Genomic DNA, 144,179 nt, shown 5'->3' on the forward strand with positions numbered 1-144,179 from the left:
AAATTTCTTTTAGACTAGATTTACCCAAAAATATTTTCTGATTTCTAGTACAGTTCATTTCCAGGGGACTGAGATGCTACACTCTTGAGCAACTCTCATGACTCTTATTTTAAATGCAAGTATCATATCCATGACCGACTTCTGATCTTCATGTAAATTTGATTTTTCTAAAATATGGTTTCATATTAGTGTTAATATCTGCTGATTTTTAACCTTTACATTAGATTTGGATGTCAGCATTGGTTCTCAATAACATTTCCAGGTAATATTTCTCTTACTTCAACATCTGCAATTATTGTCATACAAAGTTATTTTCTTGGCAGAGGCAAAAACAAATCTCTTTGACTTCTCAATTGGATAGTAATCAGTAATCATAAGAATCAAAAACACAACAGAAAACATATTATTTTTCTATTTTTTTTCCTCCAGGGTTATCACTGGGGCTCGGTGCCAACACTATGAATCCACTGCTCCTGAAGACTATTCCCCCCCTTTGTTCCTCTTGTTGTTTATCATTGTTGTTATTATTGTTGTTGTTGTTTCTGTCATTGTTGTTGGATAGAACAGAGAGAAATGGAGAGAGGAGGAAGGGAGAAAGACACCCGCAGACCTGCTTCACGACTTGTGAAGCAACCTCCCTATAGGTGGGGAGCCGGGGGCCTGAACCAGGATCCTTAATACTGGTCCTCGCGCTTTGCGCCATGTGAGCTTTAACCTGCTGCGCTATCACCTGGCCCCCATATCTTTTCCTATTTACCAGCTTCTTCAAAAATTAATGCGCCTTTGGAAATTATTCTAGAGATGCTTATAGAAAGATGTTCATTTGGAGGAAAACATGCCAGATGTATAAGTTGGCTGTGTGTTAGAGGACGGGTAATAGCTTTTCACCCTGTACTTTAACCATACTGCGGGAACAAGATTGTCCCAAACCAAAGAATACGTTACCCAGAGGACCAAATCTGTCACAAGAATTGATTGCGTGTACGATACAAAAGACAATTCAGCACAATTTTCTGAGAAACAGACCTTTTTTTTTTTTTAAATAAGATTCAGTGGAAAGTCCAGTCTTGAGTAAATAACACAAAAAAACCTCTTACTTTCCAAGTTCTACCCTCACAAAGTTTCCACTGATCTGCACTTTTTCTTTCTTTGGCCTTTCTTGCTTTCTGTGAAAGAACCTTGTGTTCCAGAAAATAATAATTTGTACAGCTTAAATCTATATGTGACAATAGTTCTGTGATATAAATCCTAAATGAAAAATTACTGGAGCATTACTTCATAATATGAATACTTGTATTCAAAATTTAAAATGAAATTTGATTATTGTTACTGTAGACTGGTTTACATCACCATAAAATAAATACATTTTATTTATTTTATTCTTTGCCATTAGTGTTATTTTACTGGAGCTTGGTGACTGCATAACAAATTCACTGCTCCTGGAAGCAATTTACCCTTCCTCCCCTTTCTTTTTTATTATATAAGTAAGAGAGAAACTGGGCGGGGGGAGGAGAAAAAAAAAGAGAAGAAGAGGAGGAAGAGGAGGAGGAGGAGGAAGAGAGATCTGCAGACCCGCTTCACCTCTTGTGAAGTTTCCCCCTACAGGTAGGAAGTGGGAATGGGAGTGGGGGGACAGTGGTCTCAAACCCAGGTCCTTATGTACTATAATGCATGCATTCAAGTAAGTGTGCCACTGCCTGTTCCCTTAATATATTGAAATTTTAACTGTCAGTATTTTGGGTCATGAAAATATTTGGAATAGGACCTGGCCCTCACCACAAAACAGAGATCATAGGGAATGCCCCAGTCTCTGAAGGGATGCTGAGGTATCCTGCCCTGCCACTCAAGGAAGACTGGTCTGAAATGAGTGCAGCCTATAATGTTCCCATCTGGGACCATGACCTGCGAGTTCAAACTAATAGGGACTTAAAGGTTACACAGGCTCTTGTGCTCAATAGAGTAAACATATGGGCCCTGGGTCAGTTAGATGGAGGTAAATAGTTAATTTTATCCACAGAATTTTTTCAAGAATGGGGGATACTCACTGCCCTAACTTTCTAGCCCTTTTCTCTACTCTGAGACCAGGCAATATCTTTATCCAACTTCAGGCTAGCTGTCACACTCAAGCAAAATTACCATAGTTGTGTGGCCCTAGGAACATGCCTAAAATGGATTGCTTAGTTTTCTTTTATCCTATGATACCTAATCTTATCTGTTCTATTCCTACTTTTTGGTTCCTTTTTGTCTCACTTTACGCCCTGCCACCTTCGTGACACCAGGTTGCAGATGTTACCATGATTCCATCCTGACTTCTCTAGTCAGACAACCTCACCCATGTGTCCTAGAACCTCGCCTCTCCAGAGCTCTAGTCCACTAAGGGAAAGAAAGAAACATGCTGGGAGTATGGATTATCCTGCCAACACCCATGTCCAGCAGAGAAGCAACTACAGGATCCAGAACTCTAACGTCAGCACCCACAAAACAACAGTGCTCCATACTCCTGGTGGAGGGGGGGGCAGTGATAGGACGAAGAAGATAAGAGGGCTCTGAACTCCAGCTCCATCTGCACCCAGAGAGAGAGAGGAGGAAAAGGAGAGGGACATTTGGATGTAGTAATGGTGTCAAGAGTGGTTTAGAGGGGAAGAAAGGAATGGAACTGGAAGAAAAAGGGGACAATGTACCAATGTGGACAGATAGTTGTAGAGATAACAGCTGGCCTATGTCTACAACCTTAGGGGAACTGCAGTGGCTTGTAGTGGGTAGACTGGGGATTTAGAACTATGGTCATGGGAACAGTGTCAAATTATACCCCTGTTGACATGTAATTTTATAAATCAATATTAAATCACTAATAAGTTAAAAAAAAGAAAAGAAAAGCTCCTTTGCAAAAAAAAAAAAAGAAAAGAAAAAGAAAAAAGAATGGAAAGAAGGAAAAAAAAGTAGTTGTTTGGAAATATGGTTTTGAAGACACTGTTAAGATAAAATGAGGACATTAAGGTAAACCCTAATCCATTGTGACTGGGATTAGAGGAAGACATTTGGACACAAACAGGCAAAAGGAAAGCTATGTACAGGAAAGTGAAATCATTCTATAGGCAAAATAGGGAAGCCTCAGAAGAAACCACCTGTTGACACCTTGCTATTGCATTTCTAATCTCCAGAATTGTGAAATAATAGATTTCTGTTGTTTACACCACTTTATATGTGATACTTTGTTACAGTGGTCCTAGCAAACCAATAAATACACTGCCTGCAATAATAAGATAATTTACTGATCTTTGTATTCATGTGTTCAGATATATGATGTTTCCTAAATCTTGGTATTTATTTAGCCAGAAGATACTGTTAAGATTAGAGTGAACCAACACCCATCCCTTAGTGATTTCTTAGACATACTGGAATCTTTTTAAACTCCTACATGCTATCCAAAGAAGGTAATACAGTTAGCAATTAAGATATTCTGAGTAAGAAGATTTTTAAAATACTTTGGTGATGGGAGGATAAACAGAAGAGCACATCATATTTTTCTGTTATTTTCTCTGGTGTGTAGACTACCTCATATTAATACCACTAATTAACATAATTGAAAAAGAACTGGGCTTTTAAGATTATGTGGGCAGAGTCCCACAAGAGAACATTTTTGTAATACAAGAGTCACTTTTGTAAAAGTGTGACTGATATTTATAAACTATATATTAAGATATTATGCTATGGTTATTCATAAATTACTTTTCTGTATGAAAACTTTTATGCTCTCTGAATCCAAATGATTGTGGAAAATACTATGACACTATGAATATATGAAGAGAAGTTTATGTATCAAATACTTATCCCAGGACAAATGATAGGCAAATAATGGATAACATATATACTTAGAATGGCAGTGTACATGGAAAACAGACAGAAGACAGATTTTGATTTGCAACCCAAATGAATTAATTTTATTTTTGCAGAAATTATAGAGGATTAAGAAATATGATCAATATCAGCAATAGACCATTTCACCAATGATGTAGCCTGGCAGGCTAAGACAACCAGTAGTAAGCTCATGTGCCATTTGGCAGCAAAACAAAGTCATATTGTTTCATCTCTTCATGACACTCAGAATAAAAGCTGTTTCAAACTAAATAAGAGAAACATTGCACAATGTATGTAGTACAAGTGTAGTCATTCTTGTAAATATGAGATTTCTGCACATTTGAAATCCAAGAAAAAGTTATGAAGACCTTTGAAGTCTTAATTCAGGAGATCAATATTTCTCATTGCCTGAGTGTGGACTGCATGTGGCCAGAGATGTTATTTTACTCAGTGTCACTGTAGCACCTATTCCTTTTAATTTGTTCTTCCACACTGAGTTGTTCACACTGGACCTCCATGCTGGGAAACAAAGGTTTAGCTGCACATTCACTACTCAGAGCATCAAAACTTATATTTCCATTAATGTGGGTCGTTTCTGTTGTTTCATCATGCCAATGTTTCATGTCCTTCCCAATTTTGCTGAAGTACAAACATGGCAGTTTTTTCACGTGAGGTACAGAATTTATTAAATCCTGGTCAAAATTGTTCTCATTCTTCTTGATAAAAGCAGTAAATTTCACAGTGTTAGAAAAGAAAAACTGTAGATTTTTGTTATTTGACGTGCTTCCTTTGATGTTTAAGAAACCTGTTTCAGGAGAGGACTTTGAACTCCCCCCCTTTACTAAAAAGACACTGCTGAGGCCTGATTGGGGAGCAGACTGCAAAAGGCTGCCAGCAGTACCTCTGTCAGTCTGTTTATCCAGAGCAACAGCTAGGACATTCCTAGAAGAAGTCTTTTCAGATTCAAATATATCAAGTAACTCTGAGATTCTAGATGCATTTTCTAAACTTTCAATTTGAAATTCACTTGCAGTACAGTTTGCTTCACTTGACACTGGTAACAGATTAGGGAATTCTAAAATAGATGTCTTCTGCCTGCAACTATTCAGACACGAGACTGCTACATAATTGTTATTATTATTCTTATTCAAATTCTCTTTAAGGTTTTCAGGCACCACCTCGTTCTCACTGTTAGTAACCTGTAAAACTTCTCTGCCATTGGGTTCATTAGGTTCTTCATTTTTCTCCTTCTCAGCGCTCTGCACAACCACATTACTGTTGTCATTAAGATCCATTTCACTTTTCCTCTTGCTCTTTCTGTCTTCAGCCTCATTCAGCTTATTCTGCACATTCTTATTTCCTTCTTTCTCATCTTGTTTTGCTTCATACATTTCTATTTCTTTGACTCCTGTAACATTTTCTTTCTGGAACATGTGGATAGATTGTAGAAATGGCTGCAGGAAAGAAAAGTTACCTTGTTCGTGTCCTTTGTTTTCCAGAGTTCTAATGTGTTCTCTTAGAGAATCAGTTTTCAGGTCAGCAGATGTAGTAGGTGTTGTCATTTTAGGTGGCCATGTAGGCTTACTCATTTTGAGCTCTTCATCAAGGGGGATGGTTTTTTTAGACAGCTCCTTGGAAGGGGGCCAGATGATTTTTAGTTTTCCCCTCTCCTGGAATTTTTTCAGGTCACTTCTTCGCCCTTCATTTTTACTGGTATCAAAGTGTTGATTGTCATCTCCAAGTATGAGTTTGCTTGCTGCAGGGCTTTTACACATGTTTGGTTCTTCATTTGGGATAAATTCCTCTGAACTGCTTTGATTTTTAGAGTTCCACCGATCTTTATGCTGTTTGTGTCCAAAACCTTCATCATAATTTCCTTTAGATTTAAATAGTTGTTTAAAGTGGGGTTTACAATATATTTGTCCATGGAGTGATGCATAATTCCCCAAACTGCCAAAAAGAAAAAACAAATTATTTTAACATTCCATATGTATAATGCCAAGTCATAGTGAGTTAAGGAACTTTTTCAGGAATGAGTTAGAAAGTTAGTTCAGTTAACTACTAACAACAGAAAGCTACTCACTAACTGGACAATTTTGTTAGATAGGATTACCACAAATGCCCTATATGATATATACAGTACAGTATTTAGAATTACATGACATATATCAGGTATTTGCTTAACAGACATTATAGTATAATACAAATCTAGTTAAAGATGTCACACAATTATAGGATTAAAATATGATAACTCAGTGACTTATGTGAGGTATCACAATAGTTATGAAATTCTGACTAGCATAACACACAAACTGAGCTTTCTTGACTGGGTTTTGAAAGATTAGGAAAGATTGTCTGTGCAGTAGTTTATCTGGCTTCTTTAGGAATACCAACAAATAGATTGCCTATAAAAGATTAAATCGAATTTACAGAGATCAACAAATAAGTGCCTGCTAATATTAAGATCAAATTTACTCAGAAGAAGCAGCCATTTATTCAACAACTCTGAGTCACGACCACTTAAATCAGGGGCAGGAGATAGTTCACCATGTATAAAGTCATTTACCACAAGCAAAGCCCTGGATTTGATCCCCAGTACCACAGTGAAATACCATAGACTATATTGGTAAACTTCATATATGTAAAGCAGTGCTATGGTGTCTCTTTGTCTATTTCTCTTACCCCTCTTGATCTCTCCTTTGTTTCCTCTAGTCGCTGGGTCTAGGCGCAGCTTCTGGAGGTACCCCCACCCCTTTATACTTTTTTTCCCAATAGGACAGAGAGAAATTGAGAGGGGAGGGTAGATAGAGAGAGGGAAAGAAAAACAGACACCTGCAGGCATGCTTCACCATTTGCGAAGCGACCCCTCTGCAGGTGGGGGAGCAGGGGGCTGAACTGGGATCCTTTAGCAAATCATTGCACTTGGTACTATGTGCTATGTGTGCTGAACCCGATGTGTTACCTCCCAGCTCCTGATCTCTACAGAGATATCATTCTCTCTAAAATGAAAAATAAAAATATGGATCTCTGTCTTACTCTCTAAAATAAAAAATAAATATGTTTTAGTCTTGTAGAGGCTACTCAGTGGTGGTACTTATGCATGCACTAGGCCTCCTAGCGTTAAAAACACCTCAGATAGCACCATCAAAATGGCAAAATACAAAATTCTCACCAATTCCCAAAAGAATAGAAAGTAAGGAAATCTGACAGCTGAAAGACCTGTATAACAGTTGCATCTGTATGAGTGATAAGAAGCAAGGCAGGTATCTAGTGCATTGAGAATATGAGACCATAAAACAGCCAGTCAGTATTCTCTTAAAAGTATCACATTTGACAATCAGTGAACAGGAAACTCTTGGGAGAGGCCCCCCCCTACCCCCAATAGCTAGGTCTCCTGACAAGAAAGACCAAGGAAGCTGAAAAAGCTAAAATATTAGAAACTGATCTGCTGAGTTTCCTCCACCTTTTAATTCATGACCCCACAGGAGAAAAAAAAATGAAAGTGAATAAAACCAAAATAAGAGGATAATGACAGTAATGAAAGAACATAAGAGGCTAACCTGGGAGGGGAATCAAAGCAGAAAATTTCAGAAATCAAGCTCTCACAGTTGCTTAAGGCAGGTAGAATTGTGAAGATAGAAAAGTCATCCTGAATTTTTGTCTCCTTCTAAGATTTCATAAAACTAATTTCACAGTGGCACAAAGTGCAAGGACAAGCTTAAAGATCCTGGTTCGAGCCCCTGCTCCCCACCTGCAGGGGAGTCCCTTCACAAGTGGTGAAGCAGGTCTGCAGGTGTCTATCTTTCCCCCCTCTGTCTTCCCCTCCTCTCTCCATTTCTCTCTGTTCTATCCAACAACAATGACATAAATAACAACAACAATAAAACAACATGGGCAACAAAAGGGAATAAATAAATATAAAAAATTAAAAGAAAAAACTAATTTAACACACACACACACAAAAAAAAAACATAGAAAATTACCTAGGTCAAATGTTATGCTGTTATTATGAAAGTCAAGACTAAGGAGCATTATACTAACTCTGGAGACAAAGTATGCTAGAAAAGCATGCTTTCAAAGTATCAAGATTCTAAACTACCATTTCAAAATGAAGCAAAAGAGTAAGAATATTATAAAGCCCTGAAAGAGCAATGCAAGTTGTATTGAGAAAAAAGATTATGTTTTCAAAAAATCAGAAAAACCTGAAATAAAAAAGTTACAATAAAATCTAAACTTTAAAAATCCATAATATGATATAAAGTTTTTAAAAGCACACAGAGAATAAAAAGATACAATTTTATTACTAGAAATTATATACATATGTGGATTAGAAAGACAAATACTAAAAATAAGTACAAAATATCTACGTAAGAATCGAAGGAGTCTTTAAAAAGAAAACAAAGTAATGAAACAGTTTAAATAGCAAAAAGCAACAACTTTTGCAAATTTTCCCATCAAAAATATGAAGCTCTTCAGATACAGAGCCATGCTGTGTCACCGCCACTACTGATCCAGAATAACAAATGCAAAGAGCTTTTCTAGTAAAATTACTGGAATTTAAAAATAATGAAAATCTTTTGTATATTCTTAAAGGGGTGGGGCTATTCTTAAAAGAGCGAGACAATCATAATGCCAGCCATTTCCAATACTGTTAACAGAAAGAAGGAAGGATAAATATGGGATGAGCTCACTCTCAGGCAGAAGCTGAAAAACAAGATCAGAAGAGAAAACACAAGTAGAACCTGAACTGGAGTTGGTGTATTGCACCAAAGTAAATGCACCAAAGTAAAAGACTCCAGGGTGGGTGGGGTGGGGCGGAGGGAGGTTACAGGTCCAGAAATGATAACAGAGGACCTAGTGGGGGTGGTATTCTTATCTGGAAAACTGGGAAATGTTATGCATGTACAAACTGTTGGATTTACTGTCAAATATAAAACATTAATTCTCCAATAAAGAAATAAAATAATAAAAATAATAAAAGAAAAAAAAGAAGAAGAAAGAAAGAAAGAAGGAAATGGAATAATGCATTTAAAATACTTACTGCAAGAAAATGCAAGGCAAGGATTTGACTTTCAGCAAAAATGCCGTTTTGGGTTGGGAAGATAGCTCACCCTGAAGGTACACATTTTACCAAACATGAGATCTGGGTTCAAACTCTGGCATCGCTTGAGATTACCACTGTACAGAGCATTCCATGGGAGGTAGAATGGTGCTAGGGATATCTCTTCCTTTTGGTCTCTCTATGTTAGCTCCCCCTCTATGTAAAACAAGGGGGCCTGGAGGTAGCGCAGCAGGTTAAGGCCACATGGTGTCAAGCGCAAGGACCAGAGGAAGGATCCCGGTTCCAGCCCCAGGCTCCCCACCTGCAGGACTACCTATATGGTTACTTTTAAACTAAGATTAAATGAGGGCAGGGAAGGAGATATTATGTTATATAATGACTACATTATCTGACACTGCAAATATAATGCAATAATTTAAAAAAGGGAAGCATGTATTTTAGGGAGAGTAAACACAACATTTAATGTTTGAAAATTAATTTAGGAGCCAGGAGGTGGTGTACCAGTAGAACACGCACTACCATGCATAAGAACCCCAGTTTGAGCCTCCATTCCCACCCACAGGGGAATGTTCATGAATGTTCTTTTTCTCTATCACCCTCAACTTCTCTCTATCTTATCAAATAAATAGAAAGTAAGGGAGGGAAATGGCTCCTGAGAGTTGTGGATTCATAGTGCTGGAACTGAGCCCCAGCAATAACCCTGGTGAAATATATATATATATATATATATTTTCATATATATATATATATGAAAAAGAAATTTAGGTGGTCGGGTGGTAGTGCAGCAGGTTAAGCACACATGGCGCGAAGTGCAAGGACAGACTTAAAGATCACAGTTGGAGTCCCAGGCTCCCCATCAGCAGGGGAATCGCTTCACAGGCGGTGAAACAGGTCTGCAGGTGTCTATCTTTTTCTCCTCCTCTCTGTCTTCCCTTCCTCTCTCCATTTCTCTCTGTCCTATCTAACAACGACAACATCAATAACAACAACAATAACTACAACAACAATGAATAACAACAAGGGTAACAAAAGGGAAAATAAACAAATATAAAAAATTTTAAAAAAGAACAAGAAATTCAGTGATGCTGAGAGAAGGAGGAGGAGGATGAGAAGAGGAAAGAAAGGAAAGAAAAAGTAGATATCCTTAGCCTACTACATTAAAGAATTGTGGAAGTAAATGGAAAAACCCTACAATGAATACAAATTATACCTGAGACTGACTAAAATAATGAAAAGTAGAAAAATTATTATTTTTAAGTAGATGGAAGGAACCCAGTCTTCATGAATGCTTTTTAAATTAATAGTGTGTTATATTTTATGTTCATGTTCTAGATAGAAAAGTAGGTTCAAGTTTGCATTATAGAAAAAAATTTAAATTTTTATTTATAAGAAGGAAACACTAACAAAAACTATAGGATAAGAGGAGTACAACTCCAAACAATTCCCACCACCAGAACTCCGTATCCCATACCCTCCCCTGATAGCTTTCCTATTCTTTATCAGGCATGCTGGTGGTGATGGTGCTGAGAGATATTGGAGGCTGTGAAATCAAGTGGTTAAAAAGGCTGTTTCATTAGCATATATGAGAGAAGATACTTGCTTAAGGCTACTTGGTCTATGGGTATGGAGAAAAGTATTGAGTAGACAGTTCAAGACATATAAATGAAACAATTTGCCAAACCTGGTGATTATTGGATGAAGGGGATGAGGGAGAAAAAGAAGTAAAAAATAACTTTTGTTTGTTATTGAACTAATGTTATTGTCATTTAGTAAGACAACAAGCAGACCATGGAGTCAAAGAAGGGATTTATTTATTCACTGTACTTTAAGAAATCAAATTGGAGATGTATGTTAGCCATAGAGATCTAAATATCAGATACACAGAATTGTGAATTGGGCTAAATATACAGATTCCAGAGTCACTGCCACATGGTTGATGACATTAGGAGAATGGATAGGACAAACCAGAAATAACATAAATAATAAGAAGACCATAGGCTCATAACAGAATTCAAAGGATCTCAAACTTCTTGGTAACTCTTCAGAGAATTCTGAGGAGCAGCTTAAAGTCAGAAAGAAAAACAATTACACATTGTTGTCATGCAAATCAAGGAAAAAATGTTATAGTGAGGTGTATCTGAGATTGATTTTCCTGAAATAAAGTCAAGAAAGATATAGTTTGAGAGATGCATATTGGATTTAGTAAGTTAATTACATTTTAGCATCTGAGACTACAGCCAGAATAATTACATTTTAGCATCTGAGACTACAGACACATCAAATGCCACATTCATTTAAATGCACTTACTTCAAGAACAAAGAGTGCATTTGCTACTGTGTTGATAGATTATTTATCTGAATCGACACTGACATCATTTTAAATTATGTTCTTTTATCAGATAGTATAACCCAAGACAGGTAAACTCTATCCCACTTGATTCACATATGATGAGATATTAAAATACAGGTAGGCCTATTAGTTTATAGCCATGTCCATTTGTTACCTTTGGCTGCTTGTGTGTTTTATTGGGAAATAATGGAGTAAAAGAAATGATGCATGCTACAATGTTGAAAATATCTACTAAAACTTTTTCTGATTCCTGACCTAGAGTCTAAACCTTAGATGAAGATAATAACTTAAAACATTTCATTTTGTACAGAAACACTTTTTTCCCTTATCTAAGTCATCTTTTTTTTGGTGAAAAGGATTATTTTGCATAAGGAACACAAAAACTCACAAGGAAAAAGGCCAGATCCATTTTGAGCTAAACACAGAAACACATAACCAAAGTCCCTTTTGTGACTATGTACAGAAACAGCAAAATATGTCATGTTCCTAAAGACATGATGCTATTTGTGTATACTGGTATTTTGAAATAGGTGTCTCATAGGTTATGAATTATTTTACCTTAACTTACTCCTGCAGTGGTGGCATCTGAAGCAGGACTTATGAAAACTCTGCTTGTCTGCTACGAGGCACTCCATTGGATAAACTGTCTTTTGACAAAGTATACATACTTCCTTGTCTTGGAGTAGAATTTTCTAAAAAAAAAAAAATTCCAAATGCTATTATGATCTTCAACAACATCATAAAAGCACAACTATACAAAGCAACAACTCACTAATCAGCCATGCAGTTAAATGTGAAAACAGACTACAGCTTTAATGTGTCTCCTGTGGATGTGAGTCATCCTATTATAAGGTTTGAGGTGCTGGTATAATCAGCCTCCACTATTAGGCTTCTACTATACATTATACATGTTGACTTCTGTTATGCAAGGAAATATATAAATTTAACATACATGTATATATATTCTTTAACTTTGATACACTTAAAATAATACATGTGGCACTAAACTCATTAATGAGATTTTTCTGTGAGAATATATCATTCTAAATAGTGAAAATATACATGTTTGCATATAACATGGTTCAGAGTTTTTCTTTTTTAAGATTTTCCCAAAATGTATAGCTTTTTTGTTAAGCTGTGGGCATTGCATTTATTTAAATACCTTATGGTTGACTCTGATTTTTTTTTTTTTAGTACAATGAAATCTCTTGATATATTCAACTGTTCAGGACCATTTTCCCTCAACTAAAAGGTTTCATATTTTGGAATCTTTGGGATTATTATATATACCTTTTATAGTTTTACTTCCCCTTAATGATCTGTAGTCACTTGCTGTTGGTCTCATAAGAATATAAAAGTCCCTATGCAGAACAGTGGATCTGTTCACTAACTAGGATTGAAAAAAGGCTTCAACACTATAACACAGAACCTTGTGGTATTGTTTTTATACCCCCAAAGAATCCTGAGAGAATAACTAGTGTTTCAGGTTACTTATATGTAAAAATAAATATACATAGGGTTGCTTACACAAATAAATATTTATAGTTAAGTGCTTTGATGCCCTGTTTGGAGTACTGAGAATGCCTTAGCATATTATATTCTGATAGAGGAAGCAATCCTACAATTAACACCAGTTTATTTGAATATTCTATGTATTTTAGCATTCTTAACAGAAACTGAGCATCTGAAATTAGACAGCTTTGCTTAATTATGCCAGAAGCAAACATATTAAGAACTCATATTAGCCTGATAAACTAGACACATATGTTGTAAGTATGATAGAAGCATAATTATTAGTTTCAGTATTTTTTATTCTGAGCTGTTTCTTTCAAAATGTCTGAAAGAATGAACTACTCTAATGATTCACATTAATTACAACCCATCCTTTTATTGTAAAATCTCATTAGTTATAAAAAGTAGGGAAATATAAAGAACTGCTCTTTGATGATAAAAGTTATGTACTATGCCCATGTTTTAAATTTTCTTTTCAAATATGATAAAAATCCTAAAATTCATTGTTCATATCATCTGTGAATAAAATAACAGAGTTATCATTTGGGATTTATTTTTAAAAGCTGAAAGAAATCAGTTATAAAACAGTGATATTTGATAAAATAAGCTCTGTCCAACATAATATGAATAATTTAATATAAAGGTCTAATTTTATACCTATACTTTTGTCACAAGCACCACTCAATAAAAATCCTTAGAGCATGTGTGAAGAGTGCAGTTTCTTGGGTTCTTACCAGCCCATAGAATTTAAAAGCTAGCATCACTTAAAGACTAGCAGTTGAAGGTGTATCAATAGTAGTTCAAGGGATATTATTTAATATCTAAAATGAGTGGATGAAAAAATAACTTTTTGTAAAAAGTGGCAATAATGTGCAATGGCTTATAATTATTAATAAATATATAAAATTAGCACTATCACAATACTTATTAATATATTAATTCTATTGTATACTGTTTTATACAGTCTACTAACTTGACAAAAGTTTTAGTAGGTGATTAATAAAGACATTTTTGTGAAGAGAAAGTAGCTAAAGCAAGAACAGCAAAAGAGAAGGAAATCAGTGTCTAGTATAGCTGTTAGTTAGAGGTTACACTATTTGGTTATTTCCGTACACTTACTACAAATCATCTCAACTCCAGAACACATGCCTTTAAATGGGTTAATATTCTTCACACTTTGCAAGCTCATTTACCACTTATAAAAGCAGAATCCTCATGGAAGGTAGTTCTCATCTCAGTTGCAGAAGCATCAGAGGTTGCATACCCCTGTTTCTTAAAAACTTGTTCACTCTCCTGCCATGTATCTTGAAAATTCCTCCTGAGTCCTTTAGGTGAATCTGAAATATCTAAGATGTGGCCAGCGATGACATCTTCATAGGTTGGTGGAGCATGCTTAAAGTCAAAGCCAGATTTTCCAGTTTCTGAATTATGTGATGAAGAAACTGTCATCTTTGAACCAACAACTTGACTCTCATATGCATCTATACCTGAGAAGTGCTCACTTATAGCCCTGGTTTTAGAGTGTATCTTTGGCTGCTTAGCAGAGACCTTTTCTGGCAGCTCTCTGGGATGATTGCAAGTGAAGCCTGAAAAATTAGTGTTTTTTAAAGATGTTAATCCAAATTCTTCCTTACAAAATGTACGGCTTTCTTGTTTTATATTATGGTTTGCTTCTCCATTTGCATAAGCTCTACTGTTTGACTTTGCTTCAAAAACTGGTCCATTCTCAAATTCTCTAAACCACTTGTTTATTTCATCTTCATGATTGTTTATAAAATTTTCAGTCATTTGAACAGTTCGGTTGGAAGATTCATATCTCTCTGTATGCTCTGACTGGTGAGGCCCTTCCTTGCGGATGATTTCTACTGTATCAAAACTTTCAGCATTTGGGACCCTGTACATAGTAGGATTTACTCTGTCTTTGTGAACATAAGTTGCCCTTTTCTCTATTTTCCTAATTTCCTCTTGAGTTTCCATGGATTCTCTGAGGGAATTGCTATCAGTAGGATTTACATTGATAGGTATCGTGATTGTGGGTGGGGAGTTCCTACTACGAGTTTCAATCATGATTTGACGACGTAGTGTGGCAGGAGAGGTTATGATCTCAGACCTCTTCTCTACAATTGGAACCGGACTTACTGATGAACATGGGATTGTCCCTTTGGATAACTTCGCAGTGGTGTCTTTGAGTTTGACAAGTTGTTCAGAGCGACTCCGAGGTGGAGAGGGGGAGGTATTGACACTGTGAATTCCAGTTATTTGTGATACAGACCCTTGTGGTGATGGTTCAACAAAACTGTCCTTTTTAGGGGACTGAGAAAGTCCATCCTTAGTAGAGGTTTCTGTTCGCCGCCGGGCAGTAGACTCAATAGTTATAAAAGTAGGTGATGGTGAGCGTGTTTTTAAAGAGGGAGAAGAAATCTTTCTATCATCTAGTTTAATTTCCTGATGGGCTTTCATTTGATTGTGAGTCATTTCTTCATGATGAGTTGTTACTTGGTGCTCTGATTTTTCTACAGTTTTATTTTCTTTCTGATCAATGTTTTTATTACAGTTGGCATTAGCATTAGACACTTCAGATAATGTTTCATTAAGACTGATAGTTTTATTACTCTGTTTTCCTGCTTTGGAGGATAATATGGCTGTTTGAATTATGTTTTCACAGGATACAAGCATATCTTCTGCTTGAGTTTTAATATGTGTTATTTCTTCTTTGATTTTTTCTATGTTATTCTCCAGAGCAATGTGAAGTCCATATTTTCTCTTTGCTTCACTTAGTAGCCATGCTGGAATAATATTTAACAGTGTCTGAAATGTTTTAAGGCCATTTTTATTTGGCTCTGCTTCAAACTGTTTTACCCTAGACAAAATCTGTTGTAGTTCTTCACGTTTTCTCAAGAATTCCAATACATTTACAACACATTTTCTATCATCCTGCTGGGATTCTTCCACAGAGGAAAATAAAGATTTGTTTTGTGTAATCTCTTGCTTTGAATCTTTAATATTAGAAAAGACTTGTTTCTTCTGTATTTCCTTGACTCCAAGACATTTTTCTTCCTGTAGACTGTTGTATGACTGGGGTAATTTTTTATGATCAGCTTGACTTTCAGACATTTGTATTTGTGTTTGCTGAAAATTCTGAGTCTGTGAATGAAGTTGTCCTTCAGTGACCTTTTGCTTGACTACTTTCTGTGCTGATTTGTTCAAATGTTCTTGTTTTCCTTTCACTATCAGTCTCTCTTCTTTTGGACCAATAATTGGTGCCCCCTGAATCATTTCTTCACTTTCTAGAGATTTCTCCTTTACATATTCTTTAAATTCTCTTTGTTTCTCACGAACTATGTCTAACTTACTTTCATGGCTCTTCCCTATTGATTCTGGAGGTAATGTTACTGTCACTCTTTTCTCTTTCTTAGGTACTTGATGATATTTTTCAGTCTCAGCTTGCTTATTACAATATTCAGTGTTTGTTTCAGTTTTCTTGTTTTCCTGATAGTGCTCTTTGATGATACTTTGAGTGTCAGTTTCAAATTGCTTTTTGTGACTTTCATGACTCTGGTTTGTTTCACTTAATCTATAATCCAGAGTTGGAAGTTTGACTGTTTTTACTTCAAAACTTGGGGCAATTAATTTCTTTTGGGGCAATTGCAACTGTTCGAGATACTTTTGTTGTTGTGTACTATATTCTTGGTGATTTTGTTTGATTTCACAAGTTGATTTAGATTCTGTAATGTCCCTTGTGCTCTGTAAAACTTCCTTTTTCATGGTATCTGTGTTTTCAGACTCTTCCAGAACATCTTGGAGTCTCTTGCTAGTGATTGTTACTGTTGGTTTTGTGGAGACTTGGTTACTCATGCCCACTTCTACTACTTGAGAATCTTGTTGACAGTTTGGGTTAGGTGGAGCAACCTCTGAAGTCATTGCAGGTAGAGAAGCCTCCTCCTTTCTATTTTGTAGCAGCATTTCCATCTCTAATTCAGCTATGTTTTGATTTTGAATTTCTGTTTTGACTTTGTTATAATAAGAACTTTCATGTTTTTGTTTTTCAGTCTCTTCCCTCTGTTTCCTATATTTTTCTTCAGCAATCATTAAAGGAGTTTTAAATTTTCTCATATAAGGTTTTGGACTTTGCTGTCCTGAATCCATTGGACATGAGTGAGATTTTATTAAAGGTGCTACCTGTTTCCCCTTGGGTGGTGAAACTTGTGGAACAGTCTGTGAAAGAGCTCTTGTTGAATGTCCAGATAATTGTTTACTTTCATCAAGACTTTTTCTAGATATGTTCTGCTTTGTTTCTGTCTGTTTGCTTGTAGTTGACATTATTAATTGGTTTTGATCCTTTACAACAGTAACTTTACCTTTCATATCTGGCAGATAATTTTCTGATTCAACTTTAGAAAATCCACACTTCTTATTACGCTCTATTGGTCTGAAAAACTTGGGTTTGGGTAATGTGGGAGGTGGTACACGTATACCTGATTTTCCTGTTAGGATTTTAGTCTGAGAATGTTCCTGAGAGCTTGATGCTTCTTTTTGGTTATATAGTATGCATGTTTCACTATGCTGCTCTGGAGTAGAGGAAGAAAGAAGATGTGATGATTCCAAAGATGGAGTTGAGGAAGGTGGAACTTGTGGAAAAACATATTCCCCTTCAGTGTGTTCATCTTCCGGTGGTGGAGGAGGAAGAGGAAATTCAATTTCAGATGATGCGTTGGAAGGTGGAGGAGGAGGTGGAGATGGAGGAGGAAGAGAGTTATCACTTTCTTTTTCATTACCTTCAGAGTTAAAGTTGACTGAGTTAAAGGACGTCTCCATTGCCTTTTTTAAGTCTGCTGTAGTATTTGTCTTCATTAGAAAATCCTGACTCATAAGTTGAACATCAGTCTTCTGCTTTTTGTCAGCTGTCTTAAATTTATCATAGCCTTTTGGGGAGACTTTCACTTCTGTTATGTTTGATGTGTCTTGATCTACAGGCAAAGGCTGCCAGGCTGGTTGAGGTTTCACATTCTTTTTCTTTACATCTTTATTAGAATACTGCATTTCTTGCCTTTGCAAGGTCTGCTTCTTAATATCCTGTGTAAATTCACAAGCTTCTCCAACTGTCCTGTTGAGTGAACCATGGGTAAGATTGGATATGGGGCTTTGTGTATCTGTTGGCATTTTCATGTTTTTTATATTCTTATGACTCTTTACAGGGATAGCCTCAGTCTTAGTGTGGTCACTCCTCAGCTGGGAGGTTTGAGTCTGTTGCGTTCTCACTGCTTTATTAATAGAGTGGGCACCATCTTTTACCGAGTTCCAGTTAAAGATACCATCATTCTGTTTTCTAGCTATCTCTGATTCCTTTGTTTTAAGAACTTTCTCCTCTGACAGAGTTGAAGTCAACTGCCTGTTCGTATGTTCATCTCTGAGATGCTGCTCTCTTGTGGCATCAGTCCAGACACCCATTATGTTCTCTGATTCAAACACATTTTTTACAGCTTCTTGCTGTGAATCTGATAGCATTTTAAGACTTTTCTCGAGAGCATCATTGTTTTGTTCACGGTCTATGACAATTTTGACTGTGCCTTTGGGGGCTTTTGGAAGATTAACCTCAGCTCTTTCTTTTTTTAAACCTACATGGCAAGATCTGTCTATAGTTTCATTGAGAGGGTTTGCTTCTTTTTGCTGTCTGGCTGCTGGCTCAAATGGTCCTGGTCTAGGCTGAAGAACACTACTTTTGTGCTTCTGGATAGCCACCCGATGAATCTCTGACTTCTGTTCTGAAGATCCTGATCGCATACGGTCCTTACATAAACCTTTCTCATCCACCTCCTTGAAAACTCTTTGTGCTTCTTTCATATTCCTTAAGGATGTTTCCAGGTCATCTAGGATAAGCTCCTTTTTCAGGATTTCTGTTCTTGTGTTTGCAGTCTTTTCAAGACATTCAATGGCTTGCTCAATACCATGAGGGACAGTATGTGTTTGTCCAGATTCTTTCCACTGGTAACTTGATTTGCTAAGTGACTGGAGTGTATTCAGTGAGTCACCTTTTATAATTTCTTCAGTTTTGGCCATTGTTTTCTGATTTATGGACTGGCTAGAGGAATTTAAGGTTGATTTCAAATCATCTTTTATAAGTTCTTTGGGTGTCTTACAAGAGGAACTCTGAGGCTCCGACATAAAAGCCTTAACTGTATTATGTACATCTCCCGGGATAATGTCAGTTTCATTAACAGTACGTTCAACCTGAGATTGCCTTTTCCTTAGTAGCAGTTTTGTGCCCTCTACATCACCACCAATTATTTCTTCCTTTCTTTCCGATTCCCTAGCTGTTAGTGTTTCATTTGACCCTGTCTGGAGTTGTTTGAGATAATCCAAAGCTCCAGTTTCTATGCATGTTGTGAAAAACTGAACATTTCCCCTCTCAGAGGTATCGATTTTAGCCCTTTCAGATATTTCTTCATTTGATGTAGAAGACAGCAAATTATGAATGGTCTGTCTTACATCACCCCCAATTACTTCTTGACGCTCAGTTGTTTCACCAGCATTTTCATGAAGAAGACAATAAATAGTCATTTTAATATCTCCTCTTTCATCTTCTTGAACTAAAATGCCTTTCTTTACCGACCTTTCCCCAGAGAACAAGTTTTTTACTGCTTGTTGTATATTACCACTAACTATTTCTTCTTTATCAACATGAAATTCTGTCGATCTATTTAATAATTGAGCTTTGGTCAAGTTAACATTTCCTTTCTCTTCTTCACTGACCAATATTTCTCTTTTAGTATTGTCTTTTGTAGAAAGTAGGTTCACTATTATATTCTTGAGGTCAACTCTGACAGTTTCTTCTTTTTGTATTTCAGGAGATGCTTGATTGAAGAGTTTGTATTTTGCCATTCGAATATCTCCAACTTCATCAGCTTCAATGATAATTCCAGGAGCCTCAATAATTTTTTGAGAATAGAGTTCTTTTAAGGTCTCTTTAATACTTTTGCCAATAATTTCCACCTTTTCTACCTGAGTTTCATTAAATTCATGAAGGGGTGTTGTTTCAAAGAGCCAGGTAGTTGTTTTGACATCAGAAGGTGGGATTTCCTCTTTGGTGATTTCTGTAGTGCTTTCTTCTGTTTCCTTAATTGAGTCCAAAGTTTGGTTCTCAAAAAGCCACACAGCCTGTTTCACATCACCTTTCTGTATATTTTCCTGGGTGACGATCTTGTTGTTTTCATATTCTGATCTTTCTCCTCTCAGTTCATCCATAGTATGGGTTTCAAATAGCCAAGTAGATGTTTTAACATTTCCCTTTTGTATTTCATTAATATTCACTGTTCTAATAAAAGTATTCTTATCAGAATTTTCAGACTCAAAAATTTGTTTATTTCTCTTTACATCCCCACCTTGAATGCAGTTTACACTGGGCACAATATTATGGGGTTCCTCTGAAATTTGATCCAGTGGCTGGGTTTCAAATCTGTATCTGACACAACTAACATCTCCCTTCTGAATATCTTCCTGAGTGACGGATTTAATAATGTATACTGTTTCTAATTTGTTAATAGAGTCTAATGGCTTTGTTTCAAAAAGCCACCTTGTCCCCCGTACATCTCCATGAATTACCTCCTCCTTTTTAACAGTTGTCACTTCATGATAATACCCTTCACGGTCTTGAATTGCATAAAGTGGCTGGGTTTCAAAGAGCATTCGGTAGCTTTTTACATCACCCTTCATTACATCTTCAGTAGTTGCTTTTTTGGTGCTGATATAGTCAGATTCTTCCTTAATCTCATCTAAAGAGAAAGTCTCAAAAACAAAACACCGTTTTCTTACATCCCCACCTTGTAAGTCTGTCACTGTCTTAACTAACCCATCACATTCTTGACTTTCTTTTATCATATCAATTGGTCTGTTTTCAAAAAGCCACCTACAATTTAAAACACTGCCTTTCTGAATATCTTCAGTCTTTAAGGTTTTCATCTTTTTCAAAACCTCTTCTGAACTAGAATTTATGGAATCTAAAGACTGATGTTCAAATTTATATAACATACTGGAAACATCTCCAGCTTGAATATCTCTTTCTATGACTTTAATTTCCTTTCCTTCTTCTCCTTGTATGGTGTCCAAATTTTCTGTCTCAAAAAGAGAACGTGCTGCATGAACATCCCCACCCTGTATCTCTTTCTGTTTTATAGTTTGCAGTTTGATTGTTGCTCCAGAGTCATCTTTTATAGTATCAAGTGGTTGGGTTTCAAAGAGCCACGTACAGGCCTTGACATCTCCCTTAGGAACTTCTTCATTGTCAGTCACCAGTGAAACTTTCTCATAAAGAGATTCCATGGGCTGGGTTTCAAAAAGCCATCTACAGGTCTTGACATCCCCTTTAACAATATCTGTAGCTTGCTCTGTTTTATTTTCTGCATCTTCCATATTACTAAAATATTTAATTGAATCAACAGGTTGGGTTTCAAATAGCCATTTAGCTGATTTCACATTTCCAGTTCGTATTTCTTGAGCAGATATTCCTCGAATTATCTGGAATTTATGAAGGCTTTCATCAAACTGGTCAATGGGTCTTGTTTCAAAAAGCCACCTACAGCTTTTTACATCACCTCTCAGGATTTCTTCTTGCTGAACTGTCTTTATTTCATGGTAGTTTCCAAGGTGATCTTGAATGGCATACAGTGGTGTTGTTTCAAAGAGTGTTTTATTTAGCTCTACAGCACCTCTTGTAACTCCTTCTACCCCTATTTTATGTGATGCATCAAATTTAATTAAATTGTTTGATTCAAAGATATGTGTGTAATTTCGCACATCCCCTCTATCAACTGCTTCAAGTTTCACAGTTTGTATGTACTCTTTTTTATCTTCTCTGATTTCTTCTAGAGGTTGAGTTTCAAAAATCCATTTCTGGTGTCTAACATCCCCCTTTTCTTCTTCAGAGGCAGTTATTTTTTTAATTTTTCCCACATCAGGGCTATCTTTTAAGACTTCTAGTGGGAGTGTTTCAAATAGATGCTTAGTAGTCTGCACATCACCACCTATTATTTCATCAGGTTGTAGAGGATCTGCAGTAGAGACTTCCTTTAGAATGTCTAATGGTTGTGTTTCAAACATCCAACACTTTCTGGAGACATCTGCACCTACTATTGTCTCTTTTTCAGTGGTGGTCTCTTCTGACTCCTCTTTGATTTTGTCTAGTGGTTGGGTTTCAAATAACCACTTTGTCCTATTCACCCCACCTTTGACATTTTCTTCCATAGATATTCCTCGGACAACTTTTATCTCTGTAATCTCCTTATTAATTGTGTCCAAAGGTTGTGTTTCAAACATCCAACGTGCTGTTCTCACATCCCCCCTTTCAACATCTTCTCTGTGAACAGTTTTAATTTCTAGCATATGTCCTAACCCATCTCTAATAACATATAATGGCTGAGTTTCAAAACATTTTATACTTCTTCTCACATTCCCCTTAATTTCTTTGAGCTCAGACCTGAGTTGTAGTAGGTGAACCTCATCCACTGAATGAAGCTGTCCAAATTGATCCAAATGCTGAGTCTCAAACATGTATCTCACTGTCTTGACATCACCCCCAGTTATGTTCTTTATGGCAGTTACTGCACATTCTTCTTGACTCTGATGCATTTTGTTCATTGAGTCCAATGGCTTTGTTTCAAACATCCACCGGACTGTGTGGACATCTCCTTTGGCTAGTTCAGGAATTTTGTCAGCATTCTCTTCACTGCCAGAAGAACCTCCAAGTGTATCTATAGGTTGGGTTTCAAACATCCATGTGGTATATTTCACATCACTACCAGCAATGATTTCTTGATTAGCAGTGTTATTGGAATTGTTATCTTCATCCTGAAAGCCATTATTGATAGAATCTAATGGTTGATTTTCAAAGATCCATCTAATAGATTGTACCTCCCCCTTGAGGATTTCATCCCACTCCATGTGTTCTCTTTCTGAGTTTAGACAAATTTGAGAACTGTCATTGACATTTTCAAAAACATAACGGGCTTGCTGCACATCTGATGAAACTAAATTCCCTGAATCCACTTGACTGGAAACAATATCAGAAACCTCACTGATATAAGCTTTTTCTAAATTTTTTCTTAACTCAGGATGGATATGCTTATATAATCGGTTTAATTCATACAAATTTCTTTGCTTGGAATATAATTCCTTGGGAACTGGAGGGAATTTAGTAGGGTTGGGGAGTTCAGGGGACTGGGAAAAGGCTGTTTCATCTATTGGAGCTTGAAGCATGTCATCTGGGGGAGGTGGAAATTCTTCAGTCTTTTCTAAAGAGCTAACATTAACTTGTGTCATAGTTGAGAAAGAAGCATTGTGTTCACTATATTTTGTAGTTGATGTTTTCTTCCTCTGATTCACTGAAGAACAAGAAGTAGAAGAGGTACCCACCAGTGATGAAGGCTTTAAAGTATCTTCACATTCATTTTCAATCTTTAAAGGAGAGAAAAGTTAGGTAAAATGGTAAAGACTCTCTAAACACAATCCTTCACTTATCCATTTGCTAGCACATCTCCATTTGGAACAATAAGTGATATACGCTATTTAAAATTATACGTAGGAGAAATACTCATTGTTTACTGTTATCTTCCCTATAATATGTTAGCACTTTTAAACTTATATACCTGAGTCAACATTTAACTCAACATTTAACATTTATATATAATCTAAATTTTGTTCTTCTTACTTAATGTGCTATGCAAACTAACCTAGAAGGAAACAATAAAAGCCTTACTATAACTTTGAGGGTTTTTTTGTTTTTGAAATTTTAAACAGAACAGAGTATATGACATTAAAAACTGACTTTATAGCTAGTTCCATTTCAGATAACACTCTCACCAACAAAGTTATAGATCCTAGATATAGAGTAGGCCTAGGGGATAGGGAACATAAATATATGTGTCCATAATTTATGGACAACTATATACCTCAAAGTAAGAGTGATTAATAATCCTCTGTGTTTAGACTTAGACCGAATAAGCTTAACAATCTACTAGAATAGCCTAAAGAAGGCACCATAAATTTTCTAATCAAATATTTATTACTTGGGCCTAGAATCCCTCTTCTACTCCTCCCTACTCCACTTTCCTAAATAACTCTATCTACTCAATTACATGAAGAAAAATAAGTAAAGAAGGTTTATCCCTTAATCTCTTCCAACAGTCAACATTATTGTCATCCCTTGATAATCTTTAAAAGAAACACTGTACACAATTGGCCAAGAGATATACTGGCAAATATATATCAGTCAAATAAAGGACAGTTACTGCCTTTATTAAAATCATCAAACAGGCAAATGCAGTAAAACTCGAAGTTAACTTAGACCTCACTAAAATCCTAGTGTATTTCTTCCCCAACTTGAGGCCACACCCCATTAACCTAATACCAGCTTGGATACAACAAATGACAATGCTCTAACCAAAGGGGAAACATCCAAGTTCATTCGAAAGTAATGGGACTACAAAAGCTGGATAATACTTTTAGTCTACTTCCATGCTTGCTGTCAAACTCAAACAAAAATTACTAACGTCACGGGCATCTGGGAACATGACAACTTTCTAGATTCTTTCCACTCTAATGTCCATATTTTCATCCGTTCTATTCCTGATTTGTTGATACTTGATTATTAAACATTTTGTCCTGCTTTATATCTTACTACCTTTCAGCCATAAAGCTGCAGATGCTACTATGATATCATCCTGACTTCTCTGGATAGATGACCTCACCAGTGTGTGAGGAACCTCATCTTTCCAGGGAAAGATAGAAGCAGGCTGGGGGTATGGACTGAACTGCCAAAGCTCATTTCCAGCAGGGAAGCAGTTACAGAAGCCAGGACTTCCACCTTCTGCACTCCAAAAAGAATTTTGAACCATACTTCCAGTGGGGGAGGAACATTGGGGAGAGATGAGCATAGGGTCCTGAACTCTAATTCCATCAGGACCCAGAAAGAGAAGAGGGGGGAATAAAGAAAGAAAGAAAGAAAGAAAGAAGAAAGGACCGGCATAAGGATCCCGGTTCGAACCCCGGCTCCCCACCTGCAGGGGAGTCGCTTCACAGGCGGTGAAGCAGGTCTGCAGGTGTCTGTCTTTCTCTCCCCCTCTCTGTCTTCCCCTCCTCTCGCCATTTCTCTCTGTCCTATCCAACAACGACAACAACAATAATAACTACAACAATAAAACAACAAGAGCAACAAAAGGGAATAAATAAAATAAATATAAAAAAAAAAAAGAAAAAAAAAAGAAAGAAAGAAAGAAGAAAGAAAGAAAGAAGAAAGAAAAGGAAGGACACTCAGAAGTAGTAATAGGTATGGGTGTGACTTAGAAAAAAAAAGGGAGACAGGGTCATAGAAAAAATGGGGCAGATATATATAGAAATAATAGTCACCCATTATCTATGATCTTCAGAGAACTACCGTAGTTTCCAGTGGAAGGAATGGGGACACAGAATTCTGGTGGTGGGAAAGGTGTGGAATTATGTCTTGTAAATCACTAATAAAAAAGTGGCTTTCTTAATTTTTCTAACATTAGTTATAAAATTTTAAAATATTCATAATTCTTCTTTCCTCATTTTCTCTAATGAGAAAAGCCTTAACTTTTCTTCTACTTCTTTTCTCATATAGAGTGATATTCTTAGGATATGTATACATATAATATATTTATGTTTATAGAAACTCCTTACCTTAATCTGTCTGGCTGGAGTTGTCATCTCTTTGTGTGAATGAAGGACATTTTCCTGGAGAGATTTTTCAAATTGCTCTTTTAAGAACTTAGTTGAAACTTTTGGAATCTCTTCATCTTCAGGTGTATCAATGACTACAAGTAAAAAAATAATAATAAATAAAGCAGCACCAAGGTTACTATGTGCAAGTAATCAGAATGATTTTTGAGATGAAATCATAATGTGATGACATATCATAATATATATAAAGTTAAAGGAGTCAAGGCTTTAATATATGTGAATATGTATATGTACACACATGTGTGGAATGATCTTATTTTGTAATCCTGTTTATGTCAAGAAACATAAAAAAATATTCTGGTGTCATCGTTAAATGACATATTAAGTAATGGAATTATCATTTAATTAATTGCCCATATTTTAACCATTCTTTTTTCTTTTTTTTTTTTACACTTTCTACAAACATGCTTTAAATTCAGGGAAAGTATTAATAGAGAACAATAAAGGAATAGCAGAACAGAAAAATATTTAATTCCTTATGAAATAACACCAAAATTAACGTATTCAAATGATATTAAATCTTCTACTTCAGCATTCAGGGCATCAAACATCTCTTTTTTCTAGGTAGAACAACTTATGCCCATTATATGTAAACTCCTACAAATTTAATGTAGTCTAATTTTATATAGGGAGTTGAAAGTTTACTTACAGGCACTTATACCTGTTATTAAAAGGGGTACAATTGGGAGTTGGGTGGTAGCGCAGTGGGTTAAGCGCAGGTGGCACAAAGCGCAAGGACTGGCTTAAGGATCCCAGTTCGAGGCCCTGGCTCCCTGCCTGCAGGGGAGTCCTTTCACAGGTGGTGAAGCAGGTCTGCATGTGTCTGTTTTTCTCTCCCCCTCTCTGTCTTCCCCTCCTCTCTGTCCTATCGATCAATAATAATAATAACTACAACAATAAAAAACAACAAGGGCAACAAAAGGGAATAAATAAATATTTAAAAAAATTTTTTAAAAAGGAGTACAATTGATAAAACAATTCTGCTTATCTGTAAATTTGGTAAATATCAACTTTATTTTAGATCTCTATGGCAAAAAAAAAGAAAGAAAGAAAAGAAAACAACAATGCAGAGTGACTGATTTAATACCTTTCAAGCATTTAAGATGAATGTCATAGGGCCAATGAGTAATAAATTATTTTAGATGCTTATAGCATTTATTATCATTGAGTTAATTAATATGGAAATGCTATTCTGTTCCTTGTCCCCTTTTTGACCATTAGTCATACTTACTAACTTTACTATGGGAGGGAGTGAGCTATAGCTGTCTCCCATTCAGCCAGACACATCATTAGGAGAAAGATTAGTCTACTGAGTTCAAATAGCACCAGATTTTTACCTGTTTCTTGGACAAATTGATGAAGTGGAGAAGTCTGGTTTATTTCCATAGAACGTTTTTCAAGATGAGAGATCTGTGCCTAAAAAACAATTTAAAATATTTTGTTTTCAAGAAGTAAGATATTTGAGTACTGTAAATAAAACTCCATTTCCAGATCCCAAACAAAAATTTTAGAATAGGACAAAAGCTATAAATGTTTATCTGGAACCAGAAAAGACCTAGAATTGTCAAAACAATCTTGAGAAGAAAGAACAGAACTGGAGGTATCACACTCCCAGAACTCAAATTGTATTGTAGGGCCATTGTAATCAAAACTGCTTGGTACTGGAACATGAATAGACACACTGACCAGTGGAATAGAATTGAGAGCCCAGGGGAGCCGGGTGGTAGCGCAGCGGGTTAAGCGCAGGTGGCGCTAAGTGCAAGGACCGGCATGAGGATCCCGGTTCGAGCCCCCGGCTCCCCACCTGCAGGGGAGTCGCTTCACAGGCGGTGAAGCAGGTCTGCAGATGTCTGTCTTTCTCTCCTCCTCTCTGTCTTCCCCTCCTGTCTCCATTTCTCTCTGTCCTATCCAACAACGAAGACATCAACTACAACAACAATAAAAAGACAACAAGGGCAACAAAAGGGAAGATAAATAAATAAATAAAATTACAAAAAAAAAAAAAAAAGAATTGAGAGCCCAGAAGTAAGTCCCCATACCTATGGACATCTAATCTTGACAAAGGTGCCCAAACTATTAAAGGGGGGAGCGAAGTCTCTGCAACAAATGGTATTGGATAAAAGATAAAATGGGTTGAAACATGCAGGAGAATGAGACTGAACCACTATATTTCACCAAACACAAAACTAAATTTCAAGTGGATCAAGGACTTAGATGTTAGACCAGAAACTATCAAATACTTAGAGGAAAATATTGGTAGAACTCTTTTCCATATACATTTTAAAGACATCTTCAGTGAAATGAATTCAATTACAAAGAAGACTAAAACAAAAACAAATCAATGGGGCTACATCAAATCGAAAAGCTTCTGCACAGCCAAAGAAACTATCACACAAACAAAGAGACCCCTAACAGAATGGGAGAAAAATTTTCACATGCCATACACCAGACAGGAGATTAATAACCAAAATATATGAAGAGCTCAGCAAACTTAGCAACAAAAAAGAAACGAGATCATACAAAAATGGGCAGAGGATATTAACAGAACATTCATAACAGAAGAGATACAAAAGGCTAACAAATAAATGAAAAATTGCTCCAGGTCACTGATTGTCAGAGAAATGCAAATAAAGACAACATTGAGATACCACTTCACCCCTGTGAAAATGGCATATATCAAAAAGGACAACAGCAACAAATCCTAGAGAGGCTGTGAGGAGAAAGGAACCCTTCTGTACTGCTGGTAGGAATGTAAATTGGTCTAACTTCTGTGGAGAGCAGTCTGGAGAACTCTCACTAGGATAGACATGGACCTTCCATATGACCCAGTAATTCCTTTCCTAGGGATATACCCCAAGGACTGCATAACATTCAACCAAAAAGATATGTGTACATCTATATTCATAGCAGCACAGTTCATAATAGCTAGCACCTGGAAGCAACCCAGGTGTCCAACAACAGATGAGTGGCTGAGAAAGCTGTGGTATATATACACAACGGAATACTACACAGCTATGAAAAACAATGAACCAACCTTCTCTGACCCATCTTGAATGGAGCTAGAAGGAGTTATGTTAAGTGAGCTAAATCAGAAAGACAAAGATGAGTATGGGATGATCCCACTCATAAATAGAAGTTGAGAAATAAGAAAAGAAAGGAAAACTCAAAGCAGGATTTGACTAAGTTTGGAGTATGGCACGAAAGTTAAAATCTCTGGGTTGAGGGTGAGGGTAGGTGTTCGACTTCACTGGGGGGGGGTAGTGGGGCAAGGATGGGATGGGGCACACAGTCTTTTGTTGGTGGGAATGGTGTTTATGTACACTCCTATTAATTTGCAGTCATATAAATCACTATTCTATTAATATAAGAGGGAGAAATTGATTGATTGATTTTTTTTGAATGCACAGACCATAGGCTGAGTCTTTGAAATGTTGACCCGCTTAAAATCTTAGACCAGGGAGAACAGAAGCAACCAGTAGCATTACTGTTTAATACACAGCTACATACAAATAATGTCAAAGGACATAAATTATGTTGATGTTGTGTATGATATAGCAAATCCTAACAAAGGGATTTTCAAAGTTAGTTCAATTGCCAAATAATCTGATTACAGCAATAACTATTTATTGCCTTCTTAAACCCTAAGACAACAGGAACCTTCCGTATCCTCTATAGAGCCTATATTTCCCCAGTCCATGAACCTCATGCCTCTCTCAATTCATACCAAATAATATTGCATCTGCTGATCCCAACCTAATCAACGCAATGAGTACCACCTCAGCAAGCTTCACTTCAGACTGTATCCGGAGACATCAGGCGTGGAATGTCAACACTTCAGCCTAATTACTCCGATGAGACCTTTCCTTTCATAGGATTCTCTAATTCTATTTCAGGTAGTTCACTTCCTAACAAAGTCCCAACACCCAGATATAGACCAGGTCCCATGAGATAGGGCATATGTTCACATGTATTCACAAATTAGGACAAAATATACAGCTGAAAGCAAAAGTGCACAATAGTGTGCAATGAGTCAGTATATGCAGCAAGCAAGTAGAAAGACCTAAAAAGACACCATAAGGTTCATAATAAAATAGTGTCTACTTAGAAGTAGATAACTTCCTTACCTACTTCCTATTATACTTCCCTCACTCAGTCCAAAACTAACCTTTTCAAAGTAAGGACTATAAAAGCTAGCTGAATAAGGGCAAGAGACTGGCATACTTTTACGATGACTCTTTTGTCACTATCAGGCTACCCCATCACCTGGGGCCCTATTTGGGATGTGCTGAGATTCCCAAACAGACATGATGTGCTTAGACCTCAAATAAATCCCTCTCTTCATTGTTACTGGTCATCTCTATCAGGAACAACACAATAGTCCCCTTTGTGGGCCTCCATAGGACCTTGCCCCCAATATAGATCAACAACAGTAGAGAATGTTTTACCCTCCGAAAGGAGGCTGGACAACATACTCTATGTTCCACCCGAGGAAGATGGGTTCTGAAATTGGGGCAGCTTGGAACATTCCTATTCATGACCACAGAATGTGAGCTCAGATCTATAGGGATGCAAAGGTCACATAGGCTTCTAAGCTGAATATGGGCCCCAGATCAGATAAAATTGATGGGGTTTATAGTCAACAATATTTTTATACCTTTCCCATATTTTGGAGCTACTCTCCTCCCTGATGTAGCTTTCTGGTCCTTTTTTGCAGCCATGACATCATCTCCCCAGACAATAACTTGGATCCTTCTGTATATCAGATGTCAGGCTCAAGAAAACAAAACAAAACAAACAAACAAACAAAAAACTATTATAGTCATGACCCCTTTAGAATATAACTAAAATAGTTGTACTAACTATCTACAAAATGGAGACCCCCCAAACTTTTCATCTGAACTATTCCAGCCTTTAGGTTCATGATTAGTCAACAATTTGTTTGGCTGTATATGTTAACTCTTTTTTTCAGCCACCAGGTTCCAGATGCTAACATGATGCCAATTGGACTTCCCTGGGCATATGACCCCACCAATGTGTACTGGAGCCCCACTTCCCCAGAACCCTTCCCCACTAGGGAAAGAGAGACAGGTTGGGAGTATGGAGTGACCTGTCAACACCCATGTTTAGCGGGGAAGCAATTACAGAAGCCAGTCATTCCACCCTTGGCACCCCAAAATGACCCTGGGTCCATACTCCAAGTGGGATAAAGAATAGGAAAGCTGTCAGGGGGAGGAGATGGGATACGGAATTCTGGTTGCGGGAATTGTGTGGAGTTGTACCCCTCTTATCCTGTGTTTTTTGTCAATGTTTCATTTTTATAAATAAATTCTTTTTTTAAAAAAGACATCTTCAATGAAATGAATTATATTACCAAGAAGACTAAAATAAAAATAAACCTACAACCCTGCAACTCCTCTCCTGGGGATTTATCCTAAGGAACTGAACACACCCATCCAAAAAGATTTGTGTATACCTATGTTCATAGCAGCACAATTTGTAATAGCCAAAACCTGGAAGCAATCCAGGTGTCTAACAACAGAAGGTTGGCTGAGCAAGTTGTGGTATATATACATAATGGAATACTACTCAGTTATTAAAAATGGTGATTTCACCAATTTCAGCCCATCTTGGATGGAGCTTGAAGGAATCATGTTAAGTGAGATAAGTCAGAAACAGAAGCATGAATATGAGATGATCTCACTCACAGGCAGAAGTTGAAAAAACAAGATCAGAAGAGAAAACATTAAGCAGAACTTGGGCTGGAGTTAGTGTGTTGCACCAAAGTAAAACACTGTGGGGTAGATGAAGGAGGGAGGGTTTAGACCCTGGAACATGATGGCAGAGGAGGACCTAGTGGAGATTGTATTGTTATATGAAAAACTGGGGAATGTTATGCATGTACAAACTATTGCATTTACTTTCAACTGTATAACATTAATCCCCCAATAAAGAAAAAATGAAACACTCCACTTCAGTGTTCTTCACCAAGCTACTCAATGTACACAAAGAGATGGTAGTTTAGCATTTGCCATGTATTTTAACCCAAGAGTTTATTATATAATAGAACATAAGGGAATTGACACCTAAAGTACACTTATTTTTTGGGTGCCTGCTATATTTTTCAAGAATGTCAACTTCAAAGTGGATAAATATGTAGATATTAATTTATATTATAATACACACACACACACACACACACACACACATATATATAATAGCAAAAGAAAAATGTTTCACAAGATCAGAGTTTCCATACAATTGTGGAAATGATCTGAAAGCATTGTCTTGCAGCCTGGGAGGTGAATCAGTGGCTAGAATGTTTGACCCTCTAGTGTAAGCTCTGGTTCTCTCTGACTCTCTTCTTCTCTTTTTATAATAAACAAATAAGTATCTTTATTACAAAAAGTATAGTAATTTTAAGTAATTACCATTTCTGATGCAAGAACATCAATTTTGTGTGTTTTAGAAACTTCTTCCTGTCTTTCCACATCCTGGATACTTCTTGCAATGTCAACCTGGCTGCTATGGATTACCTCCTAAAATGAAACAAAAGAATGATGAATAATTAATTAATAGACAATGGTTTAGGGAAGTCTAGAAATTTGATTATTTTATTAAAGCAATTTCAGTGGCAGAGGCTTCATGTATTAGTTTTCTTTGTCATTATAACAAATTATTATAAATATAGTGGTATAAAACTGTGCAACTTAATATTTTACAATTCTGCAAGTCAGAAGTTCTGGATGTATCACACTCTTATGGTAATACAGCAAAAGATACACCTTACTTTCTTTTAAATAAGTAAATGATCAATGAATTGACTTTTACTGCTATGAGGTTTTTCACTAGGGTTTGATGATTGCATAATAAATCTACTGCTCCCAGCAGCCATTATTTCTTTTTTATTTCATAGAACAGAGAGAAAATGAGAGAGAGAGAGAGAGAGAGAGAGAAATATAGAAAGGTAGTGAGAAAGAGAGACATCTATAGCACTGCTTTATCACTAGTGAAGCTCCCACCTGTACTAATTTCTGCAAGATTCATGGGATACTTCATTGCTTTGGCTTTTGCTGTCTTAGATATTAAATTATATTTTTATAATACTTATTTATTTCCTTTTGTTGCCCTTATTTTATTGTTGTAGCTAGTATTGTTTTTGTTATTGATGTCATCATTGTTACATAGGACAGAGGGAAATGGAAAGAGGAGAAGACAGAGAGGGTGAGAGAAAGACACCTGCAGACCTGCTTCACCACTTGTGAAGCGACCTCCCTGCAGGTGGGGAGATGGGGGCTCCAACCGGGATCCTTATACTGGTCCTTGCGCTTTGCACCACCTGTGTTTAACTGCTGCGCTACCGCCCGACTCCTGATATTAAAATCTTTTATTCATGACATCTCTCCAGAGGCTATGATTGTTGTTAAAAATTCGGTGGCTCTTGCCGGCCGGGCTAGCTTCACAGGCGGGTAACAGAGACGCAGAGACAACGGCTGGGTAGGAAAGCTGTATTTCTTTATTCAGGAACAACGATTCATAAACTAAGACAAACTAATCACCAAACAGAACTCTGCTGTCTCTTTGCGGTGGCACAAGCACTCTCTCTTACTCTCGAACTCAGGAACCCCCTCCAACTCTGTCACTCTGGAACTCTGGCGGGGTTCCTCGGGGCGGGGCCAAGCGGGCCCGCGAAATTAACAGGACTGATCCAATTCTCTTGGCAGGGGAGAACTAGAACCCAATGCAAAGCATACAACAATTCCCCCTTTTCTTTTAACTAAATGGCTATAGTATCAAGGGTGTGGGGTGAACAGAAACCTATATCATACAGGCATTTTTATAAAAAGAAACTGGCACAAACATGGAGAAACATGCAAGCAAGTGACAAGAACCAGTGTGCTGCTAAGGGAAGGCCTGAGGGGGCCATATCTGCCTCTGTGGGCTAAAAGATATACTTGGGGAAAAAAATACAAATCCTTGATTGCTTTATGGGTGTTATTTATAATGCAAATATCCATATTACAGAAAGACATTCCTGTCTCTAAATTAGCCATCAAATCTGAGGACACATTTAAAGCTCAACTGAAGAATCTAGCCATGAGATAGAACTGAAATAACAGGCTAAATTATGCTAGTTTACTCCTATTTTTAATATGGAGCTACTACTGAGGTGGGAGTAAATTAACACAGAGGATTCTTACTGGATTTAAAGCTAGGAGGGCCTGTTAATTTTGGTGACCAGTCCTTCTTTAAGTAGAGAATAGGATCTGGCACAAGTATATGATTAATTGCTATGATAAAAAACAGTCAATATACTACTAAAATCTTAACATAAAAAAAAATGTAGTCAAATGGGCTCACGAGAGCACAAGGTAAGTACATGAAATCTGTAGAACTAATTTTTAAATGTTTTATTTATTTAGTTATTGGATATAGAGAGAAATCACGATGATAGGGGGAGACAGACAAAGACAGAGACTGAAAGATATCTCCAACACTGCGTTACCACTTGTGAAGCTTTCACCTGTAGGTAGGGACCAGGGGCTTGAACCTGGGTTCTTGCACACTGTAGCATGTGTGCTCAACCAAGTGCACAACTGCCTGGTACTGGTAATACTAACTTTTATCTTTATATTTACATAATCAAAGAATATTATATTTGAAGTATGATTTAAAAAATTGTCTTAGAGAATAGTCAACTGAGCAAGGTACATTATTGTTGAAATAGGAACACTAAATGTATTTTTACAGTGAGTTACATGGTTCTAAGCTATCACATTGATTCCTTTAAATCAAGAAGAGATCTAAAATTAATTCATGACATATTGACTTTTGATATTTGGAACAGAAATTTTGGCTAGTGGACTTATAGTGTGTGATGGTTTTCTCCAAGCACATTTAGTATATAGAAATAGCCATGTTAGATATCTTTTTACAGATATAAAATATGGTGCTATTTTATTACATTTTTGTAACAAGGAGTATTAAGACAAGAATTGTTATACTTCCCAAAAAGCCTACAAAGAATTGCAGAGAAAATGTAGCTTTACACTTGGACTGTTGGTTATAGGAGCCAGGATATAGCTCACCAAGTAGGGTACACATTATACAGTGAGCAAGGAACCAGATTTAAGCCATAGGCATATAAGCATGAAAATAAACATGAAAGGTACTATGGTATCTCTTCTTATCTCTTTGTGTCTATCTTAAATTAAAAAAAAATTTTCCAGGGCCAGGCAGTGGTGCACCTGGTTAAGCGCACACATTACAGTGAACAAGGATCTGGGTTCAAGCCCTAAACCCCACCTTCAGGGTGAAAGTTTCACAAAGAGGTGAAGCAGGGCTGCAGGTGTCTCTCTGTCTCTCTCTCCCTTTCTATTACCTCCCCATTCCTCTCGATTTTTGATGACTGTATCCAATAAATAAACAAAGATAATTAAAAAAATTCCCTAGTAATTGTGGTATCACATGAGTGTAAAAACCTTGGAGGGTTTTAAATAAATATAGATTACATTTCAATGACTGTGCTAATTAGCTAGATGGGGGGATATGTCACAAAGCAGATGAACTTTAAGTCATCATGATATTGCACAGGGGAGATAGCATAATGGTTATGCAAATTTTTTCATGTGTGAAGCTCCAAAGTCCCAAATTCAATCCCCTGCACCACCATAGCCAGAGATGACAAGAGCTCTAGTTGGTTTATCTCTCGCTCTCTGTCTCTGTCTCTCATCTTTTTCTCTATATTCCTCTCTTTCATTAAAACAAGACGAAAAATAACAAAGAACAAGAAAAAATAAATAACATCATGATGCACAGTTAAGTATCTTGTAATATTATTTATGAATTATATTTCAATGAAGCTGAAATGATCTAGATTATATTTCATTCAACTGAAGACCAGTGTAATCTTTTCCTCAAGCAGAATGGTTTTCTTACCCTAGCTAATCATCCACACATGTCAATATATTTAATGATATGCTTGATGACATGAAGCTTATTTTTTCCCTTTTTTTAATTGCCTCATGGGTTATTACTGAAGCTGTGTGGATGCACAATGAATTCATCTCTCCTAGTGACCTTCCTCCTTCCCCACACCCATACCAACAAACAAAGAAGCTGAGAGATGCTGGGCTAGCATTGCGGGTGGGAGAGAGGATCCAGGAACTCGTGGCGGTGTGGTAATACAATTCTTTATTCACATAGGAACACCCCAGAGTTGGGTGTGAGCACAGTGGGTTAAGCCATGTGGCACCAAAACCCAATGGCTGCCTCTCGCTCGGCATGCCAGCCCTTCTCCAGGTTGGGACACGGGAGAGAGAGAAAAAAAAAAGTGAAACCAGGAACAGAAGTGGGTTTTATGGGATAAAACTGGCAGTGGCAAGTTGGAATGGAGATGGCTAGGAAAGGGGGTGGAGAGAGGCAAAAGGCATGCTGGGAAGGTGGAAGCCTCCCTGGCAACTGTTGTGATATTTTAACTGGTGGGCTTAATATACCCTGGAGGCAGGGTGGGTCTAGAGGTAGAAAGAAGATAGATCAGGCAAAACAATGATTATGTAAATAGGCCATACTATCATCAATGCAGCATGGAGCAGGGGGAGCTGGTTTAATGCCCCACAGATCCCCTTCTGCATTCTGACAAAAGGTTCAGTCTTGGATTTTGACTTGATGAGTTTAACTCCATGTGTGGGGACACTTTCTCTCTAACTGTTCTTCCTTTCCAAATATGCCACCTCTGGCCTTGGGGGAAGCTTCACTAGCAGTGGAATGGTGCTCTTTTTTTCTTTCCCTTTCTCCCTCCCCCTTCCCTCTAAATTCCTCTCTGTCCAAATGGTCATCAGGAGCAGTGGATTTGTTGTGTAAGTACTGAGCCACAGTGACAACCCTGATAGCTGTAAAAATAAATTAAGAAGCAAAATTTATAATTTAAAAACTAGCAACTTCAGTTAGGACCAGTTAAGTAAATAACATTTGAAAAGACTGTCCTTAAGTCAAAATCTCTCTGTGCTCATAACTGTGAAATCATTTGATATCTAGTGGGCCCTGCCTAGAAGTGTCAAGAGAGAAATGGAAAGGAAAGGGATATATATAGTAATAGCTAGAGAGAGATCTACAGTACTGTTTCACTGCTTGTGAAGCTTCCTCCTTGCAGGTGGGCACCAGGTGCCTGATCCTAAGTCCTCACCCATGGTAACTGCTGTGCTCTACTAGAGCACACTGCCTGAGCCCTGATGAAGTTTAATTAAGGAAAAGTATGTGTACAGTTGTCCCTTGTTTATTATGATAATTAGTTCCAGACTCTACCATGATAAGTGAATTTCTGCTAAATAGAATTCCTGATTTATAAATTTATAAATCAAATATTTTCATAGTTAGACCAGAGAAAACCCTTTATGACCTTCTAAATATGGTTTTTAACATTATTAGAGCTGTCTAGATGTGAAACAACACCCCTTTAGGTTTGCTTCCTTGTTGAAAGAGACAGTAGCCATCGCACAGATTTTCATCTTTCTGGATGCAGTGAATGATAGAATCATTCAGGTCATAACTGTTGGCAATTTCCATGATTTTCTTGCCATATTGGATCATATCCAAGAGTTTCATGTTTGCTTGGATGCTAAGCATCTTCCTCCAGTACTTAGACTCATTGTCAGAAGGTTTAGAAGAATCACCACGTTTAGGAGTCATTGTGAGGTTTACATAAAGGTTCTCAGAAAGTCAAACAAAGAGCTAAGACGCTTGCTATGTGTAGCGATTTGGAAGCGCATATGGAGAAATATGCTCTGATTGGCTTAGTTACACCACACCTGATTTCAAACACACACACAAGGCATTGAAGGATTTGCAGGGGTGCTCAAATACATAGGCCTGCAGTCCATATGTACAGGAATTTTTGTTTTAATTATAATATAGGGGTGTATAATTGACTCAGACAACCAAGTGTGCACTGTTATCATTTTCACTGCCTCAATTAACTTTTTAATGCATATATTTGAAAAATCCAAGAAGCCACAAAAGTCAAAACTTGAAGTGGCAAGGGGCAACTATAATGCATTAATAAAAAGTAAATGAATAAAATACAAATTTCCCATTAATTTGACTGCCTACTGCCAGAGAATCCTCTGGAAACTGGAGAAAGCACAACAAACAAGTATATTTTTCTTCCTCAAAACAGTATACAAAAGAAACTATAGTCTTTCCTTTAAATTAAAAAAAATTACAACCCATATAATAGGAAGCATTGCATAATCACATTCGATTTTAGAGTAACAATAGCACAAGGTTGTAAGGAACAATAACAATCATTGAAGGATATAAAAAAAATGTGCAAAAAACAGCTATTTACACGGCGGCTCTTCATAATCTCAATAAATCTTTTCAACCATAAAGTAGAAATATTCTATTTTTATTCACCTTGCACATTTATTTGGCTATTACTGCTATGTTAATGATCAGGAATGCCATCATATACCTGCTTTCTTATAGCATTCTGTGGAATTAGCAATAGTTGAGTAAGCAAACAGTGAAAAGGACAAGGGGCTGGGAGATTGTTCAGAAAGAAAAGCACACACTTTAGCATGTGCAAGGACAGTTTCAAGCCCCCAGACATTCTCTGAGGCAACTGCATGAGGGAAATTTTATGAGCGATGGAACCTGCTACCTGCTGCGCTCTCTCTCTCTCTCTCTCTCTCTCCCTCCCTCTCTCTCTCTCTCTCCATATATATATATATATATATATTCTCTAGATATATTATATATATATATATATATATACTTTCTCAACTCTCTATATATTCATCTATTTAAAAATAGGAGTCCCTTGGTAGTGGTAGAATCATGTAGGTTCAGAGTCCCAGTGATATCCCGGGTGGCAACAATAAAGAAGGAAGGAAAGAAGGAAGGAAGGAAGGAGGGGAGGAAGGAAGGAAGGAAATAGAAGACCGGAACCTGACCAGTACCAAGATCCACATTAAAGGACAAATGGTCATTTCTACAGTTATGGCTCTACTTAGAGGTCCATCTGCAAGTTGTGTCCCACAGACATGCTTAATTATATGACATTATCAAAAGTGTTTATTAGTTGACACTTAAGAAGATGATAATCATAATGTTTACTTTGGCAGCTGGCAGACTGTGTTTTCATTCCAAGATGGCAGCTATAGCTAGAGTGAAGTAGCAACTGGTCTCTTTTTAGTTGGGATGCATACTATTCATTTGTTCACATTCTAACCATTCATGAATATTTAATATCAAGTTGTTGTTTCTTAAAAACAACAGTAACAACAAGTAAATTCCACTGAAATTTTAGTTTCTGTTATGCACTGCTAATTGTTAGGCAGATATACCGTTAGTGATGTAAATCTGATTGTTGAGAAAATGCATATTGACACAAATTTTATAATTTAATTTGTGGAGCATTTTAAATCAAAACAATCCATGCCTATTATCTCTGAATATATTTTCTTGTAGATGGCAAATCATATACAGTACAAGGGCATATGTATTATGTTTAGAGTTGTAAGTTTCTGTTTCAGCATTATACACTATTACTAAAAAGATCTGTAATTGCTATACTAGCTTGGTAAACTACTGTCAGTGCATCAGTCTTACTGCTTCTCAGTTGTTGTGTTTACATAAAAGCCTTCATGTACTTTAAAACCATTAAAGTATTCTAAGATTTTGTTTCCACCATTTATCATTTCATAGTTTGTAGGTAGTTTGGTCTGGATTTAAAAATCTGTCTTTCTTCCTAAATCTATTGTTTATAAAATGTTGAGTTAGGTTTGAGGATGTAGCATTTTAATGTTCAAGAAGAAATCAAATAACACAAGTAAATGTAATAAAATGTCTTACCCGAACACTGTACATAATTCACAAAAAATAATTTGTGAAACTGGTTCTCAAAAATTAAATTCAAATATAGATCAGGCTGCAAGGGGCAAATGCAGTTTAGTTCAAAGGTGGGTTAACCATGAATAAAGAATGGGGGACTAGTTCTAAATTCCCCTTCTATTAGGATTGTCAGAATTTTGGATGAATCACCAAATTATACTTAAGCATATTTTCCATATTACTCACTAAAAGAAATAAAAATGGATGATAGATGTGTTCTAATTTCAAGAAAACTAGAAGAGAAAATATGGTACAATTGAAAAAACAATATTAAGATGTCTGCATAATTCACAACTATCTGATGCCAGCTCACCTATCAGCCTTGTATATTATAAAAAAATCTATCGTTGATATATAGTTATTCCAAGGAGAATTTTACAGCACAGGACAGAGTTTACATTCTGCCTACCCAACTTGAAACTGTCAGTGTCATTATTTGAGAAGAGACTGTAAATTTCTACCAATAAACATGCAAACTAATTCTAATGCAAGGAATAACAACAGATTTGCATGTGATTTATTATTATTGTGACTCTTAGATGTATGCACAGTAAGAAAAATGTGATAAAAGACTGACAGAATAGCAGATGATAGCTGTCTTACTATAGTGAAAAAATAATCAACAGTTTATGTTCAATATCAGTAATTCAGAAATTATAGTCACCACTAATCTCATTTTAATAAAAACTAGAAAGTTATAAACAATTCATGTTATTTTCATCTTTGTTGAAGAGGTATAGACAATATCCAAAGCATGCTATTATCAGAGCAAAATTGTCAATGGATCCAGGGTTTGAAAGAATAATCAGTTAATTTTAAGTAAACATAAAAATCTGTGGTTGGCAAACTGTCTATATTTGATGCATTCAGATTCAAACAAACATTTTTGTAATTATTTTACTTTTTTGCAGCATAAAATTTGATATCCTTAAGGATTGAGTACCAGTTAAAAACTCTTTTCCACATTCACTGACATATGTTGGAAATCTTGGCTTAAAATTAATTTTTTTCTTTGGTGCCCTGCTCTAGTTTTAATGAGATCCTGCTTTTAGTTTCCCTTTCTGTTCTTCTTTCTCAACTTCTGTTGATGATCCCATAATCATCTTTATCTTTCTGGCTTAGCTGACTTAACATAATTCCTTCTATCTCTGTCCAAGATGGGTCAGATAAGGTGGGTTCATTGTTCTTAATAGCTGCATAGTATTCCATTGTGTATATGTACCATAGCTTTCTCATCCTAGAGCAGGGCACCAAAGTAAAAACCCTATGGTGAAGGGGAGGGTGGCTATTGGGCTTCCGGGCGCAGCAGGGGGTTGGGGGGTGGGTGGTTGGGATGGGACACAGTCTTTTGGTGGTGGGAATGGTGTTTATGTACACTCCTATTAAATTGTAGACATATAAACCACTATTTAATTAATATGAGAGGGGAAAAATTTATCACATGTCTAGAACTTCTTAAAACACAAACTGATTCTTTTTAATACATAGGCTGTCTTTGATATGTTGACTCTCTCAAAAACCTAGACCAGGGAGAACAGAAGCAACTGGTAACACAGCTATATACAAGATGCTGGGTATTATACCCCAAACCCTAACAAAGGGACTTTTCAAAGTTAACCCAATTACCAAATAATGTGATGATAACAATAACTATCCATTGTCTTCTTGAACCCTAAGACAGCAGGAACCTCACATTTCCACTATAGAGCCTATATTTTCCCCAGTCCTGGAATCTTAGGGTGGGGCCCACTTTCCTGCATGTTTCTCTCAATCCAAATCAAATAATATTGCATCTGCGGATCGCAACCTAATCAACGCAACGAGTGCCACCCCAGCATGCTTCACTTCAGACTGTGTCCAGAGACTTCAGGTGTGGCATGACAACCCTTCAGCTTCATCACTCGGGTGAGACCTTTCCTTTCATAGTGTTCTCTAATTCCATTCCAGGTGTTCTACTCCCCAATAAAGTCCCCAAACCAAAATATATTCCAGGTACCCTGAGATAGAGCATATGTTCACATGTGCCCATAAGCTAGTGAAAAATATATACCTGAAAGCTGAAGTACTCAAGAGCCTGCAGGGAATACCTCCCAACACTTCATCTGCACTATTTCTGTCTTTAGGTCCATGGTAGTTCAATAATTTGTTTGGCTTTGTATGTTAACTCTCTTTTCAGCCACCAGGTTCCGGATGCCAGTATGATGCCGACCAGACTTCCCTGGACAAACGACCCCACCAATGTGTACTGGAGCTCCACTTCCCCAGAGACCTACTAGGGAAAGAGAGAGGCAGACTGGGAGTATGGATCGACCAGTCAATACCCATATTCTTTCCTATAAGCTAATGCTTTTCTCTCTTGTATATTTGTACCCAGATCTGATAACACTATTTCTCATTATCATAACCCTCTCTGTAGTAGGGAGGAAGTCTGAGGAAATAGATAATTCAGAAAAAAAAAAAAGAAAAAGAAAAAGAAGTTAAGTTGAAAACTCACTTCCTGATCCTCAAGGAAAAAAAATTTCCACAAAACTGTAATTTGTTGGGACACTGTTGGCATATTTACAGACATGGTACAAAATGTATATGATTATAAAAAAAATGTTGTTAAACCGTATCTTAAAATACTAACTCAAGGAAGCCCCCCCATCCCCACCCCCAGTTCTATGAAATGTTTTTAAACAGTGTGAAACCTGATGAGTTTCAGTATCAGACTATTGTAATCTGAAAACAAAGCATGGCTTTAAAATGCCATATAGCAGGATGTTTGTAGAAGGCACTGATATTTGCTCAAGGACAAGGAAGATTGAGTGTTTGGCTCCCTCTGTTGGCATTGATCTAGTGGCTGGGATTTAATGTCCTGTCCTCCTCAAGGGATCAGAAATGAAGTTTCTCCTGGTTCCTAAAGAGGTGATCAATAACGTGTAACTCCTATGGCTGGGTAGATAACTCAAAGATAGGTGGAGCCAAAGAAAAATCACAAGGAAAAGGCTAGTAGAACAATCAGAAGCTAGCTCACCAGGTAGCTCACTTGCCAAGTATCAGATCTTGGGTTAGAACCCTGATACCTCATTGGGATGCCAAGAATAGCACTTAGGGGGCTCCATGGATGGCAGATTAGTGCTAAGGTGCTTCTCCTCTGTCTTCTGTCTCTCTTTCAACCCCACCCCTACATTTCAAAAAATGAAAAGAAAAAAAGAGTAGGAAAAGAGGGAGAAAGGAAGATGAGAGAGACAGAGACAGAGAGAGAGAGGAACACCAGCTCAAAAAGAATGATCAAATAATCAGTGGAGTGGTCATTCTCAGACAGACACACACACACACACACACACACACACACACACACACAGAGAGAGAGAGAGAAAGAGAGAGAGAGACTATAAGAAGATATATTCTTACTGTTTGTTCTACGATATTGAAATTTACAAAGAAAATGGGAAAGAAAGAATTTACCAAATATGCTTAGGCACTAAGGAGTGATACAGTGTTAAGGATAGAATTTTAATACTTCTTCTTTTTCTTAGAATGTGTTCTATATTTCTATATTTTGTCCTGGCACACCCCATGTATTTCCTTTTCTCATGATAATTCATTTGTAATTTTGTATATCAATAAACAAATGAGCAGAACATCCAAAACAATATACAAACCTGAGTCAACGCAATTATTTTCTAAGACCCATGAGGGTCTTATTTTGATAAATGCCAGAACCTGAAGAAGCAGAAAGAGCTAGTAATATTCTCTGGTGTCAAGTGCTTACTAAAAATATCCATTTTCATAAAAGAAACTTTGTAAACAAAAAAACTTCACTAAGGCATAGAAGCATAATGATTCAGTAATGTTAAGAGCTTTTTTAAAAAATAAATTTTCTTGCTCCTTACAAACTGAAAAAATATAAGAACTTACAATTTTGTAGTTTTCCTCTCTCATGACAATTAACGATAAAGTAAATTTAAATAGTATATGTATACATTGTCTATATATTTATATATTCTGCTAAGTGTAATTATATAGGGAGCATATTTATGATATATTATGAGACTTTAGGTTGGAGAAAAGACCATAAAAATAAACTTCTTGTACTCCAAAATTATTAAATGTCCATTCTCTCCTGTAAAAGAGGCATAAAGTCCCATTATGTCAAAATATATGAGTTTTATGTATCTATCAACATCTTGGTGAGAATATCTGTTCAAGCCCTGAGAAGATGAAACTCCATGCTGTGATTTTCGTTTCTTTCTTAAAAAGTTCAGATGAGGGTCAGGTGTTGGCACACATGATTGAGTGCACAATGTGCTAGGACCCAAGTTCGAACCCCTCACCCTCACCTGCAGGGGGAAATCTTTGTGGGTGCCAAAGCAGTGTTGCAGGTATCTCTCTGCCTCTCTCCCAATCTATCACCCCCGTCCCTTCTGATTTCTGACTGTCTTTATCCAATAAATAAATAAATAAAATAAAAAATTTAAAAATAGTTAGGGTGAAACTCTTTCAACAACTCTGGGTTCGGTGATAAAGACTAAAGACACACCATCACTCTTTTTTTTTTTTTTTCCTAATTCAATCCAACTTCGTTTTACTTTAAAGGCATGAAGGGTAAATCTGTAAGTGCACTTGTCTTCTACAAATTCAATTGAAAAGGGTTCTATAAGAATAAGTAGGTTTATAGAAACAAAAAACCCACAATACCATTAAGAAGAGAAGTAGTGGTAGTACTCCAATGACTGCTCATACAGATTCTTTCTGAAGGGGTAAGAAGATGAATACCAGAAGGAAAAGCAACCACTTTGGGATATTTTTTAAAAGCATTTTAATCTGTGCTTACATCAATCTTATAATTATTTTTTATTATTCACTGAAACTCCTACCACCTGAGAAATCATGCCAGAACACCTTCCATATGGTAATATTTCTCACCCCTCCAAGATACCACAAAGATTAGTTGATTTAGTTATCCACACCTCAACAAAGGAACCCAGTCTGACGCACACACTGTGTGATCTGCACTATTGCACCAAGCAGATAGAGTTTCCACAAAAAATTCAAAATATTTTGCATTTATTTTCACTGTGTGGCGCAGGGATGAGTTTGCCTTTATAGTGATGCACTGCAGTCGCCTTCAGTGCTGCCACAGGGGATGGATGAGTGGATCTCTCTACACATTAGTGAAAGAACCCATATACTAGCAGATTCTGTAGGAGGAGGATGAAATTTGAAGTTTCAAAGGGACCATGATGGAGACTTTATGGTCACATCTCAGCAGTTACTATCAACTTCTGGGGACGGGCAGGCCTAATAGCTACAGCATGTGTCCCTAACGTAATGTGACTGATGTTAGTAGATTAAGGGAGACAGTCGTATTGTATTTTACGAGTATCCCTTACATCCTAGGGGAAGATCACACATTAGTTTAGTTATATAAAGAACTAAATGGCTATGAGTATGCTTGCTACATTATCTAGTCAAGTTATTAGTTCAAAATTAAGTCATATCTTCTAACATTATCTAGATAGAAAAGTCAAAGACTTGAGAGATTAGATGTACAGATTATGAAATCCTATGAAAGGTAACAGATTATGAAATCCTATGAAATGAAGGTTATTTTTAATGAAGGTTTCTAATAATTAAATTTGATTTAATTTATGTGCATCAGTGTGACCTAAACTAATAAGCTCATTAATTCTTTTAGTTCATTTATGTTCTAATAGCTTTACTTTCAGTGTTTTGATGTATAATTTTTTCATTTGTTTATATGTATATTATTCATTTTATATCAATATTTTAATATATCTTGCATTCCCCTACACAGGCACAATTTCAATACTGTCTTCCATTAGTAAAGGAATTAAGTGAGCTTGGAGTAACAGTAATTGGCTGACTGATTGACATTTTTTGTATTGACCATAATTTGTTTAAACCTTTGTTTTTCTCTGTATTCTCCACAGTTCCTTGATCAATTTTGTGCCTTCGGTGGACATTTGAAGAGAAATTTCAGTATAAACAGAAAGATTCTGCTATCGAATACAGAAAGAGATAGACAGATGAGAAGCCTAACTTGAGACACTAAGGGTAACAATCATCTCTAGGACCATAAATCCTCCTTCAGGTTTGCATGTTCAAGCTCATTGCTACATATTAGCATCAGCTGGAGTGCTATACAGTTTCCTGATGTCTGACCTCAGGCCAGAACAATCAAATCAGAATTATTTGGGTTACTCCTGGAATAATTGGGTGTCCAATCAACTAGAACTAAGAATCACCTTAGGCACTGGAAGACAGCTCACCCAGTAAGGCTGTGCCAACTTTGCTATGTGTAATGGCAGGTCTGCGTCACATGTGAGATGTGACATTACCAGGGGAAACCCATTGCTGTGGTGCCTCTACCTCTCTATAAAACTACAAGAATAAAAATGTTAACGAAGGGGTGGCAAGGTGGAGAGTCATCACCGAAACAAAAAAATTAGGGAAAAAAAAAGCCACCTTACTGAGAACTTAGAGCTTAGAGCTCCCACTGAAATTCCATGTTCCAGTCTACCAGGCAGAATGATTTGATACTAAGTTCTTACCATTGTTGCCAATGCTGGGGCTCCACTACTCTGGGATAACTTTTTCAAATGTATAGTATTTTGAAATATAAATACAAAGAAAGATAGAGGCAGAGACAGGTTGAGGGCAATATAGTATAGCACTAAAGCTTTCTCCTCTGTGGTGAGTATTGGGCTCAAACACTAGGTCGCACACTTAGCAAAGACGTACTATTCTAGGTGAGCTGCTTTTGCTGATCCAAGGAATCTAAATCTTGAACTAGTTAGAAAAAAAAGATAGGAGGCTCTGAAAATATGTCCTATTCCAGAGTGAGGTAGAAACTGGCAGATGGAAACCACTACATTGCAACTACTAAATTCTTGTGCGAAAATTCACAAAATCCTGGGGAGAGGCTCATAGTAGGGGATTCATAAAGTAGTATGGGGGCTTGTATTTCTAGACATATCAAGCCCATTCAAGCTCTAACAGAAGCAGGGGAAGACATAATAGAATATAGCAGTTTTGACAGTTTTTTTCTCACTTAATACCCGATACATGCAGTTAATTCACTTTCCAGTTTGAGTAAGTTTTTACTTCACAAAGTCTTTTCAATTTGATTTCTGTAGAAAATAGTATGGGATTCTACCTTGAGCTACCTACAGTATCATATGGATAGGAAGACAAGAGTCAAGGCAAGCAGTTCTCAGGATGGAAATGTGAAAGCACTCATGAAGCATGAGCAGTACTCATAAGCACAACGGAGATCATTTTGAATGAAAGAGGGCAGGATGGTAGTTCATAAAATGCAATGCGTGTTTACAAATTCACATTTTGATCATTTTGTTCTAGTTTTTCATATGCTGCAAGGAATACTGAGTTACTAGTAGAGAGAACAACTGGTTTTCTGTCTAGTATAGTTCTGTCAGTAACTGAGATGTTTTTGGTAATGACAGTCAACTAAACTCTGTATGAACATTTACAGGTCTAGAGCTACATGAGAATGAAGATTACAGACGGCACTAGGTTAAGAGCATTGTTTTGTTCCTTTGAAGATTTAGTCTATTTCATGAGAGAGAGAGGGAGATCTTGGGGGGGAAGAGAATGAATAACACTATATGGTTATGTGCTTTTAGTATTGATTTTTTTTTTTTACCTCCAGCATGTAAATCCTACCCTCTGCCCACTGGCCCACCTCCCTGGGTGCAAGGACACAGACTGATTGTTTGCTTGATTTAGGAAACTCTTGGTCTTTTGATTTGGAATCATTCTTAAAAAGCTAATCTAATTGTGTTCATCACTGAATTCCCCTCAGTTTGCAGGTGCTATGTGTTAGAGAGGATAAACCGCTTAAAGGGTCTGGATCTGGAAGGGAAAAACAGTGAAAGATTCGCTATCAGAGTTTTAAATTTTAACAGGTTAAGACTGTTAAAATCTACTCTGCTTATAAACCTTACCTGTTAAATATTTGAGGACAAGGTTTGTGTCAGTTCTGGTCTGTGTTTTGCCCAGGCTAAGCAGGTACTAGGATCCTGCTATACAATAACTCACCTATGGAAAGTTCATGTACATTTACCAGCCTTTTTGGAGGACATTACATCAGGGACATTCCCTGGATTGTGTCAAAGGAAAACACTGTTTTTTTCTTTGTTTATTTGGCAAATAGGAACACTAGTTCCTTACTATTTGGACATCGTATGTTGAAATAAAAAAAGCACTTGCTAAATTCTATTAACACGATTGTAGGAATATAGTTATCTTCCATAATTCAGTTGCACATAGTAGGAGGTGGTGTAAGATGGAAAATTCCTTGCATTTTCCATAGACAAGAGGACTTAATCAGTAAGTCATTGTTTACTGGATGGTTGCAACTGATGGCGAGAGGATGAGGTGACCCTACTCTGGCTAGGGTCTATTGGTTGTGTAGTTTTACAATGTTTGAAATCAGCCCGCGCTTTGCTTTGAGTGGATCCCGCTTTTTGCTAGGTTTAAAATGATTGGATTCCGTGTTTTCTATAGCATGTTATTAGATACAGATTGATAAGGTGATGTGTTCCCCCTCCCTGAGTGTATTCAGAAATCCTATAAATTGTGTGGTTTGAGCCCTGTTCAGGGTCAAGCTGGTGGACTGCTGTCAGTTACCTCTAGGCCCAGATTCGAATTCGTGAATAAACATCTTTTGCTTCCTTGCAGTGGGTGGTGGTTTGATTTTGCTCGCTAACAGGTGGTATGAAGTGGTTTGTACCCTCTTACAAGTACTTTTCATTCCCTACCATACATTAACTAAAACATGCCAGGAAAATACAAAATCTCTCCAAAGAGAGCAAAGCCAATACTCCTGCAACTCTTCCTCATTTTCTCACTTATCCAATGTAGTGTTTTCTCTTCTGCCTGATTTAATTCATATTGGTGCCCCCAGTACATCCTGCCACAGATCAGTGGATGTTGTTATTTTTTTTTTCCTATTTAAACAAAAAACAAACTTTTATTGTTAAAGAGATGGAGAGCAGAAGATAATTTAAAAAATGAAAAGGGGCCAGGTGGTACTGCACCTGGTTGAATGCACATGTTTCTATGGGAAAGGAGCTGGGTTCAAGCTCTCAGTCCCCACTTGCAGGAGGAAAGCTTTGCTAGTGGTGAAGCAGTGCTGCAGGTGTCTCTTTGTCTCTCTCCTTCTCTTCTCCTTCCTTCTCATTTTCTGGCTGTTTCTATCCAAGAAATAAATAAAGATAATTAAAAAAATTCAAAACAGAACAAAAAAGAGATGACAAGCAGAAAAGTACCTTTCATCATATTCCTTTCATCAGCCTTCTGAGAACTTCATTTGGGTTAAGCATTTTCCCCTCAGAAGTTACGGACAGTTTCAAAGCAATATATGTGCAATTAATACACAAACGTTTAATTATAAACTAATCTTATATACCCAGTGAGCTTCTGGAAAATAATTCTCTCTCTTAAGGTCAAAGGATCTAAATGAAAGCTAAGATGGTAAAATACAGAACAGTGTTATCCTTTTTATCATTTTTCCATATACATAAAGTGTTTATCTGCCATTTACTTTGAGAATACTTAGCACTTGATTCTTGTGGGAATGCTTCTGATAATAATGACTTGTTATGAACTTTTCATATATGACAGACAGTATAGTCAGGTTGTAAGGGGGTGAATTGATTTTATTAAAATACCCTTCTATTTATCACCTTTCCAAAGGAGATTAAGGATCTGACTAGAGGCCATAGCTTATGTTGTCTCATGCTGGAGCCAGCAAGTGAAACCATTCTTTTTTTTTCACCAGAGCACTGATCAACTCTGGTTTATGATGGGCGGAGACTGAACCTGGGACTTTGGAGCCTCAGGCATGAGAGTCTATTTGCATAACCATTATGCTATCTACCCCTGCAGGTACAATCATTCTTTCAATCTTCTTGAGTGGAATTACTTTAATGGGCTCACTTAGCCTGATGCAGCACTGCCTGGTACCTGGTACTCAAATTAGAGAAATTTAACACTATTGTACACAAATAAAAGACTGGTAAGACTATAGACATGATGGACCTAGACCTCTAACAGATCCCTCTCTCCACAGTCACTGGTCATCTCTATCAGAAACAACATAATGGGCCCCTCTGTGGGCCCCTCTCAGACCTCAATGTGGATCAACAATGGTAGGGACCCTTCCATTTTCCAAAGGGAGGTTGAATAACATATTCTATCTACCAGCCTGGAATGTTCCTAACTGTGATCACAGAATGCAAGCTCAGACCTACAGGGATGCAGAGGTTACACAGGAGCCTGTGCTGAATATGGGCACCAGATCAAATCGATGGGGTTTACAGTTAACAATATTTATACACTTTCCCCATGTCTGTAAACTACTTTCTAATCCTGTTTTCAACTATAACACCATCTCCCCAGACAATACCTTGGCTCTACCTGCATGTTAGCTGTCAGACTCAGGCAAAAACTACTAAATTTATAGGCCCCTTGGAATATACCTAAAACAGACCTACTAGCTTTTTCCAAAATAGAGACCCCCTAAATCTTCATCTGCAATATTCTGGCCTTTAGGTTCATGATTAGTCAACAATTTGTTCTGCTTTATATTTTAACTCTTTCAGCTACCATGTTCCAGATGATAACATGATGCCAACCTGACTTCCCTGGGCAGATGACCCCACCAATGTGCCCTGGAACCCTGCCTCCACAGATCCCTATCCCACTAAGGAAAAAGAGAGACAGACTGGGAGTATGGATCAACCTGCCCATGCCCATGTTCAGTGGAGAAGCAATTATAGAAGCCAGAACTCCTACCTTCTGCACCCTGGGTCCATACTCCCAGAGGGATAAAGACTAGGAAAGCTTTCAAGGGGGGTGGAGGTGGGGTGGGGTAGGAGGGAGTTCTGGTGGTGTGAGTTGTGTGGAATTGTACCCCTCTTATCCTATGGTCTTATAGATATCTCCATTTTATAAATTAAAAAAAATTAAAAGAATAGGTATTTGCTTAACTCAAAAAAATACTGGTGAGACTTTTGGCCACAACTTTGTGTATTTACAGAGATTGAGGTTAAATTGTTGCTGTTAATAGCAGTCAATGACTGTGAAACACTTTTGGTAGAAGGCTAAAGGTACACTTAAAGCACATGAGAAATGCTTTGCAATGTGGGCATTTAATTGAGACAAATGTTTAGTTATCTAGAAAATAACTATGGGTCACCTTTAAAAAAAGTCTAAAATACATAGATGTCAGATTATATTTGTCACAAGATGTCAAAAATGTTTTCTATCAATTTAAATTGTCCAGAAATTGTTCCAACTCCACATAATCTGACAGAGTGCTTCTATTTACATGAGGATTTTTTGCAACAGCTGAAAGATACATCATATCTTATAGATTCCTACTGGTCCACATCAGAGCTGTTGGTAAGGAGGAAAGTTTGGGAATATTTTATATTTGACATGAATTCAGAGCAGATATTGTCACAAGAAAGCAATTATCTAAGTGCAGTACTGCAGCTTACTGCTACCAAATTTGGGAGCTCCATATGCTGTTATCTACTTCAACCATTTAAAAGTAAAAAGAAAATATATACAACTTCAGAAACAATGAGGCTTCTAGGATTTTGTAAAACACAAGCAGTTATGCAAAGACAAAGAAAAACAAAAGCATAAATGTGGGCGAAAGAAAATGAAGCAGAAATTCATATGAGATGATGAAAGTCAAAATCTATGAGAATAAGCCCAAAGTAGGAATGCATTAGAGTGCTAATCTGTCCAAGGCTTATTGGGGGTGAGTATGGGGATGTCCTGAAACAAGATTGTGGTACACTGCATACCTGTGTAAATCATGGTAAAAACTCACTGAATTGTACACTTAACATATACACATTTTCTGGGTTGCAAAGTATATCTCAATAAAGCATTTTTTTTTAAAGGAATGAAAGAAAGTCAACAAGAACAGAATCTATGGAATGGATAAGTGAAAATGAACGCATACATTAGAGAGTGACTGTTTCATTCTGATAGCACATTTGTTCTAATATCTATCCAGTGCATTTCAGATAAATTCTTAACGTAGAGAGGACGATTATTCAGAATGTCCTGCCCAAATTCAGCCTGTTATAGTGAGTGGCATACAACCTTCTGAAGTGGCCCTTTCTGTTCAAGCATTAAGAACTTACATTGACTTTTCACTGACATAGAGTACTGAGAACTCAATCCTAAGACAAAATCAGAAACTATACTGATAGGATATTTCTAACTTAAACATCAATAAAAGACAGGGTGAGTGAAGTAAAATTCCTTATGGAGGGTTGGATTTCATTCATATCTACTGAAGCCAGTAACAGCTGTTTTGAAAGGTAGAATCTACATGGGTGATGTAAAAAAAAAAAAAAAAAAGGTTAGTATTAACTCCAGAGCTAACTAATAAAGTTTCTCAAACATATTTTTCTTCTGTCCTTTCTCACCCGGGGCCCTGATTTTACACAATTGTTTCTTTTTGAAATTTACATGAGGATGCTTCACAAGCTAGCAGTGATACTGCTCACAGTTAAACAGGCAGAATCATAAAAGTAGGATAAGCCTAGACTTTATAAATGGAATAGTATACTAAGTTTAAAATGTCTAGCATAAATGAATATCCTTGTTTCTTGCTTCTTACTTCTTTTTAAAATTTAAATTATATATTTTTAATTTATCAATCAGAAATTGAGAGGGAAGGGGAGATAAAGAGGGTGAAAAACAGAGAGACACTTGCAGACCTATTTCACCATTTGCAAAGCTTTCCCTCTGCAGGTGGGAACCAGGGGCTTGAACCTGGGTCCTTGTGCATTGGAACAATTGCGTTCAACTAGGTGTGCCATCTCCCACCCCATTCCCCATTTTTTGCTCTTTTGGAATTGCTTTTCAGTAGGCATAGTCTGATCATTCAGCAATAAGAAAGAATAATTTATCCTCCTAGACAACTTAACTTCAAAATATGAGCCTGATTGCTGGTCTACCAGACAAATTAACCAAATCTCAATTAATTATCCTGAATCATTTGACTTCAGTATACTAGGAATGTGAAAAGAGGCCTGGGCTTAATAATAACACCTTATAAAATGAATATTAATTACAACATTAAATGTTGTCTCAAATTCAAAACAAATGTTTTTTCTTTTAACTCAGTTTAATCTTGATTTCTAAATTAAGTTTCATGGCAACAAAATAAACAACTTTTGACCAGAGAAGACTTAGCAGAGAGATAAGTCTCAAGTACTTTTGACAAGCAAAAGCCACTGAAAATATTATCAGAAGTCAACATCAGCTTAGGTGAGAAAGAATTAACTGTGGTACCAGTGAACATCTTGTCCTCATTCCTTACTGATAAAAGAAGCAATTTTCAGAATACATTGAGAAAGTTTGAAAAATTTAAATGAATATTGAAGATATGATTTTCCTATTACAACAAAATTGACACATATCTGAAATTTCCAATAGTGACCATAAATTAGTCATACTTATTTTAGCTTTCATTTCCCCAGAGACTTCTGCATACAATTTAAAAAATTACATTTACCAGGCTATTCTTACACCATGCTTCCTTTATATTTTATTTACATTGCATTGCATTACAACTTAGCTTTAATCTCCTTCATGAATTACATGGGTATCATTATCATTTGTAAAAGTAGAGAATGAAACTGAAGTTAAATAAGGTCACTACAGGTCTGAAATTGTGAAGATACTGACTGCTTGTTCACAGCTAGAGTGGCTGGTCTTATTTTTTTATTGTTATCATTTTTACACACATTGATAGTTAATTTTCACAGGGAAACTCTTATAAAAGACTAAATTTGCTAGGGGTTTATAATAGAGATTCTATCTCTATATCAATCTATTTATAGTTGTATTGATTTATTTTTACTTATGTACACTTACCCTTTATTTTTACTTGTTTAAAACAGCCACATAGACCAAAACTAATAATCACTCTCTTATTATAGCAGTTATTTCTTTGAAAAATGTTTTGTTTAGGTATTTATTTTGAATAGAGACTAAGAGAGGGAATAGGGAAAAAGAGAGAGAGACAGAGAGAGAGAGAGAGATAACAGCAGCCATGCTTCACTGCTCATGAAGCTTCCCTCTGCAGGTGGGGACAGGGGCTTGATCTTGGCTCATTGTGCATTGTAAGGTGTACGCTTTAACAGGTGTGAAGCAGGTGTTCGTCCCCTATAGCAATTTTCTCTACCAACAGTGTGTATCTTCCATTAAAATCAATTAGATGCAATAAGGTTTTCTTCACTTTTTTATCTTTTTAAATTTTTATTTATTTATTATTGGATAGAGACAGAGAGAAATTGAGAGGGGAGGGGAAGATAGGAAGAGAGACAGAGAGACACCTGCAGCTCTACTTCACCACTTGTGAAGCTTTACCCCATAGGTGGGGACCAGGGGTTTGAACCTGCGTCCTTACATACTGTAATGTGTGCACTTAACCAGGTGCACCACCACCCAGCCCCTGAGATTTCTGCACTTTTAAAAATCATTATCTAGTATAAATCTTGGTGAATAAGGTCAGTCTAGCAGAAGTGAACCTGAAAAAAATCTAAGTAGAAATATGCTTAAGGTGATATTTAAGTTTTTTTAAAAAAAATTTTTTTAATATTTATTTTATTTATTTATTCCCTTTTGTTGCCCTTGTTGTTTTATTGTTGTAGTTATTATTGTTGTTGTCGTTGTTGGATAGGACAGAGAGAAATGGAGAGAGGAGGGGAAGACAGAGAGGAGGAGAGAAAGATAGACACCTGCAGACCTGCTTCACCGCCTGTGAAGCGACTCCCCTGCAGGTGGGGAGTCGGGGTTCGAACCGGGATCCTTATGCTGGTCCTTGTGCTTTGCGCCACCTGCACTTAACCCGCTACGCTACCGCCCGACTCCTGATATTTAAGTTTTTTAAGCAAACCATTGTGTGGGGGCTTGGGAAGACATCATAATGGTTATGCAAAAGACTTTCATGCCTGAGGCTCTGAGGTCCCATGTTCAATCCCCAGCACAACCATGAGTCAGAGATGAGCAGTGCTCTAGTCTCTCTCTCTCTCTGCATCTCTCTCTCAGAGAAAAAGATAAATTAAAAAAAAAAATCAAACATTCGTGCAGTACTTACTACAGAACAGGTACAGTCTGAAGCACTTTGCAAACACAACTAAATTAATTTTTTTATTTTTATTTTTTAATACTTATTTATTCCCTTTTGTTGCCCTTGTTGTTTTATTGTTGTTATTGATGTTGTTGTTGGCAAGGACAGAGAGAAATGGAGAAAGATAGGGAAGACAGAGGGGGAGAGAAAGACAGACACCTGCATACCTGTTTTACCACCTGTGCAGCAGGTGGGGAGCCGGGGAATCAAACCAGAATCCTTATGCTGGTCCTTGTGCTTTGCACCATGTGCGCTTAACCTGCTGCACTACTGCCCGACTCCCAACTAAATAAATTCACAAGGTGGGTATAATTATAGTCTCAACTTTATAATTGAAAATACTGAGGTACAGAGAAGTCAAGGAACTTGCTTAATATCATACAATTAATAAAGTATAGCAGCAGGGACTGGGACTCAAAATATCTCTTTCCAATTTCTGGGCTCTTAGTTTCTAGGGACATAACTTTAAAGCCATATACCAATGTATGGTAATGTATACTTAACAATGGGTTCTCAAAAGAAAAAAGAAAGAAAAGGAGGGAGGCAGAGAGAGAGAGAGAGAGAGAGAGAGAGAGAGAGAGAATGAGAATGCCTGGTTTATTGCATTTACCATTTCCCCTACTATAAATATTCTCTTTATGGCTATTGTGACATTATTAACATATTAACATGCATCACCTGGTTTGTGAAATTACGAGAGAGAGAGAGAGAGAGAGAGAGAGAGAGAGAGAATTATAGTTGGAGGGATGGTATAAGACAGTTGTTCTTTACCACTTGGTCTTACATGAATGTTTTCTTACACAAGGCTGCATTTTTGTGAATCTATAATGTCCTTTTTGGCTTAAGCCACTTTTAGTTCGTTTTTTTTTTTCTTTTGCAATATTAAAGAGTCCTAACTGATTCTGAGTTTCAGGCATAATGAAATATTTTCACAACAGTAAAACACTTTCTGGGTTGCATTAGGGCTGCACAGTCACCTCACAAGATAGACAAATTACTTACCAGTTTCTCCATTTTATTCATCAGGAACTGAGACTGAAGGGAATTATGAGTTTGATCTTTTGCTATGTATTTTCTAGACCCAATACAAATGCAAAGTGTGATATCTCTTCTTTAAAAGTTATTAAGAATTCCACGGTGAAGAGGAGAGGGCATTGATTTAAGTACAGGGCCTCTCTAAGCCTGGGACCATGTGCAGTGGGCCAGATCATAAAGCCGCAGAGGTGGCTTCACACAGTAGTAAGAGATAGAGTGGCGACTAAAACCTACAAATCCCACAGCTTTATAGTCTACTAAACTGCCTATGGAATAAAATGCCTGTAACCATATCATCTATACGTATATAAAATTGATACTATTATTGTTAATCATAATTAAATTTTGCATTATTGCCCAATTTCAAGAAAACATACATGCCGGAGTCACTTAAAGACACCTTTGCTGCCACAGGTATCTGTTAAATCACAAGTATATTCAATCTTAATTTCTCCTTCTTCTTTTCCTTCTTGTTTTTCTCTTTCTTTTTCTTCTCCTCAGCCTCCTTCTTCTTTTTTTTCTTTCCATCAGGGATACTGCTGGAGCTCATGTGCTTGTACCAGGAATCCATGACCCCCTCCCCCCCCCCGTACCTATTTTTTTTTTTTTGTTCCTCCTCCAGGGTTATTGCTGGGCTCGGTGCCTGCACCATGAATTTTTTCCCCCCTTTTGTTGCCCTTGTTGTAGCTTCGTTGTGGGTGAAGCAGGTCTGCAGGTGTCTATCTTTCTCTCCTCCTCTCTGTCTTCCCCTCCTCTCTCCATTTCTCTCTGTCCTATCCCCGTACCTATTTTATGTCTTGTTTTCTTTTTCTTTCCATTTCCCCTCTTTTTGATAGAAACAGAGAGAAATTGTGCAAGAAGAGACAGATGGAGAAGGAGAAATAAGAAGAAACACAACACTGCATCCCCTCTGCCGAAGGGAACTGGGTCTTGAATCCGGGTCTTTGATCATTGTAATATGTATGCTCTATTAGGTACACCACATGCCTCCCCCTCAATATATATCTTTCTTTCTTCCTTTCTTCCTTCCTTCCTTCCTTTCTTTCTTTCTTTCTTTCTTTCTTTCTTTCTTTCTTTCTTTCTTTCTTTCTTTCTTTCTTTCTCCCTTCCGTCCTTTCTTCCTGTCTTCCTTCCTTTCTTCTTTCTTTCTTCCTCTCTCTCTCTCTTTCTTTCTTTCTTTCTTTCTTTCTTTCTTTCTTTCTTTCTTTCTTTCTTTCTTTCTTTCTTTCTTTTTCTTTTGCCTCCAGTCACTGGGGCTCAGTGCTTGCACAATTAATCCACTGCTTCTGGAGGATTTCCCTTTTTCTTTCTTCTTCTTCTTCTTCTTCTTCTTCTTCTTCTTCTTCTTCTTCTTCTTCTTCTTCTTCTTCTTCTTCTTCTTCTTCTTCTTCTTCTTCTTCTTCTTCTCTTTCTCCTTCTCCTTCTCCTTCTCCTTCTCCTTCTCCTTCTCCTTCCTCTTCCTCTTCCTCCTCCTCCTCTTCTTCTCTCTTTCACACACTCTCCCTTCCTTCCTTCCTTTCTTTCTTCCTTTCTTTCTTTCTTTCTTTCTTTCTTTCTTTCTTTCTTTCTTTCTTTCTTTCTTTCTCTCTTTCTATAGGACAGAGATAAATTGGAAAGGGATGGGAAAATAGAGGGGGGAGAGAAAGACAGACACCTGCAGACCTATTCACTGTGAAGTGACCCCCCTGCAAGTGGGGAGCCAGCTGGGGGACTCTAACTGGGATCCTTGTGTGGGTTCTTGCACTTCCAACTATGTGCACTCAATCTGCTGCACCACCACCTGACCTCCCCTAAATATATTTTTCTCAAGCTTAATTTTTATTTACTTTTGCTCTATTATGCAAGATTTTTAAAAAAATCACATCATAAATTTATTAAGCTCCATATACTGTACATTATCACTTTTTTCAGTTAGATAAGAGGCAACAAAAACTATTTTATTTGTCATGTTTTTATTTATTTCTCTGCCGCTACTCCCATGCATATTCAGTTACTTTAGCTTTAAAACATAAAATTACACATATATAAAAATAAAATAAATGCTCTTACCTCACTATAAAATGTCAAAATACTGCAGTTATTTTTTTTCCTTATGGAAAACACGGAATAAATATAGCTGTATCAAGTGCATTTTTTTTTTCAAAATGTCAAGTTCAGTCTAATGGATTTTATCACTTAGGCTCCCAGATTTAAAAAAAAATCATTATATCCCATGATAATATTTGGTGATAAATGATAGTCGAGAAAAGAAGTGGGAAAAGATCTTTTATATAAGCTATTATTCAGAAGTTGCATTAAGGGCTTTTATCTAACACCTGGGTTCTACCATTCAATTTATGATTATTTAAAAGGATACAGAAAATATACCACGACAGCCAAATAATGCTTCAAATCTAATCTATGAAGCAGTCGGCAATTTATTATGAATAGTCGATTGTAAGTTAGAACCTAGAAATAGAGGCTTAATGTAAACACTGCTTTCATACTTATTTTTATTTATCTGCTGGTCAGCTTATGGCATTTAATTTTAATTTATGTTTGAAATATTAATTTTTTATTTTTAAAATTTTTATTATCTTTTTTTATTTGCTAAAAATTGCCAGATATCAAGAGGAATGAGGAGAGAGAAAGAGAGACCTGTAGACCTGTTTCAACACTTGTGAAGCTTTCTTTCTGCAAGTGGGGACTAGGGGCTTGAACCAGGGTCCTTGTGCATTGTAACATATATGCTCAAGCAGGTATATCACCACCCAACACCCTTATGTTTGAAATGTTTGAAACAGGGATGAAAAATATCAAGCATGTCTCCCTAGGAATGTGGAAAAACTGTAATAAGTACATTGGTATGCTTTTAAAAACATTAAAATATTTATTTAGGATTATTGAAAATAGATGTTATCCTGAAAAAGGAAGAAGGGGGACAAGAGCATGCTCTACCTTGACACTGAAATGAAAATAAGTGAGTTCTTTTTTTTTTCTTTTCCCACCAGAGTCATCACTGAGGCTCAGTGCCCATACAACATACAACTTATGGAAGCCATTTATGTGGAGAGAGAGAGAGAGAGAGAGAGAGAGAGAGAGAGAGAGAGAAAGAGAAATAAGAAGGAGGAGGAAGACGAGGTGGAGGAAGAGGAAGTGGAGGAGAAACTATTCTAGCACTTGGACTAGTGTTCTAGAACTTGCAAAACTTCCCCTTTGCAGGAGTTCCCACAACTCGGATCCCCAAACAAAGCAACATGTTTGTTCTAGTGGGTAAGCCACCTGCACCAGTCCAGAAATGAGAGCATTTTAACTATGTGTAATTTATGTGCTACCTTTGGTAGAATTACCTGTTCAGATCTGTTTTGGTGTTGGTATTTGTGCTGAGAACAGGTATTGAAGGAAGAGGCAATCTTGTCCTTTTCAAATTGCTTTTTCACTCTGGCCAAACCCCCAGGCACTATGCACATTTCTGAATCTTCCATTATCTAAGAAGATTTAAGAAAAGAAAAAAAAAACTTTACATTTAATTAGAATGATTTCTTCAAGCTCAAAAAAAAAATCACAGTTGACAATTATCAATGGGCTGTTTATTAAACAGATATACATAATTACTTCACTGGGCCTCTGAAGACCATACTGGAAATAATCTATGTTTTTTCATTTATCACTCTTTTGAAATGGTGTTAGAAGAGTCTTCAAAATATTGAGTTAATTCGTTTTATCATAGATTTTAATGTCTTGAGAATAGACCTATTAGAATGTATTCCCGTAATAAAACACAGACTAGTGGAAATTAGAATAACAGATTTAGTTTTAACCCACAATAAGGTTGCTATTAAAATTCTAAATGTCTATGTATGCAACACATTATTAAGGATATTAATAGCATTTTACTCATTTCAAAAATGTATTTAAATCATTAAGGATGAACAAAACAGCCTGAGAGTATCTCTTAAGTAAAAACAACAATATCAGCAATGACAAGAGCTCTTTATATATAGTTTAAGGTGAGTTGCTATATATTTACATCATGTACTGGTTTTTCTACACTCTGGGAGATAAGGACACTGAAAATACTAAATTTTAACTGAGAAACTCAAGACTTAAGAGAAGAAAGGCAGTTTGCTAAGTTCTCATAAATAGGGTGTAAGTATGGAACTGGAGTGGAAACCCATCTTTATCTAGCTCCATCACAGCTGCCTGTCTTAATCATTACATTAGCCTTGAAGAACAAACAGAAAAAAGGCAACTATGTTACTTGAGGATCAGCACACCCTATGTCTCCACCTCTTAATATTGGTGTATAAGAATTTGGAGGGGGCATTAAATTAGAAATATTCTAGCCTATAACTGACATTTTGCAGATAAGAAAGTCTATTTCATTAAGTATCAGTTGCAGCAACTTTGGAAATTATCAAGTAGTCTTGTCAAATTCTATGAGCTTGTGGAGAGAACAGTAATTTGAGAGCTTTGGTTTTGGTGATTCAGCACACTCCTCAGCCCGACAAGCATTCAAACCCAGATAGGATGACACCTCTCAAGCAAACAGGCCCAGTGCCAACCCATCTTTCTTCAGGTCCCTTAAAAAGAGAGGGCACTCAGCAATACTCCAAACCACAGGAGGTATCCTGAGGTCTAACACAGCCCTGACATAACCCTGGAAGCCTTGAAGTCTGAATGTAACTATGCTGTACTTGTGAGCTAAGGTTTGCAAACCATGAACTGTGGACTCCAGAGATCCTGCAATTTCTACCTCAAAATAAAGTTTCTCAAACAGGTACTATAAGAACTTTCTTGAGGTTTTCCATACTTGAAGATATTGAAGAACTGGACAATATCCAGCATTATCTACATTAAAAAAAAGCAAATGGTTATGGGGTTGTTTTTTAAAAAAGTTTATATCTTTTCCCTAACTACAAACTACCACAAATTAAAGAATATGCTAAATGCTCAAAGAGAAAATGAGATAAAGACACTTGTATAAACTAGAATATGTATACAGAGAATTTTGCAGCAAACTTCAAATGTAAACTCTGGTCAATTACTACCATTTGATATATGTTAACTGTAGGAATAAATATAAAATTGATTTTGGAATTTAATACAAAGAATAGAAAGAGTGAATTTAAGCTAAAACAGTTTTTAGACCCCCACCTCCTTGACTTAATTTACATAAGTGACTTTTTCCCAATTAAATGTTAAGTATTAAATAATATAAATTGCATTAGCATGTTACTAAGAACTTTACTCTCTATAACAAGTATAAATAATCCCTATAATGTGCAAATTAATCTGGTAAACCACAGTAAGCATTTCAATGACTGCACAGCTTTCTAGTAAATGCATTTTCACAGAACTACCATACTTATTCAAAACAGACTGCTTCTCATCCACCAAATGTATGTATATGTACACATGCACATATACACATGCAATATATATAGTTATTTGTAATCAGACCATGTTACACAAGCAGAAATGTGTGGAGTTGATTATTTTCACTAGAAGTATTACCACTACCCTTTTGTTCTTGGCACTACTGCTCACCCACCAGCTAGTCTCTAGTGGGATAGTTTGGTGGTGGTGATAATTTGGTGTTCAGCTCTGTTTGAATAAGTGTTACATATGTAAAACAGGACATGTTTATTATGTGACCATGAGCTGGTATAATAGTCCCTTGCTCAGTAGGAGATCATATTGTGATTTTGCTTTATACAGTATCATGTACTTGACAACCCAACTAATTCATGTTAAATAACCAGTAACCTAGATTACTTTATGTTCAAAAGAATAATATCTATCCTTGGTCTGGATTGCTACCTCTTCTTGGTTCAGAAGTAAGGCATGCTATCTAGTGGTCATGGTGATAATAATTGTTACTGTATTAACAAGGTAAATACCTAATACAAAATTTACCTAATATCACTTTAATAATAAGTTGTATTATTATATTATTATATAATATTATTATATATATTATTATATTATATTATTATTATTATATTATATTATTATATATATATTATATTATATTATTATATATATTATATTATTATTATATATATTATTATATTATATTATTATATTATTATATATTATATTATATTATATTATATTATATTATATTATATTATATTATATTATATTATATTATATTATATATATTATATTATATTATATTATATTATATTATATTATATTATATTATATTATATTATATTATATTATATTATATTATATATATTATATATATTATATATATATTATATATATTATATTATATATATTATATATAATATATTATATATATATTATATATAATATATAATGTATATATTATATATATTATATATATTATTATATTATTATTATATATATTATTATATTATGTATTATTATATAATATTATTATATAATCAGTAGATTATATCTGTCACTTTCCTTTACAAAGGGCTGTCACTGGATTCTAGAGAACTGCAGCAATAACATAACTGTGAGAGTTGGGCAGGGAATAATTCTAATCCAAGTTCTCATACTTAAATCCTAGACAAGAGTTTTTAAACCTCGTTTTTCTTTTTTACAAACAGATGTCTTATGATTGTAAAAAAAAAAAAAAAAAAAGAAAGAAAGAAAGAAAAAGATAAGGGAGGACTCTTCCAAATGCATGGCTATGGAGTAAGAGACATTTCAGATCACTCTCCTGATAAATTAGGAAAAGAAAAAAAGAAAAATCACCAGAAAACTCAACAAAATACAACCAGGATCTCTCCAGAAACTCACTAAGCCACAGACAGTGAAGAAGGATGAGACAGAGAGAAAAAGGAACATTCCAGGAAGACTCCACCAATCATGAAAGAAGCTTCCCTCCTGAGGCTTTCCTATCTTGTAACCTAGAATTTAAATCTAAGTCCCTGTAAGCTGTATTTATGTGCACTACTGGATGAGTCACCCCTCCCCAGTTATTCTTATGCACAGAGAATGAGAGCAACTTCAACTGATGTGAGTTAGACACAATATAAAATCTACCTCTCTCTCTTCATCAAATTCAGTAATGTCAAAGAGACAATGTAAGCAACCCAAATCTGGTTGACTAATTTAGTTGCATGTGATGGAATGGATACAAGTCACCTAGAAGCTTTTAGTATTAAGATTCAGTTTTCTGGTTCCCTGATATACTTGTGAGCTCTGTCTCGATTGGGACATTAATTTATAAAGTGCAATAGCACTTCTCTGCTTTTTTTTTTTTTGGCAAGTGTGAATAGAGCATGGGTATGGAGTTCAATGAATACATTATAAAAATTAAGAATTCACAGAAATTTGATGGAAAACAAAACTTGCATGAAAGATGTTTTAGAATAACTGACATTTCAAAATTTGAAAAGTATTAGTGAAGATTGAAATTCTTAAAAATAATTTTAAAAATATTTTATTTATTTTTCTTTAGCTGCCCTTGTTTTTACTATTGTTGTTATTATTATTGTTGTTGTTATTGATGTTGTTGCTGGATAGGACAGAGAGAAATGGAGAGAGGAGGGGAAACCAGAGAGGAGGAGAGAAAGAGAGACACCTGGACTATTATGAAAATCATTGTGTGTGCTGAGGGAGAGAGAATTGTCAAATACCAAAGGAGAACACCTGGGACCACAAAAAGACAGGACTAGCATGGCTTCAGGAACCCACCAAATCACCAGTTAGTGCAAACACATATGGCTCATGGACAGAGAGAAGTTTAGGGAGTGATTAAGTGGCTGCAGTTTACCAGTTGAGTCACCACCTCCTGTCTGTTTCAACAAAAAGGCTGCTGAAGGGAGAAGAGGACTCCCCTAATACTCACCAAATGCAACTGTGAGTCTCCATTGCTACTACCCTCAGAATCTGGAGCAGCTGGGGGGGGAGGCATTGTGCTGATACCAGGGGGTTAGAGAACTAACTAGAAAACTCAGAAGAAGATCTATACATCTGTGGCCTTGCAGTGGGGCTATGAGAGTCTCTTTGCATAACCACTGGATTATCTCTGCCCCACCTTGTTTTATCTCTTGGTCAGGAGCCAGTGATTAAGCTACAAAGCCTACTTACAGTTTTAAAGCCCTCAGGCTCCCATAGCCTACAGGGAAGAAAAAGAACAAAAGAGGCTTTTAAGCCACTGAGCTCCAAATCAGGGAATAAAATACTATTGAAACAACTGTCAATTTCCACAACTGTGAAGCCTTTAATTACCTTACCTAGACACAAATCAATCCAGACAAGAGTGATCAGTAATTTGAAAAGTACTAAAGAGGGACCTCATAACATACTATATAAAATGGTTAAACCAACAAGAAGAAATATTGGAGAAATGAACCAGGATATGAGTCCACCTAAAATCCCCCAAAGATTGAAGCACAAAATAATGAGGTGAACATCCAAACAGTAGCTAAGGAAATAATCACAGGAATGAGTAAAGAATTTGAAAGAATTGTCATCAGAAATGCAGAAACAACAAATGAGACTCTGGAAGAAAACACTAATTATCTCAAGGTTATTAGAGAACTGAAAGCTGAAATAGCTGAGCTAAGAACACAGCTAGCTGAACAAGCTGAAACAGCATCAGAACAGGGTAACAAAATAGATGAACTACAGAAAACAGTAGAGGGGAGAGAGAATAGAATCAATGAAGCTGAAGACAGAAGTAGCAAGATAGAGGACGATTAGAGACAAATAAAAAAGAAGTAAGAGATCTCAAAAAGAGATTAAGAGATACTGAAAACAACAACTGAGACCTATGGGATGACTTCCTTCATCCCAGGAAACTGGTATACACATTCTACTCAAGTCCATATGGGTCATTCTCAAGGACAGACCATATGTTAGGCCACAAAGACAACATCAGCAAATTCAAGACCATTGAAATCATCTGAAGCATCTTCTCAGACCACAGTGGAATTAAACCAGCACTGAACAATCAACAAAAGATTATTAATAGTCCCAAAATGTGGAAACTCAATAGTACACTGCTTAAGAACTACAGGCTCAAAGAGGCAATAAAGGAAGAAATAAAAATGTTTTGAGAGTTTAGTGAAAATCAAGATACAAGCTATCAAAATATTTGGGACACAGCTAAGGCAGTACTGAGAGGAAAGTTCATAGCCATACAAGCACACATTAAGAAACCAGAAAAAGCACAAATAAACAGCCTGATTGCATACCTTAAAGACCTAGGAGAAGAAGAACAAAGGAACCCTAAAGCAACCAGAATGACAGAAGTAACTAAAGTTAAGGCAGAAATCAATAACATTGAAAATAAGAAGCTTATACAAAAGATCAATGAAAGTAAATGCTGGTTCTTCAAAAGAGTGAACAAAATCAACACACCTTTAGCCAGACTCATAAAACTAAAAGGGAGAAGACCCAAATAAATGAGACCACAAATGAAAGAGGAAATATCACAACAGACACTGTAGAAATTCAGCATATCATGAGAGACTTTTATGAAAAACTCTCTGCCACCAAGCCAGAGAACCTGGAAGAAATGAACGATTTCCTAGATACCTACGAACTTCCAAAATTAAGTAAAGAGGAAGTAGATAACATGAACAGACGCATCACAGCTAAAGAAATTGAAACAGTCATAAAAAAATTTCCCAAAAATGAAAGTCCTGTACCAGATGGTGAATTCTACAAAACCTTCAAAGAGAACTAATACCTCTACTTCTAAAAATCTTCCAGAAGATTGAAGACACTGGAATAGTCCCTTCCAGCTTCTATGAAGCCAACATCACTTTGATACAAAAAGAAGACAGGGACACAACCAAAAAAGAAAACTACAGACCAGTATCTCTGATGAACATAGTAAACATATTGAACAAAATTCTAGCCAACCGGATACAGCAGCCTATTAAAAAGAGTGTTCATCATGACCAAGTGGGGTTTATCCCAGGGATGCAAGGTTGGTTTAATGTATGTAAATCAATCAATGGATCCACCACATCAATAAAAGCAAGACCAAAAACCACATGATCAATAGATGCAGAGAAAGCCTTTGACAAACACATCATCCCTTTATGATCAAAACACTACAAAAAAAGGAAATAGATGGAAAATTCCTGAAGATAGTGGAGTTTATATATAGAAACCTACAGCCAACATCATACTCAATGGTGAAAAACTGGAAGCATTTCCCCTCAGATCAGGTAATAGACAGGGATGCCCACTATCACCATTACTATTCAACATAGTGTTGGAAGTTCTTACCATAGCAATCAGGCAGGAGCAAGGAATTAAAGGGATACAGATTGGAAGAGAAGAAGTCAAACTGTTCCTATTTGCAGATGACATGATATTATACACAGAAAAACCTAAGGAATCCAGCAAGAAGCTTTTGGAAATCATCAGGCAATATAGTAAGGTGTCAGGCTATAAAATTAACATTCAAAAACCAGTGGTATTCCTCTATGCAAACACTAAGTTAGAAGAAGTTGAAAACCAGAAATCAAATAACCCCATCCAAAAATGCAGAGAGGACATGGGCAGAATATTCACCACAGAAGAGATTCAAAAGGCGGAGAAACACGTGAAAAAGTGTTCCAAGTCTTTGATTGTCAGAGAAATACAAATAAAGACAATGAGATACCACTTCACTCCTGTGAGAATGTCATACATCAGAAAAGGTAGCAGCAGCAAATGCTGGAGAGGTTGTGGGGTCAAAGGAACCCTCCTGCACTGGTGATGGGAATGTAAATTGGTCCAACCTCTATGGAGAACAGTCTGGATAAATCTCAGAAGGCTAGAAATGTACCTACCCTATGACCCTATAATTCCACTCCTGGGGTTATATCCTAAGGAACCCAACACAGACATCCAAAAAGATCTGTGTACACATGCTTCTTAGCAGCACAATTTGTAATAGCCAAAACCTGGAAACAACCCAGGTGTCCCACCACAATGTAATACTACTCATCTAAAAAAAATGGTGACTTCACCATTTCAGTCAATCTTGGATGGACCTTGAAAAAATCATGTTAAGTGAAATAAGTCAGAAACAGAAGGATGAATATGGGATGATCTCACTTTCAGGTATAAATTGAAAAACAAGATCAGAAGAGAAAACATAAGTAGAACTTGAACTGAATTGGCATATTGCACCAAAGTAAAAGACTCTGGGGTAGGTGGGGGAGAGAAAACAGGTCCAAAAAGGATGGCAGAGGACCTAGTGGGGGTTGTATTGTTATATGGAAAACTGGGAAATGTTATGCATATACAAACTACTGTATGTACTGTGGAATGTAAAATATTAATTCCCCAATAAATAAAATTTTTTTTAAAAGAAAGACAGATACCTGCAGACCTACTTCACTGCTTGTGAAGCGACCCCCCCCACCCCCTTGCAGAGAGGGAAACAGGGGCTCAAACCAGGATCCTTGCGCTTTGCGCCATGTGTGCTTAACTCACTTTGCTACTGCCTGGGCCCCAAGATTGAAATTCTTTACAAATATTTAAAACATTTTCAGTGTTATGCTTCCTGAGAGATAACACAATTAATGTACAGGTATATGGAGATATTTATAATTATAATCAATTAGTATATAAAAGATAAATAGGCTTTAAACAAAAAAATATGATCCAATAATGATATTCATTCAAAAGGAAATCATAGTATCATCTCCATAAAGTATTACTCTTTGTTATTCTTATTTCAGGGATTTGGGTTCACTTTTTCAGGGTAGTTGGGGATAGAGATAAAAACTTGCTCCAGTGCATTAGAGATCTCTGTACTGCAAACATGGTTGTCTCCCTTCTCTTACTGCCCACACTAGAATGGCAAAGTTGTTAGCATCAGTAAATCCACACCGAAATATAATCATCCCAAATCTACAGTTAACATTAATGACGAGCCATGAAACTGTATATTCTGTAAGTTTGGGGAAAAAAAAGTTAAGGACATATACCAACCATCCATTATTTAGAATATTTTCATTGACCTACAATTTGCTGCCTGTACCTATTCATTCTTACTTCTACTATTCCCTGGCAACTATATTTATTTATTTTTACAGTACTCAATATTTTGCTTTTCTCAGGATGCCATATATTTGAATTACAAATAATAGTTCTCAGATTGGCTACTTTTACTCAGTAATATACATTTAAATTTCTTCCAAGCCTGTTCATAATCTGATTAATTACCTTTAGCACTTAATAATATTCCTCTGTCTGGATGAACCCCAATTTAACCATTCACTCATTAAAGTACATCTTGGTTGCTTTTAGTTTTAAGCAATTATGAGTAAAGCTGCTATGAACACTTTTGTACAGATTTTTGTGCCACTGTCATCTATCAATTCATTTTGCTTATACACAAGATTTATAACTGCTGGACTACGTGATAAACGTATGTATAGTTTTCTTATAAGCTATCACGCTTCTGTTAAAAATGAAGAATTATTTTATATTTCCACTAATAATGAATTTAGATAAATGTATGTAATAAACGTGTGTATAAACATATGTGATAAACACATGTATAGTTTGTTACAAGCTATCACACTTCTGTTACAAATGAAGAATTACTTTATATTTCCACTAATAATGAATTTAGTGTCGTCAGTGTTTGGATTTTGGTCACTCCAATATATGTGTGAAATGATCTGATTGTGCTTTTAATTTGTAATCCCCTCAGAATGTTGGTTGCTGAGATTATTTTTCTATGTTTGTCCTTTTTTATGTCTTCTTTACTGAAGTGTTGTTATAGAACTTATACCAATGTAACTGGATCATTCGTTTGTGTACTGCTGAGTCTTAAGATAACTTTAGATTTTAGATAAGTACTATATATATATTTTTATCATTCTTCCAGGCTGTGACTTGTCTTCACATCCTATTGTCATAGTCTTTCAAAAGACAGAAATTTTTAAAAAGTTGACATAAAAAAGATAAGGGGAATAAAGTTGTGTAGCACAGAACATGGCATTTTAATTTGTGGTTTTAAAAAGATAGTATCATATTACTCACACCAAAGTGGATGGAACTGCCATGATCATGTCAAGGACAATATGTGAAGTGGTAAAAGACAATTGCAGCATGATTTCACTTTTAAGTTTCAATCAAACAAATAAACTTTAAAAAAAGTAACTAGACTATCTGTTAGACCCTGTGAAAACTTGATGGGTAGGAGGTGGGAATGTTGTAGGTGTGGTGAGTTGTACACATGCAGATAGGAGTATGAAACCATACACTGAAATTTTCTAATTTTGTAAAGCAGTGTTAAATAACTAATAATAAAACTTAGAAGATAAAATGACCAAGGTACTACTTTTTAATATTTTTATTGATTTAACATTGGTTTATAATATTTTAAACTTCTAAGAGTAAGGCTTCACAAACTAGCAAAGACATTACACCACAGAGATTCTTCCACTTAGCTATTTCCTTCTCATTTTCGTCGACAATCACCATAGTTTTCAGAGTCTGGGAAATCATTTGGAGATGGGGGCAGGACATATTTCACCCTGCAGAGTTCACAGTTTACCATGCCCCTGGGCTTGGGTTGGAGTTTCCAGACCACATGGGTGAATCACACACTGGGGAAGCCTGGTCAGTGGTGAAGCACTGTTGGTGTGTTTACTCTGTTCATCTCTTTCTCTCTCATCATTTCTATCAGTGATTGAACTAAAAACAAGGTGTGAGGATCTTGTTTTGAGCTCTCCAGCTCCCCACCTACAGGGGAGTCGCTTCAGAGGCAGTAAAGCAGGTCTGCAGGTGCCTGTCTTTCTCTCCCCCTCTATCTTCCCCTCCTCTCTCCATTTCTCTCTGTTCTATCCAACAACGATGATAACAATAATAACTACAACAATAAAGCAACAAGGGCAACTAAAGGGAAAATAAAAAAAAAGGAAAAAAAAATTCATTGGGAGCAGTGGGATAGCAGCACAAAGCCTTGAAAATCCCTGGCAGGGGAAGTCGGCAGTAGCGAAACGGCTTAAGCGCACAGTGGTGCAACAGGAGTGAAGATCTCCGTTGGAGCCACAGCTCCCCACCTGCAGGACTGCAGGTGTCTATCTTTCTCTCCCCATCTGTCTTCCCTTCCTCTCTCCATTTCTCTCTGTCCTATCTAACAACGACAACATCAATAACAACAATAATAACCATAACAACAATTAAAAAAAGGGTAACAAAATATAAAAAAAAATTAAGGGAAAAGAAAAGCGCTGGCAGGAAAAAGAGAAGTAAATTTGTTTTTTTCTTAATATTTATTTATTTATTCTCTTTTGTTGCCCTTGTTGTTTTATTGTTGTAGTTATTATTGTTGTTGTTATCGATGTTGTTGTTGTTGGATAGGACAGAGAGAAATGGAGAGAGGAGGGGAAGACAGAGGAGGAGTGAAAGCAAACACCTGGAGACCTGCTTCACCGCCTGTGAAGAGACTCCCCTGCAGGTGGGGAGCCAGGGGCTCGAACCCAGATCCTTATGCCGCCTTGCACTTTGCGCCACCTGCACTTAACCCGCTGCACTACCACCCGACTCCTCAATTTGTTATTTATTTATAAGTTCATTTGTTTAGATAGTTATTGAAATGTTCTATTCTATGTATGAGTGAAACTTATTCAGTAGTTGTCTCTCACTTTGTATTTCACTGATCATAATTACCTCTAAGCCCATTAACCAGGATATCTCTGAGTTAATATGAGAGTTTAAACTTTTTTTTCTTAAAATACTGTTTAGAACCAAATAAAATAGTAGAACACTTGTTGGGCAATGTTTTATTGAATAAGAGGAAAGAGGTGATTATAGTTAAAGAATATTAGAGATTAAAGGAGGTTAAAAGTGGGTGAAAACCCCCACACCTATGAACATCTAATCTTTGATAAGGTTGCCCAAAGTATTAAATGGAAGAAAGAGGCTCTCTTCAATAAATAGTGCTGGGAAAACTGGGTTGTAACATGCAGAAGAATGAAACTGAACCACTTTATCTCACCAGAGACAAAAATAAACTCCAAATGGATCAAAGACCTGGATGCTAGACCAGAAACAATCAAATACTTAGAGGAAAACATTGATAAAACACTTTCCTACCTACACCTCAAGGGAATCTTTGATGAATCAAACCCAATTGCAAGAAAGACTAAAGCAGAAACAAACCATTGGGACTACATCAAATTGAAAACCTTCTGCACAGCCAAAGAAAATATCACACAAACAAAGAGACCCCTCAGAGAATGGGAGAAGATCTTCACATGCCATACATCAGACAAGAAACAAATCACCAAAATATATAAAGAGCTCAGCAAACTTAGCACCAAAAAAGCAAATGACCCCATTTGCTTTTGTCAGAGAAATGCAAATTAAGACAACATTGAGATACCACCTCACTCCTGTAAGAATGGCATACATCAAAAAGGACAGCAGCAACAAATGCTGGAGAGGATGTGGGGACAGAGGAACCCTCTTGCATTGCTGGTGGGAATGTAAATTGGTCCAGCCTCCATGGAGAGCAGTCTGGAAAACTCTCAGAAGGCTAAACATGGACCTTCCATATGATCCAATAATTCCTCTCCTGGGGTTATACCCCAAGGACTCCATAACACCCAACCAAAAAGAGGTGTGTACTCCTATGTTCATAGCAGCACAATTCATAATAGCTAAAACCTGGAAGCAACCCAGGTGCCCAACAACAGATGAGTGGCTGAGAAAGCTGTGGTATATATACACAATGGAATACTATGCAGCTATCAAGAACAATGAACCCACCTTTTCTGACCCATCTTGGACAGAGCTAGAAGGAATTATGTTAAGTGACTAAGTCAGAAAGATAAAGATGAGTATGGGATGATCCCACTCATCAACAGAAGTTGACAAAGAAGATCTGAAAGGGAAACTAAAAGCAGGATCTGACTAAATTGAAAGTAGGGCACCAAAGTAAAAACCCTGTGTTGAGGAGTAGACATGCAGCTTCCTGGGCCGGTGGGGGGTGGGGGTGGGTGGGTGGGATAGGACATAGTCTTTTGGTGGTGGGAATGGTGTTTATGTACACTCCTAGTAAAGTGTAGTCATATAAATCACTAGTTAATTAATATGAGGGGGAAATTAATTGTATGTCTCAAAGTTTTTAAAACACAGACTGAGTCTTTTTAATATATAGGCTGTGTATTTGATATGCGGACTCTCTCAAAAGCCTAGACCAAGTAGATCAGAAGCAACCAATGGCACAGCTACATACAAGATACTGGGTACTATACAGCAAACCCTAACAAAAGGACTTTCAAAGTTAACCCAATTACCAAATATGTGATGATAACATTAACTATCCATTGTCTTTTTGAACCCTAAGACAGCAGGAACCTCACATCTCCACTAGACAGCCTATATTTCCCCCAGTCCTGGAACCTTAGGATAGGGCCCACTTTCCCGCATGCCTCTCCCAATCCATATCAAATAACATTGCATCTGCCGATCGCAACCTAATCAATGCAACGATTGCCACCTCAACATGCTTCACTTCAGACTGTGTCCAGAGACTTCACGTGTGGAATGACAACCCTTCAGCTTCATTACTCGGGTGAGACCTTTCCTTTCATAGTATTCTCTAATTCCATCTCAGGTGGTTCACTTTCTAACAAAGTCCCAAAACCTAGACATAGACCAGGTTCTGTGAGAGAGAGCATATGTTCACACTTATCCATAAACTAGTGCAAAATATATACCTGAAAGCCACTACTCCAAGCGTTGGGTCCATGATTGCTCAACAATTTGTTTGGCTTTGTATGTTAACTCTCTTTTCAGCCACCAGGTTCCAGATGCCATCAGCATGCTGGCCAGGCTTCCCTGGACTGAAGACCCCATCAATGTGCCCTGGAGCTCTGCTTCCCCAGAGACCCACCCTACTAGGGAAAGAGAGAGGCAGACTGGGAGTATGGGTCGACCAGTCAATGTCCATGTTCAGCAGGGAAGCAATTACAGAAGCCAGACCTTCCATCTTCTGCAACCCACAACGACCCTGGGTCCATGCTCCCAGAGGGACAGAGAATAGGAAAGCTATCAGTGGAGGGGATCAGATATGGAGATTGGGTGGTGGGAATTGTGTGGAGTTGTACCCCTCCTACCCTATGGTTTTGTTAATTTATCCTTTCTTAAATAAAAAATAAATTTAAAAAAAAATTGGTGAAAAAACCCATGCCTTGCAGTGGAGGGAGATGCTATTTTGAAGGTGTGCTGACCCCTATTTGGTGACTATGTCCCTGAGACAAATACAGTCTTATAAAAACATTTTTTTTAATTAAAAAATTTTTTTAAATATTTTATTTTATTTATTCCCTTTTGTTGCCCTTGTTGTTTTATTGTTGTAGTTATTATTGTCGTCGTTGTTGGATAGGATAGAGAGAAACAGAGAGAGAGGAGGGGAAGACAGAGAGGGGGAGAGAAAGATAGACACCTGCAGACCTGCTTCACCGCCTGTGAAGCGACTCCCCTGCAGGTGGGGAGCAGGGGTTTGAACCGGGATCCTTATGCCGGTCTTTGTGCTTTGCGCCACCTGCACTTAACCCGCTGCGCTACAGCCCGACTCCCATAAAAACATTTCTTGAAAAGAAGCACACTGGAGTTGGGATAGAAATATCATCAGTATTTATTTATTTATTTATTTATTTATTTATTTATTTATTTATTTATTTTCCTCCAGGGTTATCATTGTTGCTCAGTGCCAGCACTACAAATCCACTGCTGCTGGTGGCCATTTTTTTTTGTCCCCATTTATTGACTAGGACAGAGAGAAATTAAGAGAGGAGGGGGTGAGAGAAAGACACCTGCAGCCATGCATCACTGCTAAGGAAGCGTGCCCCTGCAGGTAGGGAGCAGGGCTGGAATCCAGATCCTTAAGTGTGTCCTTGATCTTAGTACTATATGTGCTTAATCAGGTGTGCCACCGCTCACCTCCTTTATTATGTTTTTTTATTAACATGACCACTGGATTAATTGCCTTTGACACTAACTGCAGGATCTCCCCAAAATCACTTTCTCTTTTTTCCACTGTAAATAGATAGGAAAATAAAGACTTACTATATTTGTTATATGCTGACTATCTTCAGGATAGCATTATTTAAAAATTGTTTGCATTACACGTTGGGATAATTTGGTTTCTTCATATCCCTGATTTAAACATTCTTCTTTTGCACATTATAAATTCAAATCATGCTTTACACAAATGTTTTTACGGTATATTATTCTAGTGCCTGCAGTGATAAAAAAAAAAGTCTTCCTAAGTGAAAGACAATTTACTAAATAATGACTCTTTAACTAGGTGTTTTCAGAATCAACTGGTTTTCCCAAGAGGCACTTCTCCAATTAGAACACCACTTTATAATGAAGTTTCTGAATATCCAGCAGGTGATGCTATCTAAAAAGACTGGCAGGAGGCATTGGAATGATGATTTTATTTTTTTGGAAGCAATTTAATAACTATGCCATTTCTGTACGTTGATTTGAAATCCATGTTGCATCTAAAATGTATTTCAATGACTATGTAAAATTTAAATATAATCTGGAATTGTAATGGTGTTAATGAGGTTGGCATAGTCTTGTCCTGAAATCATTTTAGAAGATGAATGTTAAGAGTCACTATTTTAGAATTCCGCCCTTTCTGGCTATTCTTTCTTCCTCTTTTGTTTAAATGAACACTTTTGCTAATTTGTAGATTATAATAGAGTATCTTTATATTTCCTTAAGCTATAAAGCTGCTACTAGAAATGACTCATCAATCCTATAACTTGAAGGCCATAGGAGATAGGACCTAAAGAAAACTTGAAAAATATGACTTTATTATGCATTTGCTCTGAAAATTGGTGGTCTTACTGAGTCCTGCTGCTTCCTATAATGATAATTGGTTTAGCAGAATGTCTACACAGCTAATCTCCCTCATTTCTATGTTGATTAAGCTACTCCTAATGGATTTAGTGCACACAGAGAACTGAGAAAAAGCAAAAGAAATTACATTGCCAGTGAATTTAAATGAACTATACAGGAGATCAAGGATGGTGGCACACAGACCCATATTTCTAAAATTTGAAATTAATTCCCAACTTTCCTGAGAAGAATAGCTATAGGTTAAATGATAATGAGGACAATAATAACATGTTTATTTAGTGGCTCATGGCTTATATGTAAATTATCTCTTTGATTTCTCCGCAAGACCTCTATGGTAAATGGGTATTTCAACTTTTTTCAGTTAATAAAAATGAAGTTCAGAAAGGAATTAAGCTATACCCAAGTTCATGCTACTAATAAGTAGCAGATTTTGCTTACATTCAAATTTTCTTAATCAGATTCAACAATTCTCTGTTTTTTTTTTTTTTCCTACTGTCTAGTGGTATTCTTGTGTTACAAGGTATGGAGAGTACACAAAAGGCAGACAATGCAAAACCTTGGGAGCAGCTTACATTGGCAGAGAAGCTGTGGTAGTCACCCTTGGAAACAGCTGCCTGGTACCGTGCCATCCTTTCTTTCAAAGACACCACTTCCTGGAGGTCTGTCACACCCTCACTTGGAATAGTTCTGTCTTCTGCAGATCCACTTGCAAACTTCTTTGGGTCAATAGTCACTGAAAGCAAAGGTAGCCTGCTCAGACACATGTCAGACTTTGCAATGAAAACAGCAGCATCTTATGAACAGTGAAAGCATAAAAAATATATGGCCTCATAAACAGGCTGCAGCATTCCACAACATTTTCAGTGTTTGAGATCATTCTCTTCAGCTTTCAAGCTGAGCCACAAAATGCCTGTACCTGAGGATATGAAAACATCCATTGTTCCTACCCCTAACCTCCTACGGAATAATTATAATCAGATATAGTAATGTATTAAGAAATACGTAAAGGTAATAATAAAAAATCTTAAACTAATATACACTGGATTTATGCAACATGCTATATAAACATTATCTGTTACTTTAATAACCTCACCTTGTCATTGGTGATTCTCACTAAGGTTGATGCTATAATTTTCTGAAATTTATAGATAAGAAAACAGAGAGCCATGCTAATTAAAAATCTCTGCTATGGTCACATAATTAATATGTGGGAGAACTGAATAGGATTCAACTAAATCTTTATTTAGGTTGGTTTACTTTTTAACTGTCACCAGCGTTAATTGCTGGGGCTCAACGGTTGCTTGACTAATCCACCACAGTCATATTTCTCTCTCTGTCTCTCTCTTTTTCATTTTTATTTTGATTGGACAGAGAGAAATAGAGAAGGCGGGGGGGATTGAGAGGCAGAAAGAAAGATTGAGAGGCAGAAAGAAAGAGAGACACAGCACTGCTTCAGCACTCATGAAGCTTCATCATATTTCATGGAAAGTAGAGGCTTGAACTTAGGTTCTTGCACATCGTAATATATGTGACTTACTGGGTGAGCCATTGCTCAGTCCTGATTTGACTAAATCTTTAGCAAGTCTAAATTTTTTTTTTTTTTTTTTGCTTCTTTACTTACTGTCAAGTTCTCAAGAAGTTAGATCTGGGTAAATTATGTGAATGGAATGAAAACTATATAGTGGATTCCCCCCCTTTTTATTAATAGAGGCATACATGATGCATGCATGAAAACAGAAATTATGCCATTAGGAAACACTCAACCATTTCAAATAATCTGATATTTTATTATTTAAACCACCTGCCTGAAAAAAAAAAATATGAGTGCTCTGGGAGGTGGCGCAGTGGCTAAAGCACTGGATTCTCAACCATGAGGTCCTGAGTTGAATCCCCAGCAGCACATGGACCAGAGTGATGTCTGGTTCTTTCTCTCCTCCTTTCTCATGAATAAATAAATAAATTCTTTAAAAAATACAAGATAATAGGGACTTTTATATTTAAAAATAGAAAACAAAAGACTGATGATACAACCATAGATTAAGTGCTAGTAGAAACAGAAAATTCTTAGTCTATTCAGCTAGTTTTAGTGAACTTACGGGAAAGCACAATAAAGATGTGATTATGTTTATGCTTATGTGACTACATAGCTGTACAAGCTAGGGCTTGTCTCAAAAGTAAGTTTTTTGTTGTTGTTGTTTGGTTGTTTTTTTGTGTGTCTAGTTTTCTTTGCTGTTATCACTATCTGCTGGCTTCTTATTAAATTTATTTTTCTTTTCTTTATGCCCCCCACCTCTTTCTCTCTCCTGGTGTTCCATACTTGAGCAGTTTCACTACCTCTGATAACTTTTATTTTCTTTAACCTTCAGACTAGAGGAGCTAGGTGGTGGTACACCTGGTTGAGCATGTATGTTACTATACACCAAGGACAAGGGCCAGAGTTCAAGACCCCTGGTCCCCAGCTGGAGTGGGGATGTTTCATAGGCGGTGAAACAGTGCTACAGGTGTCCCTTTATTTCTCATTTTCTTTCTCCCCTTTCCCGCTCAATTTCGCTATGTTCTATTAAATAAAAAATAAAAAAGGAAAAAAATGGTAGCTAGCTGTGGGTGGTGGCTTTGTCCTGCAGGCACTGAACCCTAGTGATAACCTTGGGGGCAATTAACAAAAAAATATCAGAGGGAGAGAGAAGCAGATTTACGATAGCACTGCACCACTGCTCAAGGAACAATGATTTGATGCTGTGAATGGTGTTTTTCCAGGAGAAGTAGGAGGACCCTCCAGCCTAAGTCCCATGCTCATGGCAAGTGTGCTATCTCTTGGGTGAGCTACTTCCTAGCCCCTGACTGACTCTCAGAGTGATAATTCCAAATTCATTTCAATAGCTTGTTCTTGGGTATAAATATAAGTGCATGTATATTTTGTATATGTACTACTCTTTTTTGGATCCTTATCTTTTTACGTTAGGGTTGACAGTTTTTGAAATTTGTAGGGAGGGCTCTTTTTTTTTTTGCATACTTTGTTACTTGTAATTGATTTGGTATGAACTAAGTGCTGTGAAGCATGATCCAAGCAAATCCAGGTAACAGACAATCTGTTTCCTCCCGTCTCATTGCTGTCACCTCCTATTTCAGTCACATTGAACCATCTTATTGAATTGCTTCCCTTTCTACCTTTCTATCAGTTTCTCTAAGGGTTCTGTACAAAATAGCAGTGGAGAACAACTTCTGTCACACAGAAACAAATATAATTCATTTCTTTTTCATAAGGTTTTCTTTTTCAAATATTTTATTTATTCCCTTTTTGTTGCTCTTGTTGTTTTATTGTTGTTATTATTATTGTTGTTATTGATGGTGTCCTGTTGTATAGGACAGAGAGAAATGGAGAGAGGAGGGGAAGACAGAGAGGGGGAGAGAAAGATAGACACCTGCAGACCTGCTTCACCGCCTGTGAAGCGATTCCCCTGCAGGTGGGGAGCCAGGGGCTCGAACCGGGATGTTCCTTGCACTTTGCGCCATGCACACTTAACCCACTGCACTACTGCCCGACTTCCAATTCATTTCTTTTTTGATTCCCTATGCTTCTTAGCTATTTAGTACTTCATAGGTGTTTTTTATATAAATAAACATTTTAATATATCTGAATATAAAATATTCAAATAATTCTATTTTGCATGATACATATAAAGAAAGAAAGCAATAAGAAGTTGTGTTATATGGATACTGTACAACAATGACATGTTCACAAAAACGTTGCGTTGGAAATTCAGCAGTCATCTAAAGCCATAAATATACATAAAAGTACACTTTCAGTTAATAATCATAAAAGGGATTGGCACCAATCACTGGAAATCTTTTACATGGTGAAGAAAATATGTTTTTATTTCCCCCTGCAAAATATTTACCTACATCAGTGAAGTTAGTTCATATTCAGTTGTACTCTTGCTAGTTGTGGCTAATTGTCACTGTAAAGATTCTATTGAACATGACTGCAAGACTGGCCTAAAGCTTTTACACATTACAAAATATAGTATGAACTATATTTTGTTTGTTATTCCTGTAAGATGCTGCCATTCTTTGACTAATCTTAATAGAAACTCAACAGCGTATTTTTCTCAAATATACAGGTGGTATTTACCATGCAGAAATCTTATTTGTATCACTTCTCATCCCATTAGGAAAAGTCCAAGAAATCAGTACATCAGTTGCTTGAGCATTAAGAGATTTGAATTATACTGCCGTGTGACCCTTAATTCTGATCAAAGAAGTTCGTTCAGTGGATTCTTGGTGCTCTCAAGAATTAATGATGTAGCTGAGCCTGTCTAGAATCCACTGGGACACAAATACATACTGTTTTATTTGATGATATAAAAATAGAAAATATAATTATTCATATAGTAGAATCAATACTGTAAAGCTGAAATAGGGAAGCATTTTGAAAAAAAAATTAAGCACAAAAAAAAGCTATCAGGAAAACTTTACATTCTAAGCATAAAAATGTCTTTTATAAAAATAATGAGAAATCTATAAAATATATGAGAGATTTTATAATAAGAAAAGATTCATATGCCTACTTTCTTAAATTATGAGATTATATGACAAGAGATCTATTTTATTTTTTAAATTATTATATTGTGGAGTTAATAGTTTACAATATAGTTGTTGACATATGTTCTCATCTCCCAGGATAGGTCCCTTTCCACTATCATGTACCAGGTCCTCAACTCCTCCCTTACTTCCTCTATCCCTTCTTTCCAAGAGTCTTTTATTTTGAAGCAATACATCACACCTACAAAGTGAAACTAGGATTTTGACCCAAATATATGATTTTCTTTTTTAGTTTACAAAAAAGCTATATAAGGTTGGGGTAGATAGCATAATGGTTATGCAGAGACTCATGCTTGAGGCTTTAAAGTCCCAGATTCAACCGCACACCACCCACCATAAACCAGAGCTGACAGTGCTCTGGTAATCTGGTAAAAATAAAAAAAAAAACAGAAAGGAAGGAAGGAAGACTTCTAATTATTCTTATGCCTGTAGTTAATTATAAAAGGGATGACACTGTCACTCATCTATGCTTCCTTGAATGTGATAAAAAAATAGATCTATAATGTCATGTGTAGATGATAAAGAGGAAAACAAGAAAATGTATAGCTCATTCTAAAATTTTATCTTACATTTACAATTTTTTCAATTTTTACAATTTTTAATATCACCAAGTGAGAGAATTCTCAGAGATACTCCTATCAAAAAAGTTCAAGATTTGCCTATTATTTTGTTGTTGTTGTTGATGGTATGGATTGTATTTTTGTGTCCTGTTTATTGTCATTCTGTTGTGTTCTGTGAGGTCAAGACAGACCAAACCAAAGTCCTTTCACAAATGAAATCACAAACCTCAGAAAATACAACAGCAACAGAAGCAAAGATTAATGCGGCTCAACAAAACAAACAAACAAACAAAAAAACAGCCAAGCAACACCTCCACTCCAAAAACAAAACAAACCAAAAACAAATACAAACCACAAAAAAAGACAAAGCAAGAATAGACAATTATAAAAGTCACTTATCAATGACAAATTCTACAGATAGTGGGAAAAAAGAGAAGAGAAAGTAGGAAAGAGAGAGAGAAATTACTCTGAGTCAGACTTTCTCTTTGTCTCTATCTAATAAATAAAATAAATAATAAAATTAAAAAAGGAAAAAGAAAGGAGGAGAAAAGAGAGAATGAAAATCAAGCTCCTCCCACAATAGAGAGCACACCCAATTATCACCGGAAAAACAACTAATTGTTGTCAACCCAGAGAGAAAGGAAAACAGAAAGCAGCAACAAAAGAAAAAAAAAAAGATTAAAAAAAACAAAAACCTAACAATCATCATTCTGTAGATTAAACTATTCCAGATTGGCTGTGCACTACCTCCCAAACCTTTTCTAAACAAAGCAAAAACAATTACAAGAAGCAACTATCAAACAAACTCAAGAAAAATATATAGGTAAATTGACCCAAGGGAAACCTAAGGAGATTATTCTCACAGGCCCATCAGGTGAGGATTGGACCAGGAAGTCAACCAGCTCCCTTAAAAAAAAAATTGGTTTGGTAAAATTTTCCTCCTCCCCCGGATGACTCCCTGCTAAGTTCCACAGGAGGACTTCCTTGTCAGCTGTTGGTTTCCCTTACCTCTCTGGCCTAGGATTTGGTCTGAGGTTGGGAGAAGAGGGAGAGTGGTGCAGAGGGAAAGAGTAAAACTCACAACTGTGCCTCCTTTGTCCTTTTCAGCCTCTGTTTACCAGCCTAAGGTTGGGTTATATGGCTCCCTCTTGGTTCCATTTTGACATCTCCTGCATACTTCCTCTATCACTGGCTTGGAAATCCTGCCCCAAATCCCCAGATTTAAAGCAGCCTCCTTGTCACACATATTCCAGGTGTTGTCTTCAAGCTACCATCTTGTCTGAGGCTCCAGTCTTAAGTTCAGTTCTCTGCACCACCAGAAGCAAGAGCTGAGCATTACTCTGGTCTTTCTTTTTTTCTCTCTCTCCCTCTCTGTACTTCTCTCACATTTATTAAAATAAGATAAAAAAAATCAGAAAGCAAACACAAAATCCAAAAAGTAAAACATGGGACAAAAATACATCATCCTAACATCATTAAAGACAAATATATATTGAATAAGACATGGTTATTTTTTTTATCATGTTATTGGTGTGGTTAGTAGTTTACAGCACAGTTGTTGACACATGGCTATAACTTCTCATCCTCCCATGATTGATATCTGCAAGACACTTTCACCTCTAACAGGTCCTTTCCCACCATCATGAACCAGGAAAGATAAATTTATTTTCTTTTTCTAAATTAAATTTTATCTTATTGTATTTTTTTGTCTCTAGGGTTATTTCTGGGGCCTGCACTACAAATCCACTATTCCTGGAGGTTATTTTTTCCCTTTTTGTTGCCACTGTTGTTTATCATTGTTGTCATTATTATTGTTGTTGTTATTGCTGTCATCATTGTTGTCTAGGAAAGAGAGAAATCGAGAGAGGAGAGGAAGACAGAGGGGGAGAGAAAGATAGACACATAGAGGTTTCTCTGGACTGGGAAGACAGCACAGACCTGTCTCACCGCTTGTGAAACAACCCACTGCAGGTGGGGAGCCGGGGGCTCAAACTGAGGTCCTTAAGCCAGTCCTTGGCTTTGCACCATGTGTGCTTACCTGCTGTGTTACGGCCCTGCACGGACAAATTTATTTTTAGTGGTTGCACTGCTCATCTACTACAGAAAACAGTCCATTTGTTGTCATTTTCCTTTTGATTGGTCTTATATATATTGTTTAAAAAAATTTACTCTGGTTTTCTATGATTAAATTTTTTTCAAACAAGATATATAAGACCAAGCAAAAGGAAAATGACAACAAAGAGACTGTTTACTGTAAAGAACAGCTGTTAAAAACATGCTAATATTATTTTAAAATAGATAAAATACTCAGAATAATGATAACAGGTAAAAATCGTGTATATATATATATATTTCTTTCATTGTGTAGGACACCAGTTCACTAAACTAATCCACTAAATGCCCTCCATTTCACTGAGGTAGTGAGTGTTTCACTCTTTATCCCTATTTTACAAATAACGAAACTGACTAAGAAAGATTGTGAAACCTGCTCAAAGTTAGGAGCCTGGTGAACTTTAGAGCTGGAAAGAGAAGTAGGCAATCTAGTTACAGATTCTGTGATTTCAATTACATGAAATTTTATGTTCCCTTTTTATGCCCCTCAAAAAAAGCAAATTCAAGCAATAATATTCCCAGAATATATTGAGTTCTCAAATCATGACATATTTTTTGGTTTTCTATGCAAAAATGTATCATGAATTTTTCTACCACCAAATAGATTAAAGCAAATTCAAAAACAGAAGACTTTTCTTCTGTTGTAAATACTGATAATAAAAATATAATGAAATGGGGATAGGAGATGGCACACCTGGTTAAGCACATGTATTACAGTGCTTAGGGTCCAGAGTTCAAGCCCTTGGTCCCCACCTGCAAGGGTAAAGCTTCATGAGTGGTGAAGCAGGGCTGCAGGTGTCTGTCTCTCTTCTCCTATCTGTATCACCCTTCCCTTTCAATTTCTGTCTCTATCCAATAATAAATATATATATATATATATATATATATTAAAGAAAAGAAAATGGTTTCTCTGGACTGGGAAGACAGCGCAGAACTTGCATGTAAGAAGTCCCAGGTTCAAGCCCTGTCACCACCAACAGGCAGAGATTAGTGGTGCTTTGGTTATGAAAAATAATAAAATTAAAATATAATTCAAAAAATCTAAAATATGGGGCCCAGTAGTAGCGCACCTGGTAGAGTGCACATGTTATAGTGCACAAGAACCCAGGTTCAAGCCCTAGGTCCCCACCTGCAGGGGGAAAGCTTCACAAGTGGTTAAGCAGTGCTGCAGGTATCTGTCTCCTCTCTCTGTCTCCCCCTTCCTCTCAATTTCTGGCTGTCTCAAACAAATAAATAAAGATTAAAAAAATTTTTTTTCTAAGCCTATTCTACAGAGAAACAATCAAACCATGTTGACTGAATATTGGAGTTCATGGCTAAGATCTACTCCTCCCTCACTGACTGACAGACCAGTGGTGGAGAGGTCCAAGGAGATGCTGGCTGTTCCCACACCTGCTGACACAGCACAGACTCTACACTTGGCAGACCAAGGTGTCATTTAGACTTAGTCTCATTAGTTAAGAAATACATTTTGGAAGCTGGGGAGAAAGCAAATGGTGATGCAAAAAAGACTTTCATGCCTGAAGCTCGGAGATTTCAGGTTCAATCACCAGTACCACCATAAGTCAGAGTTGAGCAGAACTCTGGTAAAAATAAATACATTAAATAAATAAATAAAACGATAGAAGCTGGTAAGTGGCACACCTGGTAGAGCACACATGTTACAATACACAAAGGTCCAGGTTCAAGTCCTCAGTCCCCACCAACGGGGTGGGGGGGAAAGCTTCATGAGTAGTGAAGTAATGCTGCAGGTGTCTGTCTTTATGTCTGTCTCTGTCTCTCTCTCTCTCTTTTTTTTTAGAATTTTTTTATTACCTTTATTGGATAGAGACAGCCAGAAATCAAGAGGGAAGGAGATGATAGAGAGGGAGAGAGACAGAGAGACAGCTGCAACACTGCTTCACAGCTTGCCCCCTGCAGGTGAGAACCAGAGGCTCTAACCTGGATCCTTGCTCACTGTAACATGTGTGTTCAACCAGGTGCACCACCACCTGGTCCCTTTTCTATCTCAGTCTCAATCCAATAAATAAATAAATAAATAAAAATTAGAAAACATATACAATAAATCTATTTTGGTCTATTTTGTTGGCTGGTAGAGTAGTCCATCTGGACCATGTCCCCACTTTGCCATGCAAGTGACTGTTTCTTCCCACGCACTAGATGTTTTTCTATAGCTCTGTCTTGGCATTTCTCTTGCAAACACTCAAAGCCTTTTGTAATCAGGCAGTCCTTCCTGTCTCCAGTAGCCCCAGCCCCCCACCCTGTCTTAGAAAGAATGAACTGGCCTGAAGCTTGGAGGGTGTGACACCCACCTGAGGAGCTGCAGCATTTGTTACATTCTTTTGGATTTTTTTTTCATCCTTTGGTCTTTAATGACCCATGACAGAGCCTCACAAATACCTTTGTACAGTTAAGGACCCCCCCCCCCAAAGCTAAGGCTGGACTGAACTAGTCTCTGGATGGTAACAATGAGAGGAAGCCCCAGGAAGCTGACCCAGTCCTCCATACAGTGAGAAGATTTAAGTGTCTGGCAGGAGAAAAAAGTTTCATTTTCCTTATCCCTACTCCACCTCCAGGGATAGAAAAGAGATGCTATGACAGAGAGGGGGAGGCCTCAGAAAAAAAAAAATTAAAAATCTAAAATATATTCCTAGTTAGATAACTCAATGTCTATGGTCATACCACTTGGAACAAGCCTGATCTTGTCTGATAACCCAGTGAGAAGTTATGACTAAAAATTTCAATGTTTGAGCAGAAAAAAAATGAGAGATTAGTGGATCTTTCTTTGAAATTTTCTAGGATTTCTTTGAGAAGTATTTGTATGATCAGAAATAAAAGCTATTTAAAAGTGAGGTGATATGTTACAGCAAAGCCCTCAACCTGGCACCAACTTGAAGAATGCAAGTTCACTTTCAGAGATATATTGATGACTTTGCTACTGTATTATGAATGCATCAGAAAGAAGTCTGTCTTTAAGCAGCTAGAACCTTGATTTAAAACTAAATGAGGAGAATGATGAAGCAAATTCTTTCAAACCTAAATATGTGATTTATAGCCCAGTATGGATTTGCATGCAAGCTATACACCAATATCACAGACTTGGAAACATTAGCATGAATACATTTTCTATAATTTTCAATATTAATAAAAACATCCATCTCCTTAAAGCACTCAGAATGCTACTGCCAGTTCAAAATTGTAATCAATTTGGGGCTTATGTATTTTACCCTCACTTGACTTTAACACTGAGAAGTCAATGTAGAGTAAAAGGAAAGAGCGAGTGTTTAGCATATTCTTGCATTAATTTATAATTCTTAAAAACCAAAAAATATAATGAATAGAAATGTATAATATTACAACACAGAAACTAGACTGGGACATCTGTCTATCTAGCATATGATCATGGTGTAGCAAATTCCACTTTTGAAACCCACTTTTTTGGGTATTACTATACCAAAATACATTATTTTATTGTATGCATATTTGTCAGTTCCATATATATATATATATCTGTTTATCTAAGTACCATACTTTACTTATCAACAAAACTATATCTCTCTGCATAATGAAAAGGAGTGGTTCTTGCTCCTTTACTCACCATTTTTTAAAAAAGTTTTATGGGGGGTGCTAATGGTTTACAGTATAGTCTTTCACACATAGGCCCCAATATCTCATTTCCCCTGGAAATCACAATATCTCTTCATCCAGTTCCTTTCTCTCCTTTCCCAGAGTCCTTTGTCTTGGTGCAATATGCCACATGCTAAGTTACACCTTATGTTTTCCCTTAATGTTCTTTGTTCTTAAGTTCCACCTATAAGTGAGATCATTTGATATTGGTCTTTTTCTTTCTGGCTTGTCTCACTCAGTATGATGCTTTATGACCACAATATTTATTACAAAGGAGGAAAACCTCATCATTTTTAACAGCTGTATAGTATTATATTCTGTATATGTAACTCAAATTCCTTAGCCATTCATCTGTCGTTGGGCATCTGGGTTGCTTCCATGTTCAGGCTATTACAAACTGTTTTGCTATGAACATTGGTTTTCATAGGTCTTTTTGGTTAGGTGTATTTTATTTTTCCTGGGTAAATCCCAAGAAGAAGAATTGTTAAGTCCATTTCTAGTGTTCTGATGAATCCCCAGACTGATTTCCATAAACGTTGGACTAACATTCTCACCAGCAATGTAGGAGAACAAACTGACTATAGCAGTACATCAAAAAAGTTATACACCCTGACCAAGTGGGATTTATCCTATTTATGCATGATTGATTCAATATGCATAAATCAATAAATGTGACTCACCAAATCAACAAAATAAAATTCAAAAACCATATGATTATCTCAATAGACACAGAGAAAGCCTTGGATACAATCCAACATCCCTAAATTATCAAAACATTAAAAATAATGAACAACCCCTCAAACTAGTAAAACCTAAATACAGCAATACAATATCCAACATTATACTTAATGGAGTTAAACTGAAGGCTCTCCCCCTAAGGTCAGGTAGAAGACAGGGCTGCCCAATGTCCCCATTTCTATTCAACATAGATTTGAAAGTCCTAGCCACAGAAATCAGATTAAAGAAAGAGTCTAGGGAGTCAGGCACACCGGGTTAAGTATACATCGTGCAAAGCGCAAGAACTATCATAAGGATCTCAGTTTGAGTCCCAGGCTCCCTACCTGCAGGGGGGTTACTTCACAAGTGATGAAGCAGGTCTGCAGGTGTCTGTCTTTCTCTCCCCATTTCTCTCTGTCCTATCCAACAATAACATCAATAACAACAACAATAATAAAAACAACAACAATAAAAAACCACAACGATCAAAAAACAAGGGAAACAAAAGGGGGAAAAGAACCTTGGAGTCAATTTCTCCACACTTGCATCATTAAAAAAAAAAAAAAGAAGTCTAAAGGGATATAGACTGGAAGAGAGGAAGTCAAACTGTTACTATTCACAGATATGACAGTATACATAGAAAATCCAAAAGAATCCAGTAGGAAATGCTCAAGCAATATAGTAAGGCTACAGAATCAACAGAAAAAAATCGGTGGCATTCTTCTATAGAAACACCAAAATAGAAGAATAATCCAGAAATCAATTCAATTCACCATAGCAGCAAAAATGATCCAAATGCTAGCCATTTTAAAATCAGATGTCTACTTGACTGTTTGGGGAAGGAAATATTTAACACTTGTAGACTAAAATCAATCTCCTATAGAAGTTCACATCATTGAGATTTGGGTGGGGTGGGAACATAGCTGGTTAAGTGCAAGTGGCGCAAAGTGCAAGGACTGAAATAAGGGTCCCAGTTTGAGCCGCCCCCCCCCCCTCCGCACCTGCAGGGGAGTCATCATATCACAAGCAGTGAAGCAGGTCTGCAGGTGTCTATCTTTATCTCCCTCTCTCTGTCTTCCTCTCCTCTCTCCATTTCTCTCTGTCCTATCCAACAACGATAACAACATCAATAACAACAATAAAACAACAAGGGCAACCAAAGGGAATAAATAAATAAGGTCACACCATTAGCCTCAGAATCTATGAATGTGTTGTTTTATATGGCAAGAGAATTCTTTTTTTTTTTTTTCCTCCAGGGTTATTGCTGGGCTCGGTGCCTGCACCATGAATCCACCGCTCCTGGAGCCATTTTTTCCCCCCTTTTGTTGCCCTTGTTGTAGCTTCGTTGTGGTTATTATTATTGCCCTTGTTGACGCAATTCGTTGTTGGATAGGACAGAGAGAAATGGAGAGAAGAGGGGAAGACAGAGAAGGAGAGAGAAAGATAGACACCTGCAGACCTGCTTCACCGCCTGTGAAGCGACGCCCCTGCAGGTGGGGAGCCGGGGGCTCGAACCGGGATCCTTACTCCGGTCCCTGCGCTTTGCGCCACATGCGCTTAACCCACTGTGCCACCGCCCGACCCCCGGCAAGAGAATTCTTTTACAGATGTGATTAATCTAAGCAGAGTATCTTGTGGGTTCAATTAATAATAGGGTCTCATAAATGAAAGAGAGAATCAGGCAAGAAAGGTGACATTAGTGATGACAAAGGAGACAGGAGAGAGAGGGATGAGCAAGGGAGGAAGGAGAGGGAGAGAGAGGAGAAAGATTTATCAAACATAGCAAATAGCAATCAATACACATAGTTTTTAGAACTTGGCTGGGGCTAGAAAACAGAAAAACTTTGTGTTTTCCCTTTCTGTTCTTATTTCTCGACATCTGTCTATGAGTATGATCATCCTATATACATCCTTCTCTTAGAACTCTGTAGTGGGGTGCCACAGGGAGGAAGGGGGCTTTCAGGCCCTGGTACATGATGGTTGGACAGGACCTAGTTAGGATGAGAGTGTTTTATAGAAAATTGAGAAATTTTACACGTGTCAATAACTGTATTTACAGTAAATCATTAATTCCCTCAAAAAATACTTAATAGAAATCTAGTCCTTCCCTTGAGCTTCTTGAAGGAACTTGTCCAATTGCCACCTGGTTTTGTTTCAGAGAAGGTCTTTTTGAGCTTTAGATCTCAAAAACAGTAATAAATGTGTGCTGTTGTAAGTTATTATGCTTGTGGTAACTTATTCCAGCAGCAATAGGAAACCAGCATAAGAATCCACTGTCCACACACATAACCTGTCCAAGAGAGAAATCACCACAGTGTTGATCCTTTTAAAGCCATATTTTGGCTTCAGATCCCCAAATTGCCAAGGTTGTATAAGCACATCATTCTGTGATGGAAACATCTTCAAAGCTATTTTCAGGTGCCAGATATGAAATTCTCACTTTGTAGAGAAAACTAGGCTTAGATGTCCATTTAAATTTGCATCTCTCTGAGTAACAGAAGTGTCATTTTTAAGTAGAACACATTTTTGCTATTAGACTCATCTTATTTTCTGCAGCTCCTATCATCTTACAAGGGCTTCTGTGCTAGAGGAGTAATGAATGAACAAAATTTGGTCAGTAATTAGATAATCATTAGTGCATTAATACTGTTAGCATAGGAATATTGGGAGATTCAATCATATTGTTATGGAATATTTTAAAATTCATTGCTTACTTTAGCTAAAGAATTAGCCAGTTAAAAAATCAATAAATGAATAAAATGATTTAAATTTCCTTGAACTGGTCAAATAAATTAAAACCATTAAGTGCCTGTAGATTGTGCATATCTTTACAGTCTCTGCCACTTTCCTGTGACACTCACTCATACTGCATAGTATTAATGGTAACTATCTATTAATGAGTATCAATTATGCGATCAGATTTTTCACGTATTATCTTGTGAATTCTCATAACAAGTTTATCTTACACATGATAGCATTTCCATTTTAGTTAAGAAAGAAGAAACATTCAAAGGATAAAAATCGTAAAGGAGAGAGGCTGGTGGTAGCTTAGCAGGTTAAGCACAGGTGGCGCAAAGCGAAACGACTGGCGCAAGGATCCTGGTTCAAGTCACCGGCTCCCTACCTACAGGGGAGTCACTTCACGAATGGTGAAGCAGGTTTGCAGGTGTCTTTCTCTCCCCCTCTCTGTCTTCCCCTCCTCTCTCCATTTCTCTCTGTCCTATCCAACAACAATGACATCAATAACAACACAGTAATAACTATAACAATAAAAAAACAAGGGCAAAAAAATCATAAAGGAAGAAACTGAATCTGCACTTAAGTTAAAAATCTACACAGTTTTTAGTATACATATATCTTAATTAAAATATGACATTTTACTACAAAGGAGAATTAAAAATTACTGATTGAATTATAATCAAAATGTCCATTGGATAAAAGGGGTACAATTCCACACAGTTCCCACCACCAGAGTTCTTCATCCCATCCCTTCCATTGGAAGGTTCTCTATTCTTTATCCCTCTGAGAGTATGGACCAAAATTCTTTATGGGATGCAGAAGATAGGAAGTCTAGCTTCTGTAATTGCTTCTCCACTGGACCTAGGCATTGGCAGGTCGATCCATACTCCCAGCCTGCTTCTGTCTTTCTCTAGTGGGGCAGAGCTCTGGAGAGGTGGGATCCCAGATTGTCTGCCAATATGTATTCTCCTTTTTGCTTCCTAAATATATACACACAATGTCTATTTAGAGTTACTTTGCCCCATATATCCAGGGATGAATCAAAGGAAAAACAGTAGTGTGAATTTGTATGATTATTATGAAGATTTTGTCCTTATAAATTTAAGTTGAATTATAAATCAAAGCAAATTCTTCACTTACAATTTTTTGGTCACTGTAGAGATCAAACCTGTTATAGTAATGTATTGTATTTTACACCGTAGAGATAAACCTGTACAGTAATGTATTGATCCACATGGATAGAGAAAAGGACAACTTAGATATAAGAGACATGCAAATCCAGGATCACTCTTCTTAACTTTTCATTGATCCATTCCTACCCTCCTCCCCCCAGACCTATAAAATGGTGTCATGCTCCCATCAAAGCTAAAGTATGCATCCCCATTATACAGTGATGATATTCAATAATCTTTCTTCTCAAAACTTTAGCCCTTCCCACAATAAACATCTATTATCCATCTACTTTTAGTTAAACAGTACTCAGGTCTGGGCATTCATTAATCATTATTATCTCCATTACTAATACACATCAAAGCAAAAGAAAAGAAAATCACCAGAGAGATCCTTAAGTATAATATTCTAAGAAGTGTTGATGAGGATTTATCTTTAAAAACAGAAATAGATCAGGTTGCACAACTTAAATATGATAGCTTCTGAATAAAGCACTTTCCCAGATGGTTGGCCCTGCTAACAAAAGTGGCTTGTCTGAAGACACACCAAAAGGAGCCCTCCTTATATAGGGGAATCTTAGGGAACTCAGTGGCACACACTCAGAACCTCACACTCCACTCGCCAAAACACAGGTGTTTATACAGAGAAGAAATTAGATTAATATGGTTCAAACTGAATCAAAATTTGATAGGGTTAAAAAGTTACTTGTTGCCACTTAGTGATTCCATTTCTCTTGATTATTTCTTCTTAGCTCAGAGATTAGCTCCCTCTGCTGTGATCACCCAACGTGTAAAAATTATACCTGTCCTTGCATGAGTTATTCATTTTTAGGGTATCTTGGAGTCCGTTCCCCTGTATTCTCCACTTCTATCATCTTCCAGCAACATGTGAACACCTTCCACACTGGGCAGAGTTAAACTAATTTTGTAAGCCTGCTTTACATGGAGATTTGTCTTGGACAGTTTATCTTGTAGCAGGTAGACCCTGCAGCAGACATATTAACAATCAGTTCTGAACCCAGACAGCCTGATTTTGCAAAATTACTTACTCCTTCTAAGCTTCCTTATTACCTGTGCCATGAGAATGATAGCAAAATCTAATGACCATCTGTGAGGACTGAAGATGTGATCAAAGTAAACAGTTTTGCACAGTATCACACATACCACAAATAATGTTGACTAGTGCCTCATCACAGGGCCTTATATTGAGTAATTTGGGTATTAATATACAAAGATTTGAGATAATAGTTCTGAAAATAACATAAGCTATTACATTTTCTGAAATTTCAGCTAATAAGTAGTAAGGATAGAAATTGACCCGGATTCATGGATTCATTTTAAAGTCTTCTGCTAGGAACAAGAGACAGGAATGATGAAACATTTGGTAATTATACAATAAGGTTGGGGCAAAAAGAAGTAGAAAAGCACTACTCAGATAGCCACAGGGAGGAAGAAAACTTGAAAAAGAGAAGATACTAACTACAAACCACCCACTCTCCTTCCCTTTTTCTCTTCCTTTCTCTGTTTTTTTAGAGATTTTAAAAATTATTTTTATTTATTGGATAGAAGCAGCCAGAAATCAAGAGGAATATGGGGATAGAGAAGGAAAGAGACAGAGAGACACCTACAGCCCTGCCTCACTACTTGTGAAGCTTTCCCCATACAGATGGGGACTGGGGGCTTGAACCCAGGTCCTTGTAAAGTGTAACATGTGTGCTCAACCAGGTGCACAACCACTTGTCCCCCTTTCTTTCTTTCTTTCTTTCTTTCTTTCTTTCTTTCTTTCTTTCTTTTCTTTTCGTTTTTTCTTCCTTCCTTCCTTTCTCCCCCCCCCCTTCCTTTCTTCCTTTCGTCTGCCTTTTGCTAGAATTTTGAGAACCATCTGAAAATGCAAAGATAGTAATTACCACTGCAGTGTATGATACTTTCAGGTCAGTTCTGCTCCTTTCCCCTCTACCCCCAACTGGTGTGTGTGTGTGTGTGTTTCTTTTATTATATTTCTTTTGAACTTACCAAGTAAGAGACTTGATCAAAGAAGCATAAAAACACTAATTCCATACACTTTCTTTCCTGAACATTCTTTGGAAAAGCTAAGCAATACAGAAGAAAAGTGAAAATGCTTAAATAATGCAATATCTTGTTTGGTAAATTATTCTATCACTCTTTCAGAACAAAGAGGCACTCAGAAACATTCTACATAGAGAAGTGACCACTTTCAAAATGATGTGGTGTTTAAGCATGTACTTTTGGAAAGGAAGTTATAGCAGTGTCTGTTAAGCATCCTTGTATGACACTGTTTTTCTCACCAAAACTATCTGTTCTACTAAAATGCTGTGAAATTAAAAGTACTCTCCATCTTGTTCAAATGCTTGTGTTGTCACACAATTAAGACTTGCAACAGCTCTCTGTCATTATAGTAGGGGACATCAAATAATGTTGTATCAAATAATAGATTTGGATCAATCTTTTAATAGAATTGGGATGTTTATAAACTAAAAAAAAAACAATTATTTTACTGTATTCAAAGCTTCCAATTGTCTGGTTCTGGGTTTTTCTCTCTGTTCCCATTAATACTGCCCATCATTGCAAAAAAAAAAAAAAAAAAGAGAGAGATGATGTCAGATTCCTAATGATATACTGGTCCTATGAAGTCCAAAAGGTAGAAATGATTTCAGTCTTCTCTGCTCAAGTTGCACATAGTGTACATAGCTGTCAGTCTCATCATCCTTTCATATAGTTATAGTTACTCATTTTAAAATATTTCGCATTTGTTTGTTTTCATGCAGATCTAAAACCTAATCTGCTAAATATACCATACATAAAAAATTCAGTTAATGTTGCTTATTTCACCCCTGTTTTTAAACTGTAAAGTATAAAAATCAGTCTTTAAATGTTATTCAGATTGAAAAATTGCTCTTTCCTGTACACATTATTACAGTAACATCTGTGAACAACAAAGAATTTAATTAAGACTTGCACCAAAAGTTTTCCTAGACCAGTAATATTTAAACTCATGTGTAGAAGGTGAGAGAAAGGTTATTAGAAGGTGAAGATGTAAAAGGCAATGAAAATAATTATATATTGAATTTCTTTGCAAAATTCCATGTGGAGTTAGGTGTTTTTTGTTTTTGCTTTTTTTTGTTTGTTTGTTTTACAACTTTGAATCAGAATCATGTGTCTAGACTCTTCTAGCATTAAAAATGCCCTTGTTGAACAGACAAGCCACTTCAATTTACTGTGTCTTTCCATTGCATTATAACAACTTATCCCAAAGGCAAGCCAAATGGTCAAGTTAAATATTTCTTTGTCTTTAAAATGATTTACATATATTCGGGTTCACTCTCTGACATCATTACATACTAGGACTGAGCATTATCATAAAACTAAGCAAATGTATCACCCACCCCCAACTCCACCTGAGTCATTTTGAATCTTTTAAAATTTATTTATGAAATGGAAAAATCAACAAGACCACAGGATACGAGGGGTATAACTCTGTACAATTCCCGCCACCAGAACTCTGTATCCCATCCACTCCCCTGATAGCTTTCCGATTCTTTATCCCTTTGGGAGTATGGACCCAAGATCACTGTGGGATGTAGAAGGTGGAAGGTCTGGCTTCTGTAATTGCTTCCCCGCTGAACATGGGCATTGGCAAGTCGACTCATACTCCCAGTTTCCCTCGTGGGGCAGGGATCTGGAGAGGTGGAGTTCCAGGGTACATTGGTGTGGTTTCTTCATTTTGAATTTTTTTTAAACAGAGTTTTGCTCAGCTCTGGCTTATACTAGTGCTGGGGGCTTAACTTGGGATTTCTAAGCTTAGGGCATGAAAACCTATTGTGTTAACTGCAGTGCTGTCTACCCAGCCACAAGGATTTAACATTTAACATCATGCATCTATACAGGGAATGCTGTTAAGCACTTACTGAATGACTTTTATTTTCTGGAAATAATATTGCAAAACTCAATGCCCATCTTTTTATGGTTCCTGTCGACGAGATTCTTTCCCCCACCTTTTTTCTTTTTAAAGAGTAGAAAACAAGTTCTAAATTTTGCAACAGAAACTATTTAAACATCACAGAAAAGTTATGTGCAAGTAAAGACCAGAGTTCCAGGAGGAAGCAAAAATAAACTCCTTGCCTGTGAAACTGTGAGTCTAGTTTCCAGCTCATCACCAAAAATGCTCAGCAGGACACCACAGGAGCAGGTGAAAATTAGAACTGCACAAAAAAATATTTGCTTGGGAAGTGAAACCAGTTAACTTTCTTTGGGCTTTCCGCCCAATTTAATTTCTGCCAGAAATTCTCCTGTTATTACGTATCTGCAGAGTGGCATAAGGATTCCAGTATGAGACCCCCCTACCTGCTCCCCACCTTCAGGGGGCGTTGCTCCACAGGTGGTGAAGCAGGTCTGCAGGTGTCTATCTTTCTCTCCCCCTCTCTTTCTTCCCCTCCTCTCTCTGTCCTATCAACAACAACCGATAATAACAATAATAAAAACAACAAGGGTAACAAAAATAGTGAAAAATGCTCTCTAGGAGCAGTGTATTTGTAGTGTAGGCACCCAGCCGACTGATAACCCTGAAGGAAAAAAAAAATAGGGAAGTTTCCAATGGAAGCGATGGGACACAGATCTCTAATGTTGGGAAATGTGTGTAATTGTACACCCTGTTATCTTACAATCTTGTTAATCATTATCAAATCACTAATAAAAAATTAAAAGAAAGAAAAGTATAGCACTTTAAAAACACTTTAAAAAAAGGAAAAGTAAGGGAGTCAGGAGGTAGAGCAGTGGGTTAAGTACACGTGGTGCAAAGTGCAAGGACCAACTTAAGAATCCTGGTTAGATTCCCCGGCTCCCCACCTGCAGGGGAGTCACTTCACAGACAGTGAAGGAGGTCTTGCAGTCGTCTTTCTCTCCCCTGCTCTGTCTTCCCCTCCTCTCTCCATTTCTCTCTGTCCTATCCAACAATGACAACATCAATAATAATATCAGCAATAATAACTGCAACAACAATGAAAAACAACAAGGGTAACAAAAGGGAAAATAGATATAAAAATTTTAAAAAAGATAAGTATAACAAAAAGAATCCAAATACATCCATATATATATTGTCCTCCAAAGATTATCACTGGAGCTTGGTGCCAGCACTACCAATCCACTGCTTCTGGAGGCCATTTTATGCCCATTTTTTTATTCAATAGGACAGAGAAAAATTGAGAGAGGAGGGGGAAATGAGGGTGGTGGGGGAGAAAGATAGACACCTACAGACCTGCTTCATCACTTGTGAGGCGACAGCCCCCTGAGGCGGGGAGTCAGGGGATCGAACCATGATCCTTGACTGGGTTCTTAAGCTTCATGTTGTGTGCACTTAACTTGTTTTGCTACCACCCGGCCCCCATTCATATCTCCATCACAGTGCAGTACAGAAGGAAATAACCTTCCCAGGTCAGTAGACAAGAACAGAAGGAACGTGCACACACACACACACACACACACACACACACACACACACACACACACACACACACACACACCTTTAGAGAATCATTAATCACAAGTAATTCCCTACTCATTTTAGAAGATTTAGGAGGTAGACCTCAGTAGGTCTTAAGGATGCCCTTTTGTACTTGATGGCTGGAAGCCTGCGAAGAAAAGCAAATGTGGTAGAAAGCCCTAGATCCTGAGAAAAATGTCATAAACCTTATTAAGCCTGATGCTGCCATTAGTGAAAGTATTTTATGTTATAAACCTTGTTAAGTCTGATGCTACCATTACTGAAAATATCTTACAAGGAGAAATTTAAAATGCTGATGTTTTGTGGTATTCTCTACATATTTCTTTACAGAATCTCAGATTTGTGTGTGGAATTGGTAAGTGGTTTACATCAGAGATAGTACTTATCTATCTTGACAAATTTACATATACAGGTTTCTGACACCCAACCATGTAGTTTCTGGGGCTCCACTCCCAGACTTTTTTTTTAACAAAACATAAGAAATCCCACCATCTCACATTATATCTAATATATATATATATATATATATATATATATATATACATGTAATCACATATAACATTGTACACACATAAATATATATCAAAACTGGTTAAGTACTAATCTTATGCTATGGAGTCCTTTTAAAATTTAACAAGAGTTAAAAGATATTACTCACAAGTCTTTCTCATTCTCAATTTTCCCAGCTGAGATTGTGTGGTGTAGTGGTGAATGTGATCATGTGTCAAATGTAAATAAGACAAATGCTTATCTTCATCTCTCAAACCTGATGCATTGCACCATCTCACCGACACATGATATTTTACTTTCCATTCTGCTAGGGGATCCTTGGCCTTTTGTGCATTAAGTCCCCTAGTAATTATTCTGATACCCATTTCTCCACATGTCAGTGCCTCCCCCTCTTAGTAAGAGCCCCCCTATTCTCTTTAGGCTGACATTGAGTGAGTACATGATACAGAGAGATGAAGCACATATATATGCTATAATGACAATAATAGCAACAGTTTATATAAGCATTTACTGTATACCAGGCACTATTCCTTTACACATTATGTAATTCCGCAAACAACCCTAGAAATGAGAATTATTAGTGTGTCCATTTTCAGATGGAAAAACAGGCATAAGGATATAGAGTTGCCCAGGGTCAACCAACTAACATTTGTAAGAGCCAGAATTCAAAGTTTTTTTAATGCATTCTGCTATCAAAGTTTATGCTAAATCCATTGAAGTTTACTTGGCAGCATTTTCTCATTTTCCAGTATGGAATGATGGCGGGGGGGTTTATTCAGTATTTCTTTTGACTAGAGGGAATGATGCTTTTGTCATTTTCATAAACCAGAGGCACTTCTTACATTTTAAGGATAGTTAAGGCTCAAAGGTTATGGAATATATTGAAGAAGTTTTTAATACAAATGATATTTTAAAACACAGAACCAAGAGAAAAACGATATTATGGCACTTAGGAAAAATTTCTAATTCTAAGAACTATTCAGATCTATTAACATGTAAAAATAGTATCCTTTCTCCTTTCTTCTCCTTTCTCCTTTTTTTGCCTTTCTCCTTTCTTCTCCTTTCTCCTCCTTTCTTCTCCTTTCTCCTTCTTCCTTTCTCCTTCTTTCCTCCTTTCCCCTCACATCCCCTTCCCTCCTTTCCCCACCTTTCCTTTCCCCTCTCCTCCTTTCCCCTCCTTTCTAGTAATGTTAGCTTCTATCCAAAATCATGAAAACCTGCAAGGACCCACTTCCTGCTTCCATTCACACCTTTCAGGTGTTTTCCCTTCTCCATCTCACTCTGGTCCTCTTTATTCCCTTTCCACACCATATCATAGATACCTGCAGACTTGCATTACCACTGGTGAAGTATCCCCCTGGAGGTGAGTACTTCTGTTGTGAACTCATCAACAAATATTTTCATTGTTTATCTTAACTTGTTGTAGTCTTCATCCATAATCCTCCTCAGTTTTGGTTGGTTGTGGGTTATTTTTGGTATTATCTTTATTTATTTATTGGATATAGACAGCCACAAATTGAGAGGGAAGGGGTGATGGAGAGAGACAGGGAGCTGTGTATTTATTGAGCATACACCAAACTCAGCAATAACCCTAGAAGGGGAAAATACTGATATTTTTTTCTTTGAATACCCAAATAAACTTTGTGAGAAAAAAATGGAGAATAATATAGAAGCATAAGTAATACCATGATATCATGATTTAAAAAGACACACGGGGGTCGGGTGGTGGCGCAGTGGGTTAAGCGCATGTGGCGCAGAGCACAAGGACCAGCATAAGGATCCTGGTTTGAGCCCCCGGCTCCCCACCTGCAGGGGAATCGCTTCACAGGTGGTGAAGCAGGTCTGCAGGTGTCTATCTTTCTCTCCCCCTCTCTGTCTTCCCCTCCTCTCTCCATTTCTCTCTGTCCTATCCAACAACGAACAACATCAACAATGGCAATAATAATAACCACAACGAGGCTACAACAACAAGGGTAACAAAAGGGGGGAAAAATGGCCTCCAGGAGCGGTGGATTCGTGGTGCAGGCACTGAGCCCAGCAGTAACTCTGGAGGAAAAAAAAAAAGGCATACACACTTCGATACCAGAGAATGCAGGAAATGTGGCAATGTACCCTTGTGATAACAAAAATGCTATAAATCAACATTTCTTCAGTAAACTGTTATTGAAGTTGAAAAAAAAATGATGATGGGGAAGCTGGGTTGAAATGGTGAAATAAATTGAAATTGGATGAAATTTACAGTTTCTACTTAAGTGGTGAAATATGTGAGCTATAAATAGTAGTATTGACTTGACAATTGCAACAGATAGATTAAATCATTTTTAAAAGATTTATTTACTAATTTATTTTCATACACACACACACACACACACACACACACATACACACACCACCCCTCTACTCAGTTGAGGATTGAACCTTGATCTTCTGGAGTCCGAGACAGAAGTGTGTGAGTCTGTGCCTTAACAACACTGGCCGAGCTCCTGGGCTCAATCTTTTGAGGGAAATTGTTATAACTTCAGTACTAACACATTTTTGTTTCCTTTCAAATTTAGTTTCTCTGGAACTTTATAGAGTAAATATTGCTGCTGTTGTCCAGCTCTGAATGACAGATGGGTCATGAATCCTGAAATTATTCCCATTCCAGAATGAGGCAGTGACAGAAACAGACATGAGTACTGCTATGCCCCAAATTAAACATTCCTTTAAAAAAAATCCTCTAATACTTCTAGGTCTAGATAATTTATTCTAGAGAAATCAGGGTTTAATTTATTCTAAATAAATCCAGGTTTAATATAGTTCCATTCCCACTAAGTAGTACCCTGGGCTAAGTCAGAAGAAAGAAGGATTAAGCTTCAGTTGCCACCAGTAGCTATTCCTTTGGCATCACTCTCTGTGATCCAACAGGAACCTACTGTGGAATCTTTCCCTCCTAACAAAACAATGACCATATTACATAGAGCTTAAAAAGATGGCTCCGGAATACAACCTAAGGAAAAGCAGTGAAATTTAACTAGAACTCGTAGCTGGAATGCACAACACTTTAATATGAACACTTTCACTTTACCCTTGTCCCTTTCCCAGAGTATTCCAACTGGACGATGAGACCTTGTATAGACAAATACCAATTCTAATTTAGGAATCAGATATATTAAATGGTACCGCGAAGAGTACCTACTGTTTCTCTGGAACAACTATAGTTAGTTATACATTTCTAAATATTTGATGGAAAGGTTTTCTTGGATATGATAAAGCTGAAATCTTACTACTCAATATTTACTAAAGACAAATTAATCATCAAGAACCATAACACAGATGAAGCACATGTAAACTTCCAATGCAATTAGATGTCACTATACTTATCAAAAGTTAATATTTATATCCTAACAATCAGAGCTCTTCCTACCTCTTAATGTGAATGCAATAAATACTTATCTACTTTTATTTCCTGAAGAGCTTTTATAAATTGAGTTCTGATTTTAAAAATTGAGTGAGTTCTAAACTACTAAAACTTCTATTCAAACTATTTTATTTTTAGTTTTCATTTCTTGAACTTTAAGTGAAAAATATTGATAAATATTTTAGTCCATTTTAGTATTAGATTTTTCTTTTCAAGTTAATGGCCATGCAATATCTTCTTAGCTTTTCTAGATGGGTAACGAAGGAGTTAAGGAATTTAGAAAAATATATGCTGATGTATTCAGTTTTGGGGGAAAGATTGTATTAGATTTTTGACTAACAGAGGAACTTCCCAAAATAAAGTATTTTAGTATTATATTTATTTTAAGTGATATGTATGCCTGGAGCAATTTGGCAATTATTTACTTTTGAACAGGCACACATATCTAAAACATTCAGTTCACTTGGCAACAGGATATATCTTGCATACAATTAGAAAAATAAAGAAGACAAAAACCGACTTGAAGTTCTGCCAGCAAGAGCAGTAAAAAATGATATGTCTAATGACAAGACAGAGGGAGTAAGGAGAAGAGTTCATATAACAAAAGAGATCATCGATTCTTTTCATTTATTTTATTTTATGCGTTTTAACTGAGTGTGTGGATATGCTTTTTTAATTACTTATCCTAATTTTATGAGAGAGATGTTGATAACAAAAGTCATAAAAGTTATTTCTAGAAAAATAAAGTTTTGTCCAATCATACCTCAAAGTATATTCCAAATCATGAGAGCAGGCCTGATGTTATAGAAGAAAGATTTATGGAATGACAGCACTAGATATAGACACCAAGATAGTTGGCTTCTATTTCTCTCTGCTTTTAAGAATTTTTAATGTTCCTTGCCTCAGTTTTTCTTCATGTAATACTTGAAAGTGTTGTCAGAAGATGAAAAGAGTATCAATATCATCTATTATAATGCATTTCTTACTTCATTAACCTTTTAAGATGTAGGAATTTGGATTGCCTATTATTCTGTTCCCTGGAAGACTATTGCTATGCTACCATTTAGGTTCACAGAGTCTCAAGAGTCACTAAATATAGCCACACTGTCAGTTTTGACTCAAAATTTATAGAGAATATGGAAGCTCAGCGATGCTTTCCCAGGATGCTTTCCTTCTTCTCTAACTTGGATTATGCATCACTTCCGTTTGAATTTCGCGGAGTAAGCTGGCTAAAGTGAGAGTAATCAAAGAGGTCTGATCTGACTGTAGCTGTTCTTGAAATGAATTGCTGTATACCCAATTAGTTCAGAGAATTACAGTTTGGTTAATAGAACAGATACATTTGACATCAGAATTGAAATTGGGAAAAAAATCACAGCCCATCACACAGACATATAAATTTTTTTCTTCTCTTTTACAGAAAGAAATGGAGAGAGGAGGGGGAGACAGAGAAGGGGAGAAAAGATAGACACCTGCAGACCTGTTTCACCACCTGTGAAGGGACTCCCTGCAGTTAGGCTCGAATTAGGATCATTACGAAGGTCCTTGAGCTTTGTGCCACATGCACTTAACCCGCTGTGCTACCACCCGAATCCCAATGATGTGACCTTCTATATGAGATTGATCTTAGTCTACCAGTTTTAAATATTTCCTTCATCAAACAGGCAACTAGATGTCTGATTAAAAATGGTTAGCATTAGATAATTTTTGCTGCTATGGTGAATTGAATTGATTTCTGTATTCTTCTTCTGTTTTGGTGTTTCCATAGAGGAATGCCACTGATTTCTTTATGTTGGTTCTGTAGCCTTACTATATTGCTTGAGGATTTCCAGGAGTTTCCTACTGGATTCTTTTGGATTTTCTTTGTATACTGTCATATCTGTGAATAGTAACAGTTTGACTTCCTCTCTTTCAGTCTATATCCCTTTAGACTCTTTTATTTTTTTAAATGACGCAAACGTGGAGAAATTGGCTCCAAGATTCTTATTTTCTCCTTTCGTTTCCCTTGTTGTTTTTAAGTTGTTGTTGTTGTTGTTTTATTGTTGTTGTGTTTATTATTATTGCTGTTATTGATGTTGCTGTTGGGTAGGACAGAGAGAAATGGAGAGAGGAGGGGAAAACAAAGAAGGGGAGAGAAAGACAGACACCTGCAGACCCTGCTTCATCACTGTGAAGTGACCCCCACCCCTGCAGGTAGGGAACCGGGGACTCAAACCGAGGTCCTTATGATGGTCCTTGCACTTTGTGCTATGTATACTTAACCTGGTGTGCCCGACTCCCCCCAGATTTTTTTCTAAAAGATCTTTTCTCTAAAGGTTTTTCCTAATTTTAAGTCTGAAGGTACCCACCATTCTGCAAAGGATAAACCTGTAATTTGAATGAGTTAGTGTTTGCTTCAGAACCAGGAACAAATTACAATTTAATTAAATTTCACAGTGTAATTTGAATGCCTTCAAAAGAGGGCGTGGGAAGCAAGTAAAAAAAAAAAGACAATATAATGTCAATTAAATTCTTTCCCCCACAGATTGTTCAGTTAGAAATCTTAGAATTATACCACCAGGCACTTATTGTCTGCCCTGCTCTATAAATTACTGAATCTAGACATGACTCCTAGCTATCAAATAGGTTTTATATAATAGTCTCTCTATACTAGAAATGTGGCATAAACATGCACATTGTGAGAGGAACAAGCAGCACCGAGAAACAGAGAGAGAGAGAGAAGAAAGAAAATGTCAGTTTCCAGAGCCAAGATTATCAGGAGAACTCAAATCTAAAATTACCTCAACATAAGTCATATTTTACCCAAAGAATACTTCTGTGTAGATTTTCAATTGTGGTAAATGTAAGCGAGAGGCAGAATGCTGCAACTGATTGAATAGGAGGCAGCTATGAATTGTAAACAACAGCAAATTACCCATGAACTTTGTGGGATTTTTATTCAGATGGCAACCAGCCCCCTCTCTCTCCTTTTGCAATCACAGAAGACACTGGGGTTGGGCTACCATTTCCACATGAACATTTTCAGACTTAAAGCCTTCTGTGATCAGTAAAGAATGTCTACATGTATTTTTAGAGGCAGTAGAGGGAAGCTGTATCTCAAAGATGCCCAACAGTGGGTGAAAATGGAAACATTTACTCCAACCTCCAGAATACATTTTCCCCAAACAGCTGGTACTGTGCCATATCATAGGCATCTAAAATGCTGACTGACTTTTTAAAAAATGGATGGGCTGTTCATTTACATGCCAATAGCAAGAAAGTAAAATATTAAAAGATTAGGCCAAGAAATGGAGAAATATTTCAGCATGGAATTCAAGACTTTTCATTTCTGACCCAATATTTTTGCCACTCAATGGTAATATCTTTGAAACTCAAAACAGGTGCTGTCTCATATTAAAATTCATGACTCTGAAAGTAGCTGAGGTAAATATTTTACTCGTCCTTCAGCACCCTGCACATAAAATTTTAAAATAATTCAAACAACCTACAGCTCATCAGTGACCAAACAGAGCTCTGGTAAAAATAAAATAACTTTCTGTTCAGCATCAGCTGGCTAAATTTAAACTCTGAATTTATTATGTAATCTTAAAGTGTCCTTGCTTTAACTTGGTGTTTTAAGAGTTTCTGATATAATGTCTTTCCCAAATCACTTCAGTTTCTAACATCTAAACACTTAAGGCACAACAGGACCAAATTAAGGTGCTCACAGGCAATTGGAGACAGAAAAAAATCCATTTCAAACAGTATAAAGGGCATGGCACCTTTAAAGTACAATCTCAGTCATCTCTCTTAAGTTTGAAGTTACTATAATTAGGATTGGCAGATCCAACTGGCAGTACTTTTCTTAATTCCGCAAAACATGTAAGAACCTGATTCTTTAATCCTTACTCTAGTAATACTCCCAGAAGAGATGAGACTGACTGGAGCAAAAAGTAAAAAAAAATCAAACTAAGGCTAAGCATAATTTTCATGCATTTCCTCTAAGCAAAGTATTTTATACTCTTCCTTTCTCCTACCAAAGACATTTATATATTTTAATATATTAATTGCAAAAAAATCACATTCAAAAAAGACAAGTTTTTTGTGTTTAATTCTCCTTTCTAGTTGTAAGTTGAAGCAGAAATTTTAACATCACAGCTTATCAAGTTTGGTGCATTATTCCTCATTAGTACATTTTTTAAAAATGTTAACTATTTTGCAAAGATATTTATATATAAAGTGCTAAATTTAATATTATAAAGCAATCATAAATACTGCCTTTTTATAACAACTACAATTTGATCTGTGATCTCTAGTCATCTTTAGAACCAGCAAGAATATTTTACAACACTGAAAGCAGTCATGTACCATGGATTATATCATACATACCTTTAGAAATATTTAGATTTAAGCCCAGATTCGTGGAAATGTCAAATATCTTTACAGTTGTTCACACATCTGGTTCCTCCCTTGCTTAATGTACAGCAAATTTCCCAGTCCCCTGAACGCAATCAGTGGTGTGGAGGCCAGCTCCACTGAAAGGTCTATCAAGCAAGTAGAAGGGACGGCACAATTTATTTTAGCTCTGTGTCTAAAGGATGCAACTTGGCACCTATTTTTAGGAACTGAGCTCTGTATAGGTGGGGCCTGAGTCAAACACTCTTTTCAGAAGTGTGTCTCTGAAGGCACTCTGCCTCGCAATGTATGCGTGGCTCTAACACATGTGCAGTCAATCAGACATTCTTCAGCCATGACCACAAAGTCAACTCTCAACTTCTGAACAAGGCCTCAACAGTAATAAACATTTCTGATGATGACAGAAGGGATTGAGCCCATAAATCATTTGCTTTTGTTTTCATGATTTCACATCAAATCTTTTTAATGTCTCCTAAAGAGCCAAGGGTATAAAAATAAAGCACATAGGGAAACTTTCTACTTATTCTGATAGAGTTTGAATTCTCAGGAAGAAGAAACATTGTTTTTAGTGAGAAATATTCTTAGGTATAGAAAACATTCATTTACTTGTTGAGGCTTCACATACAAAAGAAAACACTGGACTGGTGTTTTCAGATATTATACTGCATTGTTATGTGGGAGACCCAGGATCTCATTCAGTCCCCACCACACTGAGGGAAGTTTCAGTATTGTGGTCTCTTTCACCTTCTTTCTCTCTGCTTCTCTGTCTCTATCTTAAGGAAAACACCATCACTCTATTTATATATGCAAAGGAAGGCAGAGCAACTTTCTTTAGAAAAATATGAGGGGAAAAAGGGGCGAGCAGGCATTCCAGTAAAAATAAAAGATGTTGTTCTGTATTTCTGCTGAGTAATATTAGCTTTAAAACATTTGGCATGAGGGAGAGCAGGCAGAGGAATCACCTCACATGCTCCAAAAAAGTCATATTAAATGTCCTTTGCTACCTTCCTGCTTAGTCAGCATACTTGCAGACCTGACCTGGAAGGAAATGGTTGAACTCATCTAGAACTGTCAGCTCCATCAGACTACTACCTAATATATTTTGAGTATATACCTCTTCTTTTATTTTTCTACTGTGGTATCAAATACATGTCTAAGTGACCTAGTGTGTGCCAAATAAAGAGGCACTTGTCCTCTGTCTTCAAGAAATCACCTGCTTTATATATTATAGATTTTGTATACAAAATGCTTACAAGTAGTGAAGACAAGTATGTATATACAATATATGCATCACAGTGTTTCTACAGTTACTACTGTGGGTGGTAGGTCAAGGAATGACTTTTCAACAGACCAACACAAAGAAAAGGTTTTGAGCGCCAGGTGGTGTCGCACCTGGTTGAGCACATGTTACAATGAAAATAACCTGGGTCCAAGCCCCTGGACCCACCTGCAGGGGGGAAATCTTCAGGAGTGGTGAAGCAGGGCTGCAGATGTTTCTCTGTCTGTCTTCCCTTCCTCTCAATTGCTGGCTGTCTCTATCAGATAAATAAAGATAATACGCTGAAGAAGAAGAAGGAGAAGGAGAAGGAGAAGCGGCTTCTAAGATGGTACACAAGATTTTTCAGTTCCAGGAGCAGTAAAGCTCAATTGTTATGGAGTTGTCATGTCCAGTATAGTAGCTACTGCACACACCTGACCATTTTGATTTTTACTGAATAAAATAAAACAAAAAATTCAGTTTCTTAGATGCACTAGTCACATTTCAAGTATTTAATCCTCATATATGGCTGACTAGTGACTATTTACTTGACACTGAAGATATAAAATATCCCCACTATTGCAAAACATTCTATACAATACTTATTTACAGTATAGGGTTTCTACTTAGCTTTGACACTAAACTGTGCTGGCAAGTCAAAGTCTTACATGATACCTACGACCCCTTTTACGCATCTATGACCATTTTTAGCTCCTTTAAATGGTTGTGTAAATGACATAATATATAATATACTTACAGTAGTCTATACCTAGGAAAAAAAGTTGCTTAAAATTATTAATGTTTTACCCTGTTATATACTATTAAAAAAAAAAAAGCACCAGGTCCCAAAGAAATCACAATGGTTTGATATAAATTATGAGCCTAATCTTACAAAGGAAGTACTGTCAGATTTATTTTTTTAATATTTATTTTAGTGAGATGAGAGAGAGAGAGAGAAGTTGAGAGAGACTATAGCACTGCTCAGCTCTGGCTTACGGTGTTGCTGGGGACCTGAGTCTTAGGCATGTAAGTCTTCTGCACAATCATTATGCTGTTTCCTCAACCCCAGTTTTATTCTTGTAATTGGATGTAGATGTTGCTGATGCTAGTCATTCGATTCTTATTTTATCATTTCAAAATATTAATAACTCAAAATCTGGTTTCTAGATTCATTATTTTCACATTTTATTCAAACTTACCAATTTCTTTTCATTGTATTGGTAGATTTTTCATTTATCTCTTCAATTTTTATTAAAATCAATTTTCTTTAAACTTTTTATTTTTACCCTTTTGTAAAATACATTGATTTAAATGCACATGTATAAATAAACTTATTTTAAATTAAGAAATTGTCCAAAGTTATCATAGTACAAAATCTCAGTGATTATAACATAAGAAAACCCAGGAAAATAAAACTGTGAAACACTATATATATACACACACACATATATATATACATATATTGACAATGATGTTATATAGTAGAATGCATAAATTAACAAGTCTAAATCCAGACAAAATGTATAGTTGTAGAGTTAATTAGTTATTATGCAATTTGGTTTGTTCATTTTAATCACAAAAACATTAGCACTTAGGCTTTGATCATTTACTATTGTAATTGTTTCATATGCTGATTCTTAGTCTTCATTTAATCACAATCTGACTACTGTGAAATTACTGTGGAAACATCATAGTAGGATGGATGATAGATGGATGGATGGATGATGAATGGATGGATGATGAATGGATGGATGGATGGATGGATGGATGGATGGATGGATGAACACGGATGAATAGATGGCAGATGCACAGATATGAATAGATAGACAAAATCCTTGAATAATTCCTAATATTAACAAATTAATAATATTCAAATGGAAAATATTGCTGTGAATTCAGTCCATAAACATGCTTTAAATTATCTTCACAGTATCTAGATACCTCTATTAAGACTTGTAATGTGCCCAACTGAAACCTACATGAAACTGTTGCTTTTAGTGAGATGGAATAATTAGCATCAGACCAATGCTTCCACTAATAATAATAATTAGGAAAGCTGGATCAATTACATAAACAATATATGGAAGGCATCTGAGATCATCCAAGTGATAAGGACCAGAGGGAGGACAATTCAAGAAAGGCAAGACTTTTTCAAATATGTGCTGAGAATTTGAGGATGTCTCTGGGGTTTATTTGTCAGTTAGGAGCTGAGTATCTGTGCTCGGCCAAGAAAGAACATGGCTGCTAGGGGACAGAAAAATGGCTAATTTTTGGTAGTTGTATGAGACTGGAGTGACAAAATTGGACAGTTAGTGAGACCTCAAATCCTGTTTTCTCACCAAGACAGTTGCCAAGTTCCAAAATTTCATAGGCTACTTGGTTAATAGCATCAGCACAGGTAAGTACAGTACAATACCCCTCACATTTTCATGCTACTTAGGAGTCATGGGTCTACTAGGACAGGAAACTGTTAAAAATCCTCAACAGAGGAGAGGGGAAATAGTATAATGGCTATGTAAAAGAGTTCCATACCAGCAGCTTCAAGATCTATGGTTTATTCCCCAGTGCCATCATAAACTGATCTGAACAATATTCTGGTAAAACAAACTCACAAAAAACCCGAGAGAGAAACTGTTACTACTGTAATCTGTAGCAACTTTGTCCTTAGGCGTGCTTGATAATATGGATTTAACTAGAGACTGAATGAAGATCTTGTCTTGGTACCTGGTGGATGGAAAACAGATTAAACAGCAAAGATTTTGACATCTGATGAAGTAATAAAATCGCTGAGTTTACTAAGTAGACGTCAACACAGCTAGTCTCCTGTACCTTCAAGACATTTGAAAAATCCAGAAGCTTTAATGGGATTACAGCTAGAAAGCCAAACTGAAGAGTGCTGAAAAGCAGAGCAGAAATTCCTATAGTCTTAGTGCTGAGGAGAAAAGAATCTGACAGATTCTCACTGAAACTCCAAATCAGGGTGGTCAGCCTCTCTCCTCTCTATACTCAATCTGTCTAGCAGAGGAAAAGTTAAATCCCTCTGATGAAAGTAATACCATCCGGAGCTTTTTCACCTTTGTTTTTGAAAATATAACACACTTGACATTCTAGGTAGGTGAAGAGATAGACCATTGTCACTGATAAGCAAGAATAAAACAGAGAGACAAAGCAGATGCTGTAGATATCTGAGTGAACAGAAAAGGACTTAGAAATGATCATGACTGATATATTTGAACAAAAAGACACGATTAGTAATTTTTATGATGGGTAGATAAGAAATAGAACACATCTATTTAGATATTTTTAATTGAATACTAAAAAAAAAAAAGTTCAGTAGGTTTCCAGCAGCACAATGACACTGTGGAGTTACATAGCATGCTACAGGCTATCTTAATCTAAGTTTAGTCTGGCAAAGCAGTTCACCTGGATACCTATTGTGCCATTTCATTTCAACCCAGATTCAACTGTAGCACCCACTGCACTAGAGAAAGCTCTGGAGTTCCAGTATTTCCCACCCCAAAGCATCTGTCTTGCCTGAAGTGGTGAATCCCTGGTGACAGGTGACAACAGTAAGAAGAAATTAAGTCTTTTTTGCATGTGTTACTGACAAGCCACATTACATTCTTGTACAGTATTTTAGTTCATGCCGAAATGAATATTAGTGTCACTAATTCATTATTCCATCCACCTTGCTTCTGCCATCTACTGTGTTGTCCTCACAAGTTGTGAGTTATATCAAAGTCTATGAACAAATAAAGAATTACAGAACACACACACACACACACACATACACACACACACTATAGCTAGAGAGCTCCTTCTGAAGGGATACTGAAATGAGTAAGTGTTCTTTATTACTTGAAATACAGTATATATTTTTAGGAGATTATTAATGTTCTGTGAACTTATTTGTAAGTTCACCAATCATCTTTAGTTTTATGTCTTTTCTACTCTTGCAGGTACTACCATTTGTTATTCATTCTCTTTGATATAAAAGATGAGCATATTGAGGAAACCATTGGGCCCCCTTTCATGTGTAGAAAAAACAGCAAGTCTTTCTTGTTTCCATAATCATAACACCTACAGTTTATAAAGGAATTTTGCCAGGGATTTTATTAGCTAATTAACATTTATATTCCCTTTGTCTCATAACCTCAAAAATTTGATGTTATCACTGTTACTTGAATGAAATTGAGAATTAATGAAATTAAGTAACTTTTCAAAAAGTGTCAGTAATCAGTATAGACGGACACTGGATTTTGTGTTTATGTTTTTTTTAATTTTATTTGTTTGCTTGTTTGTTTCTACAAAAGTACTGCTCAGCTTTGGTTTATGGTGGCATTAATAATTGAATCTGGAACCTCTGAGCCTCAGACATAGGTTTTTTTTTTTTTCTAGAATCATTATGCTATCTTCTCTGCCCCAAATATTATTTATCTGTAATCTTAATCTAAAAGTTTCATGTACTCACAACTATGTTTGCTGGGTTATATACTTAAAAAATTATCTTTATTTATTTTTAATTTTTATTGGGGAATTAACGGTTTACAGTCAACAGTAAAGTACAATATTTTGTACATGTGTAACATTTCTAAGTTTTCCACATAAAATTTAACCCCCACTAGGTTCTCCTCTGCTATCATGTTCTAGCACCTGAATTCTCTCCTCTCACTCCCACCCCCACTCCAGAGTCTCTTACTTTGGTGCAATACACCAAGGTTATATACTTTGAGAGAGAGCACATCTTTCTCATATTTACTATTGTGGTTAAATATAGTGTATCTCTGCAAACACTGGGTGTTGTCTGGTAAGGTTCTCTTTGTGCATAGCACCAAAGTGAAATAACATTTGGTGCCCTTGAAACAAAGGTGGTGGAAAGAAGTGGGTATTTTAAAGTCAGGACAACTATATTTTAGTCCTCTCTTCTGTTAGCTGTGGACCAATGTAAATAATAGGATCAATTTAATAATTTTAAGGTTGAATAACAAACTTTCTAGAGCTTGAAGAATTAAAGTTTTTGATTATGTAAATTTTTTATTACTAGTTAGCACCTATAAACAATAGCCTGTCAATTAATTACTAGTGTTATGTTTTTAATATAGCCAGTGGAATGACACCTTTATATTGTCAAGTGAGAAATATTAGGTTATTAGAAACTGAATGTTAGCTGAATTTAATGAATAATCATTTCCACCTGGTCAAGTGTAATTCCATTGAAATCATATCATGATATCATATGAGTATGATTAAGATTTTCAGTCACTTATGACTCATTTAACTCATATCTCATAGTCTTATATAGGGCAATGAAGTAATTTATGCAAACCAGGGCACTTTTGAAAGAGAAAAGAGCACTATTAATAACTATGCTAACACCGCAGCACAATCCAGGGCTGTCTAAGGCAAGCATGAATAGGGAAGTGTCTGACTAATAAGCTAAATGTGAACACTTGTCACTAGAATACACATTCAGTGTGGGAAGTCTAGTGGTTAGACTCCAAACAAAACAAAACAAAACAAAACACTAACAGCAATAACAACAAAAAGCTTTTTACTAGATCCTTTAGAATATGAATAATCCTTTAAATTTAAATTGGATTTGACATGTCTCTTACAAGAAAGACTGAAATGAATTTAAGAATGCTAGGGAATCTGTGAAATTTGATCCTGCATAAAAAAGGCTTAAGCTATAATTTGGAAGTTACCTAGTGCTAGACATTCCTGATAATCTCATTAATATTGAATTAAAATGGTAGTTGTGAATAAAAAAGGAACGCGTGTGATAGCATAAAAGCTGAAACACAAAGAAGAAACTAAAGAAAAGGGAGAAGTGAAAGAAGAGGTAGAGAGAAAAATAGACTGAGGTTTGTGTAGAAATTCCAATGTGATTGTTGTTTGGAGCAACAGACATGAATCACAGTTTTGGATGACACATTGCTTAGCACTTTATCTCAATTAGAAGGGGGCAAGGCCTTTCCTCACAATGTGAAATACCTCTCTAATCCAAGCTGTAGTCCTGACTCATAGTCATCACTGTACTTTCTATAGTTATCTGTCCTCATATGATATATCTTGGAACAGAAGGGAGGAGATGAGATAGGTCTTTTGGATCCTTAAGTTTGCTTGTTAGACCATGGTGAAATTTTGTTTAATTTTCATGTTTTGTTCCAAATAAAGGAAAGTGGTTTATTTATTTTATTTTTTTATTGCACTGCACCGGACAACCTAAATCAATATATAATGAATTATGGACAAGATTCAACATTTATATTTAAATCTGCACTATTAACTTTTTAAGTATTTTGCTTGCTTACTAATGAAATTAGTAAGTTATGGTTTTGCATAACCATTATGCTATCCTAGACTTTTACATTTAATACTCTTATTTATTTTATTCAATTTTAATGGAATTTAATAAAAATTGAAGATTTGGAGCTGGATGGTGGTGTACCTGGTTGAGCACACCACTTAAGAATGTTACAATGTGCAAGGAAGGACCCAGGTTCAACCACTCAGTTCCCACCTGCAGGGGGAAAGCTGTCAGTGGTGAAGCAATGTTGTAGGTCTTTCTCTCTCTCAGTGGTGAAGCAATGTTGCAGGTCTTTCCCTCTCTCTCTCTCTTTCTCTCAATGTCACTTCCTTCTCTCTTGATTTCTGTCTATCTCTATTCCATAAATAAATAAAGGTAATAGAAATGTTTAAAAATTGAAGATTTCATGTGTAATTCAGAGAGAAAAAAATATCTGACTACTTAGTAAGGGCAGAAAACAAAACTTACCTTTCCCCAAGAAAACTAAAGTCTAGATCAATCTCAATACAATACAAGTAATATATATATATATCATACAAGATGTTATAAAGATACATTTCTGGAGAATGGTAAGAGCACACTGACTTGATGAGGCAATTGGAAATGTAACTCTTAAATTTGAAATAGTAATTCTTGAAATAATAGAAAATTTTAAAGTGATTTGTCTAATGAGCTCCAAAACATTCTGGAAGAGAAACTTCTACAAATTGTAATAGCAGCTATCAAAAAGAAGATAAAATGGAATTAAAAACAGAAAAAGTAAACATTGAAACAGTTTGCAAGAGAATGAGTTCAGTAGAAAATTTAAAATATAATGTGAGATAGTGAAAACAGGAAGAATAAATTTAAGTGTAGAGAAAAAAAATTTGCACTTTTTTTTTCTGTATGTTGGAGCAAAATCAGAGGTGAAAATGATTACCTGGATGATGATGGATATGAAGGATATAGATATGATCAAAGAAACATAACCTTTTCAGAGGAAGAAAGAGAAAAATGGCAAAGGCATAAATAATTAAATTTAAAAGAAAAGAGAAAGTTTTCACACTGAAGAAAGATCTGAGAGGACAAAACCAAAGGCTCACCAAGAGACTTGGATATGTCCTTATAAACTTTGGAAATGTAAAATAGAAAATGAATATATTTAAATACAAGTTAGTTTTAGAGTATTTCACTATATTAGAGTGGATTATTCTAAGGTATTTTACTATTTTTTATAGGATGGACATAGAGTTGAATGAAGAATTTTCTTTATAAATATGCTTCTGTCATTTATGTGTGAGCAATTCAGAAATATTTTTCAATATAGGAAAAAACCCCAGGTAACAGAAGTGATTAATATACCCTTACTGGAAACTAACAAGATAAATCTCCTGGGAAGGTGTGTACCTTGTCCTGTCTGTGACCTAAGACTCAGCTCTGGCACCACAAATGCTATGGCATCATGGGAATACTGGGCACTGTGGTATTTCCCTTTCTACTTGTCTTCATTTTTTCTCTTTGTTGTCTTTCACTACTCTAGTGAAAATATTGGCCAGGGAGCAGTGAAATCATGTATAGCTGAGGCTCTAACACTGGAAAGAGCAAAACAAAGCCAGGTAAACAAACAAAAGCAAGAAAAAGAAAACAGTAAAATTGAAAATCTCATCATACAGGAGTGACAATTTTTGAAGTATATGAATAATCAAAGGAAATGATTTCCTTCTAGAATACTAAGAGGGTACTAAAACTGCCTACTGGGATATTCTGGAATCTGTGCTTGAATGTTTCTTAATTTTTCTGTAATTGTATCTAGTAGGTCCAAAGAATGTCTGTTTTATTGTTGATAATAATGATGATGGCTATGAAGATGGTGATACATAGATTAGAAAGGAAGTGATCCTTACCACATATTACATTTGAAAGAACATAACATTAAAATTATTAAAGTAGAATCCTTGTATAATACCAACTTTTGTCAAATAAAGCAATGAGAATTTAAGTGAATATAATGCTCAAACAACAACAATAATAACTACAATGATAAAACAACAAGGGCAACAAAAGGGGGGAAAAGCAAAATTTAAAATTTTTTTTAAAAGAATAATAAGGGAAAATAAGGTATATCTCTGACTGGCGGTGGCATATTGCACCAAAAACAAGGACTTTGGGGAGGAATGGAAAAGGATAGGATGAAGAGACAATTGGATCCTATTGTGTCTCTCAGACACCCATTAAAAAAAAGATTCATCTCTGTTGTACCTTTGTGTTAAAGACTATACTATAAACCATCAATTCCCTAATAAAATAAAAAGCATATATAGAATATTTTTCAAAGAAACTTACATCTATAATACTACATACTAAATCACCATAAATGTGTCATGAAAGAAGACGCAAATAAAATTTGAGAGCTGGAAGCCTTAGTAACCTTTTTACAGAAGGGTTATAAAATTTACCCAAAAATCAACCTTCACATCTCACTTTTGGGCAAAAATTGAATGACAGTTTTCCTGAAACTTGAATTAGAGTGTTCACTTACATATAGGTCAACTAATGAAAATCCTTATTCAACAGGGATCTTGCAAATTAGATAAGCAGTGCCATTTTGTTTGTGGGAATATTAGAATAACTGGATATCACTCATTATCAATAATCAGAGGAGAGTAGTAAAGCCTATCTTTCACTGACTGAGTCAGTGTTTTTGATGGCATATCAACAACACTCTTCTCAACTTCTAATTCCAGATGGACACAATCATAACTTCATTGTGTGTCCACATAAGTTTATGTGCACTAGGGGTCGGGCAGTAGCACAGTGGGTTAAGCACACGTGGCTCGAAGCGCAAGGACTGGAGGAAGGGTCCTGGTTCAAGCCCCAGGCTCCCCACCTGCAGGGGAGTCACTTCACAGGCTGTGAAGCAGGTCTGCAGATGTCTATCTTTCTCTCCCCCTCTCTGTCTTCCCCTCCTCTCTCCATTTCTCTCTGTCCTATCCAACAATGAACGACATCAACAACAACAATTTCATTCTTTCCTCTACCCTGCCTCTCCATCCTCCTTTGCTACATACTCCTTTTACAATAAAATGTCCATGCCACAAACTAATAACCCTGGATTAAACTTCAAGGAAACTAGCCAGAAACATGCACACCAGGATTTGGGCTTCAGTGCACATAATCTTTTTTTTTTTTTTTTTTGCTTCCAGGGATATTGCTGGGGCTCCGTGCCTGCACCATGGATCCATTGCTCCTAGAGGCCATTTTCCCCCCTTTTGTTGCCCTTGTTGTTGCAGCCTTGTTGTGGTCATTATTATTGTTGTTGTTGATGTCGTTCATTGTTGGATAGGACAGAGAGAAATGGAGAGAGGAGGGGAAGACAGAGAGGGGGAGAGAAAGAAATCCAAGAAGGTGAACACATCCCCAAATTTTTAAATTCAAAATGACACAGGACATATCCTTATAAATCTATCCAAAACCAGGAACAAGAAAAACATTGCAGGCTGCCAGGGAAATGAAGAAAGTCACATACAAAGGCAGAACCATCAGGCCTTCATTAAATTTCTCATCACAAACCCTAGAGAAAAGGAGTGAGTGAAATTGCATATTCAAGGTATTAAAAGATAAGAATTGCCAGTCACAAATTCTGTATCCTGCTAAATTATCCTTCAAATATGAGGGAGAAATAAATATACTTGTAAACATTCAGAAACTAAATGAATTTTCTACTATCAAGCCTGCCTCATAAGATTTACTGAGAGGAGTCCTACATGGAAAGAAGAAGCAAGGGAATTCCAACTTTTAATGTGATGATTAGTATTAGAATAGAACCAAGAACTCAACAATAACAAGGAAAACCAGACACAGAAAAGGGGAGAGCAAAATAGTCAGAGCAGCACAGTCTAATGTTGGTGAACCAAGGACAACCTAAAAAAGGTTCTTGTAGATATTGTAAGTTAGATATAATGTCGTGGTAAACACAAAACAAAATATAGCACAAAGACATATAGGAAACATATATACAGTAGGCAATACCATTATAGAAAACCATCTGCATAGTACAACAAACAGGAAAGGAATCAACAATAATAAAACAACCTCAAAACAAGCCCAGAATGGTTATAACCAAACCACATTTATCAATAATCACCCTAAATGTGAGTGGCTTAAATTCACCAATCAAAAGATTCAGAGTGATTGAATGGATTAAAAAGCAAGACACATCTATTCCATGTCTCCAGGAAATACACATCCAAAAGAAAGACAAACAGAAGCTCCAGGTGATAGTGTGGAACAAGGTATTCCAAGCCAATAATGCAAACAAAAGGGTAGGGATAGCTATTTTAATATCAGATAAATTAGACTTTCAGGCATAGAAGGTGAAAAGCAGCAGACATGGACACTACATACTGGTCAGAGGATCAATCCAACAGAGAGACATAAATAACATCAATATATATTCTCCAATATGCTAAATATGTAAAAAAAAGGGTACATATTGACCTTAAGGGAGACATCAACAGCAGCATAGTATTAGTTGGAGACCTCAACACACCACTCACAAGAGACAGATCATCAAGACAAAATATCAACAAGGAAATAGAGGCTTTAAATGAAGTCAAAGATGAGATGAGCTTAACAGACATATTCAAGACCTTTCAACTCCCCTCCCCACCAAAAAAGAATATACATTCTTTCCAAGTGAAGATGGAACATTCCCAAGGATCGGCCGGCCATGTGTTGGCACACAAAGACAGCCTTAGTAAATACATGAATATTGAAATCATAAAAAGTATGTTTTTGACCATGAGTTGAGTTTAGAAATTATCCACAAAAAGTAACAAAGAAATATACCCAAACTATAGAGATTGAACAATACATTTCTGAATAATAACTGGGTCACAGAATAAATCAAATGAAAAACTGAAAATTGCTAGGAGACCAATGAAAATGAAGGGACCAAGTACTAGACTCTATGGGACACAACAAAAGCTGCCCAAAGAGGGAAGTTTATAGGAATGCAGGCCCATATTAACAAATAGTGAAGTTATCAAGTAAGCTACCTAACATCACAATTAAGCCAACTAGAAAAATATAAACAAAACTTAAAATTCAAAAATCAGTGGGAAAATGGAAATAATCAAAACCATAGCTGAATTAATGAAATAAAATCCAGAAGATGCTTTAAAAATTAATAAAACCAATAGCTGGTTCTTTGAAAGTATAAATAAAATAGATAAACCACTGGCTAAGTTTACTAAAAAAAAAGAGAGAGAGAGCTATGATAAAAATAATCAGGAATGAGAGAGATGAAATTACAACTGAAGATGGGGAGATACAAAGAATCAAGCTAACAATAAAAGATACAAACTGATAATAAAAGAAAACTTTTTAATTTCCTGAATCACATGTACAGAGTCATATAGCTAACATAAATGCTTTCTGTTATGAGTGAAATGAAAATGGCTGTTCTCACCCTTTCCACTTCACTTAGCAACATGTTGAGTGTCTTGCCAGTATAATGGACAAAAAAAAAAAAAAAAAGGAAGATAAAAAAGACATAATGATTAGAAAGGAAGTGTGATTATCATTATCATTTACCATGTACATTGCTATACTTTTTCTAATTGAAAGTCATATATTATTTATGACAAAAACAACACAATAAGCCCCCTTTAATTTTTAGTAGGAAATGTGCTTGTTATTTGCTACCGTACAATACTTATAGGAAGTTTGGGGGTCTGATTTTTTTTTATACAGAGACAGAGATACAGAAAGAGAAAGGGAGAACCACAGAACTGTAGCTTCCTTCAATGTGGTGGGGGTTCAGCTCAGCTCGACTCTAGGTTGTATAGATAGCAAAACAGCACATTATGTAAGTGAGCTATTTCACTGGCCTTATATATTCTTCATTTCTTATTTTTTCTACCTTTAAATCTAAATAAAGAAATAACTAGATTGTCTATTCGATCATTTATACTTCTCCTCCAAACCTGTACATGTTATTAAGATTTTTTAATATAAGAAGTAACTCAATAATGCATGACAATAACAATAGCAGTCCAAAACTGTGCATTATGTATGTGCCAGTTACATTCCTAACAAATTGCAGACATTAACCAGTGTCATCTTCATAAGAAATATATGAGGCAAGTCCTGATTTTTTTTTTCTTTTCTAGAGCAACTGCTCAGCTCTGACTTATGGTGGTAAGGGAGACTTAACCTGGAAATTTGGAGCCTTAGGCATAAAATTTTTTCTTAACCACTGTTACCTTCTCAGTCTTAGGTCCTATGTATTTTTTTAGTCAATGAAAATATAGAGAGGTTAAATATTTTTCCAACATCATTTCCCCAAAGCCATTGGATCCAACTGGTGCTAAAGTCTAGGCTGTGAGTTTTATTTGTTATAATCATGGGCAAAACATTTCATACAAAAATTGTTTATATTTAATATAATCATATAATATTCAAATGACTTCATACATGATAAGAGTAAAATATATATCCCATAACATAGTGGTGAAACATAATCTATACAAATCATCTAAATCTTCTTGATATACTAATGTGCTCAATTTAGCATTGTCTTCCTCCAAGCTCAAAGTACATTGCTGTACTTATAATACTTGAGCATTTTATTCATTGGGAGATTAATGGTTTACAATAAACAAGGTTGTTGGTACATGCATAACATTTCTCAATTTTCTGTGTCCTTATTTTTTTCATTGGTGTACAGTTTCTCACCCCTGTCTTCACCAAAGGTCTGTGTCCCCAACCTCTAGCCCCTTAGATAACCACTTTGATTCTCCCACAGTCTTAGATGTAAGTTGACTTTTTTTTAAACAATTTTCTTTATATATATATATATATATATATATATATTTTTTTTAATTTATTTATTTATTCCCTTTTGTTGCCCTTGTTGTTGTTTTATTGTTGTAATCATTGTTGGATATGACAGAGAGAAATGGAGAGAGGAGGGGAAGACAGAGAGGGGGAGAGAAAGGCAGACACCTGCAGACCTGCTTCACCGCCTGTGAAGCGACTCCCCTGCAGGTGGGGAGCTGGGGGCTCGAACCGGGATCCTTAGGCTGGTCCTTGCGCTTTGCGCCACATGCGCTTAACCAGCTGCGCTACTGCCCAACTCCCCAAACAATTTTCATGTATTCAATTCTCTGTATCCTGCATATGAGTGAAACCATCTGTAGTTGTCATATACCTCCTTACTTTCATCACTAAGCATAATCTTCTTCTATTCCATCCATTTTATCCCAAAGGACACAAAAGATAATTGAATATTTCTCCCTGGCCAGCTGGAAAAATGGTTAAGTTTTAGTATTAGGAGGCACTGGAGGAATCCTGGAGGAAATATTCAAATATTCTTAGTTTCTGTTCATCCTCTTTGCTAACAAGCTCCTATAGAGTTTTGTGGGCTGGACTACATCCCTTCACCTATTAATTCAACAATGAATAAACATTCAAACTATTTCTACATCTTGTTTATTGTGATAACATCTTTTGAGTATATATCTAGAAGTGGAATTTCAAAATCATATGGGAGTTCTAGTTTTGATTATTTAAAGAATTCCCATGTTTTCTGTAGTGAGCAAGTCAAACTTATATTCCTGTTAACAGTGCACAACCTGTTTCCACATCCTCCCTATCACTTGTCATTGCCATTCTGTTTGATGATAGACATTACATTTAAACAGGTGTGACAGATCTGTTTGTGTGCTTGAAATTGCCTCTAGAGGAAATGGTACTCCTTATACCTGCTATACTTTCCCATTGTCTAGTGTTTTATAAATCCCTTCCTATTCATTTTGTTTTTCCAAGTGATTTTACTGGAGAAATAATGATTCACAAAACAGTTATTGACATGAGTGCAGTATTTTTTAAATATTTCTACAATAGGTATTTGCATACCATTCTCACCATCACCCTGAGTCTATCTTCACCATATAGTGCCGGGCTAGCCTGGGGGTGCCTCTTCCCAGGTGTGTACTCTCTGGGTTGGCAAGAACTCGACCAGAGCCAGCTTGGGCTGCTACTCACCGATGCAAGGGAGATGACTCAGGAACCAAACACATGGCACGAGGCAATGCAATATATATATTGATCAGAGAGCCAAAGCTTTTAAAGGTACGACCCAGAAGTGGCAAGTTGGAAATGGAAATGGCTAAGAAAGGGGTGGAGAAAAGCAAAAGGGGGCTGGGAAGGTAGAAACTTCCTTAGCAACTGTTGTGAGGGTTTTATCTGGTGGGATTAATAATACCCTGGAGGCAGGGAGGGTCTTGAGGGTAGAAAGAAGATAGATCAAAGGAATGGAATTGGTGGGGATCTTTCAGGCAAAACAATGATTATATAGATAGGCCATAGTATCAGGAATGCAGGGTGTGTTGTGAGGCCCCTCACAATTTCCCGACATCTCCCCCTTTCTTTTTATCATGGCCATAGTATCAGGAATATGGGGAGCTTTGTGAGGCAGGGAGTCTGATAATACAAGGCAAACCTTTGGGGTTACTCCTGTCCCTCCTTGCTCAACCTCTCCTTAGAGAGAGAGAGACGATACAGTACTGGATACCTTATGTCCTTCCCCCACCCTGTCTCCCTATACTATAGTCCAGAGTCTTTTGCTTTGCTGTCATGTACCTCACCCAGCTGAAGTTTCACCCTGTGTTTCCTTTTCTTACCTTGCCTCTTAATACTTTGTATTTAATCTATCCCTATCCAAACCACTGGCTTCTCTCTTGATTGGAACCTTACTGACAAAATCAATAACTGCAATAGAATACATAAAGTTGTTTTAGTGGTGAATATCCTGTTTATGTATATGGACATTTTAGTTAAAATTTTCAAGTTTCTATAATCTCGTTTATATGCTGGAAATAAAAACATTCATCTCTAAGAATAAGGAACAGATAACACAATGCATGTAAAAATGTTTTGTACATTGTGAAAACATGACTGAAAAGTAGTAATTTCTGTGAGAAAAAGGTTCATTTTTGTCCTGCCTGGCCTATAAACCCAGTACATCTAACAGACATTGGCACACTGTGGTGCTATAGAAATATGAGTTTGATGAACACACACACACAAACACACACACATACACACACACACACACACACACACACACACACACACACACACACATACTGTGTAACTCCATTTCATGCTGGTTAAATTCACTTGAATTGAAATTCAAAGCAGTCAAATAAATCTAGTGCTTTCAATTTTGGATAAACTAAGTATTACACAACAAAAATAAATTTAGTATCCTTCAGCTGCATGAAAAAAATTCTAGAATGTTTGCCTCATACAGATATGCAATTATAAATGAGGATAGAAAAAGTGGAGAAAACCTACTAGTCATAGAGACTAAGTAGCACTGTTTAATTAGATATTTTCAGGTTTATATTGTCTGGATACTTACTCTTTGTAACCCAAGACACATATAATTGACTACAATTCTTCTTTTGTTATCTTTAAGTGTAAATTGTAGGTTCTGGAAGTGAGCTGTTTATATTAAGCATAACATGAATGCTGTTCTAAAGCACTTATTAAGTGAATAAATAACTTTACATTTGATGTTACTTTTCCAGGAAGAAAAGAAATAGCTTCCATAATTTTGTTCCACTTTTAATAGGCTCTCCCAAAATATTTTCATTCCAAAATCTTGACAGTTATCTAGCAAAGTAGATTTATATGGCTGAAATAAAGTTGTTTTTTTTTTCTCCTTTTTTGGGCCTGTATGCTCATAGACTGTTTATATAGCAGCACTAACAAGGAATTTCACTGTCTTCCTTCTGAGAAGATGCAACTAGTAACAATGCATAAACTGCTTTGATTGTAGATGGAAGAGAAATTCAACAAAATTTCTTACTTTCTCCAAAAGTAGCTTTAAAGAATATCACTGAGGAGGGCAGGCAGTGGTATACTTGGTTAAGCATAGTACTAAGTGCAAGGACCCATACAAGGATCTGGGTTGGAGCCTCCACCTTCCCATCTGCAGTGGGGAACGCTTCACAAGTGGCAAAGCAAGTCTTCAGGCGTCTATCATTCTCTCTCCCTCTCGATCTCCCCCTCCCCTCTCAATTTCTCTCTGTCCTAGTCAATAAAATGGAAAATGCATATATATATATATATATATATCACTAATTCTTATTCTTTTTTAATATACTCTTTTTAAAAAACATTTTTTAAATCTTTATTTATTGGATAGAGACAGCCAGATATTGAGAAGAAGGGGAGACAGACAGAGAAGGAGACAGAGAGACACCTGCAGCCCTGCTTTACCACTTGTGAAGCTTTACCCTGCATGTGGGGACCAGGGGCCCAAACTGGGGTCCTCGTGCACTGTAACATGTGCACTCAACCAGGTGCGCTACCACCCGGCCCCACTAATTCTTATTCTTAGTGAGACCCTTGTTCTTGCCCTCATAATTGTGTGCATCTCTGGTATTTTTTTTTCTTAGAAAAAATGGAAAAAGAGAAATTGCCATTTTGTCACACTTGCATACTTAATATATGTAGGCATAAGCTTCTTGCTTCATACAAAATGAAGAACAACATCTGTATAAAGTAGGCACGAACTTTGATATATAGGGACTGTCTAGCAAAAATATTAGAATGAAATGCTATGACCAACAAAAAGTAAAAAGCATACTGAAAGATATCATTGTTTCATAAAATACAGAATAAATAGATAAATTATGGGTGAATGAGTAAAAGTTGAAAGGATATGTGTGACATATCAGTAGTACATGACTAGGGACACGGGGCTGTCTCAAGAGTCTCCTTCTTTTTCAAGAATGTCAGAAACTGCTTTGTGTGTTTATTAGGAATGTTTGTTTCTTTTTTAAAAGTTTATTTATCTAATTCTATTTTATTTTATTTATTTATTTTTAGTGAAAGAGGGCTACAGAGAGAAAGATACACAGATAACACTGCTCAGCTCTGGCTTATGGTGATGCTGGGGACTGAACCTGGGACTTTGGAGCTTTAGGCTTGAAAGTCTTTTGCATAACCATTATTCTGTCTCCCCAGCCTGGGAATGTTTGTTTCTATGATTTTCTTACATTTAGTGAAGTTTGCTGTTGTTGTAAATTAAAAAGCAGAATAAACAGTTCTAAGTAATACTTGATTTGTCTAAGTTGAGGAAATGTGTGAGGACAACTTACTGTGGATAGTTTTATCCATGAATTGAAAAAATCAAGAAAGAAGAAAATAAGAGTCTAATAAATAATGGAAGAAGAGTAGGAAGAAGGAATTCAAGAATAATTAATTTCACTCTTTGAATTTTTGGATGAGAAGTCCACATTTTCTCACATATTTATTAACTAACAAAAAAATTTTTTCTTATTTTGCTTCAGTTGTCATTTTAGTTTCTAAGGTAAGCTTCTCTTACTTTTCAACTCATAGTCCCTTTAAAAAAAGGGTATTCTTTATAGGTCATGAAAATATGGATATGTTTGCAGAGATATTTTATCACTTAATGATTTGGAAGCACAATCCATAATTACTATTCTGCAGAAAACTGGGAAATCCTTTATTTCAAAAATTATGTTTACTGAATGTTTACCAGAAACTGAGAATTCAAGAACAATATACCATCCACATAAACTTACAACTGTTTATAGATTCAAAGAGGCTGGAAACATCCTTGAGAGACGTTTAGAGAGACACACTCAAAGAGCTTACTTTAGGGGCCTGGGAAGTAGCTTTTCTGCTTAGACATGTATCTTTGCCCATGTATAAGGTTCAATATTTGAAACTTGACACCAAGTGGGAGCATCAGTAACAATATCAGGGGAGCTCCCTAAGTAGTGGCATAGTGCCAGGGTACATTTCATGTCTATCTCTCTCTAGAAAAGGATACAAAACTGACCTGGAAAAGAATTGATCTATACTTTCACATTTATATGAACCCCTGGGTCTAGTCCCTAGTGCTGGATTAAAAGAAAAAAGTTCACTCCAGTTCTAAATATATCTTATAGTAGTTTCTAAGAATATATTTTCCTTAGCTAGTAAAAAAAAAGAATATTTTAAATTTATATTAAAACTAGTACCACTTTTAGTGCTGTGCAATAGACAATATTATTTTCAGGCATTATTCCAAGCCATGTAACATGTCTATGAGATAATAATCATTTAGTATTTTCAAATATTGGAAAGTAAATGTTAGAGTGGCTAAATAACTTTCTCAAGATCCCACAATGTGTATGTAGAATTCTTATGCTCAGAAATTACAATATGTTCAGTAACTCCTAATATTTCAGATTTAATCAGTAATTTATCAATTATCTTTGAAGTATTTTTTTTTTGCCTCCATGGTTATTGCTGGGGCTCAGTGCTTGCACCATGAGTTCACTGCTCCTGGAGGCCTTTTATTTCCCCCTTTTGTTGTCCTTGTTGTTATAGCCTTGTTGTGGTTATTATTATTGTTGTTGTTGATGTCGTTCGTTGTTGGATAGGACAGAGAGAAATCGAGAGAGGAGGGGAAGACAGAGATGAGGTGAGAAAGGCTACCGCCCAACCCCCAACTTTGAAGTATTTTAAAGGGCACATATTACTGTGTAACTATGAGTAAAACAACACTGTATATAACTTATCAGAATCAACATTCATGCATGTGTAGAAATTACCTGTGAATCTTTTATAAGAGTTACATTTGAAGGAGTATTTGAAGAAGAGATGCTGAAAACATTTTATCTATTAGTCTAATGGTAGTGACTCTAAAAGCCATATGCCTTTTAAACCATCTGAGTATTTTCTATCTATAGATCTTGAATTTCTCAAAGTACTACATCAGAGGCCAACAAAGAGTTAAACAATTCTTTACAGTCTATATTTCTGTTATTGAAATGGCCATTTATATGTCTAGAGTTGAAGCTACTATTCTACAGTTTATTTTAGCTCCAATTAACTATGATTTGATTTTTCTTTTTGCTTTTCAAGCCCCGGGTATGAAATACATATAGGATATATCAAGTCTATTACAATGAGGAAGTAAAAAAAATCACACACACACACACACACACACACACACACACACACACACACACAACACATATATATAAAAAACATATATAAATGAAATTAAAGTACTTCATTGGTACATTCCTCATACAAAGAATCACCAGTTACATGAGTTCAATTCGGCAGTTTTAAATGATTTACAAATGTGACATCAGGAAGAGTTGTTGATATCACCTCCTGTATTCATTTAACATCCTGCTAACACATAAATGGTTCAGAAAACATCTTTCAGATGTTTGAAATATACTTAGAAACTAAATGTGAAAGTGATGTTTAAATGGTCCTTTTGTCCCTAGGAACGCTATAGTAACTTGGTGTATTCTGATATTTATGTATTTATTTATTTTCACAGGGTTATCACAGGGGCTCAGTGCCTACATAAAAAATTCTTATACCATTAATCCTCCCAAAGAGAAAAAAGGAAAGAGAGAAAGAAAGAAAAATCTACCACTCCTGATAGCCATCCCTCCCTCCATTTTTAATTTAATTTTATTTGATAGGACAGAGAGAAATGAAAGGGGAGGGGGACTTAGAGAGGGAGAGAGAAAGAGAGACACCTACAACACTGCCTCACTGCTTGTGAAACTTCTCCTATACAAGTGTGGACCAGAGAGGGGCACAGTATGTGTGGTATTCTACTAGGTCTGCCACTGCTTGCCCGTATGTACTGTTTCTTTCCATTATTCTCAGTTTATAACTCTTTAAGGGCTTGTATACTTACTGTCACTTTTCTCCACTAGAAGGGAAGTGTCATAATGTCAGGTACCATGTTTTTGTTCACCATGGTATATCTAGTACTGGGACCCTAGTAATCATACCATGAATTTGATGCTTCAAATAAATAATGATTTATTTTTCTCCATTAGTTATCTCAATATTTTTTGCATCCACATCAGTCTTCTCCAGCAAACTGTGAGGTCATTTAGAGACAGAATCTAGTCTCAATTTATATTTCTATCTTCTGATTCTAATGAATAAAAGAATCAACTGGCTCGGGGGTCCAGCAGTAGTGCAGCGGGTTAAGCGCACATGGTGGGACTGGTTGGAGGCCCCGGCTCCCCACATGCAGGGGGGTTGCTTCACAAGCGGTGAAGCAGGACTGCAGGTGTCTATCTTTCTCTCCCCCTCTCCATCTCACCTCTTCTCTCAATTTCTCTCTGTCCTATCCAACAACAGCAACGACAACAATAATAATAAAGACAACAATGGGAGTAGGGTGGTAGCGCAGCTGGTTAAGCACACGTGGTACAAAGCGCAAGACTGGCATAAAGATCCTGGTTCAAGCCCTGGCTCCCCACCTGCTGTGGAGGGAGTCACTTCACAAGCGGTGAAGCAGGTCTGCAGATGTCTGTCTTTCTCTCCCCCTCTGTCTTCCCCTCCTCTCTCCATTTCTCTCTGTCCTAGCCAACAATAACGACATCAATAACTACAGCAATAAAATAAAAGGGCAACAAAAGGAAATAAATAAACATTAAATAATAATAATAATAATAATAATCAGGACAACAACAAGGGTAACAACAAGGGCAACAAAGTGGGAAAAATGGCCTCCAGGAGCAGTAGATTTGTAGTGCAGACACCAAGCCCCAGCAATAACTCTGAAGGCAAAAAATAAATAAATAAATAAATAAATAAATAAATAAATAAATAAAAATCAACTGGCTTATTTCAGTCCAGATGTTGCAAATATTATTCACACAAACCCCAACATTAAATATTATGGAGAACCCTAAAATTTACTTGAGAATAGTTTTCCCAATTTCTCTCTATATAACAAGATTATTTTCTATTCTGAATGTCTACAGTGCATTTTATATTTGTATTTGTGCCTTAGTTGACTAGTTATCTCCTTACTGATTGGCTAGGATCCCAAACTTAATGTCTGCATACAACTACATCCTTTCTCTAAATACTATATAGGTCTTGGCACAAATAAAATGCTAGAATTAACTGCTATTATTAAGTAGCAAACATTCAATAGAAAATAGTTTAATTAAACTAGGCCAGAAAGCAATCATTTGGGATGTTTATTAAAATACACTAATATTCAGAGTATCTATATCAATGGGATTACACAGCAGCATTTTGTCTTAAAATACAGGTTGCAGTAGGATATTTACATTATGCTAATCATGGTTAGAAGGTGATGTGAATTTTGGGGTCAGACCATAAGACTGAGAGAATCTACAGAGTGATTATCCTGTGCATGTTTGCATTGCTAGTACCTATCTCTGACAAATAATTGGTGTTAACATCCTCCTTTAAAATATAGATGACTATACTCTCTAGGGAATCTGGTTTTATTTTCATGTTCTGTCTTCTTTTGTTAATGTTTTTCTGCCCTAGAATTCATTTCCAATTATTTTGTATCCTATTCCATGGCCTGATCTCAACGGAATTCAGATCATTGATTAATATTTAACAAGAGCCTTCTTTATGCCATTAACAACTTCCAGTGTCACTTAAGGTATCTGAATTGTTTATTAAGAGCCAGTTGAAATTCCGAGATCTTTAGGCAAAGTCCTATAACCACTGGGAAGCAATCCAGATTGCTTAGTGATAAATGAAAAAACATTAAAGCCACTCCTTTGCAAACTTGAAGACTTTAGCCTTTGTTTCTCACACAATCAACGCCATAAATTTAGCTGTGCCCTTAAATGTGCTATGAACTTACATGATTCCATATTAACATTTAAAAATATTTTAATAGCAGCTTTTTTTAAAATACTAACTTACTAACAGTTTTTCAAAGTAGATGGCTTTAAAAAATTCTCACCAACTGAAAGAAATTGAAATCTTTTAAAGTGTAAAATCAAGGAACGAAAAGCCAGTTCCAGTCATTATTTTTAATATTACAGATAATTATCAAGGTACTAAATCACTGACTTGTTCATCCAGTTTCAATTAATGTGAATGCTAGTTGTTATAAAGACTAAATTTTATAGTATAAGGAATTTGCTTTATGAAATCTCTAATTCACAACTGATTTGTCACTGTTCAATCATATGGCCTTATTCCTTGTCTATAATGATATTTTATGTTGTGGACAAATTTTCATTATCAACTTAATCTCCAGGGCCACCTTGAATTTCCTGGTAAAAGTACATTTATCAAGGGAAGATTTATATATTGTTTCTACCAGATGGTCTTGCTAACTCAGATTCATTATATATTAAGTTTTGGGTTGTGTATTTTCTGGACTTCACTTATAAATTTTGTTCTCAAACCTGAGTGAAGATGGACTAAGTGGTACAAATTACTCAGTCAGAAATGTTTGGGAGCTATAATTATTTTTCACATATGCAGACCAAAGCTTGAGTGTTCTTTTAGCTTATTTTTTCATTTAGGTATTGTGGTACTCAGATTTTTTTTTTTTTTGCCTCCAGGGTTATTGCTGGGGCTCAGTCCCTGCACTAGGAATACACTGCTCCTAGAGGCCATTTTTTCCCCATTTTGTTGCCCTTGTTGTTACCCTTGTTGTTAATGTTACTGTTGCCATTGCTGTTGTTGTTGGCTCCAATAGAAAGAAATCGAGAGAGGAGGGGAAGACAGAGAGGGGCAGAGAAAGATAGACACCTGCAGATCTGCTTCACTGCTTGTGAAGCAACCGCCGCTATGTTCCATCTCTGGGGAGCCAGAGACCACCCGAACTGCCCCTGCGGCTACAGACAGACTATGACCCACATAGTCAATGACTGCCACCTCTCCAGATTCAAAAGGGGTCTCAAAACTTTACACCAGGCTCAACCTGACGCTGTTGACTGGCTACGGAAGAAGGGCAAACGCTAGAAGAAGGAGGTGGGGAGCCAGGGGCTCAAACCAGGCTCTTTGCTCTGGTCCTGGAGCTTTGCTCCATGTGTGACCTCTTATATGTAATCTGTGTGCTACTGCTATGGTATCTCTCTGGCTTCTTATTTGCCACATTTTAAAAGTTGATTTTATGGCTGAAAATGTGATCTATTTAGGAGAATGGTCCACATGAGCTTGAAAGAAATGTGTCTTCTGTTACTTTTTGGATGAAGTACTCTAAAGATGTCAATTATATACAGTTGATTTATGGTGATGTTGAGTTCAGCTATATCATTACTGATTTTCTGCCTTCTGAATCTGTCCATTTCTGATAAATGGATTTCAATGTCTCAGATTTTGATAGAGAACTCATCCATTTCTGCTTATTATATCAGTTTGTGCCTCCTATAGTTAATATTCTGCTTTTACTTACTTGCACATTTAAGATATTTATACCTAGTGCATGAGAGAGTGAATTGACTCCTTTATCGTTATGTGATGCCTTTCTTATCATTAATAATTTCTGTATTTTAAAATCTGAATTTGAGGGCCATTGAAATAGCTCACTTGGACAGTATAGGACTTTGCTATATGTTCAGCCCAGGTTCAAGCCAGGCCACCATTACATTGAAAGAAGCCTCAGTGCCTTCAGTGATTCTCTCTCTCTCCATCTCTCTCTCCATCTCTCTCTATCTCTCTCTCTCTCTCTCTCCCTCCATTCCTCCTCTCTCTGCCTCTTTCTGCCTCTATGTTTCGATAAAAAAAATGAAGTGAGTCCCTGGACCTCACCAAAAATGTCTGAAGTTGACATAGTTACTACTGTTTTCTTTTAATTAATATTAACATAGTATATTTTCCACTACTTGTTTACTTTTAATCTATGTAGGTCTTTATATTTAAAGTAGAGGTCTTCTTACTAGATTCTAAGATTGAATCAAGGAGAAATAGAAAATCTAAACAGATTAATTATAAGGACATTGAAGTAATCAAAAGACCTCTCCCAATCTCTAAAATGAAAGCTTAGAACTGGATATGTTCACTAGTAAGTCATACTAAACTTAAAGAATCATTACTGGGTTTTGGGGAAAGTCACAATGCATTTTTATATAGAAAAACATAGAAAAATATGCCATGCCTATCCTTCTCAAACTTTTCCAAAAAGTAGTGACAACTAAACACATTTAATGAAACCAACATTACCCAGTTTTGGAAATTAGATAAGGACATAATAGAAAGACAATATAGAACAATATCTGTAGTTAACAGAGATGCAAAAAAAAAAATCCTCAATAAAATATAATAACAGGGAGTCGGGCTGTAGCGCAGCGGGTTAAGCGCAGGTGGCGCAAAGCACAAGGACCGGCATAAGGATCCTGGTTCGAACCCCGGCTCCCCACCTGCAGGGGAGTCGCTTCACAGGCGGTGAAGCAGGTCTGCAGGTGTCTATCTTTCTCTCCTCTTTTCTGTCTTCCCCTCCTCTCTCCATTTCTCTCTGTCCTATCCAACAACGACAACAACAATTATAACTACAACAATAAAACACCAAGGGCAACAAAAGGGAATAAATAAATAAAATAAATATAATATATATATATAATAACAATCATATCGTGATCAAGAGAGTTTATTCAAAAGATGCAAAGACGGTTCAATACACACATATCAGTAAGTATAATACATCACATCAACTAAAAATATGAAAATCACATAGGCAGGACTCAGGAAAAAGCATTTGACAAAATTCAACATACTTTTATGATTAGAATTCAGGATGAATATAAAGTAGTAAAACTCAATATAATGAAAGCTAAATAAAAGAAATCAATGCAGAGGGCATTGGTATCCCTGGGCACAGTGGTGGAACAGGGCATAAATTGGAGTTGAGAGTGTTTTGCAAACACCTATCATAGAGATATGAGAAATTATACCCTTGAGTCAACAGCTACGTTGTAGATGTAAACCGTCATCTCCCCAATACAAAGATTTGGAAAACAAAAAAAGCTAAGTTTTCCCTCTAAGATGAGGAAGAAGGAAAGGATGATCATTCTCACTACTATACCATACAGTATTAGAAGGGCTATCAGGAGTAATTACACAGATATATACATATAGATACATATATACATATGTATATATATATACATATATATACATATGTATATATATGTTCTATAATTAAAAGAAAGGAAAATAAAATCACTATTTGCCAATAGCATGATAATATACATAAAAAAGTCCACAGACTATAGTGAAAGTTATTATAAATAATAAATACATACAGTAAAGTGAAAAGCTAACAAAATTAATACATAAAATTAAGCCGTGTATCTATGCAAATAAAGAACTGGAAGAAAGAGAAATGAGGAAAGCAAATGTAATTAACACGTAAGGAAGTATTATGGAGGACTTCTGGAAGGCACAGAATAACAGCAGACATATAGATGTTTCTACAAATCTAGAATTGACAACTATTGAGATTAGCAAACCTCATCAAATTACAGCTGAGACAGTCACAGAAGAACTGTAGCCTCAGTTGGATGCTCATAAAGGCTGGGGTAAGAAGGGACACAGGATTGAAACCAGACACAGAGTAGAGAACACCGACAGCATTCAGCACCATTTTGATTCTATACAAGATAACATGCAACACACAGTGCTGGTTGTGAGAGAGGGGGACCTCTGGGCTTTTTAATCTATAACCTGAGGGAAGCCAGGTCACTGAACTACTAGCAAGGACACATCAAAGTAGCAGGGGAAATATGTGGCCAAAAAACTGTGAGGTTTACCTCAGCACTAAGGCAGACATATGGGAAGGTAAACATCATTGGTGGCTGGCCACTGAATGGAAAATTAATCCCTACATGTCTAAATGCATAGAATATAGTGCCAGTTCACAAGCATACCCTGAGGTCTGGATTGAGGCTGAAACTCTAGAGAGACCATAAATACACTTCATACAGAGAACAGAGACAGCTCAATGGAAATAACAAGAAACACAATCCCACCCCATCCCACACCACCCAATATATATAAATAAAGTGAAATTTAGCAGTCATAATAATAGTCTCACTTGCTGGTTCAGCAATAAACAGTATGCTAAATATTAAATAAGAAATTTCCAAAACCTGACAGATCTTAGAGATAGAAATGAAACAGAATGTCCCCAGGAAACTTTAAGTCCCTAAGTAACATAGTTATAATAATAATTAACTATATCATTTTGACCACCTCCTACAACTACAAGGAACCTTTTTCCTTCTCTTTAAAATACAGATTTCTGCTTGTCTTGGAACCCCCAGAACTCTGCTTGTATTCCTTAATGTCTCTCATCCTGATCCCTTACCCCATTATATTGCCCATGTTGGTCTCAACTAAATCAGTGATCATTGGGTTATCAAAGAAAAAGTTAGAGGCAATTCTATGCTTTAAAGTAAATGTGCTTAAAAGTCTTCTTTAGTTAGATCTAATAAGCTTAGCATAACAGAATGGCCTATGAAGGAACTATAAATTCTTCAATCAGGTATTTATTCCTTAGCCCTAGACATCTTCTCCTGCCCCTACTTCACTTCCTTCATTCACTCTTAACTATTCAATTTTACAAGAGATATCAAATGAGGCTTACCCTTCTACCTTCTAATCTCTTCTGAAAGGGTATTGATGTTATTGTCATCACTTACTGATTTTTAGAAAACACACTGTATATAATCGGCTAAGACATATTCCAGAAAAATGTATATATCAAGTAAAGGACAATTATTGTCCCTAAGACAACCTTCACTACAATTATCAAATGAGCAAATGCCAAAAACTGGAGATTAATTTAAACCTCACCAAAAACCTAGGTATATTGCCTCTCCAACTCAAGGTTAGACTCTGTAAACTTAAAACCAGCTTGGCTATAACAAATGGCAAATGACATTTGGTCAACTAGTGGAAAGTTAAGCTTGTCAGACAAGGAAGGGACTATAATAACTGGAAAGGGGAATGAGACTGACTTAGTAATGGCCATTTTGGTCAATACCAGGCCAACTTATCACCTAGGTCCTAGTCAGAGAATCCTTGAAATCTCACAGAGATACTATGGGCCTAGACCTCTAATGAATTTCTCTCTTTACCATCATTGGTCACTCCATTAGGAATGTCCTCATTAGCCCTTTGAGGGCTTCTGCAGGAACTTACCAGCACTCTCATTGGCTGTATTCTTACACTTTGGTCCCTATTTATTAAACATTTTGTCCTGCTTTATATCTTACTGCCTTTCAGCCACCAAGTTGCAGATGGTACTATAATGCCATCCTTACCTTCCTAGGAAGGTGATCTCACAAACATGGCCTAGAACCTCACCTCTCCAGAGCCCTACCTTACTAGGGGAGGGCAGAGACAGGCTGGAGATGTGAATTGACCAGCTAATTAATGTCTATATCCACTGGAGAAGCAATTACGGAAGCCAGAACTTCTTCCTTCTACAACCCCAACATGGAATTTTGGAACTTAATCCCAGAAGGGAAAATGTTAGGATAAGATGGACAGAGAGCTTTGACCTTAAGTTCTACTGGGACCTGGAGCTTTTGTTACATGGAAACTTTGTTTTTGTACCATCACTGAGAGAAAAGAGATTCTGGAGAGCACTTGTGGAAATTAGGTGCTGTTTTAACTTATCTGAGAGGAAAAAAGGAAAAGGAAGGACAATTATGGGATGATTTCTCTAATAAGTGGAATATATAGAAAATTTAAGTACATAAACTTGAAAAATGAAAAAAAATATAGTCAATTCATAACTATAATCTTGGATATAGTGCTTACTGTGTGGGGGGGGCACAGAACTTAGATTTAAGCAACTAGCTAACATATAACCTATTCAACTAATATATATATATATATATGTATCATTATATATTTTGTAGTAAAATTGACTAAAGTAATGAAAGACATATACACTAAAATATATATGACATTATTAAACAAAATAGAAGACACAAAAAGAGGTAAAGACTTCTAGATTGTAATAATCAACATAGCTAAAAATGACTATGTCACCTAAAGTATATATATAATATAGTCACTGTCAAAATTCCAAGAATTTTGTCTGTGTTTTTCCAGGTGTCATTTTTATGAATTTTGCTTCATTATCAGACATAGTTATCTGGATTTGCTTCTGTATGATACTCTGTAGAAAACGTAATAGTTTAAAGATAAATTTTTAGCCATAGGTTTTCTGAGTCTTTCTGGCAGTTCAATTTACTGTGTAATTCTACAGAAATAGAGTATCAAGGAAGAGTGTCTGTGCTGCTATCTTCTAGCATCCCAAATAATCAACTAAAAAAATCTGATGTCAGTGAGGCATTTTTGTTTTAGAAAACTGCTTTCTCCCTATGTCTGGAAACTTCTAGAACTATATGTTAATGCTATAAAATCTCACCACCATATTTCTACATATGATACTACTCAATGTTTTAGAATACTGTGGGTCCTATTAATTTAAAGGCTCCTGTACATTTTAATTTCTAGAAGACTTTTGCAATTAATTATTTGAGAATACTCTATTTCCTCTGTTCTTTCTATTCACAAACTTACATTGCTACTATTTTAAATCACTCAGTCATTCCTTCAAAACATTGTTTCACGGATAGCATCCTTTCATAAAATATATAATTATTTCCCTTCTTTTTAGTACGGTAAAACTTTGGACTTTCAATTTCACCAATTCCATCTTCTATGTTTTTTTTTCTTTTTCAATTTTTTATTAGTGAATTAATGATTGACAAGATTGTGGTATAGGAGGAGTACAGCTTCCACCACCAGAGTTCCATATCCCATCCCCTCTGTTGGAAGATTCCCTCTTCTTTACCCCCCTGGGAGTATGGACCAAAGATCTTTATAGGGTACAGAGGTGGAAGGTCTGGCTTCTGTAATTGCTTCTCTGCTGAACATAGACATTCACATATCGATCCAGATCCCCAGCCTTTTTCTGTCTTTCCCTGATGGGGTGGTCCATCTTCTTTGTTTTAAAACATTTTCTTTGCTTACCAGAAGATATAAATGCACAAAGGGGATGAGAATTATAGGTTGCAAAAGTTTACAGTGACAAGTTAAAATACATTTCATGTTTTACTCCTGCAATTACGAGAAATAAAACAGTGTATAATGTCCTTCACTATTTCTCTGATAAGAAAAAGAATTACTTAGAAATACACAGCTATAATAAACCACTTCATGATTTTATCTAAGCCAGAACTATCATTAATGAACTATTACATGATTTCCTATTTAGAGTTGACAAGGACAATGTAGGAAAGCAACTCTAGTAAACTGTTGATGGGAATGAAAACTAGGGCATTCTCTGTGTAAAGCAGTATGGAGAGCCCTTAAACAAAGCAAAATGGAAATATCTAGTGACCTAGTAATATTACTCCAGGGAAAATAGCCAAAAGGACATGGGAATACTAATTTGAAAGGACATTTGTGCCTGTTTCCACAGCTGTACTATGCACTATTGTCAGAATATGAAAACAACCTATATATGTATTGGCAGATGACTGAGAAAAGAATCTGTGGAATATATTCAAGGCCTGCTACTATATACTATATTAAAGAAAAAAGAAAAAGCAATAGTGTATCATTTGGAACAAAAGGAACTGATGAACCAGAAGAGAGTCAGCTAAGTTAAATAAAGAGGCTAAAGACAATTACTTGTGGTTTTAGTCACATATGGAAAATAGATGAGTAAAATAAATGAATTAAAAAAAAACTAACCAAACTATCTCCTAGACTTGTGAGAACTATGATGGCTATCAGAGCAAGGGATTAAAACACAGAAACTTCAGCAGAGGATGTGATGACTCCACACTTACTTACAGAGGTGGGAGACTACATTCCTGAAGTCTTACACTTTTGTAAGCCATCATTAAATTACTAGTAATGAATTATTATTAAAAGATGAATGGATGTTTTAGAATAAAGGAGATACTGTTTATGCCGTGCAAGGATAGCAATTATGATATCCAGAACAAAAAGTCAAGAGGAAAATGCCTTAAAACCCTCACAGAAATATTTAGCTAGGAATTGTTAATTGTATTTATTTGAAAACATTCTCACTTTAATCTCTGATCATGTACTTGACTTTCATTAAGAACTGATGTAAGGAAGATATTAAAATTCCTTAATTGTTGCCCATCTATAAGATAACTAACTGTCAGGACCTCAATGCTCTGATGCTAATTTCCCCAGGGAATTATGGAGGGAGGATGAAGTTTGAGCAATGAGTCACAAAAGTACTGTCAAGGATGATATAAAGAAGATTTGGGGGAAGTCACTTCCTTGGTGTTTATGAAAAGCAAGGATTGTACCATGTCACTAGGGAATATATCCCATAATAAATTTGGAACAACCTAGAATGTGAAATAGTAAAATATTAAACTAAAGCTAATAAACAATGTAAGTTTTTCTATTATGTTTGACAAAACACACCACCACCCCCAAAAAACATTTAAAACAGTTACCCTTTTTGTCTTGGGAAACACAAAGCTATGTGGTATTTTTCAAGAATTCCTGGAAGAGAGAATTGCCAAGACCCTCTGGTTGGGACTTTGTGTACTCTTCTAATTGAGTCCTCACACACTATTTCATCAGTCTAGAAGTTGCAAATAAAGACTCATAACTGTGACGTGCAGAATTTATTCATAGAGAATTATTTTAGCCCTGTCCTCCATATTAATAGATATGAAAAAAGAGTCAAATATAAGAATACACAGAACTTTGTAAATGCAACTTCACAAAGAGAATGAATGGTTCAATATTTTTATTCAAACAAATGAAGCCTTTTAAATAAATTCTATACCTACAACAAATCATATAATGAAAACTTATAAGTTTTTTATTTATTTATTTTGGTAGTTTTTTTTTTTTTTTTTACCACTCTGGCATGATATTTTCAGTGAGAAAAAAGGAAAGAAAAGAAAAGAAAAAAGAAGACGGAGAGAAGGGAAAAGGCTACAGCACCCAAGTTTCCTCAGAATCAGTAGAAGCTGGCTAGAACTTAACTGGTTATATACATGGCAAAGCAGGCACCCTCCTAGGAAAGCTGTCTCATCAGCTAGTAAACACATATTTTAATATGCATAAGTTGTTAAAAATCTGAAAATGCAAATACACACACAAAAAAACTCAAGTTACTCTGAATAGCTCTGGAACTAGCTGAGGGTGGAGATAAGATTTATTGAAATGAATTGCTAAGCGTTAAAGATATGGAAGTGTCTCTAATCCCTTATTTTCAAGGATCCTTGTTGATTTTGCAAGATCTACCTAGATTTTTCCACTCTTCTTATGTCTGACTCTACGTCTGTGATACATTTTTTTCTTTCTCTTCTTGGTCAAATGCCAGTCACACTTCAAGTTCAGTATACTTGAATATATGTGTGAAGCACGTAGGTCCAGGAACAGACGTTCCTCTTACCAGTGCTGTTCACCTTCTAATGCTTCTATTTATGAATTTGCTTCTCTTCTTAGGCTTTAAGCTAAGAGTCTGTGTCACATAGTCCTGTCCCTAAAATTCAGCAGGAGGAGAGACTGAAGATTTCTGAACTTATGAATGCTGCTACTGCTCTCCCCTCACATCATGTCTAAGTCTACTGCCAAGAAACAGTTACATTAGAGTGATTTCTCAAAAGCTTCATAAAACTGTTTTATTATTACCTTCTCTTCCTATCTTTCATTTCTCATTCTAGTTTCTACATTTTTTTTTATCATTTTCTTCCTTTCATGCAAAATCACTGCTTCGGTATAAGGAGCTTTCTTAGTCATAGTGACCTTTTTTTTTTTTTTTTTAATAATTCTTAATCCAGCAAGGATTGCATCATCAGCACCTGTTCTCAGACTTGTCTGGTAAGAACCTGCCACATTCATCAACCTTTGACACTGCCTTTATTTTGGAACTCTGATGGTCATATGAGCTGTGCCAACCTGGATAGACACATGGCATCATGTACTTAGTTTAAGATATGGCGTACTTCTCTTTCATGGTCATACTGGCATTCATTTCAAACCTACTAGGTAACATCATTTCCAATTCCTTTCCTTAGAACAATGAATTCTGATTTGGTTCCCAAGTGTAGACTCCAAGTCTTCATTCAGTCCTATGATTCTGCCTAAATTCCCTGCCTCCTATCTCATCTTATTCTCTAAAAACTGAAATAGAACAATAAATACTCTAGCTGTATAGGACACCTATAGGAGAACTAAGGTGAGAATAGTTTCATATAATTTGATTGGTGACAGTAGAAGGTATAAGAGTTTTACTATCATATACAATAAATACTCTAGCTGTATAGGACACCTATAGGAGAACTAAGGTGAAAATAGTTTCATATAATTTGATTGGTGACAGTAAAACGTATAATAGTTTTACTATCAAATATTACTTTTGGCTTTGGTAATTGCATAGACCCTAGCAATATATTCACTCCAAACTTGAGAAAGAGAATCATCCAAAAGCATTCTAGTTCAAGGTTTCCTGAATCTATTTTCTTGAACACACAAAACATAATTTCATGTACTTTTTAAAGTATTTTAATTTTTAATATTTTGTTTTAATGAGAGAGAACAGAGAAAAAGGTACAGAAAGACAGAACAAAGCACTGCACAGCTTGCGTATGAGGGTACTGGGATTCAAGCTAGGACCTTGGAGCCTCAGGGATGAAAATCTTTTGCATAGTTATTACATTGTACTACCAGCCTAGATATTTTTAATAGTTATTTATTCATTCTGTTTGATAGGACAGAGAGAAATTGAGAGAAGAAGAAAGAAACCCGTCACACTACTTCATTACTTGTGAAGCTTCCTCCCTGCAGGAAGAAGAGGGATTTCAACTCAGGTTCTCCATCACTGAAACTTGTACATTCAACCCAGTGTGCTCAGATATGGATTCAGTGTGTATGTGGGTTTTCAGTGTGTATTCAGTGTGTGTATTCAGTGTGTTTGTGCACGTGTGTATGTGTTTAAAGGAGTAAAAGGTACTACTTTATTAAAGTATTTATTTTTAATATTTATTCCCTTTTGTTGCCCTTGTTTTATTGTTGTTGTTATTATTGTTGTTGATGATGTCAGATAGGACAGAGAGAAATGGAGAGAGAAGGGGAAGACAGAGAGGGGGAGAGAAAGATAGACACCTGCAGACCTGCTTCACCTCTTGTGAAGCGATTCCCCTGCAGATAGGGAGCCAAGGGCTCGAACTGGAGAGCCAAGGGCTCGAACTGGGGTCTTTGCACTTTATGTCAAGTGCGCTTAGCCTGCTGCGCTACCACCTCACTCCCCAAGTATTTAAAATATCTCCTTTCTATTATGGTTGATCTCAGCCACTCCTTTTTTTTTTTTTTTTAATTTTTAACCAGCAAGTTACTTTTTCACGAGCTTTGTACTTGAACATTTCCACCAATCCTGGTGGACTCATACTGAGTGAGATAAATCAGAAGGGGAAGGACAAATATCTAAAGGCCTCACTCACAGATGAACTTGAAGAAACAGGGCAAAGGTCAATACAGAGTGAATCCTTAAATGGACTCTAGTCTCAAGCAGCCAGTTCCAGGACTCAGATATGGGAAAACATAGTTACCAAGGGGAGGTTGGGGATATAAATCCTATGGAAGAATAAGATAATGGTTTGATGGAGGGTGATATTTACCAATACCTATCTTGGGGAAATGCACCCTTGTGAAAACAAAAACCATGTAGATCAATATTCCCCCCAATAAAATGATATTAGAGTGGGAATAAATAAGTAATAAATACAAATCAAACGTGAAATCATGGTAATGAACTGAAATATATTATTAAAATTTTCTAATTGATTCAAAATAATAAAGGGTGAGAAACAGAGAAGGGGAGAGAAAGAGAGAGTGAGACTGTGGTTCTACTCCACCTTTAGTGAAGCTTCTCTGGGCTTGAAACTGTATCCTTGCATGAGAAAGTATGAACGGAGCTAGGTGAGATATTTTCCCAGCTCTCTGGCCTATAATATTCGTAACACCACCTTCTGATATATTTTTTGTCCTTGTTTTTTATTATTCAATTTGTGTTTCTCCACGTTGATGAATACATGAACCAATGGATAAATGAAAATAGTACATCAAATATATTCTTTAGAAATAACTTTTTAACATTCATACAATCAGAAAATTATAAAATGATCCTTACTCAGGCAAAAAGAGGTAAAAATGAGTGAGTGCTAAACAAGAGGGATATTTATATTTGTTGATTACTCTCTGACATCATGTTCTAAAATTAAATATGACTATGCATAAGCTCAAAATGAGATTCTGGAATTTTTATTATTAATCAATGGCAACTGTCCAGCATTCCAAGGTGCTGATTTATAGCTACCGTGTGAAAGGCCTCATGAACAGTTCTTTCATTACAATTTACTCAGAATAGCAAACTTCCAGCTGCCCCTTCCAGTACTGCCCATGATTTAACTTTAGAATTTGTTTTGACTCACTGACTATTAAAGTGACTTGAAGTAACAGGTGAAAGACCACAGGTGATAACACTTTAAGAAAAAGAAGAAAACATCCCATATTAAGTAAAATTATCAAATTTGTGGCTTTGCTTAAATGTATTCTTGAGTTTGTAAAGGGCAATCGTTTCAGGATTATTTCAAGTAATTTTTACCAAAACGAATGTCTGGGGTGTCAATTAAAATGATGGGAATGCTTTTATAAGTAATTGGAGTTTGAAAGAAGGTATGAATATGTATTGAAGAAAGTGAATCAGGGTTGAGAGTCACGATCTATGATTTCCAAAGACTACGTCTTAAAGCCTGTCTTTCAGGTCTCATCTGAAAGAACAAATCTGTCAGAGCAGAACAAATGGTGCTTGCTGATGGTCTCTGCTGATTCTGCTGTATGACTAGATGCTTTATTTATTTACAACGTTCTAAATAAAGTCTTTTTATTATTAAAGGGAGCTGCTATTAATTTTAAAGTATCCTGGTACTCCATTCCATTTTGTTGACCTTAGGTATTTAGAATATGGTTTGCTTCTTGACATGAGTAGACTCATATTCCCAAGACTCCTAAGCTCTAAAGACGTTATAAAAACAATGCATAAACTTAGGCGTCTGTTTCTATGATGAAACTGTTGCTTTCAGCATGTTGAAAAGAGAGCCCAGGAGAGATTATTCTTTCATTTTCACTAGAAATACTCTATTGAGAAATTTTACACTAGATCTTAAAGCAATCTTTGTAATATGTGAATTATCCCTACTTATTTATTTTGCTGATACAAATATTTTTCTACTTATTTATGTACATTTTAATAAAGTAGATATGTAATTTTGTAAAAACAAACAAGCATAAAACAGGACAAAAGCATGAGAACTCCAGGCTCACACTTGGCTCCTTCTGCACTAGGGAAAACTTCAATAGTGTGCTCCTTGCCTCTTTCTCTATTTTTTTGGTCAGAGCAGTAAAGTCTTGATGATAACAAAACAAAACAGACAAACAGGAATAATACACAAATAAAACCAGAAAATATCATCTAGACACCTTACTTTGTGAGGGGTAGACAATTAGTTTCCTGGAAAAATTATATCTTCAAAAATTTTGCTAATTCAGTAATTGCATTTAAATTAGCAAAATTAACAATTAAATTAGACCATCATACTAGTGCTTAATGGCCACGTATACCTAAAGGATACCAAATTAGCAAGCACACATATCAAACACTTCTATTACCATAAAACACATTGCTCTGAAGTGCCTGATTTTAATAAAACAATGTTATTTGTAATAACCATTACTCACATTCACAATAAGTACATTATGCATGAAATTTAATATTTTAGGAACATTAAGGACTACAAGTATACTACCAATTAAATAGAAGTAGGAAATGAAAAAGTCAGAACCCTCAATTTATTTTGTAAGAATCTGTCAGGAGAGGATGAATGACCATTATCAAAATTCACTGTTTATTATTTATTTGAAGAGAAAGAGAAAGACAGGAAGGGATGAGAGCACTCTTCATCTCTGGCTTATAGGGGTGCTGGGAATTGAATTTAGGACCTTGGAGCCTCAGACAGGAGAATCTTTTGCATAACCATTATTCCATCTCACCAGCCACACAATAATATAATATTTAAGAATGCAGAACATTAGGTGGCTGTGTTTTAATGGTTTATTGTAAATTTGTTCTTTTGATTGTACTGTTTGTGGAAGAGGTATAAATAAACACTACCTTCAAATGTGAGTCTTGAGACTACTTTAAGATGTTTAACAAACATGTAATGCCATCCCAATTATTCAGGTAATTATATAAACTGTAACATCTTTAAGCTTGTTCACATTAAGACAAATACACATGCTTATCTTGGAATAATTTTATTTGTAGCAATATCAACATGAATATACTCTTGCTTTGGCAGGTTTTGTCAAGTTTATATAAAAACCTGTCAAAGTAAACAATCAGTTTACTTTGAAGAATTTATAATTATCCCAACACAGAGATTTGGGGCTACATAAAAACTAAAAAGAAGGGAGTCAGGAGGTAGCGCAGCAGGTTAAACGCATGTGGTGCAAAGCGCAAGGACCCTTGTAACATCCCTGTTAGAGCCCTGGGCTCCCCACCTGCAGGGGAGTCACTTCAGTGAAGCAGGTCTGCAGGTGTCTGTCTTTCTCTTCCCTTCCTCTCTCCATTTCTCTCTGTCCTAGCCAACAACGACGACATCAATAACAACTACAACAATAAACAAGGTCAACAAAAGGGAATAAATTAAAAAAAAAAAAAACTAAAAAGAAGAGCTTAAGGAGGCGTGGCCAAACAGTAGCAGTAACAGAGTACAGAAAGGATCTCTACCCAAAACAGCAAATATCTACAGTGATAAGCCTCATCAAAGGGAGAAACTACAACTGAGACATCTGCAGCCCCAGGCAAGTTTGTAGGCAAACACAGAAGGAAATGGCTGGGCACCATTTTTTTTTTTATTTAAGAAAGGATTAATTAACAAAACCATAGGGTAGGAGGGGTACAACTCCACACAATTCCCACCACCCAATCTCCATATCCCACCCCCTCCCCTGATAGCTTTCCCATTCTCAATCCCTCTGGGAGCATGGACCCAGGGTCATTGTGGGTTGCAGAAGGTAGAAGGTCTGGCTTCTGTAATTGCTTCCCCGCTGAACATGGGCGTTGACTGGTTGGTCCATACTCCCAGTCTGCCTCTCTCTTTCCCTAGTAGGGTGTGTCTCTGGGGAAGCTGAGCTCCAGGACACATTGGTGGGGTCTTCAATCCAGGGAAGCCTGGCCAGCATCCTGATGGCATCTGGAACCTGGTGACTGAAAAGAGAGTTAACATGCACCATTTTTGTCTGTAGCTGCAAGTGTCAGCTGGTGGTGAGAGAAAACAGCTTGCTACATTGTAATTCTTGACTCTGGAGTTATACTAACCCTCTGAATTTCAGGCAAGGACCAAAAACAAAACAACAACAACAACAAAAAAGCAGGGAACATCCACCATCATAAATTCATTCTGTTGTCCCAACTCCAAACTCTTAAAGGTAATTTGGGGCAGCCAGACCACTAAAGGGCAGTTTGTTCTGCTTATATGAAGACAACTAAAGCCCAGCAGCAGCGCCCTGAAGTGTGATTACAGATCAAAATCTTACAGAGTAACTATGTACATGTAACACAACAAAAAGCAACGGAAGATTAAATAATAAATAAATAAATAAACCTCAAGCCCGACCCCCAGCCCCAAAACCATTCAATTATATAAAGGCTAGAGATCACAACAGTAGCGCCACCTGCTGGCCAATAGTGATCAGCACAATAATGCGTAAGCAAATAGGAATAAGCAAGTAAGTATGCCATTTCAAAAAGATAGAAATGAAACAGGAACTCCAAGAAATTACAGATATAGAGTGACTATTAGAGACAGAATATAGAAATGTCATTATGAGAACTTTCCAAAAATAAGCAAAAATTGAAAGAGAATTTACTATGGAATTAAGACACACAAAAGAAGAACTCAGAACAGAATTTGATAAGAAACTACAAAGCTTTGTATTCTCTAATTCCATTCCAGGTGTTCCACTCCCCAATAAAGTCCCCAAACCTAGATATAGTCCAGGTACCCTGAGATAAAGCATATATTCACACGTGCCCATAAGCTAGGGAAAAATACATACCTGAAAGCTGAAGTACACAAGAGCCTGCAGGAAATACCTCTCAACACTTCATCTGCACTATTCCAGTGTTTAGGTCCATGGTCGTTCAACAATTTGTTTGGCTTTGTATGTTAACTCTCTTTTCAGCCACCAGGTTCCGGATGCCAGCATGATGCCTACCAGACTTCCCTGGACAGACAACCCCACCAGTGTGTCCTAGAGCTCTGCTTCCCCAGAGACTCACCCTACTAGGGAAAGAGAGAGGCAGACTGGGAGTATGGATTGGCCAGTCAACGCCCATGTTCAGTGAGGAAGCAATTACAGAAGCCAGACCTTCCACCTTCTGCAACCCACAACGACTCTGGGTCCATACTCCCAGAGGGATAGAGAATGGGAAAGCTATCAGGGGAGGGGATGGGATATGGAGATCAGGTGGTGGGAATTGTGTGGAACTGTACACCTCTTATCCTATGGTTTTGTTAATGCCTCCTTTCTTAAATAAAAAAAAATTAAAAAAAAGAATTTCAAACTACATTTACTTAGCAGTTAGGAAGTGTGAAAGAAAAACTTCAAATAGAACTTCAGGGAGTGAAAGACTTTAGAGCAATTCAAGCTCAAGTAGAAGTCTTAGAAAGTAGACTACCACATGCAGAAAAAAGAATTTCCAATCTAGAAGATACTGTTAGTCTACTCTTTCAATTCACAGATGAGGAAGGGTAAAGGTTTAGAAAGAATGAAGCAACTCTCTGTGTTGCTTCACAATACAAAACAAAATAGCAAACAGAGATTTGCAGAAAGCACAAGAAAAATCAGCGAGGATTTCACCATAAAACTCAT

General features: G+C 36.4%; 1 protein-coding gene across 5 annotated transcripts; it reads right to left on the reverse strand.

The window, feature by feature from the left end:
- Nucleotides 1-3,987: 3,987 nt before the first annotated feature.
- XIRP2 (xin actin binding repeat containing 2) lies at nt 3,988-103,934 on the reverse strand. Of its 5 annotated transcripts, none has more exons than XM_060177769.1 (9): nt 103,789-103,934; nt 75,039-75,199; nt 58,983-59,120; nt 31,961-32,068; nt 26,870-26,948; nt 25,473-25,606; nt 13,976-23,228; nt 11,829-11,946; nt 3,988-5,808 (listed from the first exon to the last, which is right to left on the reverse strand). In XM_060177769.1, exons 2-9 carry the CDS (start codon nt 75,093-75,095, stop codon nt 4,302-4,304), a joined length of 11,394 nt encoding a protein of 3,797 aa, XP_060033752.1. In that variant the 5' UTR covers nt 75,096-75,199; nt 103,789-103,934; the 3' UTR covers nt 3,988-4,301. The 5 variants fall into 5 exon arrangements, with proteins under 5 accessions (XP_060033752.1, XP_060033748.1, XP_060033751.1 ...); XM_060177765.1 differs by having other exon boundaries at nt 5,672-5,808; nt 11,829-11,962; XM_060177767.1 differs by having other exon boundaries at nt 5,679-5,808; nt 11,839-11,962.
- Between the last annotated feature and the right edge of the window lie 40,245 nt (nt 103,935-144,179).

This window comes from Erinaceus europaeus, chromosome 18, assembly GCF_950295315.1.
Source record: "Erinaceus europaeus chromosome 18, mEriEur2.1, whole genome shotgun sequence".
Lineage (NCBI taxonomy): Eukaryota > Metazoa > Chordata > Mammalia > Eulipotyphla > Erinaceidae > Erinaceus > Erinaceus europaeus.

Bases quoted from the DNA above. Each gene is read 5' to 3' on its own strand.
- XIRP2 (XM_060177769.1), bottom strand. From the start codon at position 75,095: ATGGCACGGTACCAGGCAGCTGTTTCCAAGGGTGACTACCACAGCTTC. The intron at 26,949-31,960 runs GTAATTACTTAA...ATTGTTTTTTAG, and splicing joins ATGTTCTTGCATCAGAAATG to GCACAGATCTCTCATCTTGA. The intron at 25,607-26,869 runs GTAAAAATCTGG...TTTTACTTGTAG, and splicing joins TCAATTTGTCCAAGAAACAG to TCATTGATACACCTGAAGAT.